Source organism: Lissotriton vulgaris, chromosome 7, assembly GCF_964263255.1.
Source record: "Lissotriton vulgaris chromosome 7, aLisVul1.2, whole genome shotgun sequence".
In the NCBI taxonomy this organism is placed as follows: Eukaryota; Metazoa; Chordata; class Amphibia; order Caudata; family Salamandridae; genus Lissotriton; species Lissotriton vulgaris.
The window spans coordinates 907641083-907785261 of record NC_141695.1 but is presented as its reverse complement, the minus strand read 5'-3'; the positions used below and the strand labels follow the sequence as shown (position 1 = coordinate 907785261).

The window sequence follows — 144179 nt, the reverse complement described above, 5'->3', positions numbered from 1 at the left end:
TGGGAAGTAGCGTTTGGGTATTTATTATGCGGGCTCCCTGCCCACCAACCCATTGTCTACAGAAGAAAAGCGCTGTAAAAGCCATCAGTTTGAGCTTGTGCATAGTGATTTCTTAGATAAGTGCTGCATGTCAACAAAAGCAACAAGCATTTACAATGCAAGCTCTCACAATTTCATTATTTTGAGCTATTGACATTGTAAATGGCAATGTCTTTAAAAAAAGTTAAAAGGCATTGTTATTTACAAGACCAAAATCAACACCTATTGCATTGCATTGCGCGGTGTCCCTGAAGACGGCGCTGCGCTTATTAAAGTAAAAAAAAATGACAATGCCTTTTATTTATGTTTTAAAAACCAAAACATAAAAAAAGGCCTTGGCATTTACAATGCCAATAGCTCAAACTCCCGTAAATGCGAGACCTATTGCATTGCAAATGCTTGTTCTTTATAGGAATTAGGGGACTTTCACTATCTTGTGGCTTTGACAAAGACCTTGCAGGTCGAAAGGCGTCAGCCGTAATATACTTTCACTGGAACATCCTTTTGAAGTGAAGGCTTTGACTTGCGTTGTTGCGAATGCGTGCAAAATATTGAGAGGGCCCTGTGCCCTTTGCCCTTGCACTGACCCCGCCAGGTGGATGAAGTTTGATGAACAGATGAACTGCAGAACTGCAGTTTAACATCTAATATATATATTTTTGGGAGCACTGGGCAACTGTAGCTGCTAGTCCCCTCTTCCCAAACACAAAGTTGATGTCAAAGAAAGCTTTGATTTGCTATATCAGACAATAATAAAAGCACTTAAAAAAGCATTAAAAAGAACATATCCACGAATCCATTGGTTGATAATGTCCTACAAATGTACACATAATCTCTGATATGATACCGGATTAAAAAAGAAGCAGTGTTCAATTGAAAACGTTAAAAATATCAGTCAATACATAATTTTACAAAATTAAACTATATATTTACGCATAATCAATAGTATAATACAAGGTTTAAAAAACAGTATTTGATTAAGACAATTTTGAATTGAAAATCTTTATCTGATTAGAATCAATTAAATAGGCATGCTTTTCCTTTGACTTAGAACTTCCTTCAGAAAGATTACAATTCTAAAAACACTATGCTCGTTATCTAAATGTTGTAGTGCAAGAAGAGCAGGTCGACATTGGTAAAGCCCAAGCGTTTTTAAAATTGGTACCAAGTACATTTTCCTCACATGGGTATAGAATCTACAGAAAAGAGCCATATGCATTGTAGATTGGCTGGAGTTATTATCACAGGGACAGGGTTTAAGGTTACAAGTCCAATCATTCATTAGGGGTAAAGTAACTAGTCTGTGAAATATTCCCAGCCTGAATCCAGTTAATAAGAACCTATTGTGTACTCCAGGTACAAAGGTCAAATAGGGTTGAAGGCTAAAGGTGGATAAAATCATCTGGTGGTGCAGGACTGTTGGTTTCAGTATCTCGGAGGGCAATCTAATAAAGTCCAACAACAAGAGGCCCTCCTTTCGTAATTCTTTTCTTGTTATTGTCCCAATATTTCTTGGGTTATTAAAGCAGTCTATACGACCAAGATCTTGTAAGAAGTTGCAGGCATACTTTTTCCATGGAATCTTTAAGACCCCATCTAGTTTCAAAATATCTAGTAGGATGTCTCTGTTTAATTTAGCCTTGTCTTTGGTCCAAAGCCTGTGCCATTAAAGCACAGGCTCAAGTTTTATTAAACTGGAGATAAAGGGTAGTCCCAGCTCCGCGTGACATATATAAGATGATGTACTATTTGGTACATATAAAATATACCTTTAAAAAACGACTTTCAATACGTTGAATGGGCAACAAGCCAGCGAACCCCCAGACCCCTGCGCCATACACTGCTGAAGAGACACACTTTGCCTTATAGATTTTAATAAGCTCCTCGGGTGGCCTTTTTCCCAGTTTCCTGGCAAAGTTAGTAAGGGCAGATGTTGTTCTAAGGAGTACCAGTTTTTTCGCTGCCACAGTTTGTGCCCGAGTATCATTATGTGCAAAAAGGATTCCCAGATATGAGAACCTTTTGGTTACCCTCGATCTTCTGATCAGCCATAAATATATCTTTACATTTCTTTACACCCGAGCCACATCGCATAATAAAAGTCATAGAGGAGTTTACTCTTAGCCACAGATCATTCATAAAATGGAAAGAACTGTACAGCACCCTCTGTAGACCTACTTGTGTGCAGGACATCAGCACTGCATCATCTGCATAAAGAAGGGCTGGATTTGGACGTCCTGCCACCTGAGGAAAATCATTATTATCCTTCTTGAGGGCCTCTACCAGGCAGTTGGATTAAAGATTGAAAATGAATAGAGCCAGGACGCACCCTTGCCTGACTCCGCTCCTGATCGGAAATGCAGCCGACCGCTCACCCCGTAGTCCATAGCGGACACACGCCTTGGCGTCACAATAAAAACGCTTAAGAAAATCAATGATCGAGACATCAACCCCCATAACTTTTAAAATAGACCAGCGTTTGCTGTGGACGACAGTCGAAAGCGGCTGTGAGATCCACAAACGCTAAAATTAGGTTCCCCTTCTTTGCCAAACACAAACATGCACTTTGTTGTACTTTTTATATTTTGAAATTTAAATATAGAAAAGTGGAGAATTTGTGAGATGTGTTACCTACAAGTACAAGAAATTAATCACATGCTATTTGTGCGACCGATGTTGCAAAATGGTAGGTGCTATTTTTACGGTCTTTATTCCTTAAATTTAACATTCATTCTGCCCTTGAGGCCCGTTCATTCATTTTGTCCCCCCCAAATGAAATGATTTGTAACGGGGTTTATCTATTTATTTTTTTACTTTTCTGGTTATCTATTAGGAATTGTTAATGTTATTTTTTATGTTGTAATATTTCTACTTCTCATTTAGGTATTTGTGCATTGTAATATTTCTCAGGAAAGTTCTTTTTCTACTTGCACTTTGTACATTACACTTTGCTGTTTTATAAGACTGTTTTATTCTCTCCTGTATATGAACTTAGGAAATTTATTTTTCGATTTATCTATAGTTTATGATTACGTGGACCTCCGTAGGAGTTCCGTATCCTAAAAAATAAATTAACTTGGAAACTTGAGATTTTTTTCAAATTTGTGTTTAAGAAGGGTGTCCACCATCTTGGTACAATACAGCACATAAAAAAATAGCCCATGTGATGCATCTTCACATGTGAATGCATGTGTGAAGATGCCTGCACATGTTGGCCCATCAAGTGGCTTTTCTTCTCATATCCTGTTTTACATCAGCAGACAAGCATTTCGACCAAAAGAATTGGTAAAACCAAAGGTTCAGATGACACCATGGAAATGCGAGACCCATTGGCTTTACCAATGCTTGTCTTCTTGTGTTACTAAATGGCAACATGTGTACTTAAGTGTGCACGGTCACTGACGATCTAAGAGTATCTCATTGAAGTCACACTTTCAAATTCTAAATGCATCAGTGACCTTTCACTTCACCAAGATTTCAGCACATTTTAATTGCAGTTATATAATGTTTCTTCCATTGTGATACAGGTCCCTAACGGATTTACGATTTTGAAAGCAAAACACATACATATTGAATTACTTTGTTAGGGCACACATAGTCGATTACTTTTTAGAGCACTGTATTTTTTAAATATAAGAGTTCATATGGAAAGATAGCTCGTCTTAATCAATTGATTTCTCCAGATGCGAATGCAATTAATTAATTAAGTATGAAAAACACGGTCCCACATCAGTACTCAACAAGGAGCAGCAAAATCACTAGTAGAGGGCTATAGTTGAGTTGAGAAAGGTGCCTCTGTGGACTGATTGTGAATCAGATGGAGCAGTGCCTGCTGGGGAGATACCACTCCACCAGGTAACAAGCGCCCTGGTGTTCCCACACGTGACACACGGATTTACCAGGGGCGGGATTAATACGGAGTTTAGGGCCAGATGTATCAAAGGTAGGGTGACCAGACGTCCCGGTTTTCCCTGGACGGTCCGGGGTTTTGGAGAAGTGTCCCGGTGTCCCGACACTTTTCTCCAACTTGGAGAAATGTCCGGGTTTTTGGGTAGTGCCTGGGTAATTAAAATAAATGTCCCGGTTTTTAAGCAAGGGTCGGGTGAACCTGCAAGTTAATTAGTGTTATGCAGGCTCACATTGCGACCCGCCCTCCAGGAAACTGTGGCAGAAGTTCAGTTCTTTACCTCTCCTGCTGTGCTGCTTCGCCTCACTTGAGCAGCACAGCAGGATTTAATGAGGTGTGGATCAGGGCTGCAGAGGCCACAGGGCAAGGCCAGGCCCAGCAGTAGCTGGACCCTGGTGCTCTTTACAGAACGAGAGGTAATGTAAAAATACATTTCTTTAAAAGAGCACAAATATATATGTTTGTGTTCGTAAAAAATGTATTTATATATACATGTATGTTTATATATATCTATATATCTATATCTATATCTATATCTATATCTATATATATACATATATATATATATATATATATATATGTATATACACATATATATATATATATATATATATATATATATATATATATATATATATATATATATATATGTATATATATATATATATATGTATATATATATATCCCTGAAACCTGACAGAATATTTAGGCCCACATGCATCAACCAATTTAGGAAGTGCAAATGGTGCAAATCGCAAAATTCGGCCGTTTGCGATTCCTAAATAGGTTTCTGGGATGCATCAAGCATTTTTGGTGAAATCGCTTTTTTTAGCAATTTCCAAAAATGCCATTGCTTTTAAGGAATCGCAAATTTGCGATTCCTTAAAAGCAATGCATGATTAATTTTAAAATTGCGAATTCGCAAATCTGGGGTGCAAATTACCACGAGGTTGAACCTCGTGGTAATTTCCGAAAATGTGTTAAAATGCTCTAATTTGCATTTCAAAACACTGTCATGTTACAGACACACATGTCCTTAGGACATGTGTGTTTGAAACATGCACTTCAAAATAAATTTCAGGGGTTCAGGGGAGGGTCCAAAGGACCCCCCCCCTGCACCCATGGAATGCATCAACATTTTGCGAATTCTAATTTGCGAATTCGCAATTCCCATTGATTCTTATGGGCCTTTTGGCCCATAGGAATCAATGGGAATTGCGAAATCGCAAATTGGAATTCGCATATTTGCGATTCGGTAAAAATTGCGATTTTTACCGAATCGCAAATATTATGCACTTTCAATCATGCATCCCGTTTTGCGATTCCTTATTTGCGATTCGGTAAAAATCGCAAATTAGGAATCGCAAAACCGGACTTTGATGCATGTGGCTGTAAGACCTTTTCCCGGTTTTTAATTTTGAAAATCTGGTCACCCTAATCAAAGGGTTTTGCCCATTCTGTGTCTATGGGGAAATGTGTTGATACATATGGCCCTTACTGTCTAAAAAAGGCAGCTGGTAAAATAGTTTGGAAGATAGAGCGAATGTGGGCACAAGGACAGTGCGCCTACTGCCTGACTTCCCGTACTTTCCTAAGGCACAGGAGAGTACGGAATGCTCCCCTGTGCCTACTCACAGTCTCGCCTGCTTCCGCAGACCCTCTCCGCCTTCTGCCCTTCTTCACACAACCCGATTTAGCTCCCTGTTGTAAACAGGAGTGGAATAGCTTCCTGAGTCGCAAATCTTTATGCAGAGAAGAATCTGGCAATTCATAGTCTTTCTGTTATTCCCCATTCTGAGGGCAAAAACTTCACAGGGATGCAACTACCTCATGTAGTGATTCCAGACCCAGTGATGTCTCCATCCTTGCACTGTGCAAATCCTAACCAGGGCCTATGTAGGCGCCTCTTGCTCCTCGGCATTCACAGAACACAAATCCCGCCCACCGCAGATTGCACTCAGTCTCCTCTGCCTTGTACTTCAAATGCTCTTCATGAAATGTTTTGGAAGGAGAGACAATCCGGGAGAACAAATTGAATGGCGGATATGAGAGGATCAGAGGAGAGTTGACGTGGCGGGGTATTTCGGTTATTCGAGAAACAAGCGTTTGAGGGATTAGAGGTTCAGATGAACAAGCACAGAAAATTCCTCGCCCACTGTCGGCGCAGGATCTCCTCGGCGCAGAAATCTCCGGGGCAGCTTATTGTATCTGCCGAGGAGACTCAAAGCGCGCGGCGAGGGGAACGGCGGGTTTAGGAGAAGCAACTGAAAGGAATGCACAAGATGGCCACACCGCTAGGAAGGCCCCACAGCCTCACGGAAACGTGCGTGTGGGTGTGTGTGAACCTCTCATTGCGTGCACGCGTGTGTGTGTGTGTGTGTGTTTACGTGTTTGTGCATGCCTGTGCTTGTATGTTTGTTTACACAAGTTCAGGTGTATTTCTATGAATCAATATGTCGGTCCTCGAGCAGGGAATAAAAGAAAAAAGATTTGGTATGATGAGTTATATGTTAGATTTTTACTCAGAGCCGCCCCTTTCTCGGAGTGCGCCCTAAGCAGAAAGAAATTTGCCACCCTCACTGCTGCTAGAAAAAATTAAAATGAGGCATTGAGGGGTCCCTTTTCGCAGGTCAGTCTCTGGCTGGCCACATCGATGAAGTGACTTGTCCCTGATTGCAAACAACTTGCACCCCCCAACTCACCTGAATCACCCAGAGCTCAACTTCATCAGGCAGGTGCCAAGTTGTTTCTTGGGGTGGGGGTGGGGATGGGTTGGTTTACGGCAGGAGGGAAGTGAAAAGTAGATTGAGGGCAAGGAAGGTGACTGATACGGTGCTAAAACCAGCGATCGCAAAATCTTACATACGATTAGAACAACTTTAATCTCAATTGCTGAAGACAAGGTAGAGGGACATTGAGGTGTGCAGGACCTTAATGCAGAGAGTTTAGGAAACCCCTCTGAAGGTCTGGTGCCCTGGGCCTGGGCCCAGCTCGCCCATGCCAAAAGCCGCCCCTGTCTGTGCTATAATAGGACAGCATTGTGACTGACCAGGAACACTACAAGGAACACTATGGATGCTAGCAGACAGAAAGCATTCATCAGGTGACACTGGTGCTGCCTACTTTTCAGCACTAGAGATACAATAGGGAAAGAAGTTTGCTGTTCATGCAACGCACTTGCTGTGCTGAATCCTGACTAGGCATCTGAGTTTTAGCACATACAAAATGTGTTCTTTTAGAGCACTGAATGATTGAATGTCTTTATTGTATAACATATATTAAAATATTCATCACACTAACAAATACATTAAATATACTAAAAAGTCACAAATATATCTACAAACGTTCGATAACACACTTCCTTAAGGCGACAATTAGCATCATGTAAAAATGTAGTCAATTTCCCAATAAATTGACAATCAGTTGTAGAAAAACTATAGGCAATGGCCTCTTTGACAGATCTACATTTGGGTATTTCCTTAATATGTCTAGTAAACTCAGCCATAAACAAATTTAATGCACAATTGACTCATCTTTATAGTTGCACAAGTGACAGGCCTTAGAGGGTAAGCAGTTTGTGTTACACAACCTTTTAATTTGGGCTATTGGTATCAACAGGAAACAAAACCTCATGTATTTTAGCTTGCATCCTGGATTCAAATTTTAGAATAAATATTCTTGTTTATTCTAGAGTATGACTTCACTATATAGTTAGCATATCGATGTTTCTCTAATGTTGACAAGCACTGCAGTACGGTAATAAGTGAAAAAATTGCACTAAAAAAGCAACCAAAAAATGAGCACTGAAAAAGTCGTTTTGCTTTTTCTATGTTGAACATGATTTGCTTGTTATACACAGAGTCATGGGCATAATGCGGTCCTGAAGCTTTTTTCGCATAATTATGGTTTTGCCTCATTTGCCATATAGTATATCATCTGCGGCATAATCTGCAGATTGTTACAAAAAAATGTGTTTTTAGCCCAAACAAATCAAACGTTACTGAAAACGTTGTGATGTGTTCAGACACAGTAGGAGATCCCAAGCAAAGGTTAACGGGTCATCTTTTAATTGCTTATTTCTGAGTTTAATTGTAAAACTGGTGCGAATGAGGTGAAATCTTTGCCCAGACAGTATTACCACGTTAAAAAATTATAACATAATGAAATAATAACATAAAAAAGTTCTGCATTATGCCACATAATTTGCCTTTTCTTGCAGCATAATTTAGTCAACCTGCCACATAATTTGGTTCTCCCTTTCCACATAATTGCAGTAGCCCTGGCTATACATGTGAATCCATGTAGGTAGAGGGAAAATGTAGAGTGTGCGTGTAAAGAAGAATGCAAAGAAGGAAAGAATGATAGAAGGAATGGGGAAACAATTACTGGCGGGCCTTAATAGAAATGGTTGGGATTGCATGCTTCGTTCACTCACTAGTGGCTGACATATAGTTAAAATGCGCAGAGGGGAAATTTGAATATTTCTGACTACTCCCTTGGCAGCCACTATAGTATGGGGTTGGGGGAGAGGTCCATGTCATGAAAGCAGAGGGCAAATAGGCAGTTGACCATTTGATTTCGACAGGAAGCACTGTGGGCTGGTTGCTTTGGTTGCAAAGGCAAGTAGGGAATTTGTATGTATTCAGGGACGTGTGGAAGGCTGCTGAGTGGAGTAGATCCACCCTTTGACGTCTGAGGACCTTCATTTCCAAGCTACATAGCTATTTGAAGTTTAAAAGCAAATTATACTGATTGGTGAGCGATCAGATTTTGCAACTTCGCACACTTTTAGACGCAATACCAGAGAAGAAAAAATCAGTCCAAGGTGCAGGATTCAGAATTTAGTGTTATTCCAAGTACATCAATGTAATCCCTTGTGGAGTCCGCATAGCCATTCATACTGCTGGGGTCTATAAACTAAGCTTCATTTGTATTGTGTAGTGATAATTGACTGTATTTGGAATGCATAGAACGTCGTTCCTTGATACAGAATACTATACTATGCCTCCGCAACCTATGGTTGGTGGCCGAAAGGGAACCTAGGGTACCCCCCTGTAAATACCTGCACTGTGTGGGAGGCACCACGGGGTGCCTGCCACAGGGCGCAGGGTTTTACACCCCCCCCCCCATTTCTCCATGGGAGCCTGTATTATGTCTGGTTTGCGGCCATAACACAAGGTCCCATAGATAAATGAAAGTAGGCGACCGAACAGTGTTCGGTTGCATCATAATCAGGCGGTCGGTCGGTCCGAGCCCGCGATGGTGACGTTCTGAGGCAACTCTGACCGACATCGTAATAGGCTACTTAGTGCTTATAACAATAGATAGTGCCACATCGCAAAAAGGTGAATGACAAGTAGTATTGAAGCCCATCTCCACAACACTCATACTAAAATATTTCAACATTTGGAGCATTAGAGACTGATCCCTTTAGTTCCCATAATCAAATATAAGGGTCAGATTTATCAAGACTCTGCGCCAAGCCACACTTTTTTTGCGTTGGAAAGATCCCCTAAAAGTAATACAAATAGAGTTTTCTACTGCTCTGCATCACTTTGAGTCAATGGGACGTCCCTTGGTTAGTACATAGTACTCCCACTCGACCACCCATGGGCTTTGATGCAAAGCCATTCTACTAAAATTGCTCGACTGGGGTTTGTGCCAAAAATAATGCCTCCTTGAAGCAAGCGTTAAAAAATAGAAATGTTTTCATTGCTCGTAAATTAACACACATTGCAAGTATGCTGCACTGTATAGCACACATCCAATGTGTGACTTTTATTTTATTTTAGTCACAGATTAGTATTTGTACCGGAAGAGTACTCTTCCAGTGCAAAAAATGTGCAACATCAAACACCCCTTTCCACATGGATAAATAGAAATAGGAGCTATTTCTGCATCTTAATGTCGTTGACTATATTTGTAAGGCATTCTTCCTGTTTTTTGATACGATGGCATATAAAGAAAGTTGTGATACATAGGACGGGTTCTTGATTTCCTAATATCCGCAAACCTCGATGTCTCTATAACATATTATTTCATTTATAGTTACACATTTAATGAATTCAATAGGCCTTCTTCCATCATACGGAATAAAAATGACTATAGTAGATCATGTTCATGCTTTTTAAACTCATCCCGGATATCAGTACACGTCTTTGCGGTGTTAAACTAAGACAAATACTGCTGTAAGAGAACATCAAAGGCGACAGAGTTTTCAACAAAAAATTTCCAATACTGAAATTGGATTTGAATTTAAACCCCTTAAAGGCAAAATCGATTTGAATCTCTAAAAATGGAGTGTAATGCACGATGCCTGGGACAGAGCTTCATAATCTTGATTCTAATGTATCCAAATTTATTAAATTAGGAGCATTATGCTCGGTATTGTTTATCATCTAAATGTGGGCATCCCAGAGCAGCCACTGGCACGACCGTCAATAAGAACACTTTTGTGCTAAATTCAAAGGCGAGTTTATCTAATAGCATTTTAAAAATGCTTGTTTCACAGAAAAATGTTTTAATGAACTGTTTTATCATTTACTTATAAAAAAAAAAAAACTTCAACAGATCATGACATTGCCTCAAGTTTTAGAATAGACCCAAACATGTGTAGAAACATGTATGTTATTTGTAACAGACATTAACGGTATCAGCCTCATAAATCAAAATAATTGCATCTTCGTCTTTTAATCTGTGTTATCAAATAATTACATATTGTCTTATTCTGGTTTATAACAGGCCGAAAGGGGACCGTTAATTTTGAACAATGATTATTATTAAGTTCTAAAGTACTCACCATGATTCACTTTTTCAGGCATAATTTTACATTTCCATAAATATTTATATTTACTACAGATACTATGACAAAAGATATAGTAGTAGTGCTGTAGAGTGGAGTGGCATGGAGCAGGGCCATACTGGGAACCAAAACCGGCCCTGGCAAAGTGCTCGGCTGATCCCCCCACCCCCGGTAACCAAAACGCCCCCCAGGGACCCAAAACCGTCCCCACCCTTGCGGCGCACCGGGGGATTGCCTGGTGCCCGCAACGGCCAGTCCGGGCCTGGCATGGAGTGGAGTAGAGTTGAATGAAGTAGAAAATCATAGAGTGGAATATCGTAGAGTGGAGTGTTGTAGAGTGGAGTGTCAGAGAGTGGAGTATCGTAGAGTGTAGTGTTGTAGAGTGGAGTGTCCTAGAGTGGAGCAGCGTGGCCTAGAGTGAAGTGGTGAAAAATACAGTGGTGCAGAGTAGGTTGGTGTAAAGTGCAGTGATGTAGAGTACATTGGTTTTCAGTGAAGTGGTGTAGAGTGCATTGGTATACTGTGCAGTGACGTAGAGTAGAGTGGCATAGAGAGCAGTTGCATAGAGTATAGTGGTGCAAAGTAGATTGCAGTGGCATAGAGTGCAGTGGAGTAGAGTAGATTGTTGCAGAGTAGAGTGAAGTGGCATAGAGTGGAGCGGTGTGGGGTACGATGCAGACGTGTAGAGTAGAGTGGTGTAGAGTGCAGTGAATGGGAGTACGGTGGTGCAGAATAAAATAGACCAGCTTGGGGTGATACAGAGTGTAGTGGCATACAGTTCATTAGTGTACAGTGGCATAGAGTTGAGTGGTGCAGGGTAGAGCGCAGTGGCGTAGAGTGCAGTGGCATAGAGCAGAGTGGTGCACAGTAGAGTGGGGCAGAGAGAAGAGGCATATAATATAGTGGGGCAGAGTAAAATACAGTGGCATAGAGCACAGTGATGTAAAGTGCAATGATGTAGAGTGGCACAGCGTGCAGTGTCATAGAATGCAGTGGTGCAAAGTAGAGTGGCATTGAGTTCAGTGGTGGAGAGTGGAAACTTGCAGAGTAGAGTGTTGTAGAGTACAGTGGCATAGAGTGCAGTGGTGCAGAGTAGAGTGATGCAGAGTAGAGTGGTGCACAGAACAGTATTGTAGAGCAAAGTGGTGCATAGTAGACTAGAGTTGCATAGAGTACAGTGACATAGAGTGCAATGGTGTAGAGTGCTGTAGCATGCAGTAGAGTAGTTTGCAGTGGCATAGAGTGCAGTGATGAAGAGTAGAGTGGCATTGATTCAATGGGGGAGAGTGCTGTCTTGCAGAGAAGAGTGTCGTAGAGTGCAATGTCATAGAGTAGAGTAGCATGGAGTAGAGTGGAATAGAGTAGAGTTGTGCAGAGAAGAGTGGTGCAGAAAGCACCATAGAATACAGGGGTGCATAGTAGAATAGAATGGCAAAGCGTCCAGTGGTGTAGCATGTAGTGATGTACAGTGAAGTAGTGTATAGTAGTTGGTGTAGAGCACAGTGGCGTAGAGTGTATTGGTTTTGAATAAAGTGGCGTTGAGTGCATTGGCGTAGAGTGGTATACAACGTTTACAACAGAATTTTTACAACGCACTACCATTAGAACGCAGGCATTACCACGCATACCTTTACAACGCATTGCGCTGGGGGGCGCTCTAGGATAGGGAATAAGTATAATTTTATATGCAACACCTTCCCTAGTGTCCACGGGGACTGGAGTTGGAATATAAAATTATACTTACAGCTATCAGCACCTCTAAGCGCTATGCGTTGTAACGGTATTCGTTGTAAATACCGCGTTGTAAAGGTATGCGTGGTAACAGTATGCGTTGTCACGTCACACATCCGCGTAGAGTGGCATAGAGGGCAGTGGTGTAGAGTAGAATATATAACGTTGTAAAACATGCAATTACAACACATGCTTTTACAACACAGTCTTCACATCACAACTACCATTACACATTGCATGTTCTTGCAACGCATGCCATTACAACGCATTTTTAAAAATTACCATAACAACGCATTCCATTACAATGCATACCATTACAACGCATACCATTCCAACACATAATACTTTTAGGGCAACAGTAGGGTAAGTGTTGGATAGTGTCAGAGTAAAAATTACCATTACCACTCCAGTGAGTGCAACAGTAGGGACAGTGTTGGATAGTGTAAAGGTAAAAATTGCTATTCCCATGTACCCCAAAACCCCCGCTCAGCTTAATACTAAAAATGTCTCCATTACTTACATTATAATGCGTTTTAATGACATGGGTTGTAATGGTGTGCGTTGTAATGGCATGCGCTGTAGTAACATGCATTGTAATGGTGTGCATTGTAATGGCATGCAATGTAATGGCAGTTGCGTTGTAACAGTTGCGTTGTAAAAGTAGGTAGTTGGAATGAATGCGTTGTGTCTTGTTCTTATCTTGAGCCAACCTTTCTAGTGATGTTCCATGGCTCATGCTCTTCTCTGTTGTTCCAATGTAGAATGTAGCTTTAATGGAATGTTTAGCCTCAAGCTACAAGTCATTGTATGCTGGGGCCTCTTACTTTGAGGATACAATAAAAAGCTCCTCCACTGTATCCCTACCTGCCTGCTGTTCTTTTCCCTGGCATTACAACAAGTTGTAATGGGTGTTTCCTGTAGAGTAGAATGGTGAAGAGTAGAGTGGCATAGAATTACACTGTGTTGAGTGCAGTTGCTTAGAGTGTAGTGGCACATAGTGGAGTAGAGTGGCTTAGAGTGTAGTGGCATAGAGTGCCGTGCCATGGAGGAGAGTAGAGTGATGCAAGGTAGAGTGGGGTGGTGCAGGCTATAGTGCAGTTTCATAGAGTAGGGAGTTCATTGGTGTAGAGTGCAGTCACATAGAGTGCAGTGTTGCACAGTAGACAGCCATAGAGGGGAGTGGCATAAAATGGAGTGGTGCAGAGTAGAGTAGAGTGGCCTAGATTGGAGTGTTGTAGAGTGCAGTGGCGAATAGTGCAATGGTGCATAGTACAGTTGGGTAGAGTGCACTGGCATAGAGTAGAGTGGTGCAGAGTAGACAGCAAGGTGTAGAGTTAAATGGCACAGAGTGCAGTGTCATAGAATGCAGTGATACAGTAGACTAGAGTGGCATAGCGTGCATTGGTGTAGAGTACAGTAGAGTTGCATAGAGTAGAGTGGTAGTGAATAGAGTGCACTGGCGCAGAGTAGAGTGGCATAGAGTGCAGTGTTGTAGAGTGTTGTAGAGTGTAGTGGTGTAGAGTAGAGTGGCATTGGTGTAGAGCTCAGTAGCATAGAAAGGTGCAGAGTAAAGTGATGTAGAGTGAAACTGTGTAGAAAAGAGTGGAATAGAATGCTGTTGTGAAGAGTAGACTGATGCAGAGTAGAGTATAGTGTTGTTCAGTGCAGTGGTACACAGTTGATTGGCATTGAGTGGATTGGCACAGAGTACAGCAGCGTACAATAGAGTGGCATGGAGTAGAGTGGGACAGATTAGAGGGCAGTGGTGTAGAGTGGAGGGGTGTAGAGTAGAATGGCACAGAGTGGAATAGAGTGGTATAAAGTGCAGTGGTGTAGAATTGATTGTTTCAGAGTAGAATGCAGTAGTGTAAAGCGCAGTGTCATGGAATGCAGTATTTTAAAGTGCAGTGGTGCAGAGTAGAATAGAGTGGCTTAGAGTGAATTGGGGTGGAGTGCAGTGATGCCGAGTGTAGTGGCATAGAGTGAATTGGCATAGAGTGCAGTAGAGAGGTGTATAGTGGTGCAGAGTAGAGTGCAGTGGCATAGAGTGCAGTTGTGGAGAGAAGAGTAGCGCAGAGTTCAGTGACAGAGAGTGCAGTGTTGCAGAGTAGAGTGGCTTAGAGTGAAGTGGCGCCCAGTGGAGTGATGAAAAGTAGAGTGGAGTGGTGCAGGGTAAAGTGTAGTGGCATAGAGTGTAGTAGCGTAGAGTGTAGTGGCAAAGAGTACAGTGAAGTAGAGTGTAGTGGCATAGAGTGCAGTGTTGCAGAGTAGACCCTTGTAGAGTGCAGTGGTGTATAGTAGAGTAGGCGTACATAGCTTTGGCAAGGAGTGCACTGGTGTAGAGTGGTAAAGAGTAAAGTGGCAAAGAGAGCAGGGGAGTAGAGTACAGTGGTTCAGAGTAGAATAGAGTGGCATAGAGTGCAGTGACATTCAGTAAAAAGGCATAGAATGCAGTGGCGTAAAGTGTTGCAGCGTACAGTATAGTGGCATACTGTACAGTTGCACATAATGCACTGCTTTTGAGTGGGGTAGCGCCGAGTACAGTGGTGTGGCACTAAGGGGAGTGGTGCTGAGTGGACTGGCGCTGAGTGTAATGCCACAAAGTAGATAGGTTCAGAATAGAGTGGAGTGATGCGCAGTAAAGTACAGTGGTGTAGAGTGCACAGTAGATTAGAGTGGCATAGAGTGGATTGGCATAGAAATGTAAGCACAGTCCTGGGCACACGCGGTAAGGGTATTTGCAATATTACATTCAGTTTCAAAGCTTTATATAATTGCAGTGGTCGACACCAGTATCAGTTCAATAGGTTTCTTTACATGGCAAAACGACTGTGTTGAACAAAGAAAACCAGGCGACACGTGTTTCGTCACTGGAAGAGGTCCCGTGACTCATCAGAGCTGTGGAAGATACAAAAAATTGGGTAAGGGGAATAAAGGGGGTTAGACAAAGGGTACCTAGTCATTGGAAAACATAATTAATTGGTGAGAAAGGGATCACCCTAGGTGACTACTAGCAAGAGAAGAAAAAGAAATGCAATGTGTGACACAAGTGGTGCTAGGTGACTCTCGTGAATGTGCCGCTTTCATGAGTCAGGGCTCATGATGGAAACTTGGGAAAGCATGTTAAAAAACAAAGTAACTGTAGTGATTGTACCTCTCTCATGGGGAGAAAACATGAGATAAGACGCGGGAAAGATGATACATTGTGTGATGTGGAAAGTTCACAAGTGCAAGCAGTGGTGTATAGATGGTGCCCGAGGAAATCCCAATGAATAAATGGTGGTGGGTAGAAATATATGATAAAAGGCACAAACTAAATTGCTGGGCATGGCGCGTTGACAGATTTTACTGGAATGGAGATGGAGGACCGGAAATGCGGAGGGGCGGTGATACAGGGGGTGTCAAGGAAATGTTAAAGAGACCCCATGCGGAAGACTGGTGGTAAACTCGAGGCCAGGGACTGGAAAGTGGACAAGGCTCCATTGTGGAGGAGCTGAGGCAAGGTAAAGACTTAATTACCTATATACGGATTGCATCTGGAGATGTGCCGGACCCTGGTGGGAAAGAGTATCAGGGGGACAGGGGAAGGTAGGTCAGTCAAGTGCGCAGAACGTTGTCTACTTAAGGAGTAAAAGGATAAAAAGTATGGCTCACCCAGAAACCGGTTATACTTCCAACCCAGTTGGGGGCGAGCGGGAGACAGGAGAAACTGCGAAACCAGGCGCTGGGTAGCGCGCTGCGCTGGAATTGAGGGTTGGATGTCGGGGGCCGCCATGGAAGAAAATGCACCACAGAGCTCCCGCTCCGGTTTTATTGCGCCACCTGACCCCCTCTTTTCATCCCCCTTCCAGCTCCTTTCCGCGCTCTGCCCACCGCCTACCCGGCTCCCCGCTACCTACTACACCACCGGACACTGGACAGCCTCCTCCTGTCATCCCAGGTTGAGCCCTCATCAGTTTATCCCATTACAGGTCCTTTCAGCCTTATGTTGCCTACAGCTTTCATCTTTTCTTATCTCCACAGTTCCAACCACCTTTCAAGCGCTGTGGCATACCCGCCCCAGCCTTAGCTTCATACACACCGCACAGCTCATACACAGCCCAGTATGTATGATAAATGCTTCCCATGTTCTCAGCCCTCCCTGTCCCTTTTTATTGTCGTCTACAACTTTACCCCGTCTTTTCTTCTATAGCGGCCCACGATCTGATATCCAACCATCAATTCCAGTGCGGCGCGCTATCCAGCGCCTGTTTTCGCAGTTTCTCCAGCCTCCTGCTCGCCCCCAACTGGGTTGGAAGTATCACCGGTTTCTGGGTGAGCCATACTTTTTATCCTTTTACTCCTTAAGTAGACAACGTTCTGCGTTTCCATTGCACTTGACTGACCTACCTTCCCATGTCCCCCTGATTCTCTTTCCCACCAGGGACCGGCACATATCCAGATGCAATAAGTAATTAAGTCTATACCTTGCCTCAGCTCCTCCGCTATGGTGCCTTGTCCACTTTCCAGTCCCTGGCCTCGCGTTTTCCGCCAGTCTTCCCCATGGTGTTTCTTTAACATTTTCTTGACACCCCCTGTATCATTGTCCCTCCTCATTTCAGGCCCTCCATCTCCATTCCAGTACAATCTGTCAACGCTCCGTGCCCAGCAATTTAGTTTGTGCTGTTTATCGTATATTTCTACCCACCACCATTCGTGCATTGGAATTTCCTCGGGCACCATCTATACACCACTGCTCTCACTCGGGAACTTTCCACATCACACAATATATCATCTTTCCAGAGTCTTTTCTCATATTTTCTTCCCATGAGAGCAGCACAATCACTACAGTCACTTTGTTTTTTAACATGCTTTCCCATTTTTCCATCCTGAGCCCTGACTCATGAAAGTGGCACATTCACCAGAGTCACCTCGCACCATACGTGTCACACATTGCATTTCTTTTTCGCCTCTCCTCTGTAGCCAAATAGGGTGATCCCTTTCTCACCAATTAATTGTTTGCCAATGACTAGGTACCCTTTGTCTAACCCCCTTTATTCCACTTACCCAATTTTTTGTATCCTCCCCAGCCCTGATGAGTCACAGGACCTCTGCCAGTGACGAAACACATGTCGGCTGGTTTGCTTTGTTCAACATAGTTGTTGTTACCATATAAAGAAACCTTTTGAACTGATACTGGTGTCGACCACTGCATTTATATACCGCTTTGAAACTGAATGTAATATTGCAAATACCGACGCCGCATGTGCCCAGGACTGTGCTTACTTTACAGTGTGGATCCTTGTGGATCCTGTGATTCACACATTTCCCGGGGGTTATCGGGTTACTCCCCCGACCTGGCAGCACCGTACCAATACACGTCTATAGTTAGTACACGCAATAGCCTGAGAGACACTTTCTTGACTTAACTAAAAAAAACCAGCCTAACCTGGATTGGCATCGAATTCACTGGTGTAGAGAGGAGTGGTACAGAGTAGACCGCATTGGCATAGAATGCAGTGCCACAGAGTGCAGTGTTTCAGAGTAGATTGGCATTAGAATGGAGTGGCGCAGAGTGGAGTGGTGTAGAGTGCAGTCCAGTTCGGGCTGGACTGTTCCCATGGGGCACAGGGTCAAGACTGATTTGCATATGGCTGGGTTCAAACTGGAATGGCATAGTGAACAAAAAAACGATGGATTTAGGCCCAGATCTCTGTACTGGGGTGAATGGATGACATTGTTCTGCATTCTGTCCATCAACTGCTGTTTTTGCACACAGGGTTCAATTGCAGGCCTGAGACATGTTTACAGGACTACTTAAATGGGTGGCACAACCAGCACTCCAGGCCCACTAGTAGCATTTAATTTACAGGTGGAGTGCACAGGTAGAGCCGCTGTACTGGGAATTACAAGTAAATTAATATGCTAAGTGGGTATAAGACAATTCTATGAAATTGAAAATCCTTTGGTGCACTCTTGTTAAATACTGCTTAATCAGTTATTTATCCAGGATCCTTGTTTGCTACTTCATCCTAGCGTTTTGTCTTAAAGCGCTAATCTGACAATCTTGACTATATGGGATAGGCAACTCTGTCACGTTGGATGTATGCACTTTTTTACAAGAACAATAAAGTTTCATCAGTTGTTCACTACAATAATCAGTTCATGCAATTTTTGCTCTTTTTCAGGTGAATATTTATTTCATATTCAAATTGTCATTGTGTTCCATTCTATTTTCAATTATTGCTTTTTACTTCATCGATAGTTTTACATTTTACCCAATGCATTTCGGGTCTAAAAGTTGACCCTTCCTCAGGGGTTTCTAATGTAAACTGCGACGAATTCCGACGTTCTTCATGTCGGTGTATTCTCAAAAATACATGAGAATACACCGACATTGGGTAAAATGTAAAACTATCAATGATGCATACATCCACCGTGACAGAGTTGCCTGTCCCATATAGTCAAGATAAGACAATTCTATCATGTTTTAAGGAAAGATCACACACATTTTAGCACTGTTTAGGAGTGGTAAAGTGTGCAGAGTCCTATAGCCAGCAACAACAAAGTCAGGAAAACAGGAGGGTTGAAGGCAAAATAATTTGGGGGAAATCATACAAAGAATGCCAGGTCTAACAAAAACCATTTTAAGTAGTCTAGACCTGAATCACTTCAATTTGTTTTTGTAAAGCTTAAGGAGTTTAGGAAAGTGATAAGTAAACATCACCCATAAAATAATGCAGGGCAGAGTAAACCATAAACACAAGGTGCTATTAGGTCACGATTATACAGTTTAATTCAGACATCAAATAAAAAAAGAACACAATGAAAAAGAATATTGGCAAGACCAATAGATCTGCTTGCTTGTTTGAGTCCTGACTAAAACTTTTTTAAACCTGCTGCTGTGAAAGAAACAACACAATAAACAATGACTTCCAGTATAAAAGTCATTTTGGAGAAATAGTTTAATGTGTGATGAATTATTTTACTTTTGAGACATAAACTATTCTCTTGCACTTCACAGTTTAAGGACTCCAAGGGAGGCGTAATTATACACCAGTCAATAGGTCGGGTGAGAGAAGTAGTCCTTTGGATGGAGCCAACACTATGTATATTTCAAAGTATAGGTAACAATAATTATCAAAGATGGATGCACTGTCAAGCTAGACCTAAAAGTGAGCGAGGCTACTACCTGGTTTCAGTACTAAGGGTGGGTGAAATTTATCTTGCTGGCATGCATGAGCGAGAATTGCCATCAAATAGCGCAATTTACGGCAACTAGGACTACATTCGACGAGATTTTTCTAATGTAGACCGTCGCAGACTCGAGCTGCTGCAAAATCAATTCAAGTGGCTGCTCCCCCGGTGTGCTGTGTGGTGCCATTTGCACTGATTTTCCATCTCCGAATGCCCTCCTGAGGCTCTATCACAACCAACCAGCACAATGTGCCTATTTCTACTGGTTGCTGGAACGCCCTGGAATCTCACTGAGTTTTTATGTAACTCTGTGGAATTCCGCTGAGTCAAATTCTGCAAGTTCTGCCCACCCCTATTGAGTACCTCATCTTCCAAGATTAAGAGGTCTCGTCTAGGCAGCACTTGTGCTGTGTCTTCGAGACATGCTGAATTCAGGATACGTGCATAAAGCCCCACCCATCTTTTTAATTGACTCCTATCCTTTGTAAATGATGGCGTTTTCATTGGTCAATAGGCTTAGTAGTCCCTCCTTAGTACCGCCTTGTCTCTTCTTGCTACTTCCCATGAGGACACCCCCTGATACAGGTGTTGTTACTCCCTAGGTTTTAATTAAAGCCTCAAGACACTATTTTCTTCAATGGATTCAGGCAGGACACACACTTGGTCCTAATCTAGGCTGGCAGTGGTTGCTTCACTCTGTAAAACATTTCACATTTATATGAGACCGTCTATAAATGTCCCGATATCAGCTCCACACAGAGTACAAACTAATCCAAAATTAATGTAATAATTCTTTTGTCACCTTTCAAAGCTAATAATTGTATATATGGACATAGCTATTTGAATGTACTCGTAGTACTGTCTTGCAAGCAATGCATTATGGGTAGGGTGGATTTATCATATCTTCTGCGGGGTGCAGTACCATATGTGACCAAAAGAGATGTTCTTTTTGGCCACATATGGTACTGTACCCTGCAACATGGCTAGGTAAAAAACATTGCCATTTATAATGCCAATAAATTGAACTTTGTAGACATGCAGTCTTGGTGCTTTGCTCATTAGGGACCATTTGGGAGCAGTTTGCGGTACTGCACCGAGACATACAGTGCTGGTGCCTTGCTTACCTTGGACCTCTAGGAGCAATTTTGCGGTACTTCACAGAGACATGCAGTGTTAGTGCCTTGCTCACCAGCAGCGGCGGCTGGAGAAATTTGAAGGTGGTGTGGCGTGGAGGTCTGGGTTGAGTGCGGTGGTGGGAGGGGCGGGGGGGCTTAGGAGGGTTCTCCCCCTGAAAATGTTTTGAAGGAAGGAGTGGGTTGATGGTGTATTTTCAAGCGCATATTTGTGTGGGCAGGAAGGTTGAGAGAACAATTTGTGTAATGGTGAAGTTTTGGGGGGTGGTGGCCATCTGGGTCTCGCCAGATTCACTGCTCACTTGGGTGAACGCGCTTCATGTTCCAGCAGCCAGGCGTTGATCTGGGACATGGATGAACGGCATCGGGGTCGGGCTGGAGAACACACAATAGGTGAGCTCCAGCACTGCAGCACGTGAGCGATCGGATGGAAGCGGTTCTGACCCCGAGATGGTTAGTAGACGGCCCACATGAATGGGTACAAATTTTAACTTGTTGGGACAGAGTGGATACGGTGATGGTGTAGCTATGGTTTTGCAGGGATGGGGTTGATATTGTTGGGCAGTTTCACTTTGACGCATTCCGGTAACGGAGCGTTGGGTGAGAGGACCGGATACATGCACAACATGGTGGTCGCCTGGTCAGATTGGTGAACAGAGAGGATGAATGGCTAAAGGTCGGCCCACGTGGTTGATGACAATGGCGTGCAGGTTTGTGGCAAATTTGAACTTGTGGGCTTTGGAGACACGCAGTGATGTTGTGGTTGTGTATTTGACGTGGTATACTGCATGCAGTTGTCTTTTGTAGGCAGTGTTTGCGGTGGTGTCGGGGATCAAGTGCACAACAGTGAGCACCTGCCTAGCCCGGTTGGCCAGCAGCGGCAGCAGAGCACAAGTCAATCAGGCCTGCATTTGATGGCGCTGCGACTCCTGTGATCTTGTGGAGAGTTTTATACCCATTGTATGGCCGTTTCGCTGTATTCCGGCGACCAAAAAATTGATATGGGCGGGACAGATGCACGCACAGACAGCATTGGGGTCAGACTGGCAAACACAAAGTAGATGGGCTCCACCTGAGCATGTCAGACATCAAAATGGAATTGCACTTGCCTGTTGTCGCACCCCAGCCTGTCGGTAGTCTTCTGCAGTGCTGTGCTTTGACTGCGGCCGGTGCCCGTCCCGAGCAATGCACAGCCAGCAGCACATGGAGTGCAGCGCACCTGCTGCGTGCTGATAAGTCCTGGTGCCGGAATCAGTGCTGCGTGGCGGTCGGCAGGCTCATCCGCAGCCCACTCCCTCAGCTCCCATTATCCAATCAGGAGGTCTGGGACTAGTGCGAAGGCAAGGGAGTTCTCCGGTTGTTGCCACCCACTGCTCTGTCTTGGGGAGGCTGGCCCTGCCCCTTACCATTCACTTCAGTGGAGCGCTGCTGAAGTCGCCTGGGCCGCAGCATAGGCGCCCCATTTGAAACCAGCCATTTTTCGCTTTCTCTGCCCACTCCCTTCTGGATGACATCACTCTTCGTGCATGTGCTTCGAGGGTGAGCATTAGTCCTTGCCCCGGCCAGCACATGCGCAGGTGGTCTCTGACTTTTGATCTCGTCCCTTCCTAGAAAAAAAGAAAAAAGAATTTGATTTGTGTTCGACACGGGGCAGTGAGCACTTCATTTTAGGCTGCTGCATTGCGTGTGGTGTCTCTCTTGTCTCCTCACCGATCCTCGTCCCGAGGCTAGTGGGGCAATTCCCATTTCGTCACTATGCACCAGCCACCACTGCTCACCAGGGACCTCTAGGAGCTGCTTGTGGTACTGCACTGAGATATGCAGTGCTGGTACCTTGCTCGCTAGGGACATCTAGGAGCAGCTTGTGGTACTGCACTGAGACATACAATGCACTAGGGGCCCGATGTAGGAGCCCTAATACCGGTCAGAAACGGCCGATTTTGGCCGTTTCCGACCAGTATTAGGGTTTTCTAATGTAGGAGCATGCTTTACAGAATCGGTATTTTACCGAATCTGTATTTACAGATTCGGTAAAATTACCAAATCGGTAAATACAGACTTGGTAAAAATACAGATTCTGTAAAAGCACATGTAGGAAGCACATCTTTGAGTGCCGCAGGCCTTTCAGATTCAGTATTTTACCACCCAATCCAATTGGGTAGTAAAATACCGAATCCAGGTGTGCATGCACACCTGTGCAATGTGACACATAGCACACAAGTCCGGAATTGGGGTGCCAGAGGGTGTCAAAGTGACACCCCCTGCACCCTTGCAAAAATCGGAATTTACCAAATCGGTAAATACCGATTCGGTATTCACCATTGATTCCTATGGGCTTGAAGGCCCATAGGAATCAATGGGGGATACCGATTCTGTATTTACCGAATCGGAAAATACCGAATCTTACAGATTTGGTATTTACCGATTCTGAAATACCTACATGTGCCCCCTTCTATTTTACCACTTCTTAAATACCGAATCGGTAAAATTCGGTATTTTAGAAGTGGTAAAATAGAATTACCTACATCTAGCCCTAGGTCTCGCATTACATGAAGTATGAGCTATTGGTGTTGCATTATTATTTGCAACGCCAATACTGCAAACTATCAGTATTGCGAGACCTCTTGCATTGCAAATGCTTGTTTAAGGGAAACCCTCACACCCATTAAGACATATTCTCCTATCCTATCATGTCTGAGTGCAGTTCGATTGTTGTGCTCAGTAATGTGTTATGCAACCATGGAGTTGGGACTTTAAACTACAATCTGCATTTGCCAGTTTCATCAAAGGTGGATGATAAATTACTAAAACAAATGTAACATTTTGACTGGATCGTTTCGTATAGCGTTAAATAGCATTTGGAGGAGTATTTTTTTTTTTTTTAAAGTCGACTGGTAAACAATTTAACACCGGAAGGTCGTTCTCGGCAGCAGGGGAGGGTGCGGCGCGCTTGGGGACGGGAGAACTGAAACCATAGCCATTACCCCGAGAATTCCGACACTCGACGAGCATGTTTTGACGGTGTAGCCGTGGCAGATGTTTTTCCCTGGCGCCCGTCCCACAGAGGGACCAGGCAATTCTCAAAACCGCTCATGCAGCAGCCAAGTGTGGATTTTTCTCCCTTAATAAGATAACCAGGGTCTAAGGGCCCACTCTTCCCTGTCTGATTTCCGTTGCTCCATAACACAATCATTTTGAAGACGTCGTCATTTACCGCTGACCTGTTTTGTCCTCTCTGGCTTTCCCTCCCCCTCTCTCTTTAAAGCTTACTGGTATTGACAACACTTGCTAAAGTTTCTAGCTTTCGGCTGGGCAACTTCCTTGCTTTGGATGCTCTAATTACTTTAATTGTCTGAACCCTTCGACACAGCTCCCCTGTGGGGATAGCGGGGGACACCGGGGGAGTTTTTAGTTATGATTTTACAGGCTGGCGTCGTCGCTTGCAGACACATCCGCTCTGATCCCTAGACCCGGGAGCTGACTTGCACTCCCTCTTGGCACAATGGCTTTCAGGCTGGTTGCAAAAGACAAAAAAATGCAAGTACAATAACGAGAATGCTTTGAGCAAAGTCGGCCCAAACAGACCCTGATGCTCATGAGAGCCGGGAGAAACACAGGCATCGCAGAAGCGAACCCAGCCCAGAAGAGCTGCGCGAAGCCAAAGGAGAATGCCTATTAGAGAAATAAATGTCAGGCCAGGCCCTAGGACGGGCAAAGTTTGTAAATGTGACAGCCGCCCGCAGGACGGGAGACCGGGGCTCCTGCCACAGTCCTACGCGAGGGGAGCGTTTGCTCTACTTCAGCCTTTAGCTTCCACGACCAGGGACATCTGTGATGGTATAAGATATTTGTCATCCTGATCGAGACTGACAGATTGCTCACACTCAAGAAACTACCGTATGGCTTCATGGCTGCTCCCTATTGTAGGGACTACTTGTCGCCAAGGGGTTTATGGGCACGATATGGGGGAAGACACAAAATGAGTCATTCACATATTGGGAAGGGGCGCTACAGGCTCCTCAGGTCAGCGCTCTAGCCTTTCGCGCTTTCGACCTATTTGAGGGTCGCCCTTGTGCTCGCGCAGCGGACGCATGCAGCCTGGTGGCAGAGGGCTTGCGGACGTTGTTGCTGAGTGCGCTGAGCTACCTCGCTTCTGTTTTTAAACTTGTGTAAATTTTAAATTTGTGCGTTTCGCGCTCACCTGTGCCGCCTTCCCTGTCCTCCATCTGCCAGCTCCCCTAGCCCCGTTCAGGCACGGCTGTGTGCCGTTTGTTACCGGAGGGCTGACGGGGTTGCTGGCGCCATATTGGGAAGGGGCGCTACAGGCTCCTCAGGTCAGCGCTCTAGCCTTACGCGCTTTTGACCTATTTCAGGGATACCCCATGCGCACACGCAGCGGACACGCGCAGCGGACGCGCGCAGCGGGCGTGCCGGCGGGCGTGCCAAAGGCAGGGGCACCCCACTATGCCCAATTTTTAACCTACACTTCGGAAGAACTTCGTTTCGTACCAGGGCTCTTGGCTCATCAGCCTCGCAACTGCCGCCCATATTGCCAAACTCGGCCTTGACCGGCCTTATCCCGTGCCCTTTTCTGTAGCCACTCTGCCTCCGCCACCCCTTCCTTCCCCCCCTCCCCTAGGATCTCCCTCCCCGCCTAACTCGGCGTCCACTATCTCGGCTTTTCTCTTAAATACCAGATCGGCAGTTAAGCACCATCTTGAATTATTTGTGTTTCTCGACTCTCACAAGCCTGACCTTTTGTTTTTGACCGAGACGTGGTTCTGCCCAGACTCCCTGCCCAATGTACTCGTGGCTCTCCCCTCCTCCTACTATGTCCTGCGGGCCCATCGACCGGCAGGCAAGGCAGGAGGCGGGGTCGCCCTCATTGTCCACTCCGACCTTCACTTTCAACTGCTCTCCTCTGCGGTCATCACGTCAGTTGATTGCTTGGTGATGCGATCTGCCTCCTTTCAAGTCCCCATTACCTGCGTCCTTGTCTACCGTCCCCCCCCAACCAACTCCTCTTTTCATCACTGAGTTCCAGGAGTTGCTCGCTACGTTAGCAGTCAACAATTCCTCTGTTCTAGTCCTTGGGGATTTTAATTTTTGGCCATCTGACCCCGCGGAAGGTGCGATGTCTAAAGATTTCACTGATCTTCTTCATAGTTTAAATTTTGTTTCGCACGTTCACTCACCCACCCATGTCCGGGGGCATACCCTGGACCAAATCTGGTCTCTCAATGTTCCAGTCACGTCCCCTATCATTACGCCTTGCCTCTGGTCCGATCACTTTTTAATCTCGTTTTTCCTTGATCTCAGCCTCGCCAAGCACCCCTCCTTCCCTAAGAACACCTGGGCCCGCAACTGGAATAAGGTTGATATGTCCTCCCTTTGCTCTTCCATTCAAAGCTCTTGCCCTGCTCTAGAGAAGCTTGTCCCCTCTTCTCAAGTAGGTACCATTAATAACTGGCTTTTCAGGGCATGTGACCAAGTAGCTCCCTTGAGACGCGTCACAGTCAGACGCGCTCACAATGCCAACAAATAGTTTACTGATGACCTCAAGGAGAAAAAACTTGTTGTGCGTCAGGCTGAGCGCGCCTAGAGGCGCGCCTACTGCCCGACTTTAAAAGCACACTATTCCCTTGTACTCAATTTATATAAAAAGGCCATCCTCTTTGCCAAGACGGACTACTTTTTGTGGAAAAATTCTCTCAGCTGAAAATCAGCCTAGGGAAATATTTGCCACAGCCCAAAAGCTGGCTTCATCAGATAGAGCCTCTCTTAAACCTTCCCCTTCCCAATCTCTCTGTGACTCCCTCAATAATTTTTTCATTGAAAAAATTGCAATCATTAAGGCAAATATACCACCGCCCTCTCCCTCCTTCCCTGTCCCTCAGCCTCCACCCAACAGACTCCACTTGGATCATATCCCTCCTTTGACCAGGGAAACCTTCTTTCCCTTGTTGGCCCGGATTAAATCTGGTTCCCCCTCGGACGCCTGTCCTGCTTTTGTATTGAGAGAGATCTTCCTGGCTTGCCCTGCGCCCCCCTTGTTTTTTCTTAATGATTCCCTCAGACAAGGCACTCTCCCTAGTCATCATTAATCGGCAATAATAATTACTATTTAAAAAAAACCCGGAGCGGACCCCTCCTCTCTCTCTAACTACCGCCCCATCTCCCTCCTTCCCTACCTGGGCAAAATCCTGGCGTGCCACATTACTACAATACTCAGCTCCTTTGTCGAGGACAATGGCTGTTTAGCCCCCTGCCAGGCTGGTTTCCGTCCACTCCACTCCACTGAAAAAGTGGTGGTTTCAGTCATGGAGAAACTTAGGGAGGGGATGGACGCCAACAGGCCCCAGGCCTTGGTCCTCCTTGATTTGTCCGCCGCCTTTGACACGGTAGATCATTCCATCCTTCTTGCCCGTGTCAAGGCGGCGGGCGTCAGGGGGCCGGTCCTGGCCCGGCTTACTTCCTTTTTGAGTGACCGCACTCAGGCCGTCTACCTAGCAGATTTTTCTGCCCCCCGTGCAAGGTGCAATGTGGAGTCCCCCAGGGTTCCTCCCTCTCCCCTCTTTTGTTCAATCTGTACATCTTCCCTCTCATTTTTGCTTTACAGCAGCTGGAGGTCACTGTCTTTAATTATGCCGATGACCTCCAGCTTATCTTTAACCTTTCACACTCCCCTGAGTCCATTCACAATTTCCAATCGGTTATGATTTTCATCAGGGACTGGATGAACTCCAACCACCTTAAACTTAACCCAGATACAACAGAGCTAGTTCTCACTGGGGGTGCATCCAGTCCCTGGACCCCCACTTTCTGGCCCCCCTCCCTTGGTTCCCCTCCTTCACCTTCCTACTCAGTCAAAACACTTGGGATCACGCTGAATCAACACCTCACACTGCACTACCAGATTAGCACGGTGGTCTCATCTTATTTTTTCACCCTTCGTACCATTAGAAAGATTTCCAGATTCTTTTCCTTTCCTGCTTTAAAACTCATCTTGATGGCGATGGTTCTATCGCGCCTAGACTACGGTAACATCTTGTACAATGGCGCTCCCGCCTATGCCCTGCGGCGTCTTCAATTGGTCCAGAAACAAGCCGCTCGCCTCATTATGGTCTCCCTAAGTCACACCACGTCACTCCCCTACTAAAGGTCCTGCACTGGCTCCCCATCAGAGAGCGGGCTCTCTGCAAGCTGGGATGCACAACGTTTCAGGCCTGAGCTGGAACTGCCCCAGCTTTTATAAACTCGGAAATTAACAACTACAATCCCGCTCAAGAACTACGCTCTTCCACCCAGTTCCTCCTTTCTGTGCCACGATTCAGGAGGAGCAAGTTGGGGGGCACGAAATTCGCTGTCCTCTGACCCATTTTCTGGAACTCCCTTCCACTTACTTTAAGATCTATATCCTCATACTCTGAATTCCGTAAAGCGCTCAAAACCTTTCTTTTTCTGCAAGCGTTCTCTCCTTAGTCTCTGGTCCTCTGTCTCTCAGGCCTCTGCTTCCCCTAGCGCCAAGAAACCGCCTGGTATATGTGCGCTTAATAAATGCTTTTAAATTCAAATTCAATTCAATTCACACACATGAGTACTGGGCTGGACAGGAAGTCCCGTGCGACCTCCGCCTGTTTATTTATCGCCTCCTGGCCACGCCTGGCCAGAAGGTGCTACATTCTGTGCTAGTGCTTCCGGGGCTGAGCCGAGACCCTCGGAGCACTAGAGCTCTACACCTATGATGCTACACAGACGTGTACTTGAATGACACCTTTGAAGAACCTGATTAGCACAGACAACGTGCCCCGGGCATCATGCATGTGAGTAGAATCGCATAACATTGGACCATATTGAGGAATGTTTATCAGCAACTACGCTGGGTTACATTTTATATTTAGCTTGCTTCAGGCAGGGCAGAGGCCTAAGACTTCACTGTTAGCTGGCCGGTTTTGCATCTACATGGCATCTCTCAAAAGAGGGCCCTCACCCCACCCACTGAGAGATCATAAGCCTGAGCGCAATGTAGGGATGGGTGTAGTGTAAACTTCAAGTAGGGTTGGTAAACCATGGGCAACGTTTGCATTCTGTCCTAGTTCACCCAAATTGAAGTTTAGTGTCACCTGACAGGGGCGTAGCCACCACTGGTGCAGCAGTTGCAGTGTCATCGAGGCCCGGATTCCCTAGGGGCCAATTGAACCCTGACAGTTGCTCTAGTTTACTACCCAAACAGCAGTCAAAGTTTCCATTTACTTGCCATTTGCTTGCTTGCACCAGGGCCCATGGCTTCTTTGCTGCTCTACTGTCTCCGATTGCTTGCAATCAGAGGTCTCATCTAAAATGGGCAGGATTCCAGCTGTAGGACGTTAGCTGCCTGGAGAGAGGAGTATTCCCTGCCATTAATCAAGGCTGACTTTAGAATACACTTGGGCATCATTAAAATTAGGCAGGCTGGGCTGGTGACATGGTTCACTGAGTTGGCACACCAATAAGTGTCCATTAGCTGGATAGGCCTTGAGAATGAAATGTCACTGGTGAGATTTTTGACAACTCAAAGCCGACAAGCTAACTGGTGGACCACTTGAAACCTGGCAAACACTTGCAGGAGGGGCGCCATCCGCACCTTGGCAGTGTAGGAGGCTCTGCCTATTGTTTGGCACCACCGGCTTGTGAGGAGCTGGCCTCCCATGGGATTATGGGAGCTGTTCCGTCTGCAGCAGCCCCAGACTCCTCCTAGGTCATACGCCCACTGGCCAGGTTAGGGAAAGTAGCCCTGCTCTGTGCATGAGTCCCTGGCCCTGGATAGGGACTGGCAGCCCTGTCAGTAGGCAGAGGGTAAGCCCGATTGGTGCCTTTCACTTTCCTGGTGCACAAGCCTGGGGAGCTAAGGAGGATTAAACCCCAGCCAACCCCCATGCCACCTTGGCCTGCCTAAGAAGCCATTTTTCATTGACTGTTAAGCCCCCATAAAGTGGCAGCTTTAAGATGCTGGAAGGAGATAAAAGTGAGAGCTAGCTGTGCTGGCTGGCCTGCCAGTCATCTGGTTGTTCAGTCACTGACTGGTCATCTGGTCCATCAGCCACTGACCGATTATCCAGCCAGCCAGCCGCCTGGTGACCAGAGTGCACACAAGAGTGCTCTGGAAGCAGCCAAAACTAGTCAGTCCTCAGGAGTATCCTGCCTAGAGCCATCCACCATCTTCTTGCCTTCTGGTGACTCCGTTGGTGTCTGCTTTGCCATCTAGTCATCATGCTGACCTGCAAGGCATCATACCCCCATCCCTGATGCTCAATGTTCATTTTATCAGTGACTAATGAGAAATTAATTTACTGACATGTAACGCACTGATATAAACTTGCACAGTAACAATTTTCTTGTATATGTGTGTTTAATGAAGATCTACAGTGATTCTTAAGTTAGCTGATTTTCTATAGGCTTTGTGTATTTCTCCCTGGCTCCCAGATCTGAAGCATTTGTAATGTTCATGTGTATGCAGAATCTTTTCTTTCTTACGTTTCTGTTGCAGGTGAAGAAACTCATCTTTGTTAGTTAGAGTAACACTTTTGTTTTAGGAGTTAGGCATAGGGAAGAGAGGATACATTTGAACAAGTTGTGCTGATAATGTGGGAAAGTGTTCTTTCTCACTGGAGAAGGCCTGGGACTCAAGGTCATCGAGCCAGAGGCTGGGAGGATCAAAACTGACTTGAAAGTTATCTACGAGGAGGTGTCTGGCTGGATGGGATGATATCGTGATGCAAGGATGGGCGTGTCCTAGGATTTTGATGTTGGAATTAGGGACAGTGCCCCTGGGGTTTTTGGGTTAGAAGAAGAGATATAATGGAAAAGAGTGAGCATCTTAGAATGAGCACTGTAGCTTTATGGTACTTGACCCATTCAAAGTGAGTGCACTTTTTGGGAAGTCTTCACGTGCTGATACCTTTTCCTGAACTTGCCTAGGGAAATGCTAAGTAGGGATATCACGTTAGTAGTAGTGTAGCGACAGACTGATGCTTTTTACTTACGAACCCTCAAATGAAGAATACTCTCGATGTTGGCGCAGTGATCATCTGAGTCCTGATTTTAGAACTGGTTATTCTCTGCATGTTTCATAGATTGAACTTTGCCTGTAGGTTTGGCTTTGTAATAGTTCCAATGTATTTTTACACCCTCGTTCTGAGGTGTTTGTATGTCCAATTGTGTTTGGCATTGTAATAAACGAACTAAATTAGAACTTGGAGTCAGTGAATGTTCTGAGTCATGGGTTATTTGAATAATGGAATCTAATTTGATAAGATATTTCTCCCCTCTACACTTTTAAGCAGTAACCAACGATCTGTCGACCAGGGGTTCCCCAGAAAATCTAACCCAGCCTCATCAGGGGGATTCTGACTTAGTGGCATTCAATCATAATCCCACCGGTGGTAGTTTTGGCTCATTGGCTCCTCTACCAAGCATGTACGCCAAATGTCGGAACATGTAATTCCTCTTGTACTGAGCAGGGTTACTATTAAAACAGCACATCATCAGTCGTGTAAAACTAAGATGTCTCACAATGGTCTCACAATGGTCTAAACCCAGCTTGTGTTCCATAATAGTGGATGACCAATACAGCACTTGGTAAATTCTGCTTCACAATGATGAGCTGACATCAAAAAATCAACAAGGGACGTTTGGCAATATGAACATGACACCCTTTTAAACAGTCAAGGACAGCAAAAGCCAACGGCAATTGGCTATCTCTTAGGACTGACTGACCCATGTTTAACTGCTTTTCACATGGAACTCTACTCTACTTCAGTCTTCATAATTCTCATTTGAATATTTGCTACTACAGCCAAGATTTGCACTTGCAGTGCCTCCACCTGGGACCTCTCTCCGTCCTTCCGGGTACAACGCAGAGGCCCTGCTACTTGTCATGGCAATATTATACTTAAGAAAAGAATGTTCTGAACATGATGAGGGAACCACTATGTAACGAGTTGGATACAATATTATGTTAGGAAATCAAAGAGCTATTGAGGCATCCGAGAGGTTGGTGCCTGTGGTAGGTGGCACCGAAAGAGGGAGGCAAGATTCCACTTTGTATTGACTTGCCAGATTCAAACAGGAATAAACCAGTGAACAGATAACCTCTTCTGAATAAATAGATAAATAGAAAATGTTAGAAACTATGGGGCAGTGGGCTGATGGGGTTACTTTTCACCAAGTGAACTTACATGAAGAATATAGGTATTTGAATCTAGGCAAATTAATTTTCACTTAAGAATCTTGACATTTAACATCATTTGTGATGCCTCTGGGAGCTTTCAGATACTAAAGAATGCCATTTGGACTAACCTCAGCATCTGCTATATTCGGTGACATGAAACTATTGCTATGCCTGCAAGATAATGTAGTGGGGAAAAGTGAAGGTGAACATGACAACATTTTTGAGGAGGTAATGGAATGGTTAGAAAAGCATGGTCTGACTATAAAGAGAGAAGTGTCAATCAAGGAGAGAACAAGTAACATATTTGGGGCATGAAATAACTGCCAAGGGCATCAAGGTGAAGAAAAGTATAGTAATGGCAGCTGAAAAGGCATCAAGGCCATCTAACAAGAATTAATTGAAATCATTTCTTGGACTCACTGACTACTGTTAAAAAGTATGTGAAGTACTTTTCTGAGATAGTAGAGCCTTTGTGAGTGATCATGAAGAATAGTGCAGTGTTTACTTGGAATGAAGATTGTGATCAGTCTTTCAAAAAGGTGAAAAGAAGTATAATACAAGCACCTATACTAGGGCAATTTGATGCTCTCTGAAAACAATGTTACTACGGATGCCAGTAGTGGTAGAAGTAGAGCAGTTTTGATGAAAGTTGTGGATGGATAAGAATGTGTGATTGATTTTGCATCAAGGAGGGTGCGAGGAGCAGATACTACATATTCTGTAATTAAAAGAGAGGCCCTAGCTTGTTGTTGGAGAATCAACCACTTTAGAGTTTATGTGTAGTGTTTACCTTTTAGAGTCGGGACTGATCCTAAACATTTATCGTATATGTTTAAGGGTGGAAGAAGACTGGAAGATAATGTTAATCCATGCCTATCAAGGTGGGGGTTGTCAGTGCTGGAGTACAATTTTTATATGGAATGTATAAAGGAAAGTAAGAATGTAGTTGCAGATTGTTTTTTTGAGGTTACTGGTGGATGTAGTGAAAATCATTGGAGAAATGTGTAGTGTGTATTAGGGTAGCTGACGTGGAGAGATGGCACTGAGTAATGATGAGTGGGATGTGATCAGGGAGAATGATTCCTTGATGACAGATGTAGAAGTTATGGTGGTGCAAGGATGGGGGTGACAGGGATGTTCTGATCAAGGAGCTGGGTGAGTTTTTCAAAGAAAACGATTCATTAATATTGAAGGAAAATTGATTACAAGGAATCAGATCTTTTCTCCTGGTGAGCTCCTTAAACGTATTATTATCATTGTGCATGAGAGGCATCTTGGATGCAATATGACAAAAAGAAGAGCGAGGTAGCTATTCAGGTGGCCTTGCATGGATGTTGATATCAAGGAAATTGTAAGGAATTTCCATGTGTGTGTCAATAGCGATAAGACAAAAATTGTAAGACAACCTCTGCTGGAGTTTGCTAACTTTCATGAAAGACCATGGGAATGATTTGCTATTGATTTCCTAGGTCCTACTTCAAGTCTGCGGCCAAGAAATAGGAATGTCTTTGCACTGACTGATAATTATGCAAAGAACAAATGTGACTGGGTTTGTAGTAGAGGTTTTTGTAGAAGAAGGAGATTTAAAGATCATAGTTTCCAATAATGGAGTACCGATTATGTCTAAGGAGATGACTGTTTATCTTTCCAGAATGGTAATTTGTCATGAGAATGCGGCCCTTTTCGACCACAAGCCAGTGGGTTGGTAGGGAGAGTGAGTCGTCTCATAACGAAAAACATACAGCACAAAATGCTTTGGTAACCAGGAAAGTTATACTCGACGGCTGCTCTACTGTTGTCACGGGTTATGTAAACATACAACTATTCAGATTTTTTGAAGCTCCAAAAGGAGAGAAGATTGGTTACCAATTCAATCTTATAAGTCCCCTCATCCAAAGGGATACAAACATGTGTTTCATCATGCGATGTATGCACAATTGACTTTTTCAGGGCTGATAAAAGTTATTCCGTCAAATCAATATAATAAGATGCCCGAGTTGCAGAAAATCTTGAAAGTCAGAGTCATTGTGGCTTGCTAAATCCTTCTTTGCAAGATCATCCAGTTCTGATATAATGTATCATTTGTACATAGAGTCTCTCTATATCAAATATCCTGTGGCTAAAATATAATGTGGACACAGCCTGAGAACGGTATTTCATCAGCAAACGTCACAGTAAAGTCAGGTAGAGATGCATAATTCTTAATATAATAATCACAAGTTCATGGCCTGTCTGAATTACCGCATCCCGGTAATCCAACTCTCTTGGCGGCGTGCATCCCACTGAGAAAGGTCAATTGTGCAATACATGGCACAACGAAACACGTGTTGGTTGTTTATGCTGTGACTAGAACTTGACATCAAGCTGTGTCTTTGAAATATTGCTTGGCTACATTTTGGAAATTGAAAATTCGAATAAATATCTTGGACTAGGATCAAGAGTTTTTGGACTTTTTCAAAATATAAAGGACCAATAAGTTTACTGAGTGTGCTCAGGGTAGACTTTAATGGAAAACAAGCAGCTCTCAATAGCTAATAGAGTTTTTTGGAAGAGAGAGTTGAGAAGGATGGTATGGGCACATAGGACTACTCCCCACTCAGTAACAGTACTTCCAGCGTTTGTATAACTTAAAGGAAGGGAATTGAGGACAAAATTGTCCTGTATCATTGGGTGGAACAAGGAGTGATTGGGGGGATTGTGAGGTAGTGAGCAAAACAGTCAGCGGAGTGCAGATGAAAGCAAAGGAGTACTATAACAAAAAAGCAGCATGAATAGTGCTAGAGTATGGGGAACATGGTGGCCGCACGTTAGCCGCTAGTTCCCGGGGCTCCTGCGCCAGCCACCTAATTACTTGAAATCCGGGGCAGAGAATCAACCATATATGAAGACGGGCACCCTCACCGACACCTTACCGAGATTTAGCTGTCTGAGGCGCGATTATTTCCCTAGATTGCGGTGCTGTTCGAGTGAGACGCGAGACGCCTGGAATGTGTAGAGAGGAGGCGGTGATACGTCTTTCTATGCCGCCTGCTTGCTGGAAGACGCCCTGGAGCTCCGGAGATGGCGTAAGGTGGTCGTGAGAGGCCACCTCAAGGGGAACGATAGAGCCAGCATTGGCGTTTTTTTCAGTGGGCAGTAGAATCGAGTAGAGAACTCATGCAGGAGGGTGACGGTGGCAGTGGCAGTGGCGGTAAGGTCAGAGAGGGCGGGGAAGTGGCTGTTGGCATTTTGGAACAAGGCATTGAGGGAGAATTAGAGGTGAGCGGGTTAGCTCCTCCATTAGTGCCGCATCTACTTGGGGCTACTGCCCCAAGGCAGCCAAAAATGCCAGAGCCCACCAAATATACAAGCGGCCTCCCCCCCTTCTGCCACCACCCCTCAAACTGTAGCAAGGAGATCACAAAAGAAAGCAAGTAAGGAGGCTACAATGGGCAATAAGAGGGCTAAGGCAAACATTAAAATAAACACCAAAACCACCTCCGGTAAAACAGATAATAGGAGGAACGATGCTGATTTATTGCAAGTTTGGACCACTCCTGGGGTTCCCCCTGGTGGAGTAGAGCCTCCTTTAATTGATGGAACAAAGTCTCTAAGTAGCGACTCCACTTTTCAGGTCTATCAGGTTAAGGAAAAGTCCATTAAACCTAAAAGGCCAAAGAATAAGTCAGGCAGCACTGTGGTTAAAGTGACCCCATCACTGCGCTCTTATTTTAGGATTCAGCTGCTGGTTATCAGTGCGCAGCCTTAACCCCCGGGACAGTGCTTGGTAAGCTTAAATTCTCCATTAGCATTAACATCCTCTTCAGATACGGTCTCTGTGAGTATCATGGAATCGGCACTTGAAACAGCGACAGACTTGGTCCCCCAACAAAGCGATCTAGGGGAGGCTTCAGGAGGCAAGAATGTTCTGAGTGTTGGTCCTTTAGTCTGTGATTCGAATCAACCACAGCTACAGTCACAGTCACAGTCACAGTGTTTAACAGCAGTCCTGGAGAAGAACGAGAAGGGGATCCCCTATCGGTACTGTCATCTTTACCCTCATCTGGAGGTTTGGAGGGTCTCTTTGCTACACTATCGGAGGATATACAAAAAGGGTTTGCAGTATCCGCAGTGAATCAAGGGGAAATCAGGAATTTCTGTGAATCCCTTGTAAAAAAGTAGATCCCATAAATTCCAGGACTGTGACTCTTGAGAATACAGTGGGGGAATTGAGAGAAGATCTTGGACAGGCAAAGTAGGACATTCAACTGCTAAAGTCCGAACACTGGGAATTCAGCGATAGAGTGGGGAAGTTAGAGAACAATGCATGCAGAAACAATTTACGCTCATTGAACGTACCGGAGGGCAGCGAAGGATCCGATATCCGGCCCTACATTGTTTCCTTACTCAAGACCTCTTTACAGCTCGAGGTCTCTGAGGAAGAACTTAGGGCCAGATGTAGGTAATCCAGATTTACCGATTCTAAAATACCGAATTTTACCGATTCAGTATTTTAGAATCGGTAAATGGGATGTAGGTAAAAATTTGTTACATTTTACCGAATCGGTAACATTTGGTATCACCCATTCAGTATTCACTAAATCAGTATTTTCCGAATCGGTAATTCCCATTCATTCCTATGGGCCTCCAGGCCCATAGGAATTAATGGGAATTATCGATTCGGTAAATACCGAATCGGTAAATACCGAATCGGCTATTCAAAAAAGAAAAACCCAGGAGTCAGCCAATCAGGTGCAACCACCCCCTTCCCAACCAGGAAGTGGCTACACCCAGGCAAGTGCAAGCAATCAGAAGCTTCTGGAGAGGCTGTGAGAGCAGAGCAGAGTCCCTGAGCCACAGGAAAACTTTACTGCCTTGGAAAGTTAAAAAATGGCAAACACCAGTGACAAGGAAGGTGCAGAGAGGAAGAGAAAAATCAAATTCAGCAGCATGGAGCTGCAGGTCCTCGTGGAGGAGGTGCTAAAGGAACACCAACAATTATTTGGGAAGCAGTCCCTGACAGTGGCAGAATCTGCCAATAGGAAGATTTGGCTTGAAATACAGTCAAAGGTAAATTCAGTTGGAGTGACCTCACGGGAGATAGACAACCTGAAAAAGAGGTGGTACGACCTCAGGAGCTTTACCAAGAAAACAATTGCAGAGCTCCACAAAGAGGCAAACCGTACTGTAGGAGGGAGGAACAGGGCACCTGCCCTGACAGAGCTGGAGGAGCTGGTGGAGTCCACCATAGAACCAGAGAGCCTCTGTGGACGGGGAGATGCAAAAAGCTCAGCCAGAGCTGCCACCAGAAAAGGTAAGAAGCATGCACAGCAATCACCCCCACCCCACCCCATCACCTTCCCTTTCCCCTATGTGGCAGTGTTTACCCCACTCCAGTAGTGGTAGCAATATACACCAGCAATGCATTATGGGAGATGTAGTCATTGAAACACCTACCATGTCATACAGCACACCAAGCAACAAGTTATGAGACACACATCAGTGATAAGCAAGCTGAGGCAATAGCTACAGTGTTTCAGTGATTAGAATTTAATTGTATAAGCAGTGCTGCAGGAACACAGAGCTAATGTACGCTTTTATGTCCACAGGTGAGACATCTCGCAGGCGTACCAGGGAGAAGGAAGGCAGTGCACCACATAGGGACGACACCCAGGAGGCAGGCACAAGTGCAGGGAATACGACAGAGGAAATTGGTACACCACTAGCACAGCCAGCCTCCCAAGACCTGCAAATGTCTCCACAGCTGCAGGATTCCCCAGAGCGTTCTGGTCCCCCTCTGCTACTGTCCTCACCTGAACTTCCTGTGTCACTGCCTCATACAACACCTGCAGTTCAAAAGAGCAAGAGGCATGTAGTTGCCACACTAGTCCAAATGGAGCCATCTGCAGGTGACATGGTGGGGGATGAGACACCAACCTTGGCTGGGGAAGAAAACACTGCCAAACAGCAGTCCAGCGCAGAGGGTGCCCGCACAGGTCCCAAACGCAGCAGGCCCACAGACAGCAGTGCTGCACAACATGTGGAGGGTCCCAGTGTCTTCCGTGGGCTAGAAGGTAGCATGGTCAAAATACAATGTATGCAGGGGAAGGCCATCCAGTCGATGCAATGCCAAATGAGGCACCTGAATGAAAACATAGGAAAGGGCATAACTGCATTGGTATCAAAGAGATGGTATCAGGCATGAGGGAGATGGCTGCAGGGATGTGGGACATGCCACAATCTGTGCTGCTCTTATGCACAAAACTGGACCAGGACAGGACAACAAGGCGGAAGGACAGGCAGCAAGCACAGCAACACACTAAGGCAATGAAGCACCTGGCCACAGCCACTTCCCTTCTTTGCAGGCGATGTGTGAACATGCAAGAGGGACTAGCACACAGCAGCAATGAGGTGTCCAGGGGCCTTGCAAGGGTGACGAGTGCTGTAGAGGTGCTGCTTAATGCTCAGTCAGCACATACTGCTGCTTTGGATGTACCTGAGAGCGAGGAAAACACCAGTATGAGCAGCATGACAAGCCCCCCCTGTTGCTTAGACATGGAGGAGCAGCAGGCTCCATGGTGCTCCCACTACCCACACACCCAGTGAGAACAGACAGCCAATTTCATCTGGCACTGGTAGGCGTGGCGGAAAATGACTAATGCTGCCCACACTCCATGACCTTTAATGGGGATGTGAGCCAGGACTCTCATTATTGATGGATACCATTTATGTTGCATATTTGTGCCTTTGAGTACTTGCGTAGTGCCAAAAATTAAACTACGTTGGGTACATACTCCACCTGTCTGTGTCTCTTTACTTACTTAAAAGTAGTTGTGTGTGATCTCTGCCCATCTCTGTCTCCCATCTGTTGCTGGCGCCACTCCTGCTGTGTTGGGGTCAGGCAGTGCATATTCATCATTGTGGTCCTCATAATTGCTCAATTCCTTCTCTGTGCCCTTCTTTGTAGCAAGTTTGTGCAACATTGCGCAAGTTGCAATGATCTTACAGCAGATGAGTGGTGAGTACTGCTGTGCGCCTCTGCTTTTGTGGAGGCAGCAGAACCTGCTTTTTAACAGCCCAAAGGTGCGCTCCACAACGTTCCTAGTGGATTTGTTTGCCACATTGTATCGTCTCTCGCTCGGGGTTGATGGGTTGGGGTAGGGTGTCAGGATGAACGAGCGGACGACATATGTACTATCACCTATTTGGAAATGAGAGAGCCAATAATCACAAACACATACATCTGCAATATCTATCAGGGTGTGTCACAGTGTTTTACCTAGCAGGTATCCTTTTCTGAATTCCCCCGCTGTCAGGCGTGTGTAGATCCCACTGTTCTGAAAGATGTAGGAGTTGTGGGTGCTTCCCGGGAATTTGGCCACAATGTCTGTGATAATGTTGTTAGCATCACAGATTACCTGCACATTGATAGAGTGGGTTGACTTCCTGTTTCTGTAAATGTACTCCGTGGCAGCAGGTGGGCAGATTGGGATGTGGGTGCCATCGATACAGCCGATGACGTGTGGGAACTGTGCCAGTTGATAGAAGTCAGTTTTGGTCTTTAGCAGTTCCGCATGTATGTCAGGGAAGCTGATGCAGTCTCTGCATCATGGCCTCTAGGAACTTCCAGAAGAAACGGGACAGGCAGCTCTGGGACACCCCACCTACCGCAGCATCACCCCCTGGTAACTCCCAGATGCAAGCAGGTGTAGGCTACAGAGCACCTGCACATGGGGTGGGATGGCGTGTGCCCTTGGTGTTGGGTGCTCCAGGAGTGGGTGCAGGTCCCTAATCAAGTCCAGGATGGTGTGGGGGTGTAGCCTGTACCTTTGCAAGATCTCTGCCTCAGTGAGTTGGAAGAGCGTTATCCGCTGTCTGTAGACTTGCTCCTCCCGTCTCCAGACCCTCTCTCCTGCTGCCTGTAGCCGTAGCCGCCTTGCTATCACATATAATGCAGCCATTCTGGTCACACTGTTGCATTTTGGTGCCTTTTTTATAGCCTGCACCTGGTTACCACCTGCTTTCAATCCATGGTAATTACCGACTCTTAAATACCGAATTTCGTGAAATTTCTGCTCAGATGGCCTAATGCGCTCCATCAGGAAGATTCTTCCTCTCCTCCCGCCACTATCCAGGAAACTCCTAGTTCAGGGCCTGGTACTCGCAAGGTTGGACTACTGTAACATGATATACCTCGGAGCACCAGAATCGACCCTCGCCAAACTCCAGCGAACGCAGAACGCAGCCGCCCGGCTACTCTGGAATCTCCCATCTAGAGCATCAGCCAGGCACGCAATCCAGGACCTCCACTGGCTTCCTATCCGCCAAAGGGTCGACTTCAAGACCCTTTGCACTGCCCATAAGCTGCTTAACGGTTCCGGCCCAAACATCTTAAGAAACCTGGTTACCCCTTACAAAGTCTCCAGGTCTCTTCGCTCGGAAAACGAGAATCTGGCCAACGTCCCTAGACATAGAAAGACACACTCAGGTGGCCGCCGCTTCTCAATCAATGCCTCCACGAGATGGAACGCCCTCCCCCGTACCCTCCGACTGGAATCCAACCACCTGCGGTTCAGGAAGAAACTGAAAACGTTACTGTTCCCTAAATAAAAAAACTTCCCCCCTGTCTGCCCTCAGGTTCGCCTTCAAGATTTTAGCGCGGGGATGCCCTCGGGTCACCATGCGCTGTACAAATCGTTAAAATAAATAAATAAATAAATAAGATGGGGAAATTAGCCAGGCCTTCCACACCTATTTTGAGTATATCTATTGTGAAGACAAAAGGCCAGATGTTGTTAGTGTTCAGAACTGGTTGGGGAACATCCCCCTTCCTTCCTTGGGGCCTGATCAACAGCAAAACTTGGACCAAGTTTTTACTCAATCTGAGATCAGAGCAGCTTTTAAACGCTGCAAGACCGGGAAAGCAGCAGGTCCTGATAGCCTCCGAGCGGAGATCTATAAGATGTTGGGAGATAAGATCATTTCTGTCCTAACGCTTCTGTTTAATCACGTGTTGGAGGATGGTCTAGGGCTCCCAGCTTCATGGAGTGATGCTTTAATAATCCTAATTTTGAAACCTGGGAAATCTCCATCAAGCTGCTGGTCATACAGACCCATTTTGCTTCTAAATGTAGATTATAAAATCTTCACCTCTATTTTAGCAGTGAGATTGGGTTTTATGGTGGGGGAAGTCCTCTACTTATTTCAGAAGGGCTTTGTTAGGAACCGGCAGCTTTCTGACCTCATGTACGATCTCATTGGTGCTATTGATGTTGCTTCTACATATTCCCCCCCATTGGTGGCCATGACATTGGATGCCACCAAGGCCTTCATCAGAGTGAATTGGATCTATCTGTCGGAGGTCTTGGGAAAGTGCAACCTGGGGGAAAGATTTTGCCAAATGGTCCAGTTGATCTATAGGAGCCCCGCGGCTAGACTATTGGTTAATGGGAATATCACTGACTCTTTTAGAACTACAAGAGGGACAAGACAGGGCTGCCCACTCTCCCCTCTTTTTTTTATCTTTACATCGAGCCGTTTTCTCAATGGTTTAGGTATAACTCTGATATCCAGCCTTTTAAGTTTGGGGAGTGGGAGAGGAAGGTAGCCCTGTACGCTGATATCTTAGTTTTTTCCACTGATTTACAGTCAGCTTTCCCAGCAGTCATCAGTTTAGCCCGGGAGTTTGCTCTGTCACCGGATAAGAGATTAATGCTGCAAAAACAGAAATTATTACCTGGAATTTGGCAGAGACACAGCATTGTCACCAGCCTAGCTCCAAAATGAGATACTTGGGAGTCCATGTGGTTCAGGACACCACTAAGATTGCTGAGATCAACTTAGACATAGTGGTAAAGGATTGTAAGAGGCTAATGAGATCTTGGGCCCGACTCCCTTATTCAATCTTGGGAAGAACCAATCTGATCAAGATGTCAATACTCCCAAAGATTACATTTCTTTTTAATTGTATTCCTCTTTATTTTGAAAAATCCACGATTGATAAGTTGCAGAGTGAAATCAATTAATTTGTCTAGGCATCTAAATCACCTAGGATTGCATGGAAAAAGCCGAGGCGGAGAAGAGAAAAGGGAGGCCTGGCTTTACCGGACCTCCAGTTGTATGCCTAGGCTTTCCAATTCTCACATTCACGTATGTTACTAAGAATGCCAGTGAATACAGGTGCTGGGGGGATGTTCTTGGCTATGCTTAGGGGTGCCAAACTGTCAAAAGAAAGCTTATTGTTTAAATTCGGGGATCCGAAGTTCTTTAAGAAAGTCAAGCTGAAGGTTCTCCAGGGGTTGGCTAAAACTCAGGCCAAATTGAGAAGTGTAGTGGCACTTGGGTATTTTTCCAGCTTGGCTCCCCCCTGGTGCGTTGTAAATTGGGGAATTAAGTTCACTTGAGTCCTGAGGGTACCTGGAGGCCAACTAGCCCACCACCTACCACCAATAAGCACCACAGAGCTGCGTTGCAGAGTGGTGGAGAGGAAAAGTCATGCAGGGTGGCTTTTCCCCTTCTTGTAAATATGGAGAAATGAAATGCGCCTTCAGTACATCACAAAAAGTGACGTATTAGTGGAACAGGGGACTTGCAAATTTGCCCCTAGATGTTTTGGGGTAAAAGTATTTATGTACTTATGTTGTGTTTATTTTGTTTGTGAATATTATAAGGGGGGACATAATGTAGAGTTGGATGTGGTGATGCAGGGGATTAGAACTGTAGGTGTAAGCAGTGACATGATTAAGAAATGTGGGGAGGTAGGTTAGGAGAACTAAATGTAAGATGTTGAGCTAGAGATGCAACAGTTAATAAACAATAACATCCATTAAGGAATCTTGTGCAGCACTTCTTTACAGAATCCTATTCCATTATTCCTAGCAGAAATATTTAGGTGAACTGCTTGCTTTGGACACTAAACTTTTTTATAAATGAATGGTTCAGACCCCCGAGGACATTCTGTCAAGACCATCAAGGGTTCACCAAACACCAGGGTTTGGGACCACCAGCTTGATCCCAAGACCAACGCTTTTTTAACTGCAACAACTTTATTATATATTAATGGAATTGGAATTACTGCTGCTGTTGGCTCTAGACTTTCCCTCAAATGGATACTCATTAAAGAATTCAAAACGCATCCATTCCAATTTCAGGACCTCAAAAGAGTTCTATATTTTTATTTTTCATCACTATCTCTCCGAGTCGGGAGAGGGTAGTTTGCACATCTGCTGCTTTCCTTGGATATGGTAGCCATTTCTCAGGCTCCTTCTCCGGAAAAGAACCCTGATTCCCCATTACCTGTGGTCACCGTGCTAGGTGCAGATAATACCACTGAAAGTTGATAGGGCAAAAATCAGAATGTATCATCACTATCAAAGGGATGTGTGATCAGCCTAAGGTTATCTAGAGTTGCCAATGCGGCCAGGCTAGCAAGGATTGGTCTTGGTCTGAAAACGCATGTATCTTGTGAGGTCAGCGCTCAGCATGTTTTATCTCTACAACTACCACAGTTATCTAAATAACAGATGGAGCAATCAAAGGACCCATAACTGATTTAATGGGTCATTCACAGTCTTACTGTAACAGCAGTGTGTATGTACTCATGCATGGCTTATTCTTTGAGACAAGTATATGCTACTGGCAGGATCAACTAGGTAGCCTGCACTATGGAAGGAAGAGCCATGTGCTCATCCCAGACCACCAATAAACCCCTTGGAAGCCTGCTATGGGAGCCCCTGCTTGCCTGCAAAGCTCTGAGGGGTCAGAGAAGACACAGGCATGGGCTGCCCAGCCTGTTCCATGACAACAGAAGGTAGAGACGGGCTATGATGCAGCTTAATCAAGATACAAGGGTGCTATGTCCCAGCCTTGGGATCTGGGGGCACCCCACCGAATGGTCATTCTGACCTTCTACAGAAATGAGCTAGGTGGTGAAGGACAATGGACAGAAGCGCAGGGCCCAGATCATCAGGCAGCATCGGGGACTAGCATCACCTGACCACGTCCACTATGGTCAGACCACTTCACAAGCTGTCAGACTGCATGGGCTTCATTCTTCTGAGTGGCCTCCACAAACGACGATCCCTTGAGTCGAACATTCCGGACCATATGGAAATTGAAACAACAGCTGAGGCTGGCCATGCAGTCCATCTGTAAACGCACCAAGTATGTCCAATCGATGACACAGTAGTGCTGGCTAAACCATTCTTGACCAGGCTACCTTGCACCAGGATGTCAGCTATGCATCCCTGCCTGTTATCCAGGAAATAAGTCTCATATGAAAGACCCATCTGATAATGCTGCAAGGCATCCACGGGCCTCAGCCCCCAGGGGCCCTGACTGGGCCATGGCAACATTTGGGAGATAATGAGTTGATGACAAGGAGGTCCCAGGTTTCCTATCCCAATTATTCCAGAAGAAGGTTAGCTGCCATTTTTGTAATCCCGGCACACCAAGTGACAGGGGCTTAGAGTGGCTAGATGCCCAAGCTTGAAGTAAGTAAAACCAAAGGAGATAATGGACAGAGTGTTGAGCATTGCTAGCACTCACCCCCAGTCAACTGATCTGGGTTTAATCCATAATCATTCTTTAGCTCACTCCACCACCCCAGTTCAGACATGGCCATATGCAAATCAGTCTCACCCTGTGCCTCATGGAAACATTCCAGCCCGAACTGCCAAGCCATGACTTCCCTGGACCAGAAACATGCATCCTGGGACCGGTTTCTGGCTAATCAGCCGTCATTAGTCAGGCTAGTTTGAATCCAGTGGCAAAGTGAGAAGGGACCCACGTCTGGGCATACCCTGCCAAATTAGGGCAAACAAAGCAAAACCTAAGGGGATGATGGACGGAGTGTTGAACATTGCAAGCACTCACCCCCAGTCAACTGATCTGGGTTTAATCCATCATCATTCTTTAGCTCACTCCACTACCCCAGTTCAGACATGGCCATATGCAAATCAGTCTGACCCTGTGCCTCATGGGAATAGTCTAGCCCAAACGTCCAAGCCATGTCTTCTCTGGACCAGAAACAAGCATCCTGGGACCAGATTCTGGCTAATCAGCCATCATCAGCCAGGCTACCTTGAATCCAGTGGCAAAGTGAGCAAGAGACCCATGTCTGGGCATACCCTGCCAACTTAGGGTGAACAAAGCAAAACCAAAGGGGATGATGAATGGAGTGTTGAAGATTGCAAGCACTCACCCCCAGGCAACTGATCTGGGTTTAATCCATCATCATTCTTTAGCTCACTCAACCAACCCAGTTCAGACATGGCCATATGCAAATCAGTCTGACCCTGTGCCTCAAGGGTGCAGTCCAGCCCGAACTGCCAAGCCATGTCTTCCCTGGAATGAAAACAAGCATCCTGGGACTGGTTTCTGGCCAATCGGCCGTCATCAACCAGGCCAGCTTTAATCCAGTGGCAAAGTGAGCAAGGGACCCACGTCTGGGCATACCCTGCCAACTTAGGGCGAACAAAGCAAAACCAAAGGGGATGATGGACAGAGTGTTGAACATTGCAAGCACTCACCCCCAGTCAACTGATCTGGGTTTAATCCATCATCATTCTTCAGCTCACTCCACCACCCCAGTTCAGACATGGCCATATGCAAATCAGTCTCACCCTGTGCCTCATGGAAACAGTCCAGCCCGAACTGCCAAGCCATGTCTTCCCTGCACCGGAAACAAGTATCCTGGGACTGGTTTCTCGTTAAACTGCCGTCATCAGCCGGGCTAGTTTGAAGCCGGTCCTAGGATGCTTGGTTGCAGTCCAGGGAGGACCAGCTTGGCAGTTCGGGCTGGGCTGTTCCCATGAGGCACAGGATCAAGACTGATTTGCATATGGCTGGGTTCAAACTGGAATGGCATGGTGAGCAAAAAAACGATAGATTTAGTCCCAGATCTCTGTACTGGGGTGAATGTACGACATTGTTCTGCATTCTATCCATCAACTGTTGTTTTTGCATTTGTCACCTCGAGTGGGACAAATATGCCCAGACGTGGGTTCCGTGCTCTCCATGCCACTGGAATCAAGCTATCCTGGCTGAAGAGGGGTGAAACCCCGAAACCGATTTTACGGTGCTTGTTTCCAGTCAAGGGAGGACCGGGCTTGGCAGTTCGGGCTGGACTGTTCCCATGAGGCACAGGGTCAAGATTGATTTGCATATGGCTGGGTTCAAACCGGAATGGCATGGTGAGCAAAAAACGATGGATTCATGCCCATATATCTGTACTGGGGTAAATGTATGACATTGTTCTGCATTCTGTCCATCAACTGTTGTTTTTGCATTTGTCACCCCGAGTGGGACGGGAATGCCCAGACGTGGGCCCCGTGCTCTCCATGCCACTGGAATCAAGCTATCCTTGCAACTGTTGTTTTTGCAAGCTTGAAGAAAGGTTATCTGTTTGTGCTATGTCCTATGAAAAAATATTCCACTCACCCTTGGAGGGAACAGGGACACTGAGGCATGGGTGCTTGATGCCTATGCTGGGTATCAGGCAAAGAGCTGTGGTAGGACCCTACAGACCTCTGACCCGGAGCCAGGACGAAACAGGGAGAGCCCTCCTGTGTACTGCTAGATGGCAAACAGAGGAGGCCTCCCCGGGTATTTGGATTCCAGCCCCGGGCTCCAAGTGACACAGTAGGGTGGAGAACAAGCACAGGGTTGGAGGCTTCCCCTCTAGGGCCCGCCAGAGCTCTGACCTGGGGTTTGGACAGAACTTCTTATCCAGGGCCAGCATGGGGGTCTTTTCAGGTTTGCAGGTCCCTCTCCTTTGCACTTTGATACCCGGCATGCCAGTGAACAGAACCAGGGCTTCCACCACGAGGCCCACCAGAGCTCTGACCCAGTCAGAGCTTATTATCATGGGCAAGCAGAGGAGGCCTTCCCAGGCCTGTGTTTACCCATACCAGGCACCTTGAGACAGGAAGGGTGAGGAACAGAGACCAGGACCAGAAGATTCCACTCCAAGGGCAACTGGGACCTGGAACCTGATAAGAGCTTCTTTTCCCAGTCAAAAAGATTAGGCCTTCCCAGGCATGCGGGTCACCTTTCTGGGGGCAGACATTGGGTGGGGGTTCTGAACCACTGACTGAGGGCTTCCATAACAGAGCCATCCAGCGATCTGAACCAGGGCTGTTCAGGCCGTTCTTTCCCAGGCTTGCAAGGGATGCTTTCCCAGACCAGTGGGTCCATGTCCTGGGCTCCAAACAGCATGGCGGGCCAGAGAATGAGCTCAGGGTCGAGGGCTTCTACCCCAGGGCCCACCAATAATCTGACTGGGTCCCTAACAGAGCTTCTTATCATAAACAAGCAGAGGAGGCCATCTCAGAACTGCAGGTCCCTGGCTCCAACTGACATGGGCCCCGATTCACAGAACTAACTTAAGACAAAATCCTAAACTTACTACCATTTTGGTATTCACAGATGACACTTACTCATTTTGGTATTCACAGAAGGCACTTACTCATTTTGGTATTCACAGAAGATAGGAGTCCTAACTTTAGGACTCCTAAATGCCTTCTGTGAATACCAAAAGTCTTAAAGTTAGGATTTTTGTCAGTTTAAGAGTAGTAAAGTTAGGGCTCTTAACTTTAGGACTCCTAAATGCCTTCTGTGAATACTGAAAGTCTTAAAGTTAGGATTTCTCTCAATTTAGGAGTAGTAAAGTTAGGTCTCCTAACTTTACTACTCCTAAACTGAGAAAAACCCTAACTTTAAGACTTTCTGTATTTATAGAAGGCATTTAGGAGTCCTAAAGTTAGGAGTCTTAACTTTACTACTCTTAAACTGAGAAAAATCCTAACTTTAAGACTTTTGGTATTCACAGAAGGCATTTAGGAGCCCTAAAGTTAGGACTCCTAACTTCTGTGAATACCGAAATTAGTAAGTGCCTTCTGTGATTACCAAAATGGTAGTAAGTTTAGGATTTTGTCTTAAGTTAGTTCTGTGAATTGGGCCCTCTGTGCCCAAGGCTTTAGTCTTCTCCCCTATGGCCTGCCGAAGTTCTGACACAGGCCCAGTCAGAGCTTCATATCCCAGGCAAGCAGCAGAGTTCTTCCCAGGCTTGCATGTCCTTGTCTTGGGCCCTTTTAGGGACTACAGACCAGGAAATGGAGCCCAGGATCACAGACTTTCACCCCAGGGCCAGATATAGCTCTGACCCAGGGCTCAGTCAGAGCATCCTATCCTGACTAAGCAGGGGAGATCTTCCCAGGTCTACGGGTCCCTGTCCTGGATGCCCCCTGACACGGACAGCCAGGGCACAAAGGCTAGGGCTGGGGTCATCCATCACAGGGCCTGTCGGAGTTCTGTCCCAGGGCCCGGTCAGAGCTTCTTTTCCCGAGCAAGCTGTGTAGGCCTTCTCGGGCCTGCTGGGTCCCTGTCCTGGGGAGCTCTGACCTGGGGTCCTGGTCAGAGCTTATTATCCCAGGCAAGCAGTTGAGTCCTTCTCAGGCAAGCAGGTTGATACCCATCCCAGGCACTTTGCAACTCAGCAGGATAGGGCACGGAAACCACATCTCTAGACCCTTGGCCTGCAGGGGAGGCCTTCCCGGCCTGCTGTGTCCCCATCCTGGGGCACTTTGAGACATCAGTGGGCCAGGGATTGGAATGCAGGGCTAAAGTCTTCTACCCCAGGGACCACAAGATCTCTGACCCAGTCTGAGCTTCTTATCCTGGGCAAGCAGGGAAGACCTCCCCAGGCCTGCAGGTCCCTGTCCCAGGCACTTTGAGACCCGGCAGGCAGGGGAATTGAGCCCATGGTTGGGTACTTCCATCCTTGGGCCTGTAAGGGTACTTACGCAGGGCCGTGTAAGAGCTTCATATCCCTGACAAGCAGTGGAGGCCTTCCTAGGACTGAGGCTACCTGTCCAGGGCACTTTGATTCAATTTTGTTTAGGCAACGGAGCACAGGGCCTTGTCTTTCATCCCACACCCGCCAGATATCTGACCCTGGGCTTGATCAGAGATTACTATCCCAGGCAAATATGGAAGGTTTCCCCTGGCATGGGGATCTCCGTTCTGGGCACTTCATGATGCAGAAGGATAGCACACAGAAAGAAGGTCCCTGGGGGTCATCACTCTTGGCCTGCCAGAGCACTACCTATTCTTGGAATCTGTGCATGCTGAGTGACAGATGAGAGGCATTCTAGAGAACAAATCCAGACTTCTGGAGTCCTGTCTTAGAAGCTGGAAAGATGACTCTCTTCAACTTAGGTAGGTTGGAAGGGTCTTCATTGTAAAATGTATTCCCTGCAGTACAAACGTGACTGCCCATCGGCCAGCCAACCTTCAACTGACAAGTTTTAAACATCCCAGTGATCAGTGGAATATGGAACACAGTAACAGACAGTGCTCCACATTCTCTACGTGGAAGGAATGCAACCACACATAAGTATAACACATTACCTTCCCTTATTGCTTTTTTTTCTATTTACAAACATGAAATAAATACAGAGCAAATGGCAAGAAGATAAAAAAACAAAATAGAAGGGATGAAATAGTGGGAAGCAGAAAAATAAAAGGTAGGGGAATAGAGCAAAATAGACTCATCAGCTAAGTCAATAACTTTCCTAACATGGACAAATCATGATATACAAATATAACCTAGAAAATATTTGAACACAAATCATTGTATACAAATATGAACCAGAAGACATTTAAGCACACATATATTCATTGAGATATCCTGGAGGATGACGACCCCTTCTAAGTCTCATCTCCCTTCATTCAGGATTAAGACATTCAAAGTCAGTGGGAGCATCTAGTGTCCACTACCTTGAGTGCTTCCAAGTGCTCCCAAGCCCACTTGTGAGGAAGGAGTCAAATCGTAAGCAGACATCAACATAAAAGTATTGCTGAGAGACTGATCACAGTGGTTTGCAAAAACTCCATCACCAACACTCCCTTTCTGAATGAGTGCTACATGCTTGTAGTTCCATTTGTCTCCATTTTCCAGTACCACTGCACGAGGTAAAGTATTTGCTACTTTGAAAGGCCCATTGAATTTGGACAAGTCTCCACCACAGATGCCGCTATGCATTTTCACCCAATCACCAGAGCAGATGCGTCTGAGGGTTTTGTCTTCCACAAATGACCAAGTAAAATTCCTTCTACTTACGACTTCCCTCACCCAAGTAGGAACAAGCTTGGTATTTGGTAGCCTCCCATACATGAATGAATGAATGAATGAGGGGTTTCTTGTATAGCGCATACTTAGCCCAGTGGGCGTCAAGGCGCCTAAACCAAATACAGAAGCTTACATCCTACCAGGTCCTATTCTATCATAAGTAGGCCTTCTTAAAGAAATAGGTTTTTAGAGCCTTTTTAAAAGACTCGATGGAGGGGAGAGTTTTTATTTCCGTGGGGATGGAGTTCCACAGCTGCGTAGCGACCACAGAGAAGCCTCTGGCTCCCCATCTGGCAAGTTTAACACGGGGGACAACTAGTTGACAGAGTCCCGCAGAGCGAAGGCTTCTTGTGGGGACGTAACGCAGATGAAGGGAACCAATAGCACTAGCAGGACCATCCATCAATGCTCTGTGGGTAAGACAGAGAATTTTGAAGGTGATTCTGTGCTGTACCGGAAGCCAATGAAGCTCCTTCCTGGCTGAGGTGGCAGAGGAGGCTTTAGGGAGATCCAAAACAAAACGCGCTGCAGCGTTCTGAAGAATCTGCAGACGGTGAATCAGACCTTTGTTGGCTTCCATATACAGAGAGTTGCAGTAATCCAGCCTCGAGCCTACCAGGGCGACTGCAACCTGTTTACGCGCCTGGGGGGAGAGGTACCCACGGATTTTATTGAGTACCCGGATCACACCACAGCAAGTGGCCACGGTCCTGTTAACTTGCAGGGACATAGAGAGCGAGGTATCAAATACCACTCCAAGATTTCTGGCAGATAGGGAGGGAGTGGGGCAGATGCCAAGGGAAGTGGGCCACCACTCGCTCGACCATAGATTTTGGTTCTTCCCAAAGATCAACACCTCGGTTTTTTCGCCATTTAGTTTAAGGGAGTTTATAGTCATCCAGTCTGCCACACACTGCATGCATACCCTAAAACTAGCGGCAGATGTACTAACGGAGGTGTGAGCAAGAGAGACCATAATCTGGGTATCATCTGTGTAGGATACCACCTCCATCCCCTGAGATTTAATTAGTCTTGCAAGGGGGGCCACATAGATTTTAAATAGGGTCGGGCTTAAGGCCGACCCTTGTGGCACCCCACATTGCAAAGACTTGGCAGGGGAGAGGTGGTTCCCAAGCATCACTCTCTGTTCCCTTTCGGTCAAAAAGGAGTTTAGGAGGCTCAGGGCCGGTCCAGTGACACCAGCTTCCCTCAGCCGAGATGACAAAATGGCGGGGGACAGGGTGTCGAACGCGGCCGTGAGGTCCAACAGAACCAGAACCGTGGTTTGGCCAGAGTCCACCTTGCGTCGGATGTTATCGACCACATAGGTAAGGGCGGACTCTGTGCTGTGGTGTTTTCTGAAACCGTGTTGGGTGTTATCCAGGTATTCAGAAGAATCGAGGAAGGCAGACAGATGGAAGTTCAGATGTGTCTCAAGCATCTTCGCGGGCGCTGGAAGGAGGGAGATCGGCCTGAAATTTTTCAACATGGCCGGATCCAGAGTCGGCTTCTTAAGCAGAGGTTTCACAATTGCCTTCTTCCAAATCGGAGGAAAAGAACCTTGAGTAATAGCCTTATTTAGGACCTCAAGCAAGGGAGGAAGAAGGCAATTTCTGCACTCTTTCAGTTTTTTAAGTGGTATCGGATCAAGGGGAGAGGCCGATTTAGTCCTACCCAGAAGTGAGTTCAGAGATTCAAGGGATAGGGAAGGAAAAGTTGTGAGTAGGCAGGGAGGATCCTTGCCAAGTGAATCAAGATTGGATATGAAAGGAGGAGTGTTTCGATCCAGAGCAAGACAGTGGGCTTCAAGAGAAACGTGTATATCGTGTATTTTGTTGTGAAAGAAATCAGAAATATCGTTGCAAAGTTGTTGGGAGCTGACTACGGGATCGGGGAGTTGCAGGGAGCATAAGGAGTCAGCAATTTTAAAGAGCTCCCTTGAAGAAGAAAGAGAGCTGGTCAGATTAGAAAAATATTCCTGTTTCTCCATTATCACTTGCTGTTTTTAAGCCCGTAATGCAGATTTATGAGCCTCTCTGTCCTTTGCGTCCCAGGATTCCCTCCATTTTCTCTCACTACTCCTGCAGCCCCGTCTCATCAGTCTCAGCTGGTCGGAGAACCAAGGTGCCGTAGGTTTAAGGCGTGCTACATAGCACAATGATGAGGGAGCAAGATGTTCCACTGCGTTAAAGATGGAGTCAGTCAAAGTTTGGGCTGCCTCTGCAGCATCACTGACAGCTAAAAGTTCCGGAGTGGAGATCAAAGGAGCAGGAGCCTCATCAGAGATATTCCTTAGGTTTCTCCTGAGAATAAAAGGAGGGGTTGTCTGATTAGTGGGGCAGGTGACAGGGATGCAAAGTTCAAATGGAACAGCAAAGTGATCAGACCAGACCACCTGTATTGGAGAGCCGATGGAGAGCCTGTCATCATTAGAGAATAGTCCATCAAGAATATGTCCTGCCTTATGAGTGGAACTTTTTACATGCTGGATAAAGTCACATGCTTTTAGGGTTTCAACAAGAGAGACCGTGTCCTTTGCGTTGGTCTCATCTAGGTGAAAGTTAAAATCACCCAAGATGGTAAAGGCACCCAAGATGGTAAAGGCTGTTTCCATCATTTCCAAATGTGTTTTCCCATTTATCCCATGTATGCTTGAGCGATACACCCACAGCATTTCAGAAACCATGCAACCCACGTCGCTGCCACAAGTCAGCATCATTTGACTGGTACCTTTGACCAAGCGGTTTGCTCTCTCAACCATACCATTACTCTGGTAATTGTAAAGCGAAGTGCGGTTGTGTTTGACCCAGGTGGCGTCTACAAATACTCGCATTTCTCCTGAATTTAGTTGCGTGACATTGTCAATGATAACCACTGAGAGTAGTCCCTCCTCACACCGAATCTCAATCAAAATATTCACAGTTGCCCTTGTTGTAATTTCTTTCATACATTTTTCAGTTAACCATTTGGTGTACACGTCTACCACCACCATGGCAAATCTAAAATCACTTTTGAGTTCATTCATAGGACCAATAAAATCTAAACATATAGTGTGCCAGGGTTGCTTTGGATCTGCTATTTGTCCCATTACCACTTGTACTCCCACTCTCAAACATTTTTCACCTTAATGCACATATCACACTTCTCCACCCATGTGTCCACATCTGCATTCATCCCAGACCACCACCAATTTGAGGAAAAGTGTTCTTCTGATAGGCATAATTTGTACTGGGACTCCATTGTTTTTTCATTGCCATCTTGTGTCAAACACTTCCACAAGACCCACCTGGTCGTTTCTGCTGATGCCTGAGGAAAATCCAACTAACATGACAACAGCCATCTTGCAGCCTGCTTTTCTGCCCAGGAACTGTCGCACACCCAACACCCCCTATTCTTGCAGTTCAACAGAAAGCCATGAGACACTCACACCCTGTGTAAATGATTTGTTTTCCATCTCCTGCTCCCAGCCTGGTAAACATCCTTGACACCGTGATCCGGTTATCTGGACAATGGTCTGACTGCTGGGCCTTGATCAGTGTGATTAAACAATGACCTGAAAGACGGGGCTTTGATCAAGCTGAGTGAACAATGACCTGAAAGACTGAGCCTTGATCAAGCTGAGTGAACAATGATTTGTGTACCAAGCCTTTGACAGGTCACCATCTACAAACCTCGTCTGGGTCTGGTTATCAACTGCAAACACTGCCCTGATTGAACAATGAACTAACAGCCAAAAGACCAGAATGAAAAAGTATAAAAGGCTCGTAAGCTGCGGAGTAAAGCAGCAGCCTCCTCTGTCTTATTTCTGACGAGCTTGGGACTCTGTACCATAGCCCGGGCTATTTGAATAAATCTGGGTTCCTCCTGCAGACAAAGGCTCCTGTGTCTCCTTTTACTACGTATGAAGAGTATGGAAGACTTGGGCGATTCCCCCGCCACCGAGACCCAGTAAGTGGGTTATTACTGTTCTTCAAATGGCGCCCAGTATAGGAACTCCACGACAATGAAGGTCAGGCCCAGTGGATGTAAGGAGGTGCACGGAGAGACTCTGACGGAGGTACCCTACCCGAGGGTTTCTTGCAATCCGGTAGGCCGAATGACTCGTCCGCTGTTCCTCCCCACCCGGTCTGGGCCACATGACCGCGTTCTCACTGGCGTCCCCTAGCCAATAAATTCTGAAGCAGGACACAGCCCTACGTCTGCAGAAGGGAACTACCCCTGTAAGGTAAGGGTGGACTGATCCCCCACCAAGTCTGTATGATTCTGTTATTGACTTCTGCAAAAGCCAAGCTGTTATTGAATTTTGCAAAAGCCAAGCAAGCGAGGTGATTTAAAAAAAAACGCTGGTGTCTGTTATCCGTTTTTTAAGCATGCCAGTCAGTAGTAAGTTCAAAAAATTATGTTGTTGTATGTGTACACAGGACTCCCAGCTGGAGGCGGCTTGTCCGCTTCCTCCAGAAGGGACCCCTGGCCATACGAAGTATGTTAAACATGGCCCTTCTGCCATAATGTTTTCCTCATTCTGGGTAAAATACACGAAACAAAGTAACGCGGAATTACAGTGGCCACTTTATGGCTCCTTTAATTCCCAAGTTCTCGCCAACTTAGAGGAGCAATTAATGAAAAGAAAAACGCACCTGTCTATGTTTGAATCTGTCTGATTTTGGAGGAAAGAGATAGAGAGCTAGAAAGCAGACGGATCAAGAAAGAAAAAAAGAACGTATGTCAATGGCCGAGCATGCCAGAGAAAATTTACAAAATCAAATGACAAAATCAGTAGAATTAGCCGATAGGGAGCATGGGGCCCGGGTACAAAAATGTTATCCAGCTCGTGAGTCGAAAAGAAAGGGCCATATGGAAGGGGGAGAAGAAGGTGATTCCTTGCTTGATACCATGCTAGAAAGCCCTCCTGCATATGCCCCAATGTACCCTGCCCTGACGCCTCACACCCCGCATGTCCCCCCCGCCACCGCCCACTCATGCCCCCACTGCCCCTCTTACTGTTCTCCCTGTAACACCATCCCTCCCGATTTTTCCTATGACACCGACCACGCCCACTAACCCTGTCCTCGCGGCGGGAATGATAACAAGTCTCCATCCACCCAACCCCTGCAGCTTTCCCCCTACATGCCCTTTTCCTGCTTCCCCGTGGTCCACAGTTAAGCAGGATTTATATAAATTGTTGAATTCTCCCCGACTGGCCTCCTTGTGCTCTGCAGTCAGCTTTTCGTCCCTTTGAGAAAATGACCTACAGAGGCAACAGTGTGAATGTTGGATAAATAACGGGAATATTTATCCCTTTAAAGAAATATGGTCCACCTTTTCCGAGTGGACGATTATGGAACAGACCACCTGGGCTGAATACATGTGTACCCTGGTTAATCAAAGATTTGAGAATGCGCTTATGCAGATACCCACCGAATTAATGGACCTTAGGTTGCAAATAAAAAGAGGCGATGTTCAGGAAGAGGGGATGTTTGGCACTATGTCTGCTTTAATGGCTTACCGTGATATGACCGCTTTTCCTAACACCCCTCTAGAAACAGCTATGCCAATGAGAGAGGCAGCCCCTGTCTTTGTTAACGCACTTACCGATGCCCAAAATAATGGCAGAGGGGCTGTTGAGGCACATTGGCGCAGGCTTTGGGTTCATGTTCCTTGGAAAAGGTCAGAAGTAATGCAGTTAAAAGGACAATTACCAGATCCCCGGAAGATTCTGGCTGCCTTTTACAGAGAATTAGGTCAGATTATATCTGCAGGTACTCTCGTTCTTGAGGATATAGATTTACTTTTTGGTACAGTTTTGCCCACTGAAATTTGGGACAAAATTCGACATACTGACCATGAAGTAGCTTTGGGAGGTAAATGGGATGACCTAGAGGCTATGGATGAAGCAAGGGTAGGAGGGAATAAACCAGAAGCTGCCATCCTGACTTTGCCCAGTAAAATAATGGCGTTTATGAAAACACTTTTGCCGGAAACTGTCATTAACTGAGATAAAATAAACGCCTGTAGGCAGCGAAAAGATGAGAATGTGGCTGACTTCTTTACCCGTTTTGAGACAGAATAGAAGGGACATAGTGGTTTGGAACCCCAGACCCCAGGTTCTGGCCCAGTATTTGTTGATAAGTTTGTCAGCAACTTGCTTCCTGAGATCTCCGCCAGTCTTAAGAAAGTTGAAAGTACGTGGTCTGCCCTAACAATGACTGGTATCTTGGCTATGGCACAATATCATGGCACAATATCACGAGAATAGGGAGAATGAAGATAGAGACTAAGGCACTTCTGCAGCGGGCTTACCCTCCCCGAGGTTCCGATGCCCGTGAGAATTTCAGACCTCAACCCCAACCCCCTCCGAGGGTTCGCCAGTTTACCCCCTCCAGCCCTCAACGTACGGGAGCCCTCCAAACAGATTAGTGTGCTTATTGTAAGGGGTACGGCCATTACGACCATTGGATAGATGAGTGTCCCGTGTTAGCTGAAAACATCCGAACAGGGAAGACTCCGCCTCGCACTCCCAGGGTAGGGAAGGCCGACTAGGGACCATGGCCCGCCCCATCCACAGGATAAAGAAGGCAGGCCCAGGGATGACGCTCCCATCTGGCAGCACCCGGCCAATAGGTTTGATGGGTACGAAGCAACACACACTTATTACAATGACGATTATGATGAAGTTGATGAGACAGGGTCCTACCAAGCATAGGACAGACAGGAAAGGGGTATTACCAGAGTGCAAATTCCAGTGGATCAAAGGGGCCCGTATGTTCAAATGTCAGTTGTGGGGAATGATCAGAATTTTTTGGGGGATACTGGGGCCATCAGGTCTTCTATTGCACGTCTGTCAGTCCCGGAGGCACCCCTTTCTGGCAATATGAATGTCTCAGTGGGTTTTGCCGGAACACCTGTGACCAGCCCTGTCTCTGAACCCCTTCCTCTCAATATTGGCCCTGCACATGTTGACGCTCCCTTGGTCCTTACTCCAGGTTGCAGTGAAAACTTGTTAGGCATGGATTTACTGAAAGCTCTGTATGCAACCATATCATGTAGTCCCCAAGGTGTATCCCTAACAATTTCCCCCACCGCAGCTTCCTATATGTATCTATCAGGTCCCCTCCCGCCAGAGTTGCAGTCTTTACCTTCCTCCCTCAGGGCATCATCAGACACTGATGTAGGGTGTCTCAACATATCCCCTCATGTGATATGCATCCAGCCAGGTACACTTCTCCCCGCCTCCGGCAGTATCGACTGCCCGCGGAAGGAGAAATGGCCCTTTTAACAATAATATCTGAATGAATGGACAAGGGCGTAGTGGAGGAGAGACTTGGCAATATCTGTAACAGTCCCATTATTCCCGTTCTTAAAAAGACCAATGGAGATGCTCTCTCCCCTAAAATATGCAGATTTGTGATTGACCTGCGAGCCCTTAACAAGATAACAATCTCCCAATATCCTGTTGTCCCCAACATTGTAGCCCGCTTAACGATGGTCCCTTCTGACGCCACACACTTTTCTGTCATAGACCTGAAGAATGCTTTTTTCAGCATTCCTATACATCCTGACAGCAGAAATTTTTTTGTTTTCTCCCTTGGTGGGCGGAGCTTTAGATTCTGCTGCGCCCCTCAGGATTTCACTGAGAGCCCCAGTATCTATATTCAAGCCCTAAAAAGTCAACTAGATTCCTTGGAACTCCCTGATAATTCCACACTATTACAATATGTAGATGACCTCCTCATTGCTGCAAATTCTGCCCCAGCATGTAAAGAAGCTACTCTCTGTTTGTTACGTCACCTTGCCCTCCATAATCACAAAGTCTCTTTAAAAAAGCTTCAGTTTTGTCAAGAAAAGGTGACCTATTTAGGTCATCTCCTCTCGAAGGAGGGAAGGCAGCTCACCGCTGATCGTGTAGCCATTATCAATGCTATGATGGCCCCACGAACACAAAAGCACGTGCAAGCCTTCATAGGCCTAACCTCTTACTGTAGACAGTGGATTTCCAATTTTTCAGCCATTGTCAAACCTCTTCTTGCCCTCACCACTAAAGACATATCAGACAGTTCCTTTCCTTGGACTAGAGAGCATGCGCAGGCCTTCCAAGATTTAAAGAGGGCTCTGTGTACTGCTCCAGTCCTCGGTACTCCTGATTATAACAAACAGTTTTTTCTTTTCGTACATGAGACAGATGGCTGTGCATGCGCTGTCTTGACCCAGATGTTCAGAGGTCACCATTGGCCATGTGCCTATTTTTCAGCCACCTTAGATACTGTTGCAAGGGCTCTCCCAGAATGCCTACCGGCGACCGCTGCGGCCGCCCTCCTGGTCCGTCAGAGTGAGGGGATCGTCATGAACTCCCCCTTGACTCTGACAGTCCCCCATTCTGTAGATACCCTCCTTAATAACACCAAGACACAGTACCCCACTAGCGCACGACTCACAAGATATGAACTGACACTCTTTGCCAGCCACATTAACTTCAAAAGATGCACTGTACTAAACCCCGCCTAATTACTCCCACTGGATACTCAGGTTGCCCGCTTAGACCCACATGACTGCATTTTAAGGACAGAGGAGGAGACGAAGGGACGGGTTGACTTACAGGACACCCCGATAGCAGAACCAGAAGGTACACTGTATGCGGACGGATCATGTCTCAGAGGGTCTGATGGTAACACCTCAGCCGCCTATGCCCTCACGACATTAGGGCGAGTAGTAGAAACAGCTCAAATTCCGCAGTGCTCTGCTCAAGCAGATTGAACATGGCCCCTTAATTCACCAACTGTCAGACTCCCTGACAATCCCCAGAAAGGTGTCCATCATAAAATGCAGAGCCCATAAGAAAGTGACAGATGATGTTGGGAAAGGCAATGCCCTGGCTGACCAGACGGCCAGACAAACAGCTCTTAAGAAAAGGGAAGGAATGTATGTAGGAGGTCCCGCTAGGTGGGTGGCAGACGAGGGCATGGTTGAAAACACAGTACAGAGTGTGATTGATATTCACTCCCATACTACTCCTGAGGTACTAAGGGTGTGGAAGGAGCAATTAGCAAAGGAGGGAATTGATGGTTGTTGGGTCTGTACGACTATGGAAAGACAATGGATGTTACCTGACAGTCACGTGCTACCAGTAGTTACGATGGCCCATGGTCTTGCTCACATCAGTGCAAAAGTGATATGTAAACTGTTGGAACCTACATGGTACAGCTCTAAGATACCAGCATATGCTGACAAGCTGGTTAAAACATGCATGATTTGCCTAATGTATAACCCAGGAAAAGGCACAGTTACTCCTATGGGAGGATTCTCTCCTCCTACCTTCCCTTTTGAAGTCCTCCAAAAGGATTACATCCAGATGGACTGATATAACAATTTGAAATATGTCCTAGTGGTGCTCTATACCTTCAGCCGATGGGTGGAGGCCTACCCCGTCAAAGACTGCAGCGCTATCACTACCGCCAAAGTGCTATTAAACGATTACCTCCCACGATTCGATTTGCCCCGTTTGGTCTGGAGTGACAACGGGACCCACTTTACGGCTCAAACTACTGAATATGTCTGTACAGCATTGGGTATAAAACAAAAATTGCATGCAGCTAACCACCCCAGTCAGCAGGTCTAGTGGAGGTGTACAATGGCATCCTAAAAACTAAAATGGAAAAAATAGTAGCCGAGACAGGTGTCACTTGGGTTGATGCTCTACCCTTAGCCCTACTGTCCACAAGAACAACGTCCCACACCAGAATAGGGCTATCCCACCAAGAAATTTGCGTTCGGGAGGCCTGCCAATGTATGGGGTGTCCCTCGGCCTAAGAAACTGTCTGATGTTGAATACCCTGTATTAACTGTTTATCTGTACAGTTTAACTAATACCTTTCATACTCTTTATCACCAGGTGCATGAGGCCATACCTGACAAAAGCGAGGGCCCAGGACACATCATCCAACCTGGTGAATATGTCTTGGTGAAAAATTTCAACGGACTAAGAGCCTCGAGCCCCGCTGGACACAGCCCCGTCAGGTGTTGCTGGCCACCTGCACCACTGTGAAAGTAGAAGGTCGGAAGAATTGGGTACAATCGTTGCACTGCAGGCATGTGCCTCTGCCCCTCCCCTATGATCAGTGGGTGAGGGAAGGACAAGGAGATGCAGAAACAGAAATAGTCCTGACGTTTGTCCCATTTAGCGATGCCAGACTGCATTCAACATCTACGGAAGCAGAGAGTAACAGCATACTGAAAGGAAGGGCGTAACCCTCTCTTAACTCTGCTCAACACCAAGAACAATTGTTTCCCAGCCATACTGTCCCTACTTCTGACCGATATAACTTGCGCCCCCGAGGGAAGGCTTGCCCTTGACTTCGGCAAGTGTCTATAGGCTGTACGGCTGTGATCTTACCCGGCTGAGAGTAGTGCTGGTGTGTCAGACTAAGGTACGCCATAGGGCCCTTGGCACCTGCGCCCAGTGAAGCAACCACCATTCACAGACAGCCACTAGAGGTCCCTGGCTTAGCACAATGGCTGCCGTCCAAAACACCAGAATCCAGAAACAATATGTTAGTCTACGACATAGTAAATGCTTCATGGCCACCGTGGTAACACTGTTTATCTCCCTCATCCTTTCTATCCTTGGTTGGCTGTTACTGATCTACGACCCTGTTACCTCACCAACTCCTACCCCAACTCCTGCAGAACACCAGTATTTCACAGTACCAGCCCACGAATTACCCCGCCGTGCAGAATTCTTCAATAACACCTTCATCCAAACGTTGCATCATCACCAGCTGATCATGAACACTTCCAACTGCTTGGTTTGAGGACTGATGCCGCATTCCATGATACACCCTGCCCATTTCTTTCCCTACCCCATTTTCATCTTTAGGTCTTGTCTTGCATGGTGGATGTTGATGCAGGAGGCCTACACTGTCAATGGTACTGCCAATTCTGCCCTTGCAACATTTCTGGGATGACTTCTGGCGGAAAAGATCTGGCCATGTCAATGCTCCTTTTTGCCCGACCAGCTCATCCACATCGCTACTATCACCAGATGAACTCGGTGAGATGGTAGTATTCAACTCAACTAATCGACAAACATTGTCCAGATACCGCACAAGAAGGATACTGCCTGATGAACGAGACACTGTGAATGTCATAAATGTGCAAGGCCGTATCGGCATCCATGGACTAGGGACTAAGAAAATTGGTACCAGTACATGTGATATCACAAAAGCCTTAAACTCTACATCTCCTCCAGAGCTGGTGGCATCGCCCAACACCTATTTCATCTGTGGCACTGCCGCCTACACTTGGCTGCCCCGTAACTGGTCTGGTACCAGCTATCTGGCCTTCCTCCTTCCAACAACATATTCTACCCATGGAGGTTATCACCTGTCAATGAAGGGCCCTCTGCGCAGCTCACGTAGAGGCGTCATATCAGCTGAGGATACAGCAGGCCAGGAAACCGGGGACTTCTTTAAAGGTTTCCTTCCTTTCTGGGGCCCCATGGCCAACAGTCGGGCTGTACGAGGACTGGCCAGGGTCCTTGAAGCCACCATCACAGTAACAGCTGGTGCCCTCTCCAATATCACTGCAGAGCTACAGGCGGACCGCCTTATAATGCTTCAGAATTGCATGGTCCTAGACGTCATCCTTGCTGATCGTGGTGGTGTGTGTAAATTGATCGGCTCCAGCTGCTGCGTGTACATCCCAGAGAACGCACTTACAGTGTACGATGCCATCCAACGTTTGCATCGCCTTTCTTCCGAAATTCATCTGGATGAAGGCAACTGGTCCCTCACAGGCTTGATCTGGGGCCTCCTTTCCCAGTGGGGGTGGAGGATCCTTATCTTCCTTGCCTTGGGAGTAACTGTCCTGGTCTCCTGCTGTTTGTGCTTTCAGTGCCTGCCAGTGCTCTGTACAATGTGTGTCCAGACCATCAAGCCTCCACCCTCTAACATTCACAACACTAATATGATGATGATGCTCCAACAAGAAACCTATTGGCCTTATGAACATTGACATTTCTTAAAGTATTTGCCACTCAATGGCAAAAGGAGGGTCTGAGGAAAAGTGTTCTTCTGATCGGCATCATTTGTACCTGGACTCCATTGTTTTTTCATTGCCATCTCGTGTCAAACACTTCCACATGACCCACCTTGTCATTTCTGCTGATGCCTGAGGAAAATCTAACTAACACGACAACAGCCATCTTGCAGCCTGCATTTCTGCCCAGGAACTGACGCACACCCAACCCCCCCTGTTCTTGCAGTTCAACAGAAAGCCATGAGACACTCACACCCTGTGTAAATGATTTGTTTTCCATCTCCTGCTCCCAGCCTGGTAAACATCCTTGACACTGTGATCAGGTTATCTGGACAATGGTCTGACTGCTGGGCCTTGATCAGGGTGATTAAACAATGACCTGAAAGACCGGGCTTTGATCAAGCTGAGTGAACAATGACCTGAAAGACTGAGCCTTGATCAAGCCAAGTGAACAATGATTTGTGTACCAAGCCTTGACCAGGTCACCATCTACAAACATCGTCTGGATCTGGTTATCAACTGCAAACACTGCCCTGAATGAACAATGAACTGACAGCCAAAAGACCAGAATGTAAAAGTATAAAAGGCTTGTAAGCTGCGGAGTAAAGCAGCACCCTCCTCTGTCTTGTTTCTTACGAGCTTGGGACTCTGTTCCATAGCCCAGGCTATTTGAATAAATCTGGGTTCCTCCTACAGACGAAGGCTCCTGTGTCTCCTTTTACTATGTATGAAGGGTATGGAAGACTTGGGCGATTCCCCTGCCGCCGAGATCCAGTAAGTGGGTTATTCCGGTTCTTCAAATTACCCGCAACTTTTTTTGTTTGGCCTAAATGCCCCTTATGTGCTAGTCTGATAAGTTTGTTCCTCACACAGGAATAAATAGTTCCCCTCTCATAACTAGAGCATCACCACGCACAGACGATTCGTCCAAAATTTTTAAGTAAAGTCTAATACATGGAGACACTGTGCTTGCCCTCCTGCTACCTTGCAGGTTTAAGTGCATAACTTCCTGCATTGCAATGTCAGAGTCCTTTTCTTTAATCCACTCCCCTTCAGTGATAGCTTGCACTTCAACCACACTTAGCACATCTTGCACAGAAGCTACTGCTCCTTCACCCTCTTTCGCCAAGACTGATGCCCTGTCAACACTCTCCCAATCAAGAGATAATCTTGACAAGCAATCAACCTAAACATTTCTCCACCCTTGTACATGTTCAACTTTGTAACAGTACTCTTGCAGACGAGAAGCTAACCTGGCCAGCCTTGCTGAGCAATTGCTCGTTCCACCTAGCAATATGACTTTGTCTAAAGGTTTATGATCAGATTTCAACTTAAACTTGGTACCTCACAGGTAGGTTCTGAAGTATTCACAACCCCAGGCTGCCGCCAGAGGAATATATGGCGTTACAGCACAAACAATTACAATGCATGCCTTTACAATACGGTTTTTACATCGCAACTACCATTACATCGCATGATTTTACAATGCATGCCATTACAACGCATTTTTAAAAACTACAATTACAACGCATACCATTACAATGCATACCATTACAATGCTTAATACTTTTAGGGTAACAGTGGGGTAAGTGCTGGCTAGTGTAGGGGTTTAAATTACTATTCACACTCCAGTAAGTGCAACAGTAGGGTAAGTGTTGGATAGTGTAGGGGTAAATATTACTATTCCTACTCCAGTGAGTGCAACAGTAGGGAAAGTGTTGGATAGTGTAGGGCTTAAAATGACTATTCCCATGTACCCCAACACCCATACCCACCCTAAAACAAAAAAATCTCCTTTATTTACCTTATAATGCCTTGTATTGGCATGCGTTGTAATGGTATGCGTTGTAATAGCATGTGTTGTAGTGACATGAGTTGTAATGGCATGCGTTGTAATGGCATGCGATGTAAAGGTACTTGCGTTGTAACAGCTGTGTTGAAAAGGTAGTGCGTTGTAATTACTGCGTTGTGATAGTTGTTTCCCCGCCAGAGTGTCTCGTTCAATGACCGAATAATTCCTTTCTAAATTGGTTAGCGTCCTAGACGTGAATGCCAGTATTTTCATGTCCATTATAGACCTGAGCAAGGACTCCGCCGAGGCCTGTGGCACTGGTGTCAACAGTGAGGGCAGATTCTAGCTTAGTGTTAAAAGTGGTAAGGATGCCAGCCTCACACATTTATTTTTATGTTATCAAAGCATAGCTGTTGCTGCCCGTCCCACACAAAGGTAGCACCCTTCCCTAAAAGTAATCTGAGAACCTCTGTTTTTTTGGAAAATGTTTGCACAAATTTTGAGTAATACTCAACGAGACCCAAAAAGAACCTTATTTTTTCCTCTCCCGGGAGCGGAAGCCAACCTGATGGCATCCAAGAGATTTTCCTTAGGCCTCACACCTTCAGAAGAGATTTCATAATCTAAATATTCAACTTTGTCAACCGATAACTTAAATTTTTCACGTCTATAAGTTAACCCAGGTTCCTTTATCTTATGAAGGGCTTGTCTGAGGGTACGTTATGTTGGTCAACAGTGTCCCCAAACACACACATGTCATCTTGGAAGCATACAATGTTGTTAACGTCTTTAAATAACTCGCTCATCATGCGTGAAAAAAATGCTCGCAGCTGAACAAAGACCAAGTGGCAATCTTGAGCATTGAAAAATACCATCCATGGTTATCAATGCTGTGAGAGGCTTGGACTGTTCATGAAGTTTTTTGATGTCCAACTTAGAGAAGTATTTTCCTCCACACAAGGCAAGGATCAGTTCATTTATATTAGGTAATGGGTACGTATCTACAACAACATTTTGATAGAGAGACCTCAAATCAATGCAAAATCTGAGCTTGCTGACGGATCTTTCAATGATAACCACGGGGGAAACCCACGTGGAACTCTCCACTGGTTCAGTGACACCTAATGACACCATATCTCTAAGCATTTCCTTTACTGCTGCTCTAGGTACCAAAGGAATTCTGCATACTTTGTATTGTACTGGAAGAAAGTTGGGATTCAATGCTATCTTATGGAAACATCCTTCTAAACATCCTAGTTTTTCTCTAAAAACATCTTTAGCCTCTTAAAAAATACCCAGCAGGGACACATTCCCATCTACCATTACTTGGGTGGGTGCCCTAGGGTCAACAATAATGTACAGGTCATACCGGTGTATCCACCCTAAAATAGTAGTTACATCCATCACTACATACACCTTCGCTTGTGTTGTCTTCAACCAAATTCTATAACATTATCTATGTACCCCAAAAGGTCTATGGTTTCTCCTTGATAGCCACGAGGACTAACTTCTTTGGGAAATAAAAACACATCTGGCCATGAATTGTCAAACACTGCTTTGGGAACGATAGCTTATATAGACCCTGAGTCTATCATGAGCAGTAAAATGACTTGCTTGAAGCAAAAGATCAAATAGTGCGTCAACAAGGACTAAAATACTGTGGCAGACTGTAGCTCTTCCACATTGTGAAGAGGTGTGCTAATCACCAGTACAATGACTTGCTTGAAGCAACGAGCAACTAGTGCGCCAACAAGGACTATAATATTGGTGTATATGCCCGATACAGAATGATTCATCTAAAATGGCCTCCCACATAATTTTTTTGCGTGCTTTCTAGAGGCCGTGGAGCTTTTTTTGGAAATATAGTTGGCGTGGTGTGTGTGACCAGGCTTGTGCTCGCTGCATAAGGGTAAGCAGGCTCAGAATGATGCAAGCATGCGAGTCAGGTGTATCTCCGAACGCTGTTCACTCTGAGGGCTCGACTGAGCCCTCAAAACAGCACTCGAGCGCTTTCGCCCTCAAATTATCCACCCTCAATTAAGGCAGCACACAGTACTCCCCTCAGTCTTGAGACTCACCAACTGTTCGCGCAAATGCAGTCTCAATCGCCTTACTGTTGTGGAGCCACTGGTCACAATCCAGCGGAAAACAGCAACCAAAGTGGGTCCGTAGCCACTACTCACTACAGGGATCAGCTGGCCAGCTCGTTGCCAAATCTTGGAAGCTGGAAAGATGAATCTTTGCAACTTAGGTCAGTAGGAAGCGTCTTTATTGTAAAAAGTATACCCTGCAGTACAAACGTGACTGCCCATCGGCCAACCAACCTTCAACTGACAAGTTTGGAACATCCCAGTGGTCACTGGAATGTGGAACACAGTAGGGGACAGTGCTCCACATTCTCTGCATGGAAATAATGCAACCACACATAAGTATACATATGTGCTACTTGCATGAACTTGAAGCTTTAAATGAGCCCTCGTTGGAACTTCTAAAGCTGCTCAGATTTCTGAACACTAAGTCACGTAAAGGAAATTGTGGGGCATATTAGCATGAACCTCGTTAAAATTATCGCCGTTTTAGAGGCAGGAAACTGCTGCGAAAACAGTGATAATGGGCTTGCTAATATGCGTTATAGAATTCCAATAGAAGCCCAGGTTAGATGTGCAGGACATCTAACCTGGGCTTCTATTGGAATACTATAATTCATATTACCAAGCCCATCATCGCCATTTTAGAGGCAATTTCCTGCTGCTAAAACGGCGATAATTTTAACGAGGTTCTTGCTAATATGCCCCTATGTTATTTTGTACATTTAAGTACAAATCGTCAACAGTGACGTTGGCATGGCACATTTTACACCACCCATGTAAGTGTGGTAAAAAACCCCTAATTGGTGTTAAACCCAGACCTACTTTAGACATGAAAAGTACTGACATGGGGGCGTGGCTTGGCGCCCGGTGCGGATGGCGGCTCCGACATGAGCTCTCCGTGTCAGCTGAGGGTTTTTACAGCTCGCGTCTTCTGCTGACACTTTGGAACGGCGGAATGTACTACCGGAGAGCTGTGGGAGCACCGCGGACTTGATTTCAAGCTTTGTGGCAGTCTTCACCGCTTTTCCGACATGGGACTCTGCGGCCGCGGCTTCATGACGGCCGCGACCGCCATTTTGCGTCCCTGACGCGCGTCCAGCGCGCAGTCTCCTCTCAGCCCTGCCGGCCTCCTACGATGCTTCTGGCTCCCTACAAAGCTCATGGTGAGCTAATGTTTGCTTATTTTGGCTGCTGGTGCCATTAGACTTGCTTTATCGACCTCCTACAAGTGTCACTCAGTTGCTCCGATTTCAGCCGCAATTTTGCTTTCACCTGACACTCTTTTTTCACCTGTTTCACTTGTGGTAGCAGTTCATGTCGTCTTTTTGCTGCAGCTCAACTATTTTTGCCGCACTCTTCTCTTATTGGATTACCTTTGTGCCTGCGACTCCTTGTATCACGTTTGCTTTTTTTCTGATGCGCATTTCTCTCAGGATGCCTCCAATGAATATAATATTGTGACTTTTCTTTTTACTCTAGTGGATGCTTCATTCTTTGCTGACTGCCAGTCTGATGTTCCTCATCTTAGCGACCATTTTTTGCACTCTGCACCCTTTTGTGAGGGCTTCATGGCTTGACCAGCTGAATGTGTCCCTGTGACCTTGTATGGCTTTTTGCCACTCTTATGTCACTTTGAAGTGTCTTTCTTTGGATATTCTACACCCCCTTTTGCATGCTCCTGCAGACTCCGCTGTCCTTCCGCCCACTTGCTGATGTTCACAAGATTGGAGGGCTCCAGGTGCTAGCTTCTATTTCTGGAGGTGGTCCTCTTCTTATGGATAGCAGTGTAACAGGTAGTGCTCCTAAGACTCCGTGACGCATCTTTATTAAAAATTCAAAGGTGTTTTCTGCGCTGGCTCATTTGGAAGCCTCTCAGGCATCTGCTGACCACATGTCGCAGTCTAATGCGGACCACCCTGTTTAACCCTCAGGGAAGACTACAACGAAACGACTCAAAAAAGATCCTCCATCACCATCGGGCCCCTCCTCAGCTGTATCTATGGAGTTGTTGCTGGAGGAGATACGGGCCCTTCGTCCCTTCATGGAAGAAACCAATACCAAGCTACAGGTTTTAACTGATAGTTGGTCGCAGATGGATGCAAGAGTTACGACGGTGGAGCGCAGTGTTTTTTCTCTCCAGGAGTCATCCTCCAAGGTTACTCATATGCAGTCGCAGATTTCCTCTCTCCAGAAGCAGGTCGTGGAGCTTGAAAATCGTAATCGGCGCAACAACCTGCGCATTTATGGCCTGGCAGAGAATTGTGAGGGGAGTGACCCTACTGCTTTCTTCAAATCCTTCCTCCCTAACCTCCTTCATTTACCAGAAAGCACTGTACTTGACATCCAGCGGGCACATAGGCTTGGCCGCGTCTCTTCACCTGCTTCTGCCTCTTCAAGACCACGGGGCGTCATCATGTATTTCCTGGAATATACCGACCTTCTTAAAGTCCTCTCAGCGGCCAGGGCCTCTCCTCGTCTCACATGGTCAGGATCCACCCTGTTTTTCGCGTAGGATTATGCTAGAGCTACAGCTAACCGTCGTAAAGCTTTCTTGGATATGAGGCCATAACTTCGTTCCATTGGTGCCAGATATGGCCTTTTTCATCCTTGCCTCTTTAGAGTCACTTATAACAACAAGACAACGACCTATGATGATCCTGTTTGCCTCGCAGCTTTCTAAATTCTTGTCAAACAACTGACATGGACTCTTCCAATTCCTCCTCTGCTTTTCCTCCATGACTTTCCTGAGTTGCTATTGCTCTGTATTTGGCTCACATAGTTTCTGTTGACTTTGTCATGCTTGTCATGCTAATGTTATCCCTATATGAATTTCCTTGTTTAATGTTCCCTTATATTTATATCATCTGTTCATACGTTTTTCACCCTCGTTTGGCACTGTATTTACGATGTTCCGTCTTTTGATGTCTTTCTCTCCTCATGTTTTTCCACAGAATCTACATCTCGTTACGCGCTGTTCCCTCGGCTTGACGGTCCGCTCGCACTGGATGTCTTGCCTTCCCCAGTTGGCACTACCCCCCTCAGTTTCTCATTTGTTCTCCTTCTTGATTGTCCTCCCTCGGTTCCACCAGCCGTAAGTACTTTCTCTTTCCTTCCTTCAATGTTTGCCTTCCCCTTTTTCTCCTTATTCCAGTTTCCTTCCCAATTTCAACTTTGTTCAAAGGTGTCTCCTTCTCCTTACTTCCATCAATTTTTCTATTTTTTCTTTCTTTATGTCTCTTTACTTGTTACCTGCATCTTTTTCTCCTATCTTCCTATTTGGATGATTCTCTGCATCGCTTCTCTGACCTACGCTTTATTTCTCTGCTTCTATTCATTTCCCTCCTTTCTCCCTTCTCTTTTTTTCTATAGTCTTCTATTTTTTCTTTCTCGCATGTTCTGGACTTCGCTCTTTTTTCTTGCTAATCATCTCTCTTCTATTTCTCTTACGCTTTCGCCACATCTCTTGTTATTTCACTCGCAATTCCTTTTTTCTATTTCTCTATTTTCTGTCATATTCATTTTCCTCTCCTTTTCAGACTACTTTTCTCTCTTTAGCTTATTCTCTCTCCTGGGGTTCTTTTTTTTACTTTCTTTTTTTTCCTATTCTTAGTTTATTTTTTATCTTATGTCATTAAAACTAGTTACATGGAATGTTAAGGGCATTAATTCTCCAATCAAAAGACAGAGAATTTTGTCCCACCTAGCTCATTTAAATGTTGATGTTGCATTTTTACAAGAAACTAATTTGTCTGATGTAGAATCTGCTAAACTAAAAAGAGGATGGGTGGGTGAGGCTTATTATTCCCAGGGCGATGGTAAGCGAAATGGAGTGGCTATTCTACTTCACAAAACTTTATCCCATTCTTTGCTTGCTCAGGAGTCTGACGCTGAAGGTCGTTGGACATATGTTAAACTGTCTCTTAAGGGTGTTCCAATTTCCTTTCTTAATGTTTATGCCCCCACTGGTGGTGATCCCGCTTTTTGGCATACATTCTCCCACCATATCACCAGATTTATTGATGCTAACTTCATCCTAGCGGGGGACTGTAATCAGCCCCTTGATCCCTTCCTCGATAGAAATTCTAAAGTCCACTATGTTCCAAATAAGTCCCACAAACTTTTTTCCCAAGCCATCTCCCAACATAAACTCACTGATGCCTGGCGCTTATGTAATCCGGAGGTACGAGAATTTACTTTTTATTCTCCATGCCACCCCTCCCAGTTCCGGATTGATTATATTTTTGTTACCCATAACATTGCCCAGACTCTTGCCCATGCTGAGATTGGCCCGATTCTACTCTCGGACCACGCCCTCACTTCAGTTCAACTTGACATCCTTCCTAAATAGGTTGGACCCAAGCGTTGGTGCTTCAATAATACCCTTCTCTTGGACCCCAAGTTTACTACCTCCTTTACTGAATTTTCGGATGAGTATTTTTTGTTCAATGATACCCCCTCTATCCCCAAACATACCATCTGGGATGCTTTCAAAGCTGCGGCAAGAGATTTTATAATTGGGTATGTGGCAAAAAAACGGAGGACTGCCCACAAATTCACGGCCGATCTTCTCCTTGATATAAAAAAATTGGAGCACTCTTATTTCACTTCTCATTCGCAAGACAGTTTAACAGCCTTGATTAATGCCAAAATTAAATTTAACAAAAAGTCTACAGAAGATGCTTCCCTATACTTATTGAAATTGAGTGCAAAGTTTTATGGAGGTAAAAATAAGGCTGGGAAAGTTTTAGCTAACTATTTGAAAGTCAAGCTTGACAAATTGAATATTGAATCCATTTATGATACACACTCAGTTCTTAAACATAAGGATACGGATATTCTCACTGAATTTTCTGCTTTTTATAAAACCTTATATTCCTCCGAAACCCAACCCTCCTCCCAATCCCTCGACCACTTTTTCTCCAATGTACACAAACCCACCCCCTTCCCTCTTGACCTTTCTCACTTAGACCTTGATATTTCTCAACAAGAATTACTCACAGCACTCCAAAATCTTAAAAAAGATAAAGCTCCTGGGCGAGATGGCTTTACCGTTGAATTCTTCCTTCACTTTTCAAAGCTTCTCATCCCAAAATTACATTCCCTCATTGATACATTTCTCACTTAAGGTGCCTCCTCAGGTTCTTTTTCTGACGCATACATCTGTCTGATACCTAAGGAGGGGAAAGATGCCCAATATTGCAAAAATTATAGACCAATCTCTCTGGTCAATATTGACTATAAAATATTTGCTAAATCCCTTGCAGCACGTCTTGACCTTCTCCTCCCAGATCTTCTGGGTGAGGAACAATCAGGTTTTGTCAAGGGTCGATTTATCACTGACAACACCAGACTTTTATTTAATGTTCTATCGAAATCTCATCACCTGCCCAATTCCCTTGCAGCGATTGCCCTGGATGCTGAGAAAGCATTCGATAGGGTTGAATGGACTTATCTTTTTCATACCCTTAAATGGTTTGGTTTTGGTCCCAAATTTATTTCTTTGATTTCTTTACTTTATTCTAATCCCCGTGCAGTGGTTTGTGCTAATGGCCAAGTTTCATCCTTTTTTAATTTGGGGAGAGGTGTCCGTCAAGGTTGTCCCTTGTCTCCTTTTCTTTTTAATTTGACTTTTGAACCCTTTTTATCTAAACTCCGTCAAAACCCTAATATTCATGGCTTTCAAATATCAGACTCCCAAGTTAAGTTGGCCGCTTATGCGGACGATATCCTACTTTTTATCTCCAATCCCACTGAATCTATTCCTGCCTTCCTTGCTGAAGTGGAAGATTATTCCCGAAAATCTGGCTACAAACTTAACAATGATAAGTGTGAGATCCTACCCTTGACGAAATTCACATTTAAAACTGATTTTAGTGCCTCCAATTTCACTTGGAACTCATCACACATTAAATATCTTGGTCTGCATGTTACCCCTTCTATTTCAGACACTGTTTCTCTTTGTTTATCTAAATGTACTCAAAAACTGTTGGACGTAACGTCCAGGTGGCACCCTCTTTACTTATCCTGGTGGGGCCGTCTTGATACTATTAAAATTATGTTGTCTCCCATAGTCCTTTATACTATTTCTAACATTCCAGTGTCCATTCCTTCTAAATTTTTCAAAAAGATTAATTCCATTTTGATGTCCTTTCTTTGGAACAACAAAAAATCTAGAATGTCCTTTGCTCAACTGATTCGTCCCAAATCAGAAGGCGGGGTCAACTTCCCAGATTTCCCAGTTTATCATAAAGCATTTCTGTTACGACAAGCTTCCTTTTGGTTGCAAGACCCCAGCTCTCCTTGTCCTTTATGGGCTAAATTTGAACGCCTCCTTCTCTCTCCATTTTCTTTTTCTGAGTATCTTTCTGTCTCACGCAAACCCACTTCCACTCCTACTCCCATTCATAAATTCACTACTAAACTGCTCTTATCTTCCTCTCCCACCTTTCCTACGACTGTTGCTGATTTTATCTCTTCTACTATTTGGCATAATATCTCCCTCCTTATTCGTAATAGACCCTTCTATTGGAAGGCACGGCGCCAAAGACGACTGATATGGATCTCTTAGCTATTCTCACAATCTTCTTTCATACCTTTCACTACTCTTCGCTGCCTCTATGGTCTACCTACTTCCTTCACCCCTAACTATCTCTTACTTAAGGAAGCTGTACTAACAACTTATACCCGTTTTTCTCAGATGCACTCATCTCCTATCTCTCCTACCCCTGCTTCATTACTCCATTCCTTTTTATGCACCACTCCCAAGACTTCTTCCATCTACACATATCTTCATACTAATGACTCCATTAGACCCAAATCTAAAGTGGAGGAGTGCTGGGAACATGATTTCGCCTTATCCTGGCAAGTTTCTTTATAGGACAAGATATGGATTAAGATCCGCAAATCCTCGAGAGCGGCGACCTTGCCACAGTCCCTGTTCTTCATTTACAACAGGCTTCTTTTTACACCCTCTGACCTTCACAAGCGCTTTCCTGACACTCCTCATACATGCTGGTCTTGTTCCTCCCCACAGGCGACTTTGTTTCATATGTTGTTCCTATGTAAATATGTTCATGACTTTTGGTTGCAGGTTTGGGCTCAAATCAATGTCATTTTTCATGCTTGTATTCCTTTTTCTTATACTAACATTTTTCTAGGGAGTCTTTCCCCTTGTTGGGAAGATGTTGCACTAAAACCTCAGATTATTGATTTATTGTTAGCCGTTGCATTTCAACAGATTACGGCCAATTGGAAGAACTTTTCCAACATCTCCTTTAAAGCATGGTGGTATAACGTCTGCCACAACCACAGACTAGACACTGCTTTTGTTTTTGCGGCTCACATGGCTGCAAAACGCATGGATTTATGGCTTCCTGTCACGCTTTACCTTGATGTTTGTACTAATCGCTTGTTTCACCTGTTGCCCTCGCAGCAAGAAGTCTCTAAACCCCCTTAAATGCTCATTACATTCCCTCTTTTCTTTATTTGACTATTTTCATACTCCTCCTTTGTACTTTCACGTTTATATTGCTAATGTTTTTTTCCTTTCTTCAGCTTTAATGCCCAGATTTTCTTCTTATCATTGTTTATAACTTTATAGCTCTCATTGCTTACCAATGTTTTCAATATTTTATACTCTTTTTTTATTTTGTATTGACGCCTTGTTTTCCTTTCTATATCAAATAAATTTTTCTTGAACTTAAAAAAAGTACCGACATGCCTCATCCAAAAGTCCTGGACTTCTTTTGGCGGAGGTTCAATGATTCATGTCTGCCAAGTGCAGGTGCGCCACTTACAATCTGAAGCAGCACTCAAAGTTTTTTTGTGATAGTTTTGTATGGGCCTATTTTCTCTCCCGTTTTTATGACTAACGCATAATTTCATGGTTACACCTACCATGGGCTACAATCACCTAGCCCCCTGCAAGCAAGTAGAAAACATAACATCACCAGTAAAACATCCCTGCTCCCTCCTCACAACGAAATCACATCTTGTCATGTTTGCAGAATATTGGAAAGCTAGTTATCGTTCCCTACTAAGGTCCGGCATTTAGGTCAAACAATGGCAATACAAAGATGGAAGAAAAGCTTCGTGTGGTAGGGTTGGAGGAACAGGTACCAAGATGGGTAGTGAACTGTGTAGTGTGTAGAGATGCAGGGAGATGGTTAAAATAAAGGTCTTGTAACAGGCAATAGCATGAAATTGGGTATGCAACGGTTACCACGCATTTTTTACAACGCGGTACCGTTAGCACGCTACTTTTACCACGCAGGTTGTTACAACGAAATGCGCTGGGGGGCACTCCAGGATAGTAAATACTTTAATTTACTATCCAACTCCTTTCCCTAGAGTCCACGGGGACTGGAGTTGGAATAGTAAATTAAATAATTTACTATCCAGCGCCCCTCCACGCAAGTCGTTGTAACGACTTGCGTGGTAAAAGTTGCGTGGTAACGGTACGCGTAGTAAAAGTATGCGCGGTACCGTCATACATCCATGAAATTGACATCAGGGGATATGAGGGAATTTTCAAAAGTGTGGTATCACACACATCAACAAATCTTTGGGAAATCCTCAAGTCAATGGCCATGTGGAGAGAATAAATAGCTTGGTAAAAGAGACCATAGAAACGGCTATGAGTTTAAAGTTAAATCTGCAAGAAGCTGTGAAGGAGATTATGTGGGGTGATCGTACCACAATAAATTTGTCGACAGGGAAGTGGCCATTAAAATTGATGAGGGGTAGGTCACCTGGGACAATATGTGTTCCAGCTTAGTTTTGTGATATTAAGTCAGGAAATAAAATTAAAATGTAAGCCCAAAACTTGAAGAGCGAAGAATTTCTGTAGGTGATTGGATCAAAGTCAAACCTGGGAAGATGGGACAAGGTTTTTAAAATCCAAGGGTCTCTACGAAGTAATAGCAATAGGAGGCAACTGGGTAAAAATTATAAATGGTCAACCATAGAAATAAATATGATTCGTTTAACACCAAAACGGTGGTAGTTGCAGTGAAAAGAAGAAGGTCAATAAAGTTTGTAGCTGGCAATCATTTATGGGTGAATCTGAGTTTCACATCACCAATAAGCAAAGAAGACATGTGAATAATCACATGAGTAGAGTACCACCATCTGGGAGTAGAGATGCAGGTGATGGTGCCACTAGTATGAGTTTCCTTAGTCGGAGTGAGCCTTCACCGAGGAGACAGGAACAGAGCCATTGAGGTTAGAAGATTTTTTGTGCAGCTAATTTCCAACTCTTTGGGCCAGATGTAAGTGGCCGTTTCAGGCCATTTACCGACCGGTAACTACCGATTTCGGCCGTTACCGACCGGTAAATGGCCAATCGGTATGTAGGGGCCTAAATCCAAGGCCACATGTAGGTAAATCTACATTTACAGAATCGGTAAAATTACTGATTCGGTAAAATACCGAATCGGTAATTTTACCGATTCTGTAAATTCCATATGTAGGTGTGACTCTTCTGAGTCCCAAAGGCCTAAACGAATCGGTATTTACCATGAAATCCAACTTCATGGTAAAATACCGATTCCGGTGTGCATGCACATGTGTGCATGCACACCTATGTCATGTGGCAGGCAGACCTGCCCCTAGGGCTTGTATGCCTGACACATGGCACCCAATCCTGCTTAAGGGGTGCCAGGGGGTGTCAAAGTGACACCCCCTGCACCCTTGTGAAATTCGGTATTTACCGATTCGGTAATTACCGAATCAGTAAAGCCTATTGATTCCTATGGGCTTTGAAACCGATTCGGTAAAAGGGAACATCTGGATTCCCTACATACCCACCGCTCACATTTACCGATTCTTAATTACCGAATCGGTAAAATTCTGTAATTTTCGGTAATTAAGAATCGGTAAATGTTACTTACCTACATCTGGCCCTTTATTCTTTCATGTGCATGCATTGTTGTATTTTCTGTTCAGAATGATTTTGTCTGAGTCTTTGTGTGTCTTTGTCAGTTTGGAGAAGTCATTCTGTGATTTGTGTGGATCAGGCGTTTGTTAATTCTGGATGAGTGTGTGGTCTTCTATTTCTCAGTGCTAAGTGTTTCTTGATACTGTAGTCCTGTATGAAAGAAGAGAGATGCATTGTGGTCTTAATCCAGTGTTGCAGCTTTAACTCAATGGAATTTCTTTTTTGCAATAATTTCACTCCAGAGATAGGCTTCATAATGGCAGTGATTCCCACAAAATGCCATTGCTGGTCACCATTATACCGGGTCCACCAATAGTCTATCACTGGCCAACATTGTCTCTAAATACACCACGATTGACCATCATTATGCCGATGGTTGGCCCCATCATGTCAGGAAGCTAGGAGTGTGCCTCGAGTAATGAAAAGGCTCTAGGTATGAACATATGCCTAGAATTGTGGTATGACCTGAGATGTGAACATGTCTGAAGGTTCAATATGGCTGGCGCCAAAACACATAACAGCTTCATCGTGAACATCTAGTACCAGTAAAAGTGAGGTATAGTCAAGAAACCTTGTCTTCTGGAGTCGTAATAAGATTGCAGACAGGAAGAGAAGTCCCTGGGGTGTACTACGCCCCAGGAGGCAAACAAGATCTGTTTTGCTAGGCTTACCATGTTAATTAGAGTTTAATTAACGAAATATTCCTCAGCCTGTTTAATGAATGAACAATACACATGGTAAACAGTCAAAATATCGAGTCCAAAATATCGATTGGACATAATATCGAGTTTTAAATATAGATTGGACAAAATATCGAATGGACAGAATATAGATATAAAAAATATCGTTTTTAAGGTAAGTAATGTAATATCGAATGTTAAAAATATAGAAAGTTAAAATATCTAAGTATATAATATAGATTGTTAAAAATATCGATTTTTTAATAATATCTAATTTTTTATAGTGTTTTGTATGTTATAATATGTGTGAAAAGTGTGTATTTATGTTATAATTAATTTTTATTAATGAATTTTGTATTTTTCTTTTTTGCGTAATTTAATTCTGTAGCAGGTTGTGGGTTTACAGGGGAATAGGGTGGGAAGTAATTTAATTATAATTAATTAAATAAGTAAATTTATTTATTGGTATTATTTTTTAATTAATTGTTAATTAATTTATATTTGGTAAATAATAACATTTTAATTGCTAATTGATTTTAATTAATTGATTAATTGCTAATTATGTTAATTTTACTAATTTTTTTGTGTAGCGGGTTGTGGGTTTATAGGGGAATTGGGTGGGAAGTAATTTAATTATAATTAATTAAATATGTACATTTATTTATTGATATTAATTTATAATTAATAGTTAATTAATTTATTTTTGTTAATTAATTATATTTTAATTGGTAATTAATTTTATTTAATTGATTAATTGCTAATTATGTTAATTTTACAAATGTATTTTTTGTAGCGGGTTGTTGGTTTATAGGGGAATAGGGTGGGAAGTAATTTTTTTATAATTACTTAAATAATTACATTAATTTAATTGTATTTCATTCTAATTGATTGTTAATTAATTTGTAATTATTAAATAATTAATAGTTAATTAGTAATTAATGTGTATTAATAGGTAACTAATTGTAATAATTAATGTTAATTAGTAATTTTAATTGATTAATTATTATATTATATTAAATTGGTAATTACTTTTAAATAATGTTTTATAGACATTAATTTAAATTTTTTACAATAATATAGGAAGTATTTACTTTCCCTAATGTTGCATTCTCTGGAGTGGGAATAGTAATTTTAACCCCTACGCTATCCAATGCTTTCCCTACTGTTGCACTCACTGGAGTGGGAATAGTAATTTTTACCCCTACGCTATCCAACGCTTTCCCTACTGTTGCACTCTTTGGAGTGTGAATAGTAATTTTGACCCCTACGCTATCCAGCGCTTTCCCTACAGTTGCACTCTTTTCAGTGGGAATAGTAATTTTTACCTCTACGCTATCCAACGCTTTCCCTACTGTTGCACTCTTTGGAGTGGGAATAGTAATTTTTACCCCTACGCTATCCAACGCTTTCCCTACTGTTGCACTCTCTGGAGTGGGAATAGTAATTTTAACCCCTACGCTATCCAATGCTTTCCCTACTGTTGCACCCACTGGAGTGGGAATAGTAATTTTAACCCCTACGCTATCCAGCGCTTTCCCTACCGTTGCACCCACTGGAGTGGGAATAGTAAATTTTACCTCTACGCTATCCAACGCTTTCCCTACTGTTGCACCCACTGGAGTAGGAATAGTAAATTTTACCTCTACGCTATCCAATGCTTTCCCTACTGTTGCACCCACTGGAGTGGGAATAGTGATTTTAACCCCTACGCTATCCAACACTTTCCATACTGTTGCACCCACTAGAGTGGGAATAGTAAATGTTACCTCTACGCTATCCAACGCTTTCCCTACTGTTTCACCCACTGGAGTGGGAATAGTAAATGTTACCTCTACGCTATCCAACGCTTTACCTACTGTTGCACCCACTGGAGTGGGAATAGTAATTTTAACCCCTACGCTATCCAACGCTTTCCCTACTGTTGCACCCACTGGAGTGGGAATAGTAAATTTTACCCCCACGCTATCCAACGCTTTCCCTACTGTTGCACCCACTGGAGTGGGAATAGTAATTTTAACCCCTACGCTATCCAACGCTTTCCCTACGATTGCACTCTTTGGAGTGGGAATAGTAATTTTAACACTTCTGCTATTGTACGGTAATAATATTGGATATTATTTAATTATTTTATGTTACTATATATCTATGTTTTAACAAATGTGATTTAACATTTTTTTAAATAACTTTTATTAAATATTTAATTATTATAAGTTAATTTAATTATTTTTAAGTATATTTTAGTAATGAATTTTTAATGTTAATTTAATTTAACATTGTTTTTAATAAAGCCGATATTTTTATAAACTATATTTTAGTAAACAATATTTTATACTCGATATTTTTGTATTTACCTGTTTGTAGATACAAACTCGATATTCTGTCTGTCGATATTTTTTACACAATATTTGTGTTAATCGATATTCTGTCCCTCGATATTATGTCAGTGATCCAATACACATACCAGACACGACACTGAGGCACCCAGGTAAGTGAAAGGGAGGCAAGCATTAAATCAGACCCCTTCGCGTTTTCTCCCACAACTCCCTCAATCAGTAAATGACCTTTAGTGCGCGGCAGCTAGTGCGCATACCCTTACTTTGCAAGCGTGATGTTACAACGCGTACCATTAGTACCCAAGTTGTTACAACGCAAGCGTTGTTGCAACGCATGCGTTGTAATGATATGCGCTATCCACATCTTTGTTTGGAAGGCGTTTCCATTTCCAAACAACGCCGTGCAGATCTGACATCGCGGGAAGCCGCTTGGAAGTCAGAGACGAGAGGAACAACAAAGGAGAGAGAGGTAAGTGTAGTTTTTTTGGGTCCTGCAAGGGTAGTCTTTTAGGTTGTAGGGTGGTGTTTGAATAGTGTAGAGTAGTCTATTTGAGTTTAGGGTAGTTTCGGGGGTCGTGAAGGGTAGTGTTGGGAAGTAGTGATATGGTGTATGTGTAGTGCAGGGTAGTGTTTTACGGAATAGGGTAGTGTTGGGGGTCATGCAGGGTAGTGTTTCAGTGTTGAGACCGGACTGGGGGTAGGGGCAGGGTCGTGCTGGGGACAGTGTTTTAGGGTTTAGGGTTGAGATGTGGTGTTAGTGTAGTGTAGGGCAGTGTTTTAGGGTTTAGGGTAGTGTTAGGGTGTCATGCAGGGTAGTGTTTGAGTGTAGGGAGAAGGGCTGGGGGTCGGGGAAGGGTTGTGCAGGTGGTAGAGTTTTAGGGTTTAGGGTAGTGTTGCCGTGTCGTGCAGGGTAGTGTTTTATTGTAGGGAGTGGACTGGGGGAAGGGTGAGGGTTGTGCAGGGTGTAGTGTTTTAGGGTTTAGGGTAGTGGTTGTGTAGTATAGGGTAGTGTTTTAGGGTTTAGGGTAGTGTTGGGGTTGTGAAGTGTAGTGTTAGAGTGTAGGGTCCAGGAAGGGGGAAGTTATGTAGGGGGTAGTGTATTAGGGTTTAAGGTAGAGTACTGGTGTTTAATTAGTGTAAGGTAGTGTAAGGTATTGTAGTGTAAGCACGATTTAAGTGTGATATTTTTAATTAGCATAAACCAAGGGTCAATATTGCAGGGCCAACACAGGTATTATTCCTTAGCATCACCTGGGTAGAAGGCTGGAGCATAAAATAAATCATTAGGCGTGAAGACCACTCATGCATGGCATCAGCATACAATTAATCAATAGGCATAAAATATTAATCTCAATGGTAACATCAGTCTGCAGATAACAGCCAGCCCTCTGCATAAAGATAAACATTAGTCATAAAAGCCCCTTGTGGATAAACTCCTTAGGCCAGCAACACTGTGCAAATATAAATGGCATCAACAGCGTTAACAACAGGAGGTACACCTAAAATATCGGGTGTAATTCACATTTACCATGGGGCATCACTCGCTCTTGGGAGGACTCTGGGGCAGTTGAGTGCACCATCAAATAAAACACTATGCGCAAACCATTGACATCGGACCACCTCTCATCATAAAGGGGCTATGGGCAGAACCATTTCATTAGGCAGGAGGAAACCCACTAGTGTAGCAGAAACAGGTATATTCCATTAAGCATAAAAACCTTGTTTAGCAGGGCACGTCCACATGGGGGCATACCAGGTGAACCCCGGGTAACTTCCTGGGACCACATTTTACATGGGTCAGCTGAGACAGGGCACAGTTCTGAAGTGCCAGGTTCCTTAAACGCCAGCCCCGCTGTCAAAGGGGCAACAGGGCAGGTGGGCTGTACTACTCCCCTAACCAGGGGTTACCCTATGGCGGGGCAGTCAGTTCAGTTCAAGAAGTCTTTATTCGATTGATTCATCATAAAAGACATAAATACAAATACACAAGAACATATAGAACCAATATTAAATATTCGGCATCGAGTTGACTTCATACAGAACTATACAAAAATTTAAAATGGTATCGTGCATGACCATATTATCACAATGCATATAAAAAGTTTAGGCAATCTCCGCTATTATGTGTTTGATAAACCTGCATCTGATCACCCATGCCCACCCAAGGAACTTAACAACCCCCATAACAATAAGTGGATCCAGATTAGTTTTTAACAGTCTCAAGGCTTCAACAGCCGATCTGGTACCTAGTAGTCTACATATTGGTTTGAGCCACTTGGTTCTGGGGGCTGAATATAGTGGGCACACGTACAAAAAGTGAGAAAGACTTTCCCCTGTGCCCTGACAGTTAGCACAAAGCCCCATACTGCCCATTCCCCACTTTTTGGTGAAGTCCCCCAGGGGAAGAGTACCACATCTAAATTGAAAAAAAGTTTACGGTCCAAAGGTTTGGTAATGGTTTCCCAATACCTTTCTAACCTGGGTGAATCATTGTGAACCATAAATAGTCCAGAGAGACTACTCGAGCTCGTATTTAAGAAAATGTTGTGCGTCACCCAATCCCAATAGCATTTTTTAAGCTCATTTTTTGATGGAAATTTGGCTGTCTCGGGTGAAGACCACAACTCAATGAGGCCCAAAGATAGTAGAGTGGCCCTAAGATCTTTTAGCCAACCAATTTTGGTGGCTCCAGGACTATTTTTTACCTCCAGGCATGCTTCCGCATAGTGGTGTAGTTCTGGCGTTGTCCACAGGCGTCGCCAGAATGATAAGGGTCGATATTTAGCATAGTCGACCACCGAGTGGCAGCCCAGATCAAATAATAAAGGGATTAGAGGAGTTGACTGGGGCAGACCTGTTGCCATCCTTAGAAACTTGTTTTGGGCATGTTTCAGGGATTCCAGATTACTTCCACCCCATAGCTCTGCTCCATATAACAGCGCTGACAATACCTTCCCTCCATAGATCTTCATCAGCGGTGACATGGGCTTCGTGAATGACCCTTTATGTTCCTTAATCAAGGCTCCGCCCAACTGTTGATGTTTCAGGGTCATGAGCTCAATCTGATGGGTCCAGCTAAGGGTGTCACTGAAAGTAACGCCCAAATAGGTGAAGTGCTTGGTCTGCTCCAGGGGGGTGTCCCCCATTGTAACCCTAGCCTTGACCTGTTTGTGCCCCCTCATCACCATAAATTTGGTTTTGGCTACGTTCACCTCGAGCTCATGTTCGCTGCAGAAACTCTCAAACCTCGACAGTGCAAGCTGGAGGCCCTGTCTGGTTCGTGAAATCAGGAGAGTGTCGTCAGCGAACATGAGCAGGGGGATTTTCATGCCAGCCAAACTCGGAGCATCAGTGGGAAATCCGTCGAAATACTTGGTGACTCTATTAATATATAGAGAAAACAAGGTTGGTGCCAAAACGCATCCCTGTCTGACACCTTTCGACACAGGGAATTTCCTAGTCACCTCACTAGGTTTGCCCCATCTTACAAAGGCATAGGTCTCTGCATGGAGATTAACTATAATGCGGACCAAAGAGGGAGGCATACCCATTTCTAGAAGGCTATTCCAGAGCCCAGCCCTCGGGACAAGGTCAAACGCAGAGGCAGGGGCAGTCATCAACAGTGTAATTCGGGCTACCGCCCAGTCCAGTGGGCTACGGTGTACAATTGGGGCCAACGGGGACCAAACCTAGTCCTCCGGGGGAGGGGATCCGCGTGGCTCCCTCTTCGTTCCTCAGGGGCCCGCTCTTCCTCCTGGCCTCCCGCCCCCCCCCCCCCCCCCCCAGGGAGTTACCTGGTCTTCGGCTCCAACGGGAGCCCTTGAAGGAGGTTTCCTTGATGGGGAGGGCCCTCGTTCTCCTCGGAGCCCTCCGGCAGCATTGCTTCCTGTTCTCAGGCCTTTGCTGATGAAGGCTGCCCGGGAACCAATCAGGAGACTGGCGCGAAGAGGCACGGCCAGTCGCAAGGCAGGCAAAGTGGGAGCGTCAATTTGCACCAGTGACTGCGCGGCAGCAGGCGGTGGCGCAGCTGGTGACGTCACTGGTGCCCCAGCCACGTGACACGGGCACTCTCGGCTTCAGGGCCTGGCACGACCCCCTCCTCACTCCCGTGGCCCTCTCCTGGTCCCGGGGGCCGCAGCAACGGTGATGGCAACAGCGGGGGGCTCCTCACTGTAGCGGTGATTTTTGGCCCCAGGCGCAATCGGCAGGCAGCGCCACAGGCTTCACGGCGCCCGGGCCGCGACGGTGATAATGGCAGAAATGAGAGGTAGGCACCCTCTTATTATTTATAACGCGGGGTAGGCACCGGCCAGCTTCAAGGCACCAAAAGCGGGCCAAAAGCGGGCCAAAACGCGGGGTAGGCTCCCGCAGGGGGCGCAATCACGGCGCTCAGCTCTTATCTCTGGCCACACAGCTTCCAGGGCCCTGGGGCTCAGGGGGGCACAGTGCTTTCAGCACACACAGCAGCAGTTCCCTGGCCAATACAGCGCTTAACAGGTATAGCGCTCCCAGACTATAGTGCTTAGCAGGCAATCAGTTCCTTCAGGCCAGGCAGCACTTCTGCAGCACAGCGCAGGGGGGGCGGACAGTCCCAGCAGCAGGCCCAGGGGTCCCAGGGTAACTCTTCTCACCTTCTGGGGGGTCCAATCTCTGATGCTCCTTCCCTTCTAGGCGCTTCTTGGTGCAGCGCTTGCGTGGCGCAGCTTCAGGGACCTAGGGGGGCCCTCCTTCCTCAGGGGCCCGGGGGGGACAGAGGAGTAGGCACTACTGGGCCAGGTCAGCAGTTAGTGGGGGCATCATCAAAACAGGGGGGTAGGCTTTCACCATCCCCACTGCAGTGTGTCCCTCCTCCTACACGGCAGCCTGAACTCCTGAAGTGGGGCTTCACAATCCCTGGAGACAGTAGGGGGGTTCTGGATGGGTGCAGGGTCCAGCACACAGGCCCAAGTGGGGGTATCCCCTGGCAGCAGGTCCCCTCACATTCCTGTCCTAGCTCTGTCTCTCACTCCCCCCACATAGTGGCACATCCCCCTTACTTATACCCTCCTCCTAGACAGTGCCAGAGCCTTCTGGAATTCTGTGGCAAACTGGTTTAAACTGGCTCAGGGAGAGGAGTAGAGCACCCTGGTTGCCAGGCTTTCCCTCCAAATGCTGGGGTGGCTGGGTACCTAATAACTAGACTGCTAATCTCCTGCAGTCAGGTGGCACAACGCACAGTCTTGGTAACCATTTCAAACGCAAAACACAAAAGCAGCATTTTATCAGGGTACATGTTTACAATGGGGGAAAATAAGTGTACACACCATTGCATTGCATTTAACATTAACATGGCGTCTCACACCTCACATGGCCTATTCATTGACCTTTACCATGGGGGAGACATCTCAAATTAGGGGGGAAAAAAGCAAAACATTTTGGGGGAAAAGGGCCAAGTCCAACACTATGACAAAGGCAATTGGAATTAGGCGATTCTGCAGCATTATCTTCATTTTGCTACGCTTGCCTCATAACCCACCACCTGCTGGATGATATGCAGATTTCAACAAAAATTGTTTCTACCTCAAATGGACCAAAAGTGACTAATAAATGTGGTACTCCTGGTATTGTGCAGTGGCAGACACTTTGCCTTCCGTTGCTGAATTAAGGTGTTGAACGGACAATGAGGAAAAGCCTTTGCCCAGACCGTATGAATGTGTGTTAAAATGAGAGAATAGTGAAGTAAAACTGACACAAAATGGATTGCATTATGCCATAAACATTCCCTTTTCTCGACTTCTAATATGCGTTCAAATGTCTGGATATTGGCTAAAACTGACGCAAAAGGTGTCTCATTACACTGCATAATTTCCTTTTTCTTGCCAGCTAACCTTTGTGAAAATGAGGGAACAGATCCTCCTAGTGCCAGCCAGACTGTCTGGCAGCCCTCGGCCCCAGGCTGTTAAGGCCCAGGTGCCATTGTCAGATATGTCCCAAGGACTAAAGAGAATGTATTCTTTTTGTATTATTTTACAATATACTTGCTCCCCAGAAATTCAACAGACACTGACGAGGCTACGAATACATAAATGATGACTATGTTCATTATTGATGATAGGGCTCGCGATTGAAAAGTGACTTTTGAAAACAGACTGTGTCCTTGTCTCCAGAGCGGAGCCGAACATGTCAGAGAAGTTTGGCGACAAAAGCGCGGCCGTGGTGCACGGTGTCTACCTGCTCGCTACCAGCTCCTTATTAGGTCTCACCTGAGACAACGCTCTCTTTGAGACATTTAGTAAGTGGCTTTTAGAAGTGCCACCAGAGGCTTTTGCTGGCCTACGGCTTGCGTTCACGAGCTCATGCACATCTGCCGTCTGTGTTTTTATGGCTGTAATCAGCCTCCCTCCTTTTTCCCCCTCTCTCCTGGTCAGCTTCCATTGTGTCTTCTTGCTGTAAATCATGCTCCTCTGCTCACACTCCTCCTCCCTTTAACCCTCCTCCCCTTCAACAGTTTCTTTTGTGTCTTCTAACACTGGGAATGCTCCTGCTTCCACCAGGCACACACACCATCAGTCATCAGTGCACGCTTCCACCAGGCACACACACCACAAACTGTCAGTGCACGCTTCCATCAGGCACACACACTACCAGCCGCCAGGGAACGCTTCCACCAGGCACGCACACCACCAGCCATCAGTGCATGCTTCCACCAGGCATAAACACCACCAGCCGTCAGTGCACGTTCCACCAGGCACACACACCACCAGCCGTCAGTGCACGCTTCCACCAGGCACTCATACCAACAGCCGTCAGTGCATGCTTCGACCAGGTGCATAAACCACCAGCCGTCAGTGCACACCTCCACCAGGCGCACACACCACCAGCCGTCAGTGCACGCTTCCACCAGGCACACACACCACCAGCCATCAGTGCACGCTTCCACCAGGCACACACACCACCAGCCGTTAGTGCACACTTTCACCATTCACACAAACCACCAGCCATCAGTGCGAACTTCCACCAGGCACACACACCACCAGACATCAGTGCACGCTTTCGGTAACTGGACATAATATCGACTACATATTATCGAATGGACAAAATATCGACGGAAAAATATCGACATTAACTAAATATCGACTATAGGAATATCGTTGGACAAAATATCGACTGAAAAAATGACCAAAAAATATCGAATACAAATATATCGACTCAAAAATATCGACCAGACAAAATATCGAAAAATAGTGAAAGTAAAAAATATCGAGAATATGTAGAAAAAAATGTTAAAAATAAATAAATAATAATAATATAAATAAATAGTAGTTAATGTTTAGGAGCGGGTTGTGGGTTTATAGGGGAATAGGGTGGGAAGTAATTTAATAATAATTAATTAATTAATATATGTTTGTTAATTGTTTTAATTAGATTTTAATTGGTAATTAATTAATATTAATTCGTTAATTGTTTTATTAAGTATTTAGCATATTATTTAATTGATTAATTGGTAATTAATTAATAATAATTAGTGAATTTTTTTATTATTGATGTGTATATTATTTTAATTGATAAATTGGTTATTAATTAATAATACTTAGTGATTTATTTTATTATTAATTAGCATATTATTGAAATTAAAAAATTGGTTAAAAATTAATTATAATGAGTTAATTTTCTTATTAATATTTTGCATATTATTTTAATTCATTAATTGGTAATTAATTAATAATAATGACTTAATTACATTAATTGGATGCATTTAAATTTAATGTATAAATTTATGTTCATGTTAATTAATTAATTGGAATTAAACAATATTAATTAATCAATTTTATTATTATAGCTAATGTGATAATATATTTTCTTTTTGTTTTTGTTAATTATTATTTTTTTGTTAATTAAATATTAATGTTTAATGTTGTGTACATTATTATTTATAGTGTTCAGGGTCAGTTAAATAATTTTTGGTATAGGGTAATTTTTTAGGGTTCTGGGTCATTTTTCTGTTCGTGAGTAAAGGTGTATTTAGTGGGATTTGGGACTTTTTTCAGGTTGTGGGTAAAGGTGTATTTTTTGGGGTCAGGGTCAGTTTTTAGTTTGTGGGTAAAGGGGTATTTATAGGGTTTAGGGTCAGTTTTCAGTTTGTGGGTAAAGGGGTATTTATAGGGTTCAGGGTCAGTTTTCAGGTGTTGGGTAAAGGGTTTTTTTTTTTGTTGAGGGTCAGTTTTCAGTTTGTGGGTAAAGGGGTATTTGTAGGGTTCAGGGTCAGTTTTCAGTTTGTGGGAACAGGAGTTTTTTAAAGGTTCTGGGTCAGTTTTCAGTTCTTGGGTAAAGGTGTATTTTTTGGGATCAGGGTCAGTTTTCAGTTTGTGGGTAAAGGGGTATTTTTGGGGTTCTGTGTCAGTTTTCAGTTCTTGGGTAAAGGGGTATTTTTAGGGTTGAGGGTCAGTTTTCAGTTTGTGGGTAAAGGGGTATTTGTAGGGTTCAGGGTCAGTTTTCAGTTTGTGGGTAAAGGAGTTTTTTAAAGGTTCAGGGTCAGTTTTCTGTTCTTGGGTAAAGGTGTATTTTTTGGGATCAGGGTCAGTTTTCAGTTTGTGGGTAAAGGGGTATTTTTGGGGTTCTGGGTCAGTTTTCAGTTCTTGGGTAAAGGGGTATTTTTTGGGTTGAGGTCAGTTTTCAGTTTGTGGGTAAAGGGGTATTTGTAGGGTTCAGGGTCAGTTTTCAGTTTGTGGGTAAAGGAGTTTTTTAAAGGGTCAGGGTCAGTTTTCAGTTCTTGGGTAAAGGTGTATTTTTTGGGATCAGGGTCAGTTTTCTGTTTGTGGGTAAAGGGGTATTTTTGGGGCTCTGGGTCAATTTTCAGTTCTTGGGTAAAGGGGTATTTTTGGGGTTGAGGGTCAGTTTTCAGTTTCTGAGTAAAGGGGTATTTGTAGGGTTCAGGGTTAGTTTTAAGTTTGTGGATAAAGGGGTATTTGTATGGTTCTGGGTCAGTTTTGGGCTTTGGGGTGAAGGGGTATTTTTAGTGTTCAGGGACAGTTTTGGGTATTTTGGAGTGCTGGTGTATAGTGTAAAATAAAACACTTATACATTAAAGCTATTACAGGAAAATAAAAAAAATATAACTTTACATTATTAAGTTTTACTTTTATCTAAAAAATATATGTATTAGCATCTTTCCAGACAGTAGCTAGAGTGGAGTTGGAATTCTAATTATTAATTGGTTAGTGTCCAGCACCAACACTGATATTACCTACACTGGAGTTGGATTACTAAATAAACATTGGTCAGTGTCCACCACATTTTATGATATTAGCTTGACTGGAGTCGGAATAGTAAATAATTTTTAGCTAGTGTCCTGCAGCTTCCATGATATTAGCTTGACTGGAGTAGCAATAGGACATATTAAATTGGTCAGTGTGGAGCACATTTGCATACATTTGTTCATTACTGTCTTTTAATATAAAAAAATAATGCTACATGGATGTTTTCAAAAAACTTTATTAAACAATTTTTTTAATTTTTATTGTGTACTACAATACAATCACAAACAAAAATAACATCACATTATTTTGACTTTTAGTATTCATAGAATAACACATTTACATGTATATACATGTTGTCAATAATAAAAATAAAAGTGGTTACAACATTATTTCAGTAAATTTAACATATTCCCATCATTCACTTACAGTTACAAGTATTTATATTGAAATACATAAAAAATGATTTTTAATACATTTCTTACATTAATATTTAATAATGTTAATATTAAATATTAATATCATTAAATATATATAAAACATTTTTTATTTTAACAAGTAACATGACTATTATTACATTTGTTAGAAGAAATTGAAATACAAAATAAAATATTTGTTGGTATATTTCTCAGAAAATGTTGTTTTTCAATTAAACATAGAAATCTATTCGGTTGTAAACTTTATAATTGTATAGGGAAACAATATGTTTAATTATAATATCTGGTATTGCCAAAATATTAGTTAAGCTATTATATACTTTTGTTATAGTTAGAAATTATTATAAAACATTTTGTAATAATTAATAAAAATAATAACTATTTTCTTTATTATTATTATTATTAATTAATAAACATAAACATTCCTTTATTATTTTCAAAAAAACATACATTCACAGATAAAATAAATACTTTTTTTCTGGCCATTGTTTATATAGTAAATGGTACAAATTGTTATATTAATAACAATAAATAAGTTATATTATTTATTATTATTAATTATTACCATAAACATTTATAATGTTTACTTAAAAATAAACACAAACTTATTCATATAAATGTACACAATAACCAAATATTTACATCTTTTATTCAAAGTCTTACATATTTATTTAATATTATTAATATATAATAATTATTATATATTAATTTATATTAAATATATTTATTTTTCTTAAATAAGGAAAATTGTAATGAGTATAGTGTATTAATTTGTTAAATTATACATGTGTATGTATTATATTTTTTAACTATTACATTGTATTGTCTATTATACTTTTACACAAATGGGTTAAGGGGACTACTTTTTTACCGCGTAAGGTTATTGCGCTCCATTCTGGACTGGAGAAGCTCGCGGTTGGGAGTTGCTTCGCGTGGAGAGAGGTAAGGTTATTTTTACCTACAAATTATAAGTAAGTGGTCATGTTTGGGGGTATAATCGAACTTTGTAGTGTATTTTGGTGTATGTATTAATTGTTTAAGTAGCGTTTTGGTGAAAAGTCTCCGTTATAGATGTGTCGTGATTTTTTTGCTTCAAGTGTTATTTTAAGTGTTCGGAAATGTCTTCTTACATGGTTAATGTTAATTGTTAGTATATTTACAAATGTGAAGGGGGTATTTGTGGGTGGGTTTCGTTATGTATGTTATTTTACAGGTTCCGGTTCCTCGCATGAAAACTACATGGAAGGAAGCGTGTTTTTTTACGGAGAAACAAATGTTTGACTTATTATGCTTATATTTTGACATTTATCTCCTATTTTTCGTGTTTGCCAGGAGCGGTTTTAACACTTTTTCTACCTTTTCCGGGTTTTTTGGAGGGTTTCGAATCAGATTGATACATTGATATGCGTGACCATTTTTTAAAAGTTGTGTGTATATCACTTTAAATACTAAAGTGTCCACACTACTGTTTTCGGGATTTCCTGGAGCGTTTTTTTAAGTTTTACACTTTATTTTCGGGTTTTTGAGGGTTTCCCATACTGGAATTGTAAGATATTGGATTGGATTGGATGGATTGCTTTTTGCTTGATTGCGTCTTTCTCATCTCCAAAAATTGTAAGTATTTAATTTACATTTTTCATTGGGTGGGAAATGTCGATTTTTAATGTTATGTGTATGTGTGATGAATTTATAAACATTGCATATTTGTTACGAAATATTTTTCATAATTTTAATAAGTTTGTCAAACAAATATGTATTATTTATAATTGATTATATATGTTTATGACATTTAAATTTTACTATTATTGTAAGAAGACATTAGTATATTTAGTTGACATTTTTATAGTAGACTTTTAGCTATTATTGACAGGTATTCTAATCCTCTAGTTGTAGGGTATAATGTGACTTGATTTTGAAGTAGTCGGAACATTTGTTTAGTTTGTTTACTGAGTTTTGGACCTATTTGTGACACTGATTGTTCCATTCTTAGTTCCTGATAGCTTTGTTCTTTTTTCAAAGCTTCTAGAAGGTTATGGAATGTGGGTTTGCCTCTGTTTGTAGTTGCTTGGAAAGCATTATGCCACCCTTCTACACTGTTGTTTGTTTTAGCCTCTTGGTTTAAAGTACTAAGATAGACATTCCACCAAGGGATTTGGAATTTGGGCTGGCGTCGATGTCCAGATCTGTGCAACCTTCCCACCCAAGTGTCTTCAACATAGTCCAGTAATGGGGTTAGTTTATCCTCATTCCTCTTGTAATATGTGCTGTCAATTAATAAATTGTAATGTTCCGCTACATCTGTAACAGGGACGTAGGCCAGGGCTATTAACTTTTTAACTTGATAGGCAAAGGTGCTATCTGTAGAATATAGTATACTTAAAGTAGATTTTTGGAGATGCCTCCATATGCTCTGATTAAAATGATAATAGCAACCCTGGATTGCTGTGTGGGGAAATGTTCTCAAAATGCTATTAATCATAGCTAATTCGAAATCAATAATTATTTTTTCAGGAAAATAATTATTGATTTCCGTTTTGAGAACATTTAATATTTCTGTGTAAGTGTTTTGCTGTTTGTTGGGTAGCAAACAGTAAATGAAAGGTATGTTAGAATTATGGTATAAACCGTGGATGGAATACAGTTGATAAAAAGGTTTTGGGCATGGTTTAAATGTTCCATCCATCATCCATTGGGGACACTGTTGGATTTTCGTAAATTACTTGCAGTTGCAAACATAATTATTCTGTTTGTACTGCTTTCATTATCAAAAAGGATAAATTTATCTTTATTGTGTGTGATGGCCATTTCTGGTGAAATAATTATTTCCTCAAAAGTTGTTGGGTTGGGTTGGGTTGTGCTAGTGAGTCGTTTAGTGCGTGCAATTGTGCGTTTCAGGGAGTCAATAGAGGGTAGTTGACCTGAAGCATGGGCTGGGACTTTTACCAGTTCTTCTTTAAGGATTTGTGTTGTTGGTTTATCACTTTGTGTGCTAGCACTTTTAATACTTTCTAAAGCATCTCTAATTTCAATTTCTGTGACATTTGGGGGATGATTGTGTTCCCTAGTAAATAGCACATTACTTTCCTCTGTAGTAGCCCTCCCATAACATTTGTTGGAGTAATATTTGGCACATTTCCAAAAAACTTTTCTACCACTTTGTCTTTCCTGATTATACACATAACCCATGTAGCATAATAGTAATTTATTTTTCTGAGACATGACAAATTCTGCACCTTCAGTCATTTTGATTTACTTGTTCTAGGAAAGAGTAGAAAGAAACAAAATCAAAACACATACTTTTCCTTTTGTGGTGCTAACATCATTAATGATGTATTTATACTTACAGTTAATCAAAGTAGTAGTCACAAAAGCAGAAATGTCTTTTGAAGGATTTTCCTGTATGTATGTCTTTATTTGCTGTTGGTATGAAAATATAGAAAAGCCACGTTAATGTTTACACATAACAAACGTATTTCCTACTAAAAAGCAGTTGTCATTTTTGCTTACTTGTACATTTGATGTAAAAATTACATATACTTACTTCTTTAAATAGTACAGTTGTAGTAATTGGTGGAGTACATCAAGTTAGTACAGGTCTGATCTGTAGAGTAGATAGAAGAAATAAATGAAAATTATTATAATTTTTATATTGAACCATTTGGAAATGGGAAATATTTAAAAGTATACTAACTTCTAAATAAGTCGTTTTCTTTGTTGTAGGCAGAATAGCTGTATGATGTATTCAGAATATCTGTAGAGGAAATATAAAATAGATAACATGTTATTAAGAACATAGTGTGTGTTATTTTCGGCAGTTTTAGAGAAATGACAAGTATACTTACATTTTTTACAAGGGTATTCTTGTATATTGGTATAGTTTGTGTTGGATGTTTTCATAGGATATGTAGAATAGATGTATGATGTTTTCAGAATATCTGTAGAGGCAATTCAAAATATATAACATGGTGTTAAGAATATAGTTTGCGTTTTTTTGGCCAGTTTTAGACAAATTACAATTATACTTACATTTTTCAGAAGGGTACTCTTGTCTTTTGTTATAGTTGATGTTGGATCTTTCAAATGATCTATAGGGAAGATGTAAAAAACAAGATATGTTGCTTAGAAATGTGTAATAAGAAAATTGGTTGTTTCATAACAAACATCTATACTTACATGTGTAATTAGTGTAGTTTTATCCTTTTTGGTGTAGAAATAGGACAATCTCAGTATATCTGTAAATATAATGTTTTTAAAAATACTCTTGTAAATTAGTGTTTAAAAACAGCAGTTGGTGTATAACAGAGCATTATTATATACTTACTATCTGATTTTGCACATGAAGAAATATGACCATGTAATAGGAATTGTGTTGGAGTAGTTTCTATCAGAAATGTAGGAAGAGAAAAAAATAAAATAAGTGTAAGAGTTAGGAGATGTAAGGAAAATAGTGCACTTCTAATTTAGATTTCTAAAAAATGCAGTGTTACTTACTTGATTAATTAGCTAGTGAGCTGGATCTTTAAAGATGTTTATTCTGCAACAAAATCTTCAGAGTGTTGGCATCTACTTTCCAGAGAGGTAGCAGCAACAAATGGTAGAATGCATGTATCCCTTTTATAGTATATGTATTATATGTGCTTTGATTTGATTGGTTGTAGGATGTAAGGAAGCATTGTATAGGCTAGTTTGAATTTTTTTTAGTTAATTGGAGTGTTTGTTGATGTGAGAATGGTGGTATGTGGTGATTCCCGCATTAAAGCAGGTTCGTTTTTCAATGAAATAGATTTTTATGTGAAAATAAATAATGAAAATGTTTGTTAAATGCAAAGAATATTTAGAAAATGATAAAATGCATGTAATAGAATGTATAGCAAATGTTGATTAATAGTAATTTTATGTAAGTAACAGGTATTATATGTGAAATGTGTTTTGTATAGAGCAATGACTTTTATTGATGATTAAGATGGTATTTTGGAAATGAAAGTGTACAAACATGAACTTGATATTTTTTTTTTAACGATATTTTGGTAGTCTATATTTTTGTAGTCGATATTTTTGTAGTGTTAGTGCTAATTTCATGTCCAACGATATATTTGTTGTCGATATTTATTGAAGCGTTATTTATGTATTCGATATAGTAAGTACTCGATATTTTTTACTCGATATTTTTGTAATTTGTGTAATAAGTATAGAAAGTCGATATTTTGGTAAGTCGATAATGTGACCGTCGATAATATTTCAGTGATCCCACGCTTTCACCAGGGACTCACACCACCAACCGCCAGTGCATGCTTTCACTGGGCAAACAAACCACCAGTGTCTGTGCACGCTTTCCCCGGGCACACACACCACCAGCCATCAGTGTACACTTCAACCAGGCACACACACAGCCAGCCTTCAGTGCACGCTCCCACCAGGCACACACACCACCAGCAGTCAGTGCACACTTTTACCAGGCACACACACTACCAGCCATCACACGCTACCAGCCATCTGTGCATGCTTCCACCAGGCACACACCACCAGCCGTCAGTGCATGCTTTCACCAGGCACACACACACCACCAGCCGTCGGTGAACGTTTTCATCGGGCACACACACCACCAGCTGTCAGTTCACGCTTTTACCAGACACACACACCACCAACAGTGAGTACTTGCTTTCACCAGGCACAAACAACACCAGCCCTCAGTGCACACTTTGACTGGGCACACACACCCCCAGCTGTCAGTGAGGGCTTCCACCAGGCACACACACCACCAGCCGTCAGTACACGCTTCCACCAGGCACACACACCACCAGCCATCAGTGCACGCTTCCATCAGGCACACACACCACCAGCCGTCAGTGCACACTTCCACCCGGCACACACACCACCAGCCATCAATTCACGCTTCCACAAGGTGCACACATACCACCAGCCATCAGTGCACGCTTTCACCTGGCACACACCAGCAGCCGTCTGTACGAGCTTCCACCAGGCACACACACCCCCAGCCATCAGTGCACACTTCTACCAGGCACACACACACCAGCCGTCAGTGCATGCTTCCACCAGGCACACACCACCAGCCATCGGTGCACGCTTCCACCAGGCAACATACCACCAGACATGAGTGCACGCTTTCACCGGGGACACCCAACACCAGCAGTCAGTGCATGCTTTTACTGGACACACACACCGCCAGCGTCAGTGCACGATTTCACTGGGCACACACACCACCAGCCATCAGTGCTCGCTTCCATCAGGCACACACACCACCAGCCATCAGTGCACGCGTCCACCAGGCTCACACACCACCAGCCATCGGTGCACACTTCACCCAGGCACACAAACCACCAGCCGTCAGTGCGCGCGTCCACCAGGCACTCACCTGCAGCCCTCAGTGCACGCTTCCACTGGGCACACACCACCAGACATCAGTGCACGATTCCACCTGGCATACACACCACCAGCCATCAGTACATGCTTCTACCAGGCACACACCACCAGCCGTCAGTGCATGATTCCACCAGGCAAACACACCACCAGCCGTCAGTGCATGATTCAACCAGGCACACACACCACCAGCCGTCAGTGCACGATTCCACCAGGCAAACACACCACCAGCCGTCAGTGCACGCTTCCACCAGCCACACACCACCAGCCATCAGTGCATGATTCAACCAGGCACTCACACCACCAGCCGTCAGTGCACGATTCCACCAGGCAAACACACGACCAGCCGTCAGTGCATGATTCAACCAGGCACACACACCACCAGCCATCAGTGCAGGCTTCCACTAGGCACACACACCACCGGCCATCAGTGCACGATTCCACCAGGCACACACACCACCAGTCATCAGTGCACGCTTCCAACAGGCACCCACACCACCAGCCATCAGTGCATGATTTCACTGGGCACACACACCACCAGCATCAGTGCACTCTCTCACCGGGCACACACATCACCAGGGGTCAGTGCACACTTCCACCAGGCACCTACACCACCGGCCATCAGTGCACGGTCCACCAGGCACACACACCACCAGCCGTCAGTGCACACTTTTAGCAGGCACACACACCACCAGCTGTCAGTGCACGCTTCCACCAAGCCCACAAACCACCAGCCATCAGTGCACGCCTCCACCATGCACTCACACCACCAGATATCAGTGCACGCTATCACTGGAGGCACACACAGTCAGCCGCCAGTGCATGCTTTTACTGGGCACACACACCACCAGCCATCAGTGCATGCTTTCACCTGGCACACGCACCACCAGCCATCAGTGCACGCTTCCACCAGGTACACACACCACCAGCCATCAGTGCACGCTTCCACCAGGCACACACACCACCAGCCGTCAGTGCACACTTTCACCATGCACACACACCACCAGCCGTCAGTGTGCACTTCCACTGGGCACACACACCACCAGCCGTCGATGCACACTTCCACCAGGCACACACACCACCAGACATCAGTGCACGCTTTCATGGGGGACTCACACCACCAGCCATCAGTGCATGCTTCCACCAGGCACACACACACCACCAGCCGTCGGTGCACGTTTTCACCGGGCACACACACCAACAGCTGTCAGTTCACACTTTCACCAGGCACACACACCACCAGCGGTGAGTACTCGCTTTCACCAGGCACACACATCCCAGCCCTCAGTGCACGGTTTGACTGGGCACACACACCACCAGCCGTCATTGAGGGCTTCCACCAGGCACACACCACCACCCGTCAGTGCATGTGTCCACCAGGCACACACACCACCAGCCATCAGTGCACACTTCAGCCAGGCACACACGCTGCCAGCTGTCAGTGCGCGCTTCCACCAGGCACTCACCATCAGTCCTCAGTGCACGCTTGCACCGGGCACACACCACCCGTCGTCAGTGCACGATTCCACCAGGCATACACAGCACCAGCCATCAGTGCAAGCTTCCACCAGGCACACACCACCAGCCGTCAGTGCATTATTCCACCAGGCAAACACACCACTAGCCGTCGGTGCACGATTCAACCAGGCACACACACCACCAGCCGTCAGTGCACGATTCCACCAGGCAAACACACCACCAGCCATCAGTGCATGAGTCAACCAGGCGCACACACCACCAGCCATCAGTGCAGGCTTCCACTAGGCACACACACCACCAGCCATCAGTGCACGCTTCCACCAGGCACACACACCACCAGCCTTGTGTGCACGCTTCCACCAGGCATCCACACCACCAGCCATCATTGCACACTTCCACCAGGCACACACACCACCACCCGTCAGTGAACACGTCCACCAGGCGCACACGCCACCAGCCGTCAGTGCATGCTTCCACCAGCTGCACATACCAACAGCCGTCAGTGCATGCTTCCACCAGGCGCACACACCACCAGCTGTCAGTGCATGCTTCCACCAGGCACACACACCACCATCCATTAGTGCACACTTTCACCAGGCGCTCACACTACTAGCCGTCAGACACTTCCAGCCGTTGGTGCACACTTCCACTGGGCACATGCACCACCAGCCATCAGTGCAGGCTTTCACCAGGCACGCACACCACCAGCCATCAGTGCACTCTTCCACCAGGCACACACACCACCAGCCGTCAGTGAACGCATTCACAGGGCACACACACCACAAGCCGTGAGTGCATGCTTCCACCAATCACACACGCCATCAGCCGTCAGTGCAGGATTCCACCAGGCAAACACACCACCAGCTGTCAGAGCACGATTCAACCAGGCACACACACTACCAGCCGTCAGTGCAGGCTTCCACCAGGCACACACACGGCCAGCCGTTAGTGCACACTTCCACCAGGTGCACACACCACCAGCCGTCAGTGCATGCTTCCACCAGGCGCACACACCACCAGCCGTCAGTGCACGCTTCCACCAGGCAAACACACCACCAGCCATCAGTGCACGCTTCCACCAGGCGCACACACCACCAACCGTCAGTGCACGCTACCACTAGGCACACACACCACCATCCTTCAGTGCACACTTTTACCAGGCACACACTACTAGCCATCACACACTACCAGCCGTTGGTGCACACTTCCACCAGGCACACATTACCAGCCATCAGTGCACGCTTTCACCAGACATACACATACCATCAGCCATCGGTTCACGCTTTCACCGGGCACGCGCACTACTAGCCCTCAGTCCATGCTTTCACCAGGGACACACACCACCAGCCATCAGTGCACGCTTCCACCAGGCACACACACCACAAGCCGTCAGTGCACATTTCACCAGGCACACACACCACCACCTGTCAGTGCCCACTTCCACCAGGGACACACAACATCAGCCGTCAGTGCATCATGCTACCACCAGACACACACACCACCAGCCGTTAGTGCATGCTTTCACCGTGGACACACACCACCAACCGTCAGTGCATGATTTCACTGGGCACACGCACCACCAGCATCAGTGCACTCTCTCACCGGGCACACACACCACCAGCCGTCAGTGCACGTTTCCACCAGGCACACACACACCACCAGCCGTCAGTGCAGACTTCCATCAGGCACACACACCACCAGCTGTTAGTGCACGCTTCCCCCAGGCCCACAAACCACCAGCCATCAGTGTACGACTCCACCAGGCACACACACCACCAGACATCAATGCACACTATCACCGGAGGCACACACCGCCAGCCGTCACTGCATGCTTTTACTGGGCACACACACCACCAGCGCCAGTGCACACTTCGACCAGGCCCACAAACCAACTGCCGTCAGTGCACGGGTCCACCAGGCACACACACCACCAGACCTCAGTGCACGCTTTCACCGGACACACACACCACCATCTGTCAGTGCATGCTTTCACTTGGCACACACACCACCAGCCATCTGTGCATGCTTCCAACAGGCACACACACCACCAGCAGTCAGTGCACGCTTCCACCAGGCACACACACCACCAGCCGTCTGTGCGTGCTTCCAACAGGCACACTCCACCAGGCGTCTGTGCATGCTTACATCCTGCAGGGCCGGTCGCTCGATACACCACGCGGCTTCCCCCCTGTGAGTGCCAGGACCTCTGTCCTCCGCTGCGGCCTCGCTTCGGCTGAGCGCCGGTTTGTTGCACTATTCCTGAGCCAGTATTGAGTTGTCTCTGCTTGTGCCCCCATTTTGTTCGCCATTCCCTTCTCTTCTGTACTGCTGTTTTTGCCATTCCTATTTTTTACTGTGCCCCTGATTATTTAGCCGTCCCATGCACCCGTGATTGTTCCCGCCGCTTCTTCCCCTCCCCGCTCCCCGCCGCTGCTCCCCTGCAGCCCGCCCCCTTTTCTTTTCTGTTCCCGCCATTGGCCATCCCGCTCCCACCTACCAGCTGCTCCTCCCTCCCACTTGGCCATTAATGGAGGTCGCCGTGCGGTGTTGAGCTGTGACCTTTGTCCCTCCCTGCAGGGCCGGTCACTCAATACACTGCGCGGCTCCCCACCCCCGTGAGTGCCAGGAACCATGTCCTCCACTGCTGCCTCGCTCCGGCTGAGTGCCGGTTTGTGCTCTATTCTTGAGCCAGTATTGTGTTGCCTCTGCTTGTGCCCCCGTTTTGTTTGCCATTCCCTTCTCTTCTATACTACTGTTTTTCCCATTCCTGTTTTTTACTGTGTCCCTGATTATTTAGCCATCCCCGTGCACCTGTGATTGTTCCCGCTGCTTCTTCCCCTCCCCGCTCCCTGCCGCTGCTCCACTGAAGCCCCGCCCCCTTTTCTTTTCTGTTCCCGCCATTGGCCACCCCACTCCCGCCTCCCAGGTGCTCCTCCCTCCCACTTCGCCATTTATGGAGGTCGCCGCACTGAAGCGCTGCGGACGTGCGCAGTGGGCGCGCCGATTGTGCGCCGAAGGCACGCCAAAGGCAAGCCCGTCTGCGCCCGTCCGCGCCTGGACCGCGCCCAGTGCCAGGGACCCTGGCCCCCGAGGATGCCATCCCACTGGACGGACCTACGAGGCCGCCACCCTCCACGCACTCAACGCCGGATGGAACCCCGCCTGCTACCGAGCCACCCCGAAATGCACCCACGGACCCTTCACCTGCCAAGTCTGCAAGCTCACCTGCCTCCGGACCTGCACTGCACCTGCCAAGCCAAGCACCAGCAGCAGCCACCTCAAGTGTTTCCTGCTCAACACCCGCTCTGTCCACGGACATGCCGTGGAACTCTGGAACCTGCTCGACACAACATCACCAGACGTCGCCTTCCTCACGGAAACCTGGATGAATGCCTCCTCAGCGCCCGACATCGCCATAGCCATCCCGGACGGATACAAGATCACCCGGAGGGACCGCGTCAACCAGACTGGAGGAGGCGCCGCATCTCGACCGACTCCAACTACACCTTCACGGCCGCCGAACACCTCCACTTCCAGATACACACCGACCCCAAGACGACCCTCAGAGGCACCCTCATCTACAGACCCCCGGGACCACGCACACAATTCAGCGAAGACATCACAGAATTCTTCAGCCCGCACGCCCTCGCCTCCTCTGACTACATCCTCCTAGGGGACCTCAACATCCACCTGGAGAACTACAAGGACAGCAACACCACCACCCTGCTGGACAACCTCGCCAACCTCGGACTCAAGCAACTGGTGAACACCCCCACCCACTACGCTGGCCACACGCTTGACCCAGTCTTCTCCTCCAGCAAGCACATCTCCTTCAGCCACTCCACCGGACTTCACTGGACTGATCACAGCTGCGTCCACTTCAGCTTCAGGAGAAACACGACCCACCACCACCCACAACAGATTCCCCGCCGGAGCTGGAGCAAGATCACGGCCGAGCAGCTCACCACCTCCCTCCGCCAGAGCCCTCCCGCTAGCACAACGGACCCCAACGAAGCAGCCAGCAACCTCACACAGTGGCTCACTAACTGCGCCGACGATCTTGCACCAATAAAGAACCCTCCCAGCAAGCCCAGAAGCAAGAAAGCCCCCTGGTTCACCAACGAACTCAAGGACTCCAAGAAGAACTGCTGCACCCTCGAGAAAGCCTGGCGCCACGATCAGACCTCAGACAACATGACCGCCCTCAAGCACGCCACCCGCAAGCACTGCCAGCTGATCCGCACCACCAAGAAGACAGCATTCAAAGAACGACTGGACAACAACGCCCACGACAGCAAGGAACTCTTCAGCATCGTCAAAGAGTTCTCCAACCCCAGCGCCGGAAACAACGACATCACACCCTTGCAAGACCTCTGCGATTCCCTCGCCTCGTCTTCCACCGCAAGATCGCCGACATACACAACAGCTTCGGTGCACCAACCACGCTCCCAACCGCCGAAACAACGCCCCCTACCACCACCCTCTGCAACTGGACCCCGGTCAACACCGAAGACACCACCCGCACGATGAACACCATCCACTCCGGATCACCTACCGACCCCTGCCCCCACCACGTCTTCAACAAGGTCGACTCCATCATCGCACCCCAATTGCAGGACATCATCAACACCTCCTTCCACACCGCCACCTCCCAGAGAGCTGGAAGCACGCCGTGCTCAGCGCCCTCCTGCGGACCAGCGGACCCCCACCGACCTCAAGAACTTCTGCCCCATCTCGCTCCTCCCTTTTCCTGCCAAAGTCATCGAGAAGACCATCAACAGACAGCTCGCCACCTTCCTTGAGACAAACGGATCCCTCGACCCCTCGCAGTCCGGTTTCCGAGCCAACCACAGCACCGAGACCGCCCTGATCGCAGCCACCGATGACATCAGATCCCTGCTCGACAAAAGGGAAACAGCAGCCCTCATCCTCATGGACCGCTCCGCAGCATTCGACACTGTCTGCCACCGCACCCTAGTACAGCGCCTCAGCAACATTGAAATCCAAGGGAAAGCACTAGAGTGGATAATCTCGTTCCTCACCGGAAGAACCCAGAGAGTCCGCCTCCCCCGTTCAGATCCGAGGCCACCGAAGTCATTTGCGGCGTACCACAAGGATCATCACTCAGCCCGACCCTCTTCAACGTCTACATGAGCCCCCTCACAGCCATCACACGTCAACACAACCTCAACATCATCTCCTACGCCGACGATACCCAGCTGATCCTCTCCCTCACCAACGACCCCGCCACCGCCAGAACCAGCCTACATGAAGGGATGAAAGATGTCGTCAAGTGGATGAAGAACAGCCGCCTGAAACTGAACTCAGACAAAACGGAAGTCCTCATCCTGGGATCATCGCCCTGCGCCTGGGACGACTCCTGGTGGCCCCCTGCCCTGGGCACCACTCCCAAGCCAACGGACCACGCACGCAACCTGGGCTTCAACCTGGACTCCTCCCTCTCGATGACCAGACAAGTCAACGCCGTCTCCTCGTCGTGGTTCAACACCCTGCGTATGCTTCGTAAAATCTTCCATTGGATCTCCACCGAGACCAGGAAGACCGTCACCCAGGCACTCGTCACCAGCTGACTGGACTACAGGGACACCCTCTATGCCGGAACCACAGACAAACTGCAGAAAAGACTCCAACGCATCCAGAACGCCTCCGCACAACTCATCCTGGACATCCCCCAACACAGCCACATCTCCGGCCACCTGAGAGACCTGCACTGGCTCCCCGTCAGCTAGAGGATCACGTTCAGGCTCCTCACCCACGCACACAAGGCTCTCCACGACCTGGGCCCCAAGTACCTCAACGACCGCCTGACCTTTTACGCGCCCACCCGCCAGCTACGATCGACCAACCTCGCCCTCGCCGCCGTTCCACGCATCCGCAGAGTCACTGCCGGAGGAAGATCCTTCTCCTATCTGGTAGCCAAGACCTGGAACTCTCTCCCCATCCACCTTCGGATGACCCAGGACCATCTTTCCTTCAGGAAGCAACTCAAGACCTGGCTGTTCATGCAGTAACGTACCCCTCTCCCCCAGCGCCTTGAGACTCTTCCGGGTGAGTAGCGCACTATGCAAATGTTATGATTGATTGATTGGCACACACCACCAGCTGTCAGTGCACGCTTCCACCAGGCGCACACACCACCAGCCGTCAGTGCAGGCTTCCACCAGGCATACACACCACTAGCTGTCAGTGCATGCTTCCACCAGGCGCACACACCACCAGCCGTCAGTGCACGCTTTCACCAGGCACACACACCACCATCCTTCAGTGCACACTTTCACCAGGCATACACACTACTAGCCATCACACACTACCAGCCGTTGATGCACGCTTCCACCAGGCACACATCACCAGCCATCAGTGCATGGTTTCACCAGGCACGCACATACCACCAGCCATCGGTGCACGCTTTCACTGGGCACACGCACCACCAGCCATCAGTGCCTGCTTTCAATTGGCACACACACCGTCAGCCGTCAGTGCACGCTTCCACCAGGTACACACACCACCAGCCATCAGTGCACGCTTCCACCAGGCACACACACCACCAGCCATCAGTGCACGCTTTTGCCAGGCACACACACCAACAGCCATCTGTGCACGCATCCAGCAGGCACACACACCACAAGCCGTCAGTGGGCACTTCCATCGGGCACTCACACCACCAGCCAAGGCTTGACTGGCAAGAAAGCTAGTAAACAACCAACTCCTTCTTTGCATAATCATACTCAACCTACTTATACCTAAAAAACATAGTCCACTCAAGAAGCATGTTTAACACCCTCTCCTAGCCAAAAGCAACCAGCCACGAAGTCATTCACAACAGAAAAGAGAGATCAATCACAGAAACAAGTGTGAACAACAGCTTATACGAAGATCAAAGCTGATGCGAAATGTAAAGTGAGTTAAAAAGCAGTGGCGGCTTGCAGAGGTAACGCTGTGAGGCAGTGAGGTGGGGCGGGTCTGGGTGGGGGGTAGTGGAGTTTGACACAGATGGCAGATATTTATTTATTTACATTCACCTTTGCCGTGGTATGTCGGAATCCACTACCCCCCAACCCAGCTCCGCCTTACCTGTCCGCCCCTACTGTGTTATCTCTGCGAGCTGCCACTGGCACAAAGTAACGATGCAAATGAAAGAGTGCACAAATCGAGAGAGCAGTATGCCCTAAATACAAACACCTGAAATTTAGCAGCCATTGCTATTTAAGCCACAGGCTGACATGTACCTGCATGGACTTTTGAAAATCACAATAAAAGCAAGGATGATGCAAAAACCACTCCTTACTCACCAAATGGCCATACAAACGTTAAATTGTAAGGACTATAAGGAAGCTGACTACCTCCATGGAGAGCTCTTTCCATTTGACATAATACTGACACACGGTACTTGCAACACCAGGGCACTTTTATGTTCCACTTTCAACATTTCTATCACCTTTATATTGTACTTCACGGGCTGGGAAGTTGTGATTATTTTTCTTTTTATGGCACACTGGGACCTATGAAATGTTGCCTCCTCTCTCTGCATTAGGACCCATACTGAATCATGTCATTCAATAGAACACGATGCACAGGCAAACATATGTCTTTGTGTATAGTAGAGTCTATTTCACCTGGTATCCTGCCCTTTTTATAGGCCGCCTGTCAGATGTTCACCAATATTCAATGTGCTGGGTGGCAAGGACGGTTGTGCTTTGATTGATCCTCTGTGGTGTCTGTTTGGTCTGTATGCATTCTGAATGGCTTATGTATTCAGCGTGAACAGCACCATGCGTTGTGCAAGAGCGCGCGGCCTTTTGAGTTGGTTTTGCAGCCTCTCAAGTAGAAATTGAGCAGCAGCAAATCTACTTGAATGACAGCCCTCTGACTTCGATGACTTAGAACTGCCCCCATTAGAAAATAGGGCTAGGGGACGCCAAATGTGACTAGCGCTCGCCAGCTTGCATTTTCTGGAGCCTCCCAGGAAAACATTTCTACCACACGGCGATTGATGGAATTTGGCATAACTGCACGTGAAAGAGTAACGCAGAGTGACCAAAACTACGCCAATTTCGCAAGTGGAACAAAACATTCTGCCCACCCCTATTCTAGATATTTGTTATTTATGTGAGCGCAGTGCAGTAAAACATTGACTAGGTCTTTATTTTTCTTGACTATGTGTGGAATATGACTTGCATCTGGTCTTCATTTTTCATATTTGAGTAGCCTAAATACCTCGGCGTAATTGCTGAGCCCCAAGTTCCTACAAAGTTGGAGGACCCACTTCGATCTAGGCCTACTATAGGCAGGACAAAAAAGCATTACATGAAGCTCTGTCTCTACTGGGCCAGAGCAGCCAGGACAGTCAGCTTTAGTTGCACCCGTCCATCTATTCGTGAATGCATGGAGCGGTAACGTACCATGCCTATATTGCAAATACAATTTTTTTGCCAAAAATGGTTGGATGATGTCCAAGGCCAATTCTAGTTTGTACTGCTGCTTGACGTCAAGAAACCTTGAGGTCAGGCTGCAAGAATTCGTGCTCTTGGTCAGCAGGGCTAGTTTGTGTTCTTTATATGCCTGGGCTAAGGTCTTTTTCGAGATACTGGGCATGTTACTTCAGCAGTGGACCAGATATTTGCCCACCTCAAGGAGTAACATGCATTCCTAACATATGACAACCATGGTAGTGTATTTGCTCCCTGCATAGACATAACATCCCTCAGTTCATCCTTATAGGTGGTCAACTCAGGCGTGCTCCATAAACGGCGCCAGAAAAATAGGGGACGAGAGGCAATCATGTCAGCTATAGGGCCGATACCCAAGTCCATCCTGAGTGGGGTTAGAGGCGTGCTTCTTGGTAGGCCCAGCAGCTGCCTAGTGAATGTATTCTCAGTAACCGACAGATGCTGAGAAGAACAGTGCCCCCAGAGTTCGGCACCATATAAGGAAGCACCCCTCACTTGGGTTTTATAGATTTCTATGAGGGGGTCAACCACTTTTTGGGTGCAATTTTTATAAACTTTCAATATACCACCCATTGACTGTGTTAATTTCAGGTTGGCCTTTTTAATTTGTGTACACCAATCCATCTTGTCATTAAGTGTAATTCCCAGATAATCGAATATGGACACTCTTTCAAGGGGCCTATCCTCCATTTGGGGATGCAGGCAATTTGTGTTTTTAGCATTGAAGACCGTGTATTTAGTTTTATGTATATTTATCTCCAGATTCCTCATCCTGCAAAATGCACTAAACTCGTCCAATACGCGCTGCATGCCCATTGGCGATTTGGACAAGACCAGCGAATCGTCAGCGAACATTAGGGCCGGTATTTTCCCTTGTGCTAGCCTTGGTGAATATATGTCCTTTATTGCTAAGAGGGTCTCAATTAGGCCATTTAAAAAGAGGGAAAAAAGGGTGGGCGCGTCCCTGCCTCACCCCTTTCTCGACAGGAAAAGGAGCAGTTATTTCTCCTTTTTTGCAGTATCTTACCCTCGCAAAGGTGTCTTCATGCAGGCGCTTCAATAATTGGCAAAGATAGACCGGGGCTCCCATGTCAAAGAGAAGGCCCCATAACTGGTCGCGCTGAACCATATCGAAGGCGAACTTAAGGTCCACAAAGATTAGATAAAGGCTACGCCTTTCCAGGGTTACTGTTTTCCAATGGATTAACTGCAGTCTAAAAATGTGGTCGATGGTCCAAATTTTTTACCTAAATCCAGCTTGTAGCAGGGTTAGAATATTCTTCTCGTCCCAAATGGGTAGTAACCCAAATGCAGAGTCCCCCCGATGGTCTCCCTCTAGGGCCCTGCAAAGCTAGGGTACAATATGCAACATACCCTGCCCTAAATAGTGATACAGTGGACCATGTCTCTTGAAAGAGGCATAGGTCATGGGTATCAATGTATTCTCCCCAGTCAGGTAGATCCGGCTTGGAGGTGAGTCCTGCTATATTCCAAGATAGAACCCTTGTATGCTGTGGGTCTTTTATTTTTCCGGTCTGAGTATGTAGGGATTCCGACTCCTGCTGTAAAGCATGGCAAGGTATCCTTTCCCATTCCTGCTCATCAGCCATGACCTCCCCAAAGGTTTCTATCGGGACACCCGAGCTTCCAGATTTCGCAACTACCTCAGTGATTTCCCTGCAGTAATGGTCACCGACCTTGAATCTGTCGCAGTTTGGAGGGACAACAGGTTGGGAGGCCATATTTTCCAGTGGTTGGGCTTGGGGATCCAGTCAGTCAACCAGATCTAAGCCACTATATCTGTTTCTGACTGGAATGTTAAAAAGCGGAATTGAGTTAAAGTCCCGGCCCATGTTTGGCATATGATATGTTTGCGCTCTCGTTTCCCATTTCTTATATACGCTTCTCATTCTTTCAATCAGGGAGCTTGGGGGTAGAAATAGCCCAGAGGGAGCGTCTGAATACCAGTAATCTCCCTAGATTGGTCCCAATTCAAATATGTTGGACCAGACTAGTGTCCCTAAAATTATTCAGGACACAGTCCCCAGAGATGTCCTTCTGCCTCTGCCCCAGCCAGCCAACCCACCTAACAAATAAAATTTCACAGTGAGTTAAGAGTGGAAGCGGTCTGTATTTATTTAACCAAAAAGTGATTTTGTTTTTTAATTCTAAATAGGACTCCCCTCTGCCTTTTTTTAATTCTGGCACCACAGATAGTATAACAATATAGGGGGTTGATGCCTGGGGTAAATCAATATGTGTCAGACTGTGTTTTGTTCTATTTCTAGTATGTTCACTACTATTTCCTGGATTCCTAGGACAATTACTACTGGAAGTTTGTTCCACTAATGGTCCCGAGCTTGCTGGCTTTGACATTGGTAAAAGTGTGGTGATCCCCTCCTTATTTGCCTCCTGTTGTGGCTCAATTGGATCAACAATTTATTATTCAGGGGGACTAAGCCCGTAGGATTTTTGGAGGCTGGAATAGTGACAGTTACATTACTGCTTTCATGGATGGGAGCCTGATTGGTAGTTTTAGAGTTATCAAGAAAGCTAGAGATGCTGGCAATTTTGCTCCCCCATGTGTTAACCAGTGTAGTTAGATTCTCAATGTGACTTTTAACAACCTCTAACTCCGTTCGTATGAAAATTTAAAAATTAGTTTTGAGTTCCTTGGCCAAGTTTGATGCCCACAATGGAAGCTCTACTCCCGACTGGGCAGTTTCCACTAGTGGTTTGGCACTCTGTCCGTACTTTTGGGGCTGTGCTTAGTAGGCTATTTGCTTTCTTCCCACCTTTAGTGGCCTTCTGTTTCCTCTGTCCACCTTTCTTAATTGTCCTCCCCATGTCACATTTATTTGGTTGTTCAGGATTTATTTTTTCTGGTGATCTTATATCTCAAGTATTCGAAAGATTTATTATCCGGGAGGAATCAATAGATTCCATTTCCAGAGACTTTAGGAAATTAAGAATTATAGGCGTGAGAGAAAGCCGTCTTTCAGTGCTTTCAATCTCGCTTGACACCCCCCCAATTGCCTGCCGTAGCATTTTATCTATGGCGGTCGGTTTCAAAATGGGCGTGCGTGCAGAGGCTTTCTGTCGAGTATTAGGCCTTGTCTGTGGAGAAGTGCTGTCCCCCTTACTGGGTTATGGCTACTACCCAAAAATCTATAAGTAATACACAAGATATTGTTCTAAATAGTCGGGATAGCGTGCTCCCTGCACTTAATATGTTTTTTAACTGTACACCCAAGACTTCACTCTTTCCAGATTTTCCTTACGGCCCCCTAAATTCAGCAACAATAGTCCAGTGCCCATACATATATCATACGAACTCACTTAGTCCGGTTATTCAGGGGGATGGGCCAGTCCAGCCTCGATCGGTCTCAGAAGTATTCAGACATGCCCGCCCTTGGTCGGGGCTTCGCCCGGGCTACGTCCCACGCGCATCCTGCGCCGCGGGTGGAGAGCCTGCGCTATCAGCGCTTTGGCCCGCCTCCCCCTGACTCATGGCAGCTGCGGGCTGGAGTGATGCACTTTGGGGATAGTAGTCCTCCCCAGAGTGTGTGGGGCAAAGAAAGAGGTGCTGCCCGAAAGTCTGGTGGCCCCGCGTTGCTCCTAGGACCCTTGTCCCACCAGGAGCTAGCAGGAAAGCAGATGCAGCGTTTCGGGTGCACAGGAATGCACTCAGGGCACGACCAGCGGCAACCTCAGGCAAGTGGCAAAGACCCCGATGCTGCGGGGGAGAGGCTGCACTATCAGCGCATTGGCCCCGCCTTCCCCTGACTCGCGGCAGCTGCGGCCTGGAGTGATGCACTCTGGGGGTAGAAGTCCTCCCCAGAGTGTGTGCTGCAAAGAGAGGCGCTGCCCGAGAGTCTGTGAGCCCCGCGTTGCTTCTGTGACCCTTGTCCCACCAGCAGTTAGCAGGAAAGCAGATGCAGCATTTCGGGTGCACAAGAAAGCACTCAGGGCACGACCAGCGGCAACCTCAGGCAAGTGGCAAAGACCCCCACGCCGCAGAGGGAGAGGCTGCGCTATCAGCGCGTTGGCCCCGCCTCCCCCTGACTAGCGGCAGCTGCGGGCTGGAGTGATGCACTCTGGGGGTAGTAGTCCTCCCCACAGTGTGTGCGGCAAAGAAAGATGTGCTGCCAAGACACACACACATGGGAGCCCCGCCTTCACCATGCGCCCGCTCTTGACCCGGTCCCCCATCTCAGGACCGGGACTTGATGTGGAGTCTTCGGGGCTCCTGGGGCAGCAGTTCCCTCTTCCGGGTGCTGGCCAATCACAGCGCAGCGGTGGGCGGGACTTCCTTTGAAAACCGGAAGTCCCGCCCCGTGTCAGGCACTACGGTGGCACCCGCAATCCCGACATGACGGGGGAATCCCCTGAGGGGGGGGGGGTCCTTTTCCAGAGCAGACAGCATTGCGCTGCTCAGCCCCCGGCTCTCCCTCACTGGGGGACAATCCAGGCAACAAAGAACAGCGCTCACAGGGCGCTAGGGGCAGCCACAGCCCTTGGGCAAGGGCAAATGCGCAGAAAAAGGTCTTGGAGGTCAGGGAGGCAAGGCAGGGCCCAGGGGCCAGCACATAAAGGCACTCCAGAAAGGAGACAGCCCCCATGGCGGTCCCTCCTGGGCCCCACCATCAGCAAGGCCCCCTCTGTCAGGAATCCAAAAAGTAGAAGAGTCCCCCAGTCATCCAGTATTCAGGGCATCCAGGGGCTGGGCAGGGTCCAGAGAGGCAAGCCTTCCCCTGGGCCCCAGCAGCAGCACGCCCCTGGCAGATTCAAGTCAGGAACAAGAACATTGAACAAGAGGTCACAGCCTCATTTTATACACATACCCCCACATGCATCAAGCATTTTTGGAGTCGCAAACGGTGCGATTCCTTAAAATCGGCCGTTTGCGATTACAAAAGTGCTTTTTGGGATGCATGAAGCAATTTTAGAAATCGCAACATTTTTGCGATTTCTAAAATTGCGATTGCTTTTAAGAAATCGCAAATTTGCGATTTCTTAAAAGCAATGCATGATTACTTTTAAAATTGCGACATCGCAATTAGGGGGTCAAATTTACCGAGTGGTTGAACCACTCGGTAAATTTGCAAAAAGTGTTTAAAACGCTGAAAATGCATTTTTTTCAACATTCATGTTACGGACACACATGTCCTTAGGACATGTGTGTGTGAAACATGATGCGAAAAATACATTTCAGGGGTGCATGGGGGGGTCCTTTGGACCCCCCCTGCACCCATGAAATGCATTAACAAATTGCGATTTTCAAAGTGAAAATCGCAATTTGATAATGCCTTCCCATTGCTTCCTATGGGCCTTTTTGCCCATAGGAACCAATAGGAATAGCGAATTCGCAAATTGTATTTCGGTAATTTATGCGATTCGGTAAAAATTGCGATTTTTACCGAATCGCATAAATTTACAGAAAATATTCATGCATCCCGTTTTGCGAATTCTAAATTGCGAATCGCTATTTTTCGCAATTTAGAATTCGCAAACACCCGGGATGATGCATGTGGCCGATAATCCCTTTGTGTCTAGGGTGCAGGGTGGGGGAAAAACCAGACGCAGCTGGTTTTGAAGCACTTTGTTTTGCTCAGCCGCTCTTCCCATTCACTGGCCAGGCTAGGGTCATCAGCCGCACCACAGGGGCCGGAGCCAGCATTGTGTGGGGAAAGCCCAGCCCTATTCAGGTCCCAGGTGCACTCCTCCCCAGCCATCAACATGCAGATCTCCCATTCACCACCGAGGAAGACCCATCCTGACTCCTGGAGCCTGGCACACCAGCCAGCTCCAGCCAATCACAAGCCAGCCAGTCATTTCAACTTTATTACACAGATAGGCCAACTTCTAGAAGTGGCACTTCCATACTAGCTACAGTAAACCCGCACACATAATCGTGCAGCATTCAATCTCACGAGTTCACACATACCAAACTCAATTTTGCACTCCCCACGCATCAGGAATTACCATGGAAACACATATTCCCCATGCATTCCTATGGGAGATCAGGCCACTCTCAAACACGCACTCAGAGAGCTCACGCACTTTACACTGCACCACAGTGCTAAAATGGGAAAGACCAGAAATCACTATAATGATGTAACATTAAAAGGCAAAAAGTTCAGGGGTAAACCTGCCAGAAGGGCCAAGTCCAAAAGTTATCATGCATGTGCACACCTAGAGAGTGATGCAATCACCAGCAGCGGGCAAGTCATCAAGCTTTTTCTTTCCATTTAGTTTTTCTGCTAATGATACTGTGGGTCGGCAAAAAGTATCTTGTTTTTTACCAATGTTATACAACATTAACAAAAACCATTGGCAAAGCCAATACACCAGTGCTTGTTTTCTATGTCAGCAAAATGTGTACGCCCGTCATTAGACACTTTTAGCACTGCCCTATCAGTGATTAATATGTAAAGTACTAAGTGCATCTGCCAGAGATGCTAAATGTCGAGATTGGAAAATACCTAAACACAGCAGTCTTGATTCCACCTCATGTCTCTTTCTTCTACAACCCCACAGTTGTAGAAGAAACTTTTGATTGTTCTTTTTATCCCCACTACCTCAATTTTTCACTGTTCTCTTGTCTTTCTCTTCATCATTCTTTCTCCCCTTTCTGCATTTCTGTGGATGAAATTCTGATGATGAAAAATAAATACTGGGCCACAAAAAAAGAGTGCCAGTGCTAACCACCTGCAAAAAGTTTCACAAATAAAGCCCTACACAATCCAAGAAATGTGTGTCAAATGATTGCCCTATTTGCATTTCTACACAAGTTCTACAATATACCTCACATGTCAGACTCATGCCCTCAGTCCTATCTTACATAGCCAACCATCTTTCCTCACTGTCACCTGCCCAGTCCAGATGCTTGTCATCACCATCCTCCTGTGCACACCGGTCAGCTGTTACCAGTCCCTCCCTACAAACAACAGTCATCTATTATTAATGCTGTGCCTCCTTGCATAGACAGCTACTCACAGATGCTCTGACATGGTCTGTTCACCTGTCCAACTCCTACCCTGCCCTGTCCGGTGAGTTAATCTGAGCCCACCTGTATACATTTCTGCAAACTAGATGGCTACCATCCCTCCCGCCCTACACAACCAGCCTTCCGCGTTCACTCTTGCCCTTCATGAGCCATCCTTTTGTTCTCACTTTGTAACGTATGTGCCATCCAAATGCATCAATCCTCGTAAATCGTCCAGATGACTGAAATCAATCGAAGGACATCAAGGAAAACCTGGGAAAATCGGCTGCCCTCAAACTGATTTAAATTGGACAGCCACTGGTCCTCGATCATGCCCTACATGGCCAGCCCCTTCACTCTGGGCTACACTAGAGAGATGTGTGCTTTAACTCCTGTCATTACTAAGCATGGGCGGAAAATCCGTTCCGCTCGCGAATTTTGCGGATTTTCGGTAAATTCGCAATCCGCGAACTCTCGCAAATTTACCGAAAATCCGCAAATTCGCACGCAGCGGATTTTTTTGCTTGGTGATACAATATTGCGGTGTGCGGCGTTCACTTACCGTCATTCAGCGTTTGCCGAGTTGTTTTTCTCAATATTTTGCGAGTGCTGCGCCATTTTGGATCTTGCTGTGGGATCCCGCGGGAGTTTGGTGACGCATCGCGAGAGTTTGCAATTGCGAACATGTAGATGTGGCGGGCAGCAACAATCTTGCACTCGCAAAATTACAAAATTTGCAATTCTGCACAAGAAATCCACCAGCAAGCAGCATAAACCTTCGGAAAATTATGATTTTTATCAGAATAACTCCTCAGGTTGACATTTGCCTGCCCTTTTTTGGATTTGAGGTCTTTTTGACTTTCTTTGGATCACTTTTGATTAGAAATCAACTTTCACAAGTAAGTTTGTTTGGGGCATTACAGATGCTGTTCTGCTGAAAAAACGAGTTTCGCAAAACTGAAAGCACTCAGCAGGTGCAAAAGTTCACTCATCATTAGTAACCATTCCCTGAAGTGCTTCCTGAAGGGCCCCTCCAGAGTTCAGTTGCCTAAGTTTGTTTGGCGCATTACAGTTGCTGTTCTGCAGAAAAACGAGTTTTGCAAAACTGAAAGCACTCAGCAGGTGCAAAAGTTCAAAGTCATCAATAGTAACCATTCCCTGTAGTGCTTCCTGAGGGGCCCCTCCAGAGTTCAGTTGCCTACTTGCAACTATTCTATGACCCTGCTCTGACCCTCACAGCAGGCTCATAGAATAGCTACAAGTAGGCCACAAAGGTCCTGGGAAAAAAAATTGCACTGCAACAGAAAGCAAATTACAGATAAGGAAGCAGGTGCCAGACAGGAAGTTTAAATTCAGTGACACATTAATCAACCCCAAATTAATTCATGTCAGTTGAAGCAGGGCAGGTGACATGGGTGAATCAGAGGGTGGCAGTTGTGAAACAGAGGGTGCTGTGAACCTGTGATGATGAACCAGACGTAGAAACAACAAAGTCGCGACCGTTGCGAGCCGACAAGTAAGTTCGCAATTGCGAACTGGTACAAAACCCTCGCGAACTGGCAGAAACCCTTGCGAACACAAAAAAAAATCTGCAAATTCGCGAGAATTCGCGGATTTTGCGGATTGCGAGTTGGCAAATACGCAAATTCGCGAACGCCAGATTCGCACAATTCGCCCATGCTTAGTCATTACTGGATGAGTCAACAGCCCTTATTTGAGCCCTACTCCCAGGACAACTGTAATCTTCTAGGCCAGGGCTCTTCAAACTAGGGGGCGGGCCCGCCTAGGGGAGCCTCAAGTAATCCAAGAGGGGGCGCCAGGGTCTAGTCAAAAGAAGCATTATGCTCTTTCTTTTCAGCGGCAAAAACATGAGCTGCAGTAAGCCTGCTATGATGGGCCATCATTAGCATATGTTGACATTTATATACTGGCTGGGAGAAAGTGTAAAAAGGGAAGGAACTACAAATGTTCTTCAAAACCCCCATCCCCACCCCCATTTCTAATAATCAAACTGGATTCTTTTACATGTTAGTAAGGCCTGCCTGACCAGAATAGTATGTTTGACAATCATGTATTTGATTGCATTTTTTTAAACGGTAACAGAAATTATTTGCAATGTTGAAATAAGTCTAGACATGTTTAAATATTGCCAGTTTAATAGAATAATTGGGAAACATTTTGAAGGGGGGCCCGATGATTTTTTAATTTGCGCTGGGGGGGGTGAGGGGCATCATTAAAAAGTTTTAAGACCACTGTTCTAGGCAATGCAGGAAGCCAGCTTAGGGTCGGTTGACTACATTGGATAGAAGGTGAGGGTTGGAAGGAGTAACGGCAAAGCCTCACTTCTGGTAGGATTGCAAGGCTCCTTGAGTGGTCCTTCCTAAGGCCGCCAAAGTGGTGCCCTCCCTCCTAGCCAACTGAGATGAGCAGCTATTCTTACTGCAGCCATATCTGGCCCAGTCTGCTGCCCTCCATGTTGTTGCTACGCTAAACATGTTGGCAGGGCCGGACTGACTACCAGGCAATTTGGAATGCTGCTGAGCTGGGGGCGGATTTCACTGCGGTGGGGGCTGATTTCGTTCATGGAGACCTGCGTGTGCTTCGAAATAATTAAAGCAAAACGAATTTTGTTTAGTACACGCAGGTCCCATCAACGAAATCAGCCCCCAGCTCAGCAGCATTCCAAACTGCCCGGTAGCCATTCCGGCCCTGCATGTCGACTATTTTTATTCAAAACCAACACTGACTAAGCCGCACCCTTATCCCCGCCCCTCACCTGGCAGTCAGCAGCCCCCACTCCAGTGCTCCTGATGCCAGGCAGTTTCTTGGTTCTTGCCTTACTCAGAGGGACAATTGCTTTCGTTGTTTGCCAATCTTCTATTGAATTTTTGCCAGTCTGTGTGTGCAGATGAACCAAGTGGCTTTGGTCCTGCTCTGCAGAGGTAAGAGGGGAGCCCTATAGCTCTCTTGTGCAGTCATAGAATGTATCTGTATCTATAGAAACTATCTGGGGGTGGATTGGGTTTCAAGGAAAGGAGGAGACTGGTGTAATGCCTCGCATTAAAGAAGGCGGCATCTGGGACCCGGGCTACAGAACTAAAGAGCAACAAACTTATGGCTTATTAAAAATAAATGGCCGACCGTGTACTCGGGACGCAGAGAGATTGGGGGTGTACGTACATTTACAGTAATCCTCTAATTACATGTTTAGTTGTCATCAATTAAATATTAACGCCATGAAAGATTAATGTCCCTCCTCTAACTGGGTGCAAATTTTTCAAGAGCTTGGCGCCAGGCCAGTGCAGTAGCGTGGATATGTAGGAAATAATGGTTCAATTAAAGGCAGAGATGACGATGGAGACTGGAAACAGATTTCGGAATCGAGTGTAATATGACAGCACAGCCATTCCATTTGCTATTCTTGCCTGGTCTCTTAGTTAAAGTGGCCGGGAAGCAGATTGTTGGCTGGAGAACGCAGGCATGCGAAGAAGTGCCTGCGTTCTTACAGTAGCATTTTTTATTTTTATTTACCGCTCCAACGTGGGCACCAGCCATCTTTGAACTGTACATTAAAACATGAAATCGGCGCCACATCACTGTACACGAGTGCGCCTGCGCGGTGACTCTTGAGCCATCATAGTTTGAAGACGCACAGAAGTGCACGTGTGATGGCCCACACTCGCATGTGTATCTTCGCGTGCTGTTCCACATCGGCGATAAGGCAATAACCCTTTTTGTTTTCGCTGACGCAGTTGGCTAAAGACAATATGCATGCATTGCCAAAAAAGGCTAATCTATTGGCTTTTCCAATATTTGTTTTGTTTATTTTCAGTGATCACGTGCTTCATATATATATATATATATATATATATATATATATATATATATATATATATATATATATATATTCTTTTACCTCTCCGTGTTTACATATTGGATGACAAATATTGTGCTGTATCAGTGAAGAGACCGATTCCTGGACATGAAGTAGCTCAGTCCGTGGAATATACTTATATTGCCAAAGGAGTGCTTTCGTTTCAAAGCAGGAAAGTGAAGGGCCCATTCCTTGCAGTGGAGGCTCAGTGATGCCTTTAATGTCAATGGCTGCTTTGCCATTTTGGATTCACATTCTCTAAATAGCCTAAGACAAGCAGTTCAGAAAAGCACAGGGCAGGGTCGGCTGGATGTCGCCTGCCAGCTAGGAAATCCCTCAACCATTTGCACGGTCTCCCACTCACTCACCTGTCTTACCCTTCACTTTGCATCATTGACGCTTCAGGAAGGGTTCTCATCATTACAGCTTCACTACATCATGACTGCGACCGCCGCCTGCTCCTGCATTGATCCTTAATACAGGCACCATTTTTGGTCGTCTAGGGTACCAAGACAAGAGGAAAGATGCCTAGTTGCTTACTCCTGAACACTGAATGGATGGACATTGGGAACATCTAACTGCATGCCCTTCTCCAACCTTCCTCCCCTCCCCCCCCCCGTGCTCCCTGCCTTTGCCGTGGCTTCAATGTGTCACAGAAAGTACATGTATATCAGAGATACCGTGGGAGCGCTGGAGCTAGGGCAGTAATGAAAACTGCAGCCATGCATTACCTTCACAAACTGATGATGCACAAGGAATGTAGAAGGCTGCTCATTTCTGGGCATTGATGCACCAAGGAAGCCACATCCGGGTTACCAAGAAGTGCAACTATCAAAAGCAAGGGCTGCAGTCCTTAGTGAGTTCCCATGTGGCTGCGTACTGAGAACCAAGGGCCATATTTATCAAGGCTTTTTTGATTCGAAAAGGCCTTTTTGCACGTTTTGGTATGTATGAAATATTCGCAAAATAAGGAATAGCAAAGATTTGCGATTCCTTATTTTGCCATAGCATTTAAGGAATCTCAGTTTTGCAATTCCTCAAATGCTATGTATGTAGCATTTTTGGGCTGCGAATTATGGTTAAGAATTCGCAAATTACCACCAACTTGTAGTTGATGGTAACTTGCGAATTCTTCTAAAAATGCACAATTTGGCATTTTTGAAGGTGGCATGTGATGCACACACATGCCCATAGGGCATGAATGTGCACCGTATGCACACTCATGTACATTTCAGGGGTGCAGCAGGGTGTCTTCGAGACACCCCTGCACCCTTGAAATAATTCTCAAATTGCGATTAGCAAATTGCGAATTCGCAATTTGAGAATTATTTCGCAATCATTCCTATGGGCCTCCTGGCCCATAGGAATGCATTGGAAATTATTCCTTAATTGCGAATTCGCAAAATGCGAATTTGCAAATAAGGGAGATTAAGGAATCGCTAAAAAAAAGCGAATTTCTTCATACATACCAATTTGCGATTCCTAAATAGCGATTCCTTAAAAATCGCTATTTAGGAATCGCAAAAGGGTTTGTTGATACATATGGCCCCAAGTGAGGACTCCGCATCCTTGATGAGATGGCAGCCCCTTATAGCTGAAGCTGTGTTGTGTGAGGGGTGGAGGACCTGCTGTCATGGATGTCTTGCAGGCAGTGCATTTTGTGTGGTGTACAGTGGTTTTCTTGTGGATCGGTCTGTTTCCCCAGACAAAAGACAAGCTCATGTTTCTTCATCTTGTTGTCCTCCTCTAAAGCAAGGATCTGACCTTGGGGGAGCCCTTGATCATAAAATAATGTAATTCCTGCATCACTGATGAGGGACGTAATCTGTGTAATAAGGGTTTTTAGGGAGTTGTAGACTGTTTTAGGACATTTGTGTGTTTTTGGCCAGTTATGTTGGCAGCTGTGTTTGTCCAGCAGTAGACCAGTTTGCAATCTAAGGGCATCATTATGATGCTGGACGGTCGGACTGCCAACCACCACCAAGAGGGTACTGCTCAACAGGCAGGCAGTGGTCCGACCGCCCAATTTGGATGTGACCGCCGGTTTAGCGGTCAGAAAGTGGTATTTTTACCGTGTGGCTTAAGCTGCAGCCCAGGAAAAGCGCTGCAGCACAAGCCGCAGTGTAAACATAGCTCTGTCTGAACATCCATACACTGTGTGACAGGCACCATAGGGTGATTGGCACATGGTGCATGGGTGTGTGTGGAGGCACCACATGTGCCCCCAGGGCCACTTTACAGTCAAGTCAAGTCAAGTCAAGAGATTTATATAGCGCGCTACATACCCAGAGGGTCTCAAGGCACTTGAAGAAGGGTGGGGAATTACTTCTCGAATATCCACGTTTTAAGTTGCTTTCTGAATGCTAGGTGGTTCTGAGTAAGGCGAAGGTGAGTGGGAAGGGAGTTCCAGGTTTTAGCTGCCAGGTAGGAGAAGGATCTCCCTCCCATGGTGGTTTTGTTGATGCGAGGTACAGTGGCAAGGGCTTGGACTGAGGATCGTAGCTGGCGGGGGGGGGTGTAGAAGGATAGTCGTGTGTTGAGGCATTAGGGTCCAATTTCGTAAAGTGCTTTGTGTGCGTGGGTTAGGAGACGGAAAGTAATCCTCTTATTGATGGGGAGCCAGTGGAGGTTTTTCAGGTGCCCAGAGATGTGTTCTTTACGCGGGATGTCTAATATGAGCCTGGCTGAAGCGTTCTGGATGCGCTGGAGTTTTTTCTGGAGTTTTGCGGTGGTACCGGCGTATAGGGTGTTTCCATAGTCCAGGCGGCTCGTGACCAGTGCGTGGGTGACTGTTTTTCTAGTTTCGGTGGGGATCCAACGAAATGTTTTTTTGAGCATGCGAAGAATGTTGAAGCAAGATGAAGAAACGGCGTTGACTTGTCTGTTCATCGAGAGTGAGGAATCTAGGATGACTCCTAGGTTCTGTGCGTGGTCCGTCGGGATGGGTGCTTTTCCAAGGGCCTCCGGCCACCAAGAGTCATCCCAGGCGGAGGGGGAGGTGCCTAGGATGAGGACTTCTGTTTTGTCTGAGTTCAGTTTCAGACGGCTGTGCTTCATCCATTCGGCTACTTCTTTCATTCCTTCATGCAGGTTGGTTTTGGCAGTGTTAGGGTCTCTGGTGAGAGATAGGATCAGTTGAGTGTCATCGGCGTAGGAGATGATGTTGAGGTTGTGTTCTGAGTGAAGATCCTTGTGGTACGCCGCAGATGACTTCAGAGGCCTCTGACTTGAATGGTGGAAGGCGGACTCTCTGGGTTCTTCCGGTGAGGAACGAGGTGATCCATTCCAGTGCTTTTCCTTGGATTTCGACGTTTCTGAGGCGCTGTAGAAGGGTGCTATGACAGACTGTGTCGAAGGCTGAGGAGAGGTCGAAGGAGGATGAGGGCGACTGTCTCCATTGTCCAGTAGAGTTCGAATGTCGTCTGTTGCTGCGATGAGGGCGGTTTCAGTGCTGTGTTTGGCTCGGAAGCCGGATTGTGAGGAGTCGAGGGATTTGTTGGTTTCGAGGAAGGCGGCGAGCTGGTTGTTGACCGCTTTCTCGATGACTTTGGCCGGGAATGGAAGGAGCGAGATAGGGCGGTAGTTTTTGAGTTCGGTGGGGTCAGCTGTGGGTTTCTTCAGAAGGGCGCTGAGTTCGGCGTGTTTCCAACTTTCCGGGAAGGTTGCAGAGTTGAGGGAGCAATTGATGACGTCTCGGAGGTGTGGTGCTATAATGGAGTCTGCTTTGTTAAAGATGTGGTGAGGGCATGGGTCTGTGGGGGATCCTGAGTGGATAGAGTTCATCAGACGGATGGTGTCTTCCGTGGAGATAGGGTTCCAGTCATTGAGGGTGTTCAAGGGGGGTGGGGGTCTTGCAGAGGGTTGGGTGGGTTGGTCTTCGGGTCGTTTGTCGAAGCTGTTGTGGATGTCTGCAATTTTGTTGTGGAAGAATGAGGCTAGGGAGTCGCAGAGGGCTTGAGAGGGGGTGATGTCGTTGGAGTTGGCTGAGGGGTTGGTAAATTCCTTGACGATGTTGAATAATTCCTTGCTGTTGTGGGCGTTGCTATCTAGTCGGTCCTTGAAAGCGGCTTTCTTGGCATTCCGGATCAGTTGGTGGTGTATGCGGGTGGCGTTTTTGAAGGCGTCTTTGGTGCTGGTGTTTGGGTCTTTTTTCCAGTCCTTCTCAAGGGAGCGACAGAGTTTCTTGGATTTCTTAAGATCATCATTGAACCAGGAGGCCTTCTTGCTGCTTAGTTTGATTTGTTGTTTTTTCAGTGGTGCTAGGATGTCGGCACTGTTGGATAACCATTGGGTGAAGTTAGTGGCTGCTTGGTCGGGGTTTGAGGAGTGGGCGGGGGGGTATTGAAGAAGCGATGAGGAGATCTGGTCGATGGTGACTTTGTTCCAGTTTCTTCGCAGAGTGGGTTGGGGATGGTTGTTGAATGTGGACTTGTTGTAGGTAAAGTGAACGCAGCTGTGGTCAGTACAGAGGAGAGCTGTGGTGTGGCTGAAGGATACATGTTTGCTGGAGGTGAAGATAGGGTCGAGTGTGTGACCTGCGATGTGGGTGGGGGTAGTGACAAGTTGTTTAAGTCCGAGGTTGGCGAGGTTGTCCAAGAGGGAGGTGGTGTTGCGGTCGTTGTTCTTTTCAAGGTGAAAGTTGAGGTCTCCCAAAAGGATGTAATCCTCGGAGGGGAGCGCGTGTGGAGTGATGAAGTCCGTGATGTCTTCACTAAATTGTGCGCGGGGTCCTGGTGGCCTGTAGAAAAGGGTGCCTCTGAGTGTGGTCTTGGGGTCGATGTGGATCTGGAAGTGAAGGTGTTCAGTGTTGGCGAGATTAACGTCTGAGCTGGTTGAGATGCGGATGGATTTCTTATGGACGATAGCGATGCCTCCTCCTGTTTGGTCGGTCCGGTCCTTACGGATGATTTTATAGCCTTCCGGGATGGCAATGGTGATCTCAGGGGTTGAGGAGGCGTTCATCCATGTTTCTGTTAGGAAGGAGACGTCTGGAGAGATGGTGTCTAGTAGATTCCAGAGGTCGATGGCGTGCCTGTGGACTGAGCGGGTGTTGAGCAGGATGCAATTTAGGTGGTTGGGGTCGGATATCTGTTGTGTGTTCGTAGATGAGGAGTTGTTCTTGGTGCCGTCGAACTTGCAGGAGTTGCAAGAGAAGGGTCCATGGGTGTGTCCTGGAGCGGCTTGGACGCAGTTGGGGGAACGGCCAGGGTTAAGGGCTAGGAGGGGGGTGGCATCATAAGTAATGCGGGAGGGGTGGGTGGTACGGGGGCCAGGAGGTCTGGCGCTGGGCGCGGTCCAGGCGCGGACGGGCGTAGACGGGCTTACCTTTGGCGCACCTTCGGCGCGAATGGGGCGCGATCGCTGCGCGTGAACGATGCGCGCAAATGCTACTGTCATAAGTGGATAGTTGAAGGGGAGGGGTGAGGCAGGCTCAGCTGGGAGGCGGGAGCGTGATTGGAGGGACGGGCTAGGACGTCACAAGAAGCAAATGGCTGCAACAACAACAAATACTTAACGCAGGGAGAGTGAGAGAGAGAGAGTGGGAGAGAGAGAGGCCCCAGACAGTGGCCCATGTGAGATGAGGGCCCTGTTTGGGGCCCCCAAAATCTGTTACTGACAGCCTTATCATGAAAAGGCTTTCAGAAAGGGACATCATAATCCCGACGGTGGTGCCTGCCTCGTCACTGCCTCCATTCGGGACTATGATTCAGACCGCTGCCCCGTCGGGATAAGTAGATCCTATTGCAGCGGTCTTTCCACCAAACCTCTGCGGTCCGACCGCCTGCATTGTAATGCGGTAGTCAGACCGATGGCCGGTCTTTCATGTGAACCGTCACTGACGGCCCTATTGGTGGTGGTCTGCCTGACATCGTAATAAGACCCTAAGTTCCTTGGAACAATACATGGTATTGCAATAACGAACATTTGGGCTCCTAAGTTTCAGACAAATTAATGTAATTGGGACAATTTGAGTAAGACTGACACTGAGATGTAGGGCCTTGTGCAAATGTGCTTTGCAGTCAAAAATACTGATATTCGCATAATCCAAAGGTTTAACACCACATTAGAGCTTTTCAAACTATACAAACACCCTTTATGAATGGCACATAGAAGGAGACAGAAAGGGGCATCCCCTCCTATTTCCGGTTTGGTTTGAGCCTTCATTTGTGATTGCATACCAATGATCATTTACCGGCACTCAAGTGGGGTGGTAACTGATTTGCAAAAGGGAACCTGCCCCCACACTTGAATCATGTCTGTTTCTCGAGGGGATGGAAAAAGTGGGGATGGACAGACAGGGATAGAGAGGACCATTGCCTGCTCGCTCAATGTTTTTCAAATGAGAACATTTTTGTTTTAAAGCAGCACCTGAACTCAAATGGATGTAGGATCTTTTTTTAAACTGTTTTCTTTTTTTACAAAGCAAATGCAAGAAGGAATGTCTGCTCTGCCTTGTCATCATTGTAGGTGAATGTGTTGATGTCATGACCGTGGATCAAGTTTGCCGGAGGCATCCTGTATCTATCGAAGAGAGTGGGGCCGAGGGATGAACCTTAAGGCACTCTGCAGATGAGTTTCTGGGTTTCCAAGGAGTAAGGTGCCTGGATGACAGCTTGTGTTTCAACAGCTAAGAAAGAATTATCCAGCGGAGAGCGGGTCCTTGTATGTCAATCTTTTGTAGGTGCATGATGAGGATGGGCTGTGAGACCAGGTCAAGTTCTACCCAATAGTTCCACCCATGATACATTGTGGGCATTTTGGAATAATTTCATGACAAACAATATCATGGTGCCACCTCATAGAACATATATGGACAGGCCGGGCCGGACTGACTACCGGGCAGTTTAGAATGCTGCCGAGCTGGGGGCTGATTTCACTGCGGTGGGGGCTGATTTCGTTCATGGAGACATGCGTGTACTTCAAAATAATTAAAGCAAAACGCATTTCGTTTAGTACATGCAGGTCCCCATCAACAAAATCAGCCCCAGCTCAGCAGCATTCCAAACTGCCCGGTAGCCAGTCCGGCCCTGTGGACAGGTGCATGTAATGGTGGGCACTCAAGCACAACACATGACATCCTCGGAATACTACTGAGCCTTTCTTGTAAATAAATTAATATATGATTATACACTAATGCTAGTTATATATAGTTGTGCTTTGATAACAAATTAAACAAGGCAATATTGAGAGGTCTAATTAGAGTCTTCAGCAGGGTGCAAAATCACAGCAGCAACTGTGAGCTCTCCTTACAGTACACAGGCTGTCAGCATCCAAATCTGCAAGTTTGTACTAAGCCTCAATTAAAGGCGTCATGGCGAAAACCATGGGGATATCTTGATATCGTGGTATAATATGGAAGGCACTGAAAGAACAGGAATTGCTATAGATGTTGAAGTGCAGACCTTTAGGTCCCTGCTGTGGCATAATGCAACAAATGAAAAACATGAAATTATCCTGAGGCACATTTGGCCCAACAAACATGAAGGAGAGTGTTAGATATGCACATCATGAAGGTTTATTAACAGATCAGCAAAGTTACAATGCACAGCATTCAAATTTGTCATAAATCAGTAATCATTACATGAATGAATCAGTCAATTTTATTCAAAGCACATCAAAATTGCAAACACAAAGAAAAACTGTTTAAAGGTGTCATAAAGTAAATCGAAGGAGGCTTAACTTCCCACGAAGGAAATTTGCTCAATTAACTAAGTTAGGAAAGTCGGGAAGGCTGGAGACAATCAGTCAAACAGAATGTGACATCAACTAAAACCCCAAAAGGCTGAATCAAATAAATATTCAGTAAAGGAAGTCAGGAAGAGATTTGTTTAGGAATCTCTCCCTTTCGGGCTATATGAAGTAAAGCATCTCTTCTGAGAAGATTGAAAAGGATATTTGAACTAACTAACTCACCAATCCATAGTTTAAATAATGTCTTCTATGGTAAAGGACAACTCTTTATGATTTCCATGAAGGGAACCAATTAGGATCAAAATGTTGTGATGATAAAGGTTTCAGTCTTCCTTCCCCCCCCACCACACAATTGAGTCTCTACTGCATGACCTTTAGCTGGATATCTGTAGCAGGAATATACAATTCGGGGAGAATGTTGCCACTCGCAGACTCATTATTTCATGCTATGAGGAAAGTACAGAGATAAACATTCACATGGAAACTAAACAAAAAAAACATTTCAATGAACATTGGCGTCTGAACACAAAAGAGGAAAAGTGCACAGCAGACAGAAAACATGTCAACCAACATGAGCCATTTTAAATTTAAGCTTACATTAAATATGGTCAACTTTAGGTGAATATCACACAATGAATAATGATGCGTGCTGTAGATTAATGCAATTGCTCAAGTACAAAAACATGTAGAAGTGGTTGTTCATTCAATTGTTTGGCAGCCACGTGGGAAAAGGTGCATCCACAGCTCCTGTTGTTATGGATGCAAGGGATGTGGGCCAGGTTAAAGGACATGGAGCGTAGTTGTCTGGTGGGTTGATGGAAGTTAACTCTGTGGATGAGGCAGGCAGTGCCCACGTTTTTGAGGGCTTTGTGGGCATGGGTGAGTAGTTTGAACTGGCACTCTTTGTTTACAGGGAGCCAGTGTAGTGCTCTGAGGTGTGGGGGTCATGTAGGCTTGTCAGGAGGTCGGGGATGTCTTGCTGCTGCATTCTGTATGATCTGGAGTTTGATCAGAAGTTGTGTGGTGATCCCTACATAGAGGGTGCAGAGGGTGTTGCCGTAGTGCAGGCAGCTAGTGATGTGTAGGCCCGGGAGGAAAAGTACGCTACTCTAGCGTAGTTTGCGAATTGCACGTAGCACAGTGCAAAAACGCATAGCGTTGCGGGCATTTTTTGCTTGCTCACGGTCCTCAACTGCAAGTTGGTGACCCCGAGCAAGCAAAATGACATCCCGGCGAGACTTTTTCCTCGTCCGCGATCAGCGACATCAAGTTGCCGGTCGCGAGTGTGGAAAATAAATCTCCCAGGGAGATTCTCAATGCGGGGAAGTCAGGTTTCTCATTGTGAGTGGTCGCGTATGCTCGCGATGAGAAACTACCAGTCCGCGTTGAGAAAACTGCCGCTTGAGTACAAATCTACTTGAGCGGCAGAAAATGACCGCTTGCACTGTGCAAGATGCTGTTTTCAATGATTGCCCAGCGCGGACAAGCATCCGGCTCTGTGCAATCATTGTGAACAGCATTTCCGTACCGCACTACGCAGTTTGTGTAGTGCTACGTGTAGGTCACGAAGTGCGAAGTGCACTTGGCGTAGCTACGCATAGCGCTACTAAGTGAATTACGCCCAGGGTTAGTGATATGTGCCTGGGTGACTATGCGTCTAGTGTCAGTGGGGAGCTACTTGAAAATTTTCTTCAACATGGTACAATATTGATGCATACAATATTGAAACACAAAAATATAGGGGAAAAAAATCAATGGCAAAAATATTGAATTCATATACTTCACTAGTAAAACCGCAAATATCGAGAGCACCAATATTGTTGTTAAAAATATCGAAAATACAAATTTTGGAAAAAAAATATTGTCACCTTTCAATAAACATATGCTATGTCAAAAATATTGATTCATATAATATTGACTACAATTATATCGCCGATATATTTAATTTATCATTAATAAATATTTTTTAATCACTTGTTTTGTAAAACAATTATGTGAAATAAACCTGGAACATTTTATACACATGTTTAGACAAAATATAAATGAATTACATCACCAAAATATTTACCATTCAACCTAATAAATTATATAACTATAATCATAACAATACAACCCCTAAAAAATATTAGCATTAACTACACACATTTAGACAACAACCTAAATAATAATAACTATTTAGATATACAATTAATATTAGCATCAAAAATGATCAAACTATAAATCATATATTAAAAATCAACCAACCTATAAATTCAAAGTATAAACAACTTTCACTAAAATGAGACAAACAATAAAATAGACAATATAAAAGGCACACTAATTTTTTTATATATCAATAATCTTTATTCGGCAAATTTGATCACCATAAAAGAATACATATACATAATACATTTTCAATTCTCACGCTAAAACTATAAAATGCTACGGCGTATAAAAGAAGAGTCCTGGGTTAAGGAATGCACCACAGTCACTAATTTACTGCAAGCGGTTACAAGCATCAGACCGTTGGTGCTCTAGAATGCAATTTCAGTAACCGGGAGCGCGTCACCCACGCACTGCCCAGAAATTTTGCCACCCCGCATATCATGATGGTGGATGATGAGTCTGAAGAAAGTGCACGTAGTGCCTGACTATGACACCTCAACCCCAGCTCTCTACATACAGGTTTCAGCCAGGTTTTCTGGGCCACTTTGTAGGCAGGGCAGGCAAAGAATAGGTGGGCCACAGTCTCCTTTGGTGCTGCGCAGCCTGGACACGAACGCGGTGGGGCACCAGAATTGGACCACCTCGCCGTGAAGTCATACACCGGGAGCGTCCCATACCTCAGTTTTAGATATAGCGCTCTATCTAGGGGTTTGGTTATCAGGTCGAGGAAGGGTTCCAGTTTTTTCACCAATTTAATTTGCAAGAAACGATCCGTGAGTGAACCTCCATCCAAGCCACACAGTGCCTCGCTCTGTACCCAGTCCCAATATAACTTTTTAATCACTTCCTTGGGCGGCGGCGTTTAGGACTCCCAAGCATCACTTAGTCCTAATTTGAGAACCAGGTTTGTCATATTATTCAGCCATCCTATTTTTTTTCCAGTGTCAAGCTGAAGAAGATCATCCAGCCCTTCAGCATATTTAGCAAGCTCCTCAGTCCTTCTTAAACGGGTCCAGAAGAGCAATGGGCGTAGTCTCACCAGATCCTTAAGGGCTCTTCTGCCCAAATCTAGTCTCAGGGGGTCAATGGGGTGGAAGCGGGAAGAGCCACCACCTTCCTCAAAAAGCTATTTTCTGCTGTGGAAAGATCTGACACATTTTCGAACCCCCAGAGCTCGGAGCCATATAATGCCGCCGGGAGAATCTGACCCTCATAAATCGCCATGGCCGGGGAGACAGGTTTACTACATGACTCGCGGAGCTCCCTCAGAGTCACCCCAGCCTTTGGTGGCTGAGTAACATTTTGGCCAGATGGTCCTTCCAGGTCATTCGACTATTAATCCGGACTCCAAGATAGTCAAATGAATCGACCATCTCCAGGGGAGCCCCATTAAGCAAAAAGTTATTTTTAAATCTTTTGGAGGGGGAAAATGCCATCAGTTTGGTTTTCGAGGTGTTGATAATTAAGCCTCTATTGGTGCAGAAGGAACTAAATTGGTTCAAGAGTTTTTGCAGACCCACTGGGGATTTGGAGATCAATAAGGTGTCATCGGCGAAGAGTAAAGTGGGGATTCTTTCCCCCGCCAGGGATGGGGCATCCAACTCTTCCCCTTTCAGATGGTCCACCACTCCGTTCACAAATAGGGAGAAAAGAGTCGGGGCCATGACACAGCCCTGGCGTACTCCTCTCCTCACAGGGACCCTATCCGTTAACTGTCCCTGGGATCCCCATCTGACCCTCGCATAGTTCCCCTCGTGGAGCTTTACGATTAGACTCAGAAGTTCACTAGGAAATCCCATCTCTCCTAGGATCTCCCATAGTTTAGCCCGGGGGACCAGGTCAAAAGTCGTCCTGAGAACTATGAAGGCCATATATAAACTGCCTTTCTTGATGGTAACTGCCTTCCAATAGATAACAAAAAAGCGAAAGACCTGGTCCATCGTGCCTACCTTTCTTCTGAAGCCCGCTTGTAGGTGGGAGAGAATACTAGCCTCTTCCATCCAATCGCCTACCCTTGAGATGATGACCCTGCCGACCACTTTCTGGATTATATCTATCAAACTGATAGGTCTGTAGTTTGCAGGATCATCTCTTGTCCCCTTCTTGAACACTGTTACCACCTCAGCCCCCTTCCTAGAATCTGGCACCGGGTGTCCTCTAGCGATCAAGTTCATAATTGTGGCGATTACATTTCCCCAAGCCAGCGGTTCCGCGATCAACAGGTCCCCAGGGATCCCATCCGGACCGGCTGCCTTCTTGGGGGTTAGATGTTTAATCGCCATCGCTACTTCGGTGGCCGTAAATGGGAGATCGTCCGCCCCTGAGGTGTCCCCAACGCTAGAACTAGCTACCCCGGGGCTGTTTAACTCTTCATTACTTCCATATAAGCATAAAAAGTGATTGAACCATTGCTGGCTGGTTATGTGAGCTGCTAATGGTTGCGATTTCCACTGCCTGGCTCTGTTAATTAGATCCCAAAAGAGGTTCGGGTTCCTCCTACTCACAGCATTGGATAGGTCTTGCCTGTGCTGTTCCTCCCACTCATGTTTAGCCAGCGATAGTGCTTTCAGGTAGTCCTTCCTGGCCGCTCTAACCAGCAAAGGATCCCTAGAAAGCAGGGCTTTTGTCAGATTTTTCCTTTTGCCCTTACACTGGTCTGAATACCAAGGTTTATTTGAGATGGGAGGTGTGATAGTTTTTCTGTGACCTTTCCCTTTGGAGGTAAAAAAATGACCAACTTGTTCAATTGTAGCTTTATAAGCTCAGTCAAGGGAAGTGTGAGGAAGCGTACTAGTCTGGTTTTCACAGTCCCAGGCCACCAGGTCAGAGTTCAGGCCCTCCACCAGGGATTTAATGGTTCCTAGGTCGTCCTCCTTCAGGTTAGCTTTGTCCCATTTCAATCTGCGGTTGTTATTGCATGGGATGATCTCTTTGGTTGTCTTTATGGGAGCATTCACTCTCCTGTCTTTAAGGAAGCCCCAGTTAAACTTACAACACAGGGGATTATGATCGCTATCCTGATTTTGGAGCACCTCCATATCAATAAGGTCTGCCCACAAACTAACATCCATTAGGATGTAGTCAATTCGGGACGGCCCAGTAAGTCTATTGAAGGTCAGTGCACCTGCCCGGTCGGATATGGTCCTACCATTGAGGGCTCTTAACTTATGGTCCCTAGTTAGTGCATTGATTTGGATTGTCCTAGCTGACCATTTTCTAATAGGGGGCAGGGATAGGGTTGTAATGGACCATTTTGAATCTTCGTCTTCAATACCCAGGGGGTCGTCTCCGAGGAGGGGTTCAAGCGTGCAGTTGAAATCCCCCCCCCACGATGATTTTTGCTGATGAAGGGCAGTTAGCTAAGGCTAAATCCAGAGCAGTTAAAATTGAGGAGGCGGTGTCCCCAGGTGCCCCTCTGGCATACACGTTAAATAGATCAAGCCTACTTCCCTCTGCGTTTCCTCTAGAAGAGAGGTGGAGTATGTCACTACACTCCATGTTGTGGCATTTGACCTCCCAGTCTAGGTCTATTTTTATCCAGACCATGAGGCCTCCCGCCGGTCTACCCTTCCCTTTACTTACCGCTGGCAAAAAGTGGGTGGTGTACCCCGATTTATTTAAGGGTATTAGGCTCCAGGTCTCCTGAAACAGACAAACATCGAACTTCTCGATGAATGTGTGCCATTCCAGTATATCTAACTTCCTTTTTAACCCCGCTACGTTCCAAGATAGCAAGTTTATTACCCGCCGACCATAGGGCACTTTGGTGTGAACCCCCTTATTCCCCCCCTCATTATCCACTGTGGTCATGCAGCTACCCACCTCCTGGGCCAAGGGATTAGGATTTGCAGGGCAGCTATCCACCTCCTGGGCCAAGGAATTAGGATTTGCAGGGCAGCTAGCCATGCTGGCCATACTCCCGGATACCGGGGAAGCCTCAATAATGGTGTTAGTAATGGGAATTTGAGATATGGGTGGTCTAACTTGCCCTGTGACTATACTGCCACGGAGTCGTGGAGCCTCCTCACCAGGGAGTCCACTTCTCTCCCCCCTGGGTACTGAACATCAATCGCAATCTTCCAGCCCAGAGAGCTGTGAAAACCGATTGTAAGTGTCCAAGGGGGTAAAGGGTCTGAGATGTTCCATCCTGGTGCCATGGTTCATTGTGTGTCTATGGGGCACCGTGGACCAGGCAGAATGGTGATCAGCCACCAAGGCAAAGTGTTGCCCATACTGGGGGTAAATGTTGTTATAAGGCAAGGTAGGGGGTGGCCTATAGGAGTGGAACTTATTTGGATATTTGGGAGCAAGGGCCTCTGACCTGGGATAGAAATGCGTTAGGGCCCCAGGGATGATACGGGTGTCCCCGTTTCCAGGTGGCCAGTTTAAGATATAATCTACTGCCCGAGGGTCTCTAAAGTTGACCACCACTAGGTCCCCCTCTATATCTTTACTTCTGCTACCTAGCCAGTTAATCCGTCTGACATGGACTATATCCCCGTCTATATTGGGTGCTATGGGCCTATATGTCCTCAACCAGTGGATGATTTTATTTTTAAGATCAACGTACCCCTCCTTCTTGTTTGCTGCTAATGGAGGGACCCCAGTCAAGACCACCACAAAGGGCACTGCTTCTGGGGGAATCTCCACTTGTGGCACCTTTTTCCGTGGGTCTCTAGTATATCTGCCTACCCCTTGGTCGTACTGTTTATTACTTGTCGGGCCCTTTGAGACTAGCTTTTTGGGGTCACCTCCTGTTTCAGTTGCTGGTGTGATTAAATGATTAGGAGGGGGTGGATTTTGGGAGCAAGGGTCGACCCTACCCTGGGGCTGTGGCTTGTGTTTAACCGGCTGAGATGGGGCAGTTGGAATATTAGGAACAGTGGTAGTGGGGAGCTTGGCCGGAGGTATGGAATGCGCCACCCCACTCCCCTGGGCTTTGGTCAGAGTGACCATACTGTTTATAGCAGTCTCCAAAATGGTCAGTCTAATTTCAACCTTTTTGATGGACTCATTAATAGGTAAAAGGAGAGATCTCAGCAGAAACTCCAAGTTCCCTATTAATGAGGGGGGAGGTGGAGTAACTGATGCTTTAGTCCCAGCATTACTGTCAGGAACCACGGCCTGTGCAACTGCTTCAGGTGAACTGTTTTCCAATGACGGTACTACTGCTGGTGGAGGATCGGACCCCTCTGCTACGGCACTCTCAATTTGATCAAGGGTTTTTGGCCCTTTACCAAAATCAGAATGCGGGATTTTGGCTTTACCTAGTGCCACCCTTAGTTTCCTCCTTTTTTTGCTTGGCGGTGGGCGGTGAATCTGGGCAACAACTAAATGCTTAGGCTTCTGTTTCCTAGGCTTGGCTGTGACGATGGTGCGACCGGGGCTAGGGGTAGGGGAAACAATTATAATGTTATCCGAGGGCAAGCAAGGTGTGGATGAAAAATCACGAAACAAGAGGGGAACACCTTCTTGACTAGCATTATCCCCACTCATGTCTAGTGAGCCTCCCTCCCGGGTCAAAACAAGAGGAGTACTGTCAAAGAGGGGTCTATTTTTCATGCTCTCAACAGAGCGACGCCGCTCAGCCCTGCGCTCAGCTAAGATAGAGTCCTTTTCACCCTCACTCCGAACCTTGGGGAAATAATTGTCCAATGACCCATTACGTAGTCTTCCTTTCTTCCCAGGGGTTTCCTCTTCTGTCGACATAACCAACGTGTGGGGGTGCACGGGTCACTATACTGCAGATGTTAAGGGATAGGCCCAGCCCAGCCTACTCTGGCCTACGAGGGCCTCAGAGGGCCCGCCCTTTGCCCGGGCTTCGACCCGAGCTCCGTCCCGCGCGCGTCCCGCTGCGCGAGACGGGTAGGCTGTTTATATCCTCCTAAACGGGAGGGGCGGGGCCGCTGCAGGAAGAGGCTTCAGGTGTTGGAAGTGCCTTGCAGTCCCGCAGCGGTGTGGGCGGAGGGCGGGTCCTGGTCCAGACGGTGGCAGCTCGGGGCCAAGAGCTGCGTCCCAAGTAAAACAAGCAGAGACAAGGCGCCTCCTCGTCAGGAGCAGAGGCAGGAGAGGCAACCCTCAACACAGGTCAGCCCACGTTTCCAATTGAGTAGCACCCGCGCAGCGGGTGCTGCGAAAGTTTATGCTGGAGCACCGGGCGGGGGTCGGGGCCGCTGCGGGAAGAGGCTTCAGGTGTTGGAAGTGCCTCGCAGTCCCGCAGCGGTGTGGGCGGAGGGCGGGTCCTGGTCCAGACGGTGGCAGCTCGGGGCCAAGAGCCGCGTCCCAATTAAAACAAGCAAAGACAAGGCGCCTCCTCGTCAGGAGCAGAGGCAGGAGAGGCAACCCTCAACACAGGTCAGCCCACATTTCCAATTGAGTAGCCACTAATTTGAACAATGAAGGTGCCAATTACGATCTTGTATGGAAAGCATTCTAACCAAATCAGTTCCTGAATGTTTTCTAAACAACTCGGATTGGGGGAGTCCGACCACGCAATTTTGATGCATCTGGATCCTTCGGTCAGACTCCCATTGACTTCTATGGAAGCCTGTGTTCCGAACATGAACAAAGGCTCCCATTGAAGAAAGGGGTGGCTGGTAAAAATCGTGCACCCTGTGGTGGGCACCCCTTGGTGTGGGAGAGGGTACCCATGGGTACCCTCACAGGCCTGATTCCAAGGGCCCCGGGTGAAGGGGGGGCCTGCTATGGACCTCCCAAGACTGATTCCCGCAGCTGATTCGTTCCAGAGAAACCAAAGCGGAACGGCTGTCCGAATCGGTCATTGTACTCATTCGCTCAGAATCCATAGAGCTGTACGATTCAGCTCCAGAAAGGCTCAGACTGTCCGAATGCCTTTTGGAACCAATTTGGACAGCCCTTATGGTTTCTGGGCATCGTAATTGGTCATTCGGAACTGGGAAAGAATCGGTTGTAAACAAGTCTTCCGACTCGGAGTCCTTCCGAACAAGATCGTAATCGGCCCCAAAATGCTTCAAAAATGACAACCTCTACAAACTATTACCAAATCAGCATATAAAAGGAACATTTTTTTTTATCCAGCAGAAAAGAAAGCACCTGCTCCACATAAGAACACCCCCGACAAAAAAGCTGCAAAACTGTGTGAAACATTTAAACAGAACATACATGCAAGTATGCAAAATAGAAGTAGTTGCATGATTTTGCATGTGAATAACAAACGTACAAAGTAAAAAATATTGCATATATTTATTCTATTGCATTACTTTCAGATACAATGACAGACACAGCAAAATATAATAACATCACAGAAAGTAGAGCAGTTAGTAAGCCACATGGGCTACACCTACAGTCAAGAAAGTTCATCACCAGAAAATATAAATTGGGAATGTACCACATTTTAATCTAATGCATGCTTTGGGACAGCAACTATAAAACATGATGTTGTAAATCATGTAAGAGAGCATGGCCTGCTCTCAAAAATGTGACATAAATAGAAGTAAGAGAGGTATGACAGGATATAGGAGAGTCAAGCACTAGCTCCCAGGAACTATCAACAAAAATCCTTAGACATACACTGCATAAAGTCCCCAAATACATCACAGGCCAAATGTCATCTATACCCACTTTAAAATGTTCAATTGCACAAATCAAAAAAGCCACCAGTGATACTCTTCCTGCTCTCTGAAGGTCCCAAGACATAGAAATACTAATGAAGAACCATTTATTTTACATGATAACCTAAACAAAGAAAAACAAATCCTAATATTCTCTACAGCAAATAACATGCTAAAAATAAGTCACTGGCAAACCTCGATGAAGGATTGGACCTTCAAAAATGTGTTCCAAGCTGTTCACTCAGAAATACACTACGCATGCTTCATATCAAAACACAAATATCCCTTTTATATATACACCCTACTACCAAATAAACAAAGCCACATCTACTGCAACCTCTCAAACCACATTAGACATAAAACAAATAACTGCTACCCCCCAAAAAAAATAATCATAGACTTTAAGCAAGCCATGATTCAAACCATTTAAAACATTTATTTATGCCCACACAGCCATCTAAGGCTGATACTACCATTTCAATCAGAGCATATGTTATGTTATGTTAGCAACACTTGTTATAGCACAGTTCATCATCCCCAGAAGAACATCTCAGCGCTTAGCGGAAAACAGAGAAGCAAAACTTACTAAAACTGAAGTAACTTGATAAATAACCACGTTTTTAGGAATTTTTTCAACTTTCCAAAATTTGAACATAAAAGAAGTTGCAGATGTAGGTTGATCCAGTGGAAAGTTGCAAGATAGCAGAAAGACCTCTATCCTGATATAGCAGCAAAAAACAAGCAGAATTTGCAAAAAGTTTTGGACCTGATTACAAGTACGGAAGTCCCAAGACTGGCGTACCCATGGTGGCAGTTCGGCCACCGCATCCTCGCCAACCCGACCATCTGATTACCAGGTTAGCAGTCGGACCACCACAAGCTCGACGGAAGACCGATGCTGGCACCTCCGTGCAGATAACGACCTGCCTTACTGCTGACCTTTTCATAGCAGGGATGCCATCACGAAAAGGTCAGCAAAACACACAAGATGATGGACGGAATGTTGCACAATGGCAAAACATTCGCCCATCGTTATTTTACTCACCAAGCCACCCCAGTTCAAATCAGTCTTGACCCTGTGCCTCATGGGAATAGTCCAGACCGAAATGCCAAGCCATGACTTTCCTGGACCGGAATAAAGCATCCTAGAACCGATTTCTGGCTGTCAGCCGTCTTCAGCCAGGATAGCTTGACTCCAGTGGCGTAGTGAGCACGGGACTCACGTCTGAGCATACCCAACCCACATAAGGTGAACAGCAAAACACACAAGATGATGGATGGAATGTTGCACAATGGCAAAAAATTCACCCCAGTCACAGACCTGGGTATGATCCATCGTTATTTTGCTCATCAAGCCTCCCCAGTTCAGACTTGGCCATATGCAAATCAGTTTTGACCCTGTGCCTCATGGGAACAGTCAAAACGGAACTGCCAAGCCATGTCTTCCCTGGACCGGAATCAAGCATCTTAGGACTGGTTTCTGGCTATCAGCCGTCGTCTGCCAGGATAGCTTGACTCCAGTGGCGTAGTGAGCACGGGACCCACGTCTGGGCATACCCTTACCACATAGGGTGAACAGCAAAACACACAAGATGATGGTCGGAATGTTGCACAATGGCAAAACATTCACCCCCAGTCACAGATCTGGGTATAATCCATTGGTATTTTGCTCACCAAGCCACCCCAGTTCAGACATGGCCATATGCAAATCAGTCTTGACCCTGTGCCTCATGGGTAGAGTCCAGACCGAACTGCCAAGCCATTTCTTCGCTGGACCGGAATCAAGCATCCTAGGACTGGTTTCTGGCTATCAGCCGTCTTCAGCCAGGATAGCTTAACTCCTGTAAAGGTAAAGGTCAGTGTAAAGGCATGGAAGGGACCCGAAACAGGGTCCCAGGGCCTTCGTTGCCCATGAGGGGTGTGTATGGGGCACATGTTGTGCCCCGTCTTCTTGCACTGTTATTTGTGCACTGTGTGACATGCATGACATGGTGCATGTTATTGACATGCAAGAGGCGGTGCCACAGTGGCTGCATGTGCTGCAGGCTCTGCATAAGCTGAAGCATGCCACTGCCATTGCACTGCCACTACAACACCGCCAGTCCGGTGGTTAACTTATAATATGGCAGTCAGGATGCCGCCAGGTACTCCCGACTGCTGCAATAGTGGTCCGGTGTTTGGACCTCCAAATTCATATTTGCGGTACCACCGCAAAACTCCCAAAAAAACTCCAAGGCATCCAGAATGCCTCAGCCAGACTCATACTAGACATCCCGCGTAAAGACCACATCTCTGGACACCTGAAAAACCTCCACTGGCTCCCCATTAACAAGAGGATTACTTTCCGCCTCCTAACCAACGCACACAAAGCACTCTACGAACTTGGACCCGAATGCCTCAACTCACGACTTTCCTTCTACACCCCCTCCCGCCTCCTACGATCCTCCAACCAAGCCCTTGCAACTGTACCTCGCATCAACAAAACCACCATAGGAGGCAGGTCCTTCTCCTACCTGGCAGCTAAAACCTGGAACTCACTTCCCACTCACCTTCGCCTCACTCAGAACCACCTTACATTCAGAAAGCAACTTAAAACCTGGATATTCGACAAGTAATTCCCCTCCCTTCCTTTAGCGCCTTGAGACCCTATGGGTATGTAGCGCGCTATATAAATCACTTGACTTGACTTGACTTGACTATTTGGGCCCTTTGTCTTTAGATCTTAACAGTCTGGCCGGGGTATAGTGTCTGACGCTATTTTGCAAATGGGCTGGAGCAGTGCCATTTAGTGACTTCTGGGTAAGGCAGCATCATTGAAGATTACCCTTTTTCTAATGAGTAGGTAGTGCAGAGAGTTCAAAATCAGAAAACAATAGAAATCAAATTAAAAATTACAAATTAGTCTGACTGCCATTTTCTGCACCATCTTCAGTTTTGATAGCTTAGTCTCATTAGCCACTACCAACAGAGCATTGCCATAGTCTAGGCGACATGTGTTCAAGGCTTGAACTAGAGTTTTTCTCGAAGTTAGAGAGAGCCACAAAATCTTTTTTAGGTCTCACCTAGGCAGCACGCATGCGCTGCGCTAGGAGGGCCTTTAGCCATCGGACTTCACTTTTCAAGCACGGCACTCGTGCTTGTGGCGGCATCCAAGTTACCGGAGAGAGCAGTGGTGTGTCACAAGCACGAGTGCAGTAATTGAAAAGTGAAGACTGCAGGCGCACGTATGCACCACTCCCGGGCTTGTTTCACATGGGGTGACAGAACTCACAACTTCATTGGCGGGTAGGGTGTTCACGAGTGCCCTGCTTTCTCTTTTCCTAGTGACAAAATCAGCCTGCCTATTGCGCGGTTGTTTAATAACACTTCTCAGCATGCTCCTCATTTCACTAGTGCTGTGCTTTCTCTTTTCCCAGTGACAAAATCAGCCTGCCTATAGCACGCTTGTTTAATAACACTTCTCAGCATGCTGATCATTTCACGAGCACCATACTTTCTGTTTTCCCAGTGAGAAACTCAGCCTGCCTATTTCAGCTCCTCCCACCAATGCTGCTGGGTTAAGGAGACTACGCCTTTTTAATCTGCTGGGCTGAGCCTCTCCCAGGATCACCTCTACAGCCGCTGTGGGCCTCAGACCTACCCACCTCCCCTTCTCCCCTTCAGCAGCTGACCCACCGTCGTCGTCGCTCTGTAGCATGGTGGACAGAGAGAGCCACCTGACACACCTTTGACAGATTCGGTACCGCCAGGACGCGCTATTTATTTTTACGCAAAAAGACATGGGGAATACACAAACGTGTTCTGCCCCGACTTTACCATCGTTCTGATCTACACACTATACGCTGATAGACATTCAATCCCTATAAATATAAATTCAATACACTACCAAGAATCTTTGCAGACGCTTCAAATTTTGCTGTCTTGAAATCCTACTTTCCACATTTTTGTGCCCCGCCGGGTTGGAAATATCACCGGCCTTGGAACTTCACTGAGTTCACGCATTTCTCCACAGCCCTGAAGAGTCGTGGGATTACTTTTCCCTGACGAAAAACTTCGGTTGGTTGCGTTTTTCACCAGAATAAAGAATATACAGCATCACTCAAGAACTCTGTATGTATTGTTTACGTCAACACTTGTATTTACTTGTTTTATTATGTATGTGTGTACAGGATTTAGCTACACCTGGGTATAGTAGGTGCCCTTCATGCCTGGTTTTTTTTTTGCTGTTGTAAATAGCACGAACCCGACCCGAAGTTATCGGAGCGCTTTACATAAGCGGTGTATTACAGATGGACGCATTAATTTTTAGACTCTTGGAGAGTGATTAATTTGCCTAGCTTTCATTGAGCACTGGACTGGTTGGATTACAGACGGATGCATTTATTTTTAGGCTTGGGAAGAGTGAGCAATTTGCCTAGCTTTCCGTTGAGCACTGGTTGCAGTACAGACGTGTGCATTCATTTTTACGCACAGGAAGAGTGAGCCATTTGCCTAGCTTTACGGGAGCACTAGTTGCATTACAGATGGACGCATTCAATTTTAGACAAGGGGATTGTGAGCAATTTGCCTAGCTTTCCATGAGCACTGGGTGCAGTACAGACGGCAGATTAATTTTTAGGCACGGGGAGAGTGCATGGCACAAATTCCCCTAACCTTACTTAACCAATTGTTCCTCACCTACCATATTAATTAGAGAAACTTTACGGCAGAGGTGGAGCGCTGCTGTCCTTTGCAGACGGAAGTCACGGCGCTTGCTGCTGTGTGCACTAAGGCGCACAGACCATTCCTGCCATTATTAATATTAATTAAGCATGGAGCCCGCGCCTCAATGGGTGAAGCAACGGGTGAAGTAGGCGCTCTGCGCACCAGACTGATAGTATGTTCACTGCAGTGCAAAGTCGCACCCTCTTGCAGCTTATAACAAAAAAAACATAGTGCTGCATGCAGCCTCTCTGTGCACGTGGCCTGGGAGTGCATAAAAATGGCACTGGCTCAACAGGAGTGGTGGTATGCTGTGCATTTTACCCCTAGTTTTGTCTTCCTTCCTGCATTGTGTTATAAAGGTGAGTTGTTAATCAGTGCCACGGCACAAATAACTTTGCTGTGCCAACAACAGACCTTGGAAAATAAACTCCTGTTGTATCTTGGGAAAATTAAGGTAAGAAGTGGCTACAAGGGATTTTGTTCATTGACTTAGTACCTATAATTCAACATATGTCAATCAAAGGTTTTTAAGCAATTAAACCTATTAGTATCTCTAGGATAACTGGTACATTTTAAAATAGTTCAAAACGACATTCAATGAGGATTCTCATTCTCCTCTTCTCTCTTTTTGATCCTCATTGAATGTCATTTTGAACTATTTTTAAATGTACCACTTATCCTAGAGATACAAATAGGTTTAATTGCTTAAAAACCTTTGATTGACATATGTTCAATTATAGGTACTTAGTCAATGAACAAAATCCCTTGTAGCCACTTCTTACCTTAATCATCCTCTGCCCAAGCCTACAAGGGATTATTGGGTTTCCCCAAATCTATAGGTATTTTGGGAAAGGCAGAACATTCATCGTTGTGTTAGTCACGCATGCTCTCAACTTCGTGCAAGCAATGACAACACATGCGTTTATGGAATTGATCTTTTTCTTAGTTGAACATTTTTGGAGGGGCAAGCATTGGCTTTGTGTGCATCCTTTCAGAGTTCTTTATTTAAATGCTCCTTCTCACCTTCCGTTCTTCTTGCTTGCCAATCTCTCTCCATCACCCTCCCATGTTCCGATGTTATGTAACAAAGTTCCTTCTTCCATTTCAAGTGTTATGATTTTGTTGCTCCTCATCCTCCTCCCACCCCTTCATTGATCTGATGCCTAGGCGTGCGGTTGCAGTCCACAATGAACTCTACCCTCTCCATGGTCATTAACAATTTAAACAAAGCATAGTAATCCCTTCACTTTTTATACATAATGAGTGTCCAACAGCCCAAGAGGGCAAACATCAAATTCAGAATTATAACATGTTTATATTCGCAGCCAAAGCTCTCATTTCCGAATAATATTCCATGCCATTGGATATTTAAAAAATATGATGATTTTGCTAAAGGCTTCTCTATGCCTTTCCTCCTGCATGCTGTTGGAAAGACGAGTTGTAAATCAGTGCTTAAGCAGAAATTACTTTAATGGTGCATGGCTAAACACTTAGGGGCATATTTACGAGTTCTGGCGCATCTCTGCATATCAGCAGAGATGTGCCAGAACAAATGCTTCACGCAAAACTACCCTTGCATCATGGCAGTTGCACCGTATTTACAATGTGGTGCGCCGTGGCGCAAGCGTAGGCAGATGCGTGACGCATCTCGTGACGTAAGGGTGGTGCATCGCTGGAGTCGCGTCGCAAGCGCGACACATCTCCAGCAATGCTCAGGGCCGCCCAATAATTAACATGCTGCGTCAGTCCTTACGCCTGCTTCAAGCAGGCGTAAGGAATTGACGTAGCATCGTCGCTGAAGTGCCTGTGTGAAATCTTGTAGATTTCAAGCATGCAGTTTGCGAGGCGCACAGGCGTTGGAACGCCCACCCTGCGTGGGAACACCCCCATTGTGGCGCTGGGCTTTATAACGTCACGCATCTCCCTATATGCGTCACGTTGTAAATGCCTCGCAGGGATGCGCCACTTTTACGCCGCTGTTGCGTCACGCAAGGCAGCGTAAACGTGGCGCAAGGGGCTTGTAAATCTGCCCCTTAGACGGCCCCAAAGGCGAGGCCTATTGGCTATGCCAATGCTTGTTTCGAAAGTCGCATGGTGGCAAAGCAGGATCTGCAAATCGAGGATGCATGCACTTGTATAGACATTGTGAGGTCTAAGTTTATGCCTAGCTTTTTCACTACTTGCTTAGGGGGCCGGCTGGCCCCAAATCGGGAGGACACCAATCCATCTTCCACAACTCCTGTGCTTTACCAAATAGAAGTATCTTAGTTTTGTCTCACTTTAACTGAAGAACGCTACTAGACATCCAGAGAGCTATTTTCTGTATACAGTTAGAGAAGCGTGATTTCACCGATTCTAAATCCTGGCCAAAAGAGATGTCCAATATGGAGACACCTCAAACAATCTGCACTAAGTGCAGAATGCTCCACAAACAGTAAATGTGCCTTCAAAATAAAACAGAAAATAGCACTAGCCTATGTCTCTGATACTCAAACTAAATAAAAGAAATAAGACTTAGCTGCTGATCTTGCTCTGCAGCCATGTAGTCAAAATAATAATCCTCTAAAACGGGAATAATATTGTCCAAAAAAAAACCCAAAATGCCAAAATAAAATGAATCCAATAAAGGTCCCCTGAAGCAATCCAAAATATGTATGTTTAATAAAAAAAAGTGCTCCAAGAAACCCCCAAAATGGAAATTAAAGTAAAAAGCATAAATTGATTACAAACCAAAATTGACTTCCTTTTAAAAAAAACAACAACGGGCCCCATTAGGATGGCGGGCAGACTTCACTCCGCACGCCACCCCAGCGGTGCTAAGACCGGCCGCTAGGGGTGTGGCGGTCCCGCACCTTCAATTGGGATGCAACCACCACCCTGGCGGTCGCATCCCGCATCTTTAACATTGCGGCGGGTGCTGAAATAAGCAGCACCCGCCGCAATGCCAAAGAGGCATGTTGCACAACGTGACAGACAACTTGACAGACCCCGCGTGGTGCCTGCCACCTTGAGCATGGCAATGTAGGGGATACCATAGGTATCCCCCAAGTACGGCCCCCCAAATCCTGGGGGCTGGCAACGGGCCACCAAAGCAATTCCCTCCAGCATTTCCATGGCAAACATATCAGTTGATGGATAGAATGCAGAACAATGTCATACATTCACCCAAGTACAGAGATCTGGGCCTAAATCCATAGTTTTTTTGCTCACCATTCCATTCCAGTTTGAACCTAGCCATATGCAAATCAGTCTTGACCCTGTGCCTCATGGGATCAGTCCATCCCGAAGTGCTAAGCCAAGTCCTCCCTGGACTGGAAACAAGCATTCTAGGACCGGTTTCGTGGTTTCACCCCTCTTCAACCAGGATAGCTTTATTCCAGTGGCATGGAAAGCATGGGACCAACATCTGGGCATACCCGTCCCACTCAGGGTGACAAATGCAAAAACATCGCCGCCATGGAAAGGCCTTTGTGTAAACCCAAGCTAATATGGATGGCGGTGCCTGGTAGGCACCGCCACCATATTAGTGCCCCAGTCTGCCTGGCAGCAATCATAACGATTGCCGGAAAAATGGTAGACGCACTTTGCGTCCGCCGCGAAACCCCCGCCATTGTAATATGGTGGGAGGTTTCACTCATTATGATGTCGTGGTGGTTGCCACCGCCGGCTCGGTGATGACAAACGTCAGGACATCCTAATGAGCATCTAAATGCCCATATGACACGCTCGTAGACAAATACTTATTATGACCTTATTATGACTACGGCGGTCCATGGGACTGCCACAGTCATGGTGGCGACTCCCGCCACACTGTGAGATCGCCTGCAGTATTATAAGTGCTGTGGTCGGACCACTACTGAACTGTTGTTACTGCTGTGGATCAAGAATTCTGCAGCTTTCTGGCTGGGATTTGATGCCAAAATATTTGAGTTGACTCACTGCCATGTGAAGAACCCATGGCAGCGGGCTAGTGATGAGCCCAATACATGTAGGGAATGGAGGAAAGTACATGATGCAATAAAGGGGGTTTCCATTAATGCAAATTTTTAAACAAATACAATATAATTATGTTCACATGGCCTACCTCTCACCAAGAAGACTCCATGCTATCTACCCTGACAGGGTAACAGCCTGCGCTCGTTGTGGCGGTATGGATGCTGACTTTTGTGCATCTTGTATGGCGTTGTTCTGTTATTGCAACCTACTGAGCAAAGGTTTTGGCCTGTACCAAATTAATTACTGGGTTGTCCACTGTGTGCTTAAGCAGTGTCTGTTGGGGTTTACCTCCAGAGAATCCCAACAAAAAGTTGAGCAGGAAATTAACAGTGTTAGGATTGACAGGAGTCAAATGACCTATGGCAATTTATTGGTTGAGTGCTAGACTCCTCATGATTCAGGCTTGGAGGACTGACTTGATAGAACGGGCAGGATCAGAGGAGGCGCACATGTGACGGACTATAGGTAACAATGGGGTGGTGGATGATCTGCTCTCCTTGGATGGGGGTGATGCAGATGTTGACAGAACTATCGGAGAACTCCATGCACTCTTGAGTGTAGGATTCACATATGTGGTAGCCATAACTGGAGTGGTGCTGGCAGATAAGCAGGAACACTGTTCATAAACACTCCACAAAAGCTACAAAGTGGGTTACATAATGTACCACTTCTGGGGACTCATTGAAGTTCTTCATGCCAAAGGTCCAACTGTATATGGGAGCAGGGAGAGTTATGCTAAGCACATAAGCCCTGATTTCAATGTTTCTACTTGTTATTGATGAACAATTATTCCTATGGTTGGTGAGTAACTGTCGACCTACACAGGTTGACGGGAGATATAATTAAAATTGAGGCATGATGTGTGACGACAATAAGCTACACTGTTGTTGGTCGATGCTTGTCACTTCTAATAATGTTGTGTGATGGTCACAATTGTTGAAATGCTAATGAAAACAATTTAAAAAACATACAGCTATTTTATTATATTTCTAAACACCAACATTACTAATAAATAACACAAACTATTTCTACTACATAGAAATAAAATTAAAACAAAAGATTTCAGACAAAAAAATTATACAATTCTATAATCACAGTCCAACAGAAACAATTTTTTTAAACTTGTTGGACATTAAAGGGGTGATATTAACTATTCCCACACCAATCTAAACCAATTTGGGGAAAGTGGTAGACACTAAAAACGTGTAATTTGCTGTTCCCTCTCCGACCTATACCAATTTTGGAAAGCTGTTGGACACTAAAAGGGTAACATTTACTATTTCCACTCCAATCTTTTCCTATTTTAAGATGGCATTGAACACTAAAGGAGTGAAAAATACTATTAGCACTCCAATCTAAACCAATTTAGAGACATTGTTGGATATTAAAGGGATGACATTTAGTATTCCCACTCCAATGTAAACCAATTTTAGGAACGTTTTAGGCACTTAAAGGATGTCATTTCCTAATACCACTCCAACCCATACCAATTTGGAAAAGGTGTTGGACACTAAAGGGGTGACATTAACTATTCACACTCCAATCTACCCATATTGGGGTAAGGTGTTGGATACTAAAAGGGTGACATTTACTACTGCCACTCCAATCTAACCATTATGGAGAAAGTTGTTGGACACTAAAATGGTGACATTTACCATTTCCACTCCAATCTAACCATATTAGAGGACATATCGGACACTAAAGGGGTGACGTTTACTATTCCCACTCCAATCAAACACTATTGGGGGGAGGAGTTGGACATTAAAAGGGTGCTGGGTACCATTTCCACTCCAATTTAACCATATTGTTGGTAGGTGCTGGGCACTAAAGGGATGCCATTTACTATTCCCACTCCGATCTCAGCTTATTTGAAGAAGTTGTTGGCTGCGAAAGAGGTGAAATGTACAATTTCCACTGCAGTCGTAAACTTTTCATAGAAGGTAATACAAATTAAAAAATGTTATATAAACACTCAAAACTCCATCCCCACACACAATTTAACCTACATTCAATCTAAAAATGCTCTAAAAAAACTACAAACCTATATATTCCTATTTGAACATTAACATATAAAAACATATTTTTTATTACTATTAAAAATTATTATATATTTTTAATATTTAGTACCATTTCTAAACTATAAATATCAAAATAAAAATAATAATTCAAAATAAACAATCATAAAATAAAATATAACATTTCAAGTTAATTAAATTAAAAAACAT

General features: G+C 45.6%; 1 pseudogene; it reads left to right on the top strand.

The window, feature by feature from the left end:
* Positions 1-60611: 60611 nt before the first annotated feature.
* LOC147702675 (uncharacterized) lies at positions 60612-122376 on the top strand (annotated as a pseudogene).
* Positions 122377-144179: the final 21803 nt, after the last annotated feature.